Source organism: Haliotis cracherodii, unplaced genomic scaffold, assembly GCF_022045235.1.
Source record: "Haliotis cracherodii isolate W230 unplaced genomic scaffold, xgHalCrac1.p SCAF_27, whole genome shotgun sequence".
Classification (NCBI taxonomy): Eukaryota; Metazoa; Mollusca; class Gastropoda; order Lepetellida; family Haliotidae; genus Haliotis; species Haliotis cracherodii.
In genome coordinates, this window is record NW_027266283.1 from 2,937,572 (window position 1) to 3,081,750 (window position 144,179).

The window sequence follows — 144,179 nt, forward strand, 5'->3', positions numbered from 1 at the left end:
CCCCTACCATTCCCCTACATCCATCGCAGTATAACTATGACTATAACCGCCTTCGTGCATCCGCACTTATGTTCACACGGCATTGCATATGCATCGAATTACACGTTTAAAATATCGTAAATATTTTACAACATGTACATATTATATATCAGCAAACAGAGATTATTATAACGCAATAGATTTCATCCGTCAAAACATCACAGAAAGAGGGGCAGCCTGGAGTTTTACAATGGCATCTGAATGCACTAAGACGTTCAACTGGTCAGGAGGTGAGAGTTGCGGAAGATTACGGTAAACTTCAGTTACAGATCTCCATTACGAATATCTAAAGTATGAATAAAGATCACAGCTTGCTATGGCGTGTACTTCATGCCTGCAGAATTAGCAATGTCCTTAGCTTTAAATTGTATGTCTAAATGCTTATGTAGACAAAGACCCAAATGTATATAGGCATGACCATATTATATTCTACGCAAATATCACCACATTTAAAAACAAAGCTAGATTGAGTCTTTGAAGGGCATTATGAACTGATACACACAAGGAAAAATATTTATGGATGTCAACGGAGGAACACTGCGTTTCGGAATATATACTTTCTCCTTCATCAGGTGCATATTATTAAATGCTATGAGGCAGAGAACATATATTTATACCTGTAAGAACAACAAAAGTAAAAAGATATCAAAGATGGGAACGCAACAAGGGAAGCCAACAGATAACTGGCATGGCGCTGATTACCCCGCCTCCCGTTTGCCCATTGTCCATTTCCCATTACCAATCATTCATAAGTTAAGTTTTGGCTTTAATTTGTCCATTGATAATCAACCATCAACGTCTATTATCTCCACCCTAAAAATATGTAGTTTACTGAGAAAGTGGTATCCAAATATAATGTGTGTTACTTTTGACCACTTTCTTAAAGGCATTGTTGGTTCAAAGCTTTCGGTCATAGAAGCCGTGCCATTTTTCTCTTGTCAGAGGAGTACACAAAGTATACGTCATCTGGACTAACATTTTTGGTTCGGTGGCTGGGTTAGATCGCCAACATTGTGTTCTGGCGATTGGGTGCCTCACTCACAGTGTGGGTTCAAATCCCGGGCGGGACTCAACCAAAGAAAGTACGAGAATCTGTACTTTACTCAGAAAGTGTTATCCCAATTATAACATTTGTTGTCAAGAAAACACAATAAATGTATATTTGGCTTTGGATGGGTAATGATATCACAGACATATACGGATATTGATGATGACTTGGAGGAGCTTCGTAACGCACGTCTTCTCAATTCAGGGATTGGTAAATCCAAATATGTGTGTGCGCGTGCGTGCGTGCGTGCGTAAATGTGGGCCTGTTGGATGTTACATAAAACATTCATCTTGAGCGGGATGGTAGTTCGAGTTGGATTAGCATGTTAACTATATGATCTTCTTTAGGCAGAGAATGCCGCGCATGAATGTATTGATGAAATTCCTAGGTACATGGGACCTTTTCGTCCCCAGGAATACCCACAGTGGAGACTTCAATGGGGATAGGGTGTACACAATGTGCTACCTGGTAGATTGTGTGTCATCAGACCGGACAACGTTGGTCTTTGACTGATTGTGGCGTAAAACACACTAATGTCTTATTCATTTACTAATATCGGAAATTGAATGTTCATCTTAATTGTTATTGTTGAACATGTAATATATTTTTAAAGAAATAAAACAGTGACATAATAACTACAACTTTGTGTGAGCGCGAGTAGCTTTTTTGGAATGAGATGAATAAGTCTTATAAAGTTGTAAGCTTCTTCACAACCGTGTAACTATAAATTGACTTTATTGGGTAATCAAAAAAGAGATAAGACCTAAAATAGCCAAATTTCATACGATTTCACTTGTCCACCATCGTGGATGCAAGGCGAAAACATTTCAGCGCGTTTGAAGCCTCTGAGAATGCCCCCTGCAGAGTTGGACGAACATTCTGCGGTGGCGCGGCTGAGTTGACCAGAGGCTATCAGCAGTATTTCCTGTCCAGGTTATTTAGGTCAGTGTGTGTGTGCGTGTGCGTGTGTGCGTGTGTGCGTGCGTGCGTGCGTGCGTGCGGGGGGTTGGGGGGGGGGGGGTGCGTGGGGGGTGAGATTGGGGGGATAGATGATAGATTCAGCAACAAGTAAGGTCATCTTGAGTGGGAGGGTATTCGCAGATGGATTAGCATATGAACTATGATTCTCTTTAGGCAGAAAATGAGGATCCACGATGTTCGACCAGGTGGAAGTGTGTTATCAAACCTCACAGCATTGGTTTTTTGACTGACTGTAGCGTCAAAACAAACTCATTCATTTACTTGAACTGAATGTTCATCTTAATTGTTATGGATAGTCACGGAGCCATGATCCAGAGTACAGGGTGTCATTAGATAGAAATAAACTAAGTAATAATAGGATTACCAGAAAAACGGGGTTTTACACACAAGCCAATAAACTTCGCTCATTAACACCAGAGTAAGTCAGTGCAAGATTGAAAACTGCCCCATAATTATGTATGACATGCTTGTCGGGTATTGCTACATATATATGTGAAAACAAAGTTATTAAAATGAAGAGCAAAACTGATGAAAGTTAACAATAAACGTGTATACGTGTTATATCGTCACTGCAAAAATAATGATTGTTTGTCTTTAGTATTAACATTCAAATACGTTATATCTGTATTAGCGATATTGTCTTTGTTCCACCGGTGAGTCACGCGTTAGCCGTACTATCTCGTAGTATAATTGTATTTCTGAAGACATCACGATACAGTTTTACGATGCATCACGTCTGCACTAGCGCTTGATAACAGCCTTGTGTTTGGGTGTTTCAGTGGTTTAAATCGCTGCTCTTGATATTGTTGATTAAACTTTGATACTATGAACAATATAATGTTATGTGAGAGGATGACTTTAGAACGGTAACATACTAATAGTATATAGGATGACATAAACAGAACAATGAGAAGTTCGTCCAGATTAGTGTATAGGCAACATTTAATAATTAAAAAAAATACATTCAACAACTCCCCTTTTAAGTCCATTTTCCTGACTTATAAGTAAATGCAAGAACAATCGGCCGGAATACAATGTATAGTTCTTGTCCACTTCCATATGACTATATAGCATACAATAAGCTATCGGGTCCCGTTTAGATCGGTTTGGGTGGCAGCCTAGATAGCCATAGAATAGTTTCATCTTGGAATCTCCCATATCACTGGGGATACTCTTCAATATAAATGGAGTTACTCGTTACGATTCCGAACCTTCACGTGACTGTGTTTATGAACCATTGTAAAAATAGTGGTGACATTAATTCTAGGAAACAATACGCGAAATCGCGCATGCACCAGAGACCATATAATATATAATCTATTATATGGTCTCTGCATGCACAGAACGGAAAATTTGGTCAAGGCATTAAGTAATCCGCATGCGCAGAACGATTGATTTCAGTACTTCCGCTAAGCGTTCGAGTGCAGCGTCAAACGCGGGCCTGTAATCTAACACGCGGGGACTGACCAATGAAAACTGAGAAGTAGAAATACCGGTAGACGCTGTTGCTTGATTGACAATGTCAATCAAGAAAGGGAGGAGCTTAACGCTATCGTTCTCTCCCAGTAAATTCCGATGTCAAATAACGACGCTATTTGGACGGAAAAACGATGGTTTGAAAACGTCCAAATAACGTCGTTTTTCCGTCCAATGACCATATACGGAAAAAAACGACGTTTTCGTGTTTGCAGTGTATGGTAACATGTTTGAGTGCATTCATTCATTCATTCATTCATTCATTGTGATTCTTAACGTATAGCCGCGAATAGCTGGAATATTGCTGATGCGACTTAAAGCAACATTTACTCACTCACTCTTAACGTAACGGAGAAGGCAATTAGGTGTAACAGCCCGTCAACAGGATAACACGTGGTTAGACTCAAATTCGACAATGTTTGCATTACCCCCATGTTATTGTCATGAAACATGATATACATCAGTTTCGCGGTCATGTGACTGGCCTCTCGTCCAACGAATATGTTGTTGTCGTATAAACTGTACAGTTCAAATTATCCGTTTTTGTCTTTATTATCACATATATTTTATAAGACATGACTACTGTATAAATCTCTGTGATATTAATGTGCAACGAGAGATTGATATTCTGTAGAAATGAAAAAAAGAAACTTTTATGAGAAAAAGCTATTTATATGCTTAACGACTTACATACCCCGCCAAAATTCAGCACGTGAAACACGAAAGGATACCAAGGGGTAAGAAGTATAAAAGTGGTGGCAACAAATATAGTGCATTGTAATTTATATTCTTATAGAAAATAGAGGCGTTGCTCGGGTGTGAGAATATTCCTTCCTTACCGCCACATTCCCGTTTCGACGATGCCCGTAACGTATATACTTGACCGGGAGTTATATGATTCCGATGTCACAATCTTAAAACTCGCCTGGCGCTCGGCATTAAGGGGCTAAAACAAGGACTGGTCGGCTCGGAGTCAGTATACTGTGTCTGAGTGGGGTATTCATGTTAAACTGCGGCATGGTATCTCAGTGAGCTAGCACTATAAATCGGCATGAGTCTGGACTAGTACAAGCAGACAAACACACACACACACACACACACGCACACACGCACGCACGCACGCACGTGCATGCACGTCGCTATATAAGTGAAATAATCTTGGACGCGACGTAAACCCCATTTCACCTCACCTGTCTCACAGACATTTTGACGCATCTGCTTAGCTCAATTGCATTAGTGATTGTGACTTCACACACTTTGGCTTATGTCTGCACGTGCATCACGTGTTATTCACGCATGGTGTGTAATTTCATTGTGATAATATATAGCGTTCAAATGCAGCACCACGGTAGTGCAAATGTACTCCTCAGCGATACCTGCATTCAACTGATTAGCTACCCTTATGTTTTGTCGGTACTATATATACTATATATACTAGTATTTGTCCTCTGAATCCTGAAATGCTCTCATATAAACAACTCTTTCATGAATTAATTTCCCATATTTCTTTGAGGGCCAGCCGTTTGACATTCTTTGGGGACTATGGGAATGGTTAAAGGAGAAATCTGTGAGCGAAAAGGTTAGAAAAACATTATTCTCACTTTTTATTAATGAGAGGATGTCTTGAAGCGCTGACTGATAAACATTCTGTCCGAAACAAAAAACTCCCAGTGGTACCGTTTTCACAAATGTGATTCGTCGACTTAGATTGTGAAGATTATTAAACAAACGTTTTTTAAGCGTAAACCAGTTTCCTTCTATTTCTGCCATGACGTTAGCATCCCTGTAGAGACGAAGATGTAGCTAGTTATTATAAGGGTAACGCTATTTTTCAGGGCATTATAATTTGCAGAAGCCCGAGGTCTTCCATTAACTGCCCGACGAAGGAGGGCAGTTGAAAAGACCGAGGGCTTCTGCAAATGATAATGCCCTGAAAAATAGCGTTACCGTTATTATAGCTAAAATGGATGGAAATCGTTATCAAATAAAAAGAAACAACAATGTCGATTTTGAAACATTTACTGCAATCAACACGAATGTCACTGACCCACTTTTACAAATATGGAAACGTCATAGAACAAAGCAGATGACGTCACTATTGAACGTTACGTCACTATCCCTTTCCTATGACGTCACCTAACAACGGGCGTGATAATGGCCCGTCGTCAAGTAATATGAGGGCATTATCAAGTTACAGTGGCCCGCTCGTTTCTGATAACATGCGGGCGTTTTTATGATAATTCTATCCATTTTAGGTATAATGTGGTATAGTAATGACAGGGGAGCTGATCAGAGACTTTCAAGTCATCTTCGTGGCTGCATAAACGAAAAGTCGCAGTTTGAAAAGAAATGTCTGGGACGAATTCACCGCACAAAGATACGAGTCCTAGATAATTGCACAACACTGATTTATATTTAGGAAACAGTCCTTTGATCACAGATGGAAAGAACGGAAGAACTATTTAGGCTTACTTCAACTCCATTTGACTTTTAACAGCATGCATCCATACACAATAACGGGGATAAGCTGGCGAAAGTCAGACTTCACCAATAATGTGCAACCTGTTGCTACTTTACTTTAGGCATTATGTTCAGGTCGTGTAAAGGTCACAAATCGATTACCATCATGAAAACAACAATGTTTCTCAATTACCAAAATTCATTGGCCCCCTGTTATTTGAGCTATTTTAGCCCTGGACTGAGATTGAATGTCACTCTTTATTCTTGACGTCTACCGACCACATGTTTTGAAACTAAAGTGCTCACTTAGTCATTTCTTGGTAAAAAACAAAGTTCAGTGAAGGTCAGACAGTCTTTATGTGCTGTTTTGTAAGCTGAGGCTGGTACAAACGCGGCCATGCCTCGAGCCATCTGCATTGATCAGCATGGAAGAGACGTGTTAGTTCAGAGTGCCCAAGGTCAACGTGAGCTCACGTCAAGGTCGATTTTCCTTTCATACGAAAACATTGCTGATAAATCCACGTTTGCTCTTCTTTATTACCTCATTCCTAAATCTTTAGATCCCTGGAAATGAAACACCTCGTCAGTCTGGACCGCGGTAATCCAATAGCCTGATCTTTCGGAAAATTACCGCGAGTAACACTTACATGTATACAGTAAAATTACCCGAATCCGTGATGTGTTGATCAAGAATTTCCGGAAGATTTAACCCTAAGAGCTTGGAAGACCGTCCGTGTTGTCCGAGTGTCAATATATACTCAACGTCAAAAGAAACGCGAACTATAGAAACTCATAGAGGAGTATGTACGTTAAGAAGCGATGTTTCCAATGTCTACCAATTAATAAAAAAAAAAATGACAATCAGTCAAGTGTTACCCCGCGTCTTTATTCTAATCACGACATGTTGCACATGATTTCCAAACTTTATACATGCTAATCCTGAACGAAACAAATGATACATCTCGACGTCACATGTGATGCGTTCATGAGCGTTTGTTCGGATCATACCAGTTTGTTCTTTTTTGCATCAAACCAATCTCTTATATATGAGTAATTCTTCATATATTGACCAACATGTATGGTATTTGCGTTTCTTTTGTCGGCGGGTATATATAGAATATAATGTTGCCAATGCTTTAACACATGTTCATAACCAATTAAATTATATTTGTTCTTGAACGTTTAACCCCTAATAATCTATTCCTACTGTCGAGCAATACATCAGCTGTATGTTTGATGGCACAGTGGTAATTGGTCGCTGTAGCTCTTGCCTTTGGTGTCTACATTTCACACCTTTTCAGGTACAATCGGGCATGTAAGGTACAAAGTGCGCCGTACGACCTTTGCTCAGAAACATACAACATATGTCTTAGTAAGGCCTTAGTAAAGCTTTCAAAAGGTTTTATGGTAGACAAGTGGAGGAGATTTCCAAATTTGATACATCAGTGACACATATAGTATCCGATGCAATTTCCTATTTTGATTTGAAAATGTTTTATGGTAGAAAAGTGGAGGAGATTTCCAAATTTGATACATCAGTGACACAAATAGTATCCGATGCAATTTCCTATTTTGATTTGAAAATGTTTTATGGTAGACAAGTGGAGGAGATTTCCAAAATTGATACATCAGTGACACAAATAGTATCCGATGCAATTCCCTATTTTGACCTAAAAAAGTTTTATGGTAGACAAGTGGAGGAGATTTCCAAATTTGATACATCAGTGACACAAATAGTATCCGATGCAATTCCCTATTTTGACCTAAAAAAGTTTTATGGTAGACAAGTGGAGGAGATTTCCAAAATTGATACATCAGTTACACAAATAGTATCCGATGCAATTCCCTATTTTGATTTGAAAATGTTTATGGTAGACAAGTGGAGGAGATTTCCAAATTTGATACATCAGTGACACAAATAGTATCCGATGCAATTCCCTATTTTGACCTAAAAAAGTTTTATGGTAGACAAGTGGAGGAGATTTCCAAATTTGATACATCAGTGACACAAATAGTATCCGATGCAATTCCCTATTTTGATTTGAAAATGTTTTATGGTAGACAAGTGGAGGAGATTTCCAAATTTGATACATCAGTGACACAAATAGTAACCGATGCAATTCCCTATTTTGACCTAAAAAAGTTTTATGGTAGACAAGTGGAGGAGATTTCCAAATTTGATACATCAGTGACACAAATAGTATCCGATGCAATTCCCTATTTTGACTTGAAAATGTTTTATGGTAGACAAGTGGAGGAGATTTCCAAATTTGATACATCAGTGACACAAATAGTATCCGATGCAATTCCCTATTTTGACTTGAACCATATATTCCCGTAATTTGTCAGGTGAACACTTGACTTGCTTTTGCATGTGTTTGTGACTGGTACCACTATTTGAGAGTAACTCTAAATCATATACTCCCGATATAGTCGCTATCGTACAATCGACACTGCTTTTTTAAGAGATTTCTGATGAATACGGAACCGTTTTTTGTCGCTTATATTTATATGCAAACGTTGCATCAGATAATAATAATGTCTCTCACTTGTTGGAAACCAAACCACTGTCAGCCGTATCCTGGGTTGATCTTTGCCAGTTTGTCTCGTTAAGAGCGTACGCTTTCAATTCGCTGACGAAGAAAAGCTGGGATATACAAAAACACATAGAAAATGATTCACTCAGTGTTTCAACTCGGTGTATCAGACTGAGAGAGTTTTCAGTGTGACGCCCGTCCGACAGAACAATGCTAGAATGATCGTGACTCTGAGAACTGAGAATGTTGCGTATTGTCAAAAGGAGTTAATAGGAAAGAACTGACCAAAATAGACTCATGCTTGAAATATTTGATCCAGTGTTCACATCATTTCATCATCTATGCATCATTTATTCGTCATCAGTGGGTAACTATGCCATGCAGTCGATTTCATCAAGAAACATTTCTTTACCACTGTAAACCTGCGGCGGAACGGGTGGCCCAGTCGTCCAAGGCGCCGCGATTCGCTGTGCAGAGTTGCGTCCCTTGGACACGCCAGAAACCTATGATTTTGGGTTCGAATCCCGGTTCGCCCTGATTATGTTTCTAGGTTTGTCAGCACCATACCCGTGCTCGTGGGTTTCACCGAAGTGGTAAACGTCTGAGACCTGCATCACTTCAGGCTTTCCTCCCACATTAAGCTGACACGCCGTGATATAACTGGAACACTGTTAAAAGAGGCGTAAAACCCAACTCACTCACTCACTGTAAACCTGCAATGTGTAACATCCTTCAGTGACTTAAAGTTGTATGTTTTCATACTATAAATGAAAGAATAACATGTAGCAGTTGGGAGAAAGACACGTTGTTATATTTTCCGCACAATATCACGGAAAATATTGCTTCTTGCCATTGTATCATATTTGGTTTCATATTATCATAATTAAAATTGTTCTGGCTTTTATTAAATTTCATAAAAGTTATTTTGAACCTGAAGCCAACGTGCGATGAAGATTCGTTATGTGCCACTGTTGCAAGCAGGTCCTGGCGTCAACCTTAATGTACAGTTTGAACAAAGAAAATCATGATCCAAAACACGTGTAGCTTCTCTTCTGTGAGGCATGAGAAGACGTCAACTTACATGTATTCCTACTTGTGTGGATGGCTAGTTGGAATAACCATTGCAGTGTGGTTGCGGTGTCGACAGCAGTAATCAATAGCTATGTTTACTGGTACCACACAGCAGGTTTATTGCATGCTATAATGTCCCTCCTATCTCCCCAATGGCCTACTCAGGACCAGCATAAGCACCACCCTAGGTGGCAGAGTGGGAACTGATGTTATGAAGACGCCACTACTGATGCTGCCACCTTTACTTAATTGCATGGAGGCACCCCTTCATGATGGTCACACTGTGGCAGTCTTTAACGATCAGCGTGATTGATGCTTTATCTACAAGGAAAGGCGATGTTTTTGAAGATATAACATGTAAAGCATATTTTCCAGTGAATATCATGAAAAACGCTCAGTGTCATGTTTTTTCATTTCAAGCAATTTTGACCCTTGAAGATCCGAGGTCGAATAGGTCTTCAGCAACCTATACTTGCCGTAAAACGCAACTGTTCTTGTCGTAAGAGGCAACTAACGGGATCGGGTGGTCAGGCTCGCTGACTTGGTTGATGCATGTCATCGATCCCGATTGCGTGGGTCGATGCTCACTGATATTAATCACTGTATTGTCTGGTCCAGACTCGATTATTTACAGATCGCCGTCATATAGCTGGAATATTGCTGAGTGCGGCGTTAAACAACAAACCAACCAAGCAAAAAGCAATTTTGTGTTTAAAATGTTCATTAATTAGGCATGGCCATAAAATGTGGCGCAAAACGGTTGTACCATATGTATTTGTACGCCTTAAATAGTTCAGACCTATCTAACACAATTGGTCTCCTATGGATGCCCGTTTTGGAGAAGGCGGAAGGTCCGGGGTTCGATCCCCGGCCGCGTCATACCAAAAGGCGTTAAAAGAGGGCACTGTTGTTACCCTGTCTGGCGCTCGGCATTAAGGGGCTAAATCAAGGACTGGTCGGCTCGGAGTCAGTATACAGTGTCTGAGTGGGGTATTCATGTTAAACTGCGGCATGGTATCTCAGTGTGCTAGCACTATAAATCGGCATCAGTCCGGACTAGTACAAGCAGCCACACACACACACACATACACGTGCATGCACGTCGCTATATAAGTGCAATAATCTTGGACGCGACGTTAAACCCCATTTCACCTCACCTCATTATACGATTCCGACCATACCATGAGCATGTGTTTATGAAACACTATCAAATAGAGATGATACCAGGTGTTCGCGAAAAGGTGAGTGTATCCTTCCCCAAAGGTAGCTCCCGTCACAAACACATGCAAAGGCAAGACAATTGTTCACCTGAACAAAAACACTCTCTGGTCACGCTGATGACACAGGTACGATGTATCTACGTGGAGACAGTAAGTGAGGTGTTGGTGTAGGTGAGGTAAAAAAAACAACACAAAAAACACTTGATCAGGCTTTATGTTTGAAGCATAGTCCTAAACTAGTTTTTTTTATATTCATCACTACCACAGAAACACATTACCAACCTCAATTACCAAAACAAAGTAGACACAATTTATGGACAACAATTTTTCTACTCTGAAAGAAAACTAACAGAATCAGTCCACATTCGCCGCCACAAGCCATCAATCAACAGAGATAAAGGCTATTTCATCCTAACCGCCTCCTATGAAGTCATTAAGCAATAATCACCCCACCTATGTATACTTGATCATGTTTAATTGGCTTCATCGTCATGTGTTCTCTGTCCATCATGTTACAGTATTAACCTTCGTTTGCTGTTATTTAACCTATTCACGTTAATCTCTCGTGTAAGCAATTGTTACTGTTATTCCTCCACCAACCATAGACCGCCTCCGTGGTCTAGTGGTAGAGCGTCCGCCCGCGGAAGGTCCGGGGTTCGATCCCCGGCCGCGTCATACAAAAAGACGTTAAAAGAGTGTTCTTGTTGTTACCCTGTCTTTCGCTTGTCATTAAGGGGCTAAAACAAGGACTGGTCCGCTCGGAGTCAGTATACTGTGTCTGAGTGGGGTATTCATGTTAAACTGCGGCATGGTATCTCAGTGAGCTAGCACTATAAATCGGCATCAGTCCGGACTAGTTCATGTACAAGCAGCCACACAAACACACACACGTACATGCACGTCGCTATATAAGTGCAATAATCTTGGACGCGACGTTAAACCCAATTTCACCTCACCTCTACCAACTATATATATTCGGTACCATGTTCATTATTCAGCCTTGCGTGACAACAGTATAAAGAATTGTCTCCCCTTTGTCATCCGTCAACTTTTACTCGAACATAATGCCTTTCAAACAATTTACAATTACCCTATCTCAAGCATAAGTTACAAATTATAGCATGGTGAAAAAAATAAAGACGCTATAGCTATTATTTGTCAGGCCAATAAATGTAGCCACCTTTTTATGCCACACGTTACTTTTCATATGGACCTCAGACGTATAACTATGAAATTAGTTTTTTCCTTTGCTTTACAGATAGATGGATAATGTTCTTTACTTTTTCTTTGTTCTGTCTGACAAGTAATCTTGTACATTGGGTACATCATCCTTTACACTTTTTAGGTATCTGCTAACTCATGAAAACATAAATCCCACGTGACCAATTTTACAAACCGATTGTTAATCTGGCTTGTTTTTGCTTTCCCTTTTTCTTCGAGTCAATTATTATATGGTACTGATGTAGGTTCTCAAGAAAACGATGAACGAGGTTGTTTATTTTGTGTTATTTTGTGCTCTGTTATTTGTCATGTATTTTGGAATTGTACTGTTACGCAATCAAAATTGCAGACTCTGTGTAACATCTTCACTCAACTTCTTATTAAAATGGTATACTTATGTACACTGTATTGTATTTATCACTCAATGTTGGAGTTTTTCATTTTCAAAATTCCTTATGCATTGAGTTTTTGTGGTGATAATGCACACTTTATTTTTTGTATAACGAATAGATACGTAATATTAAGAACATGGTTTGGAGATTTCTTCAAAAAGAAAAAGTATGCCTTTTCAATGGCAGTGTTTATGTTGAAAAAATAAATACTATGTTATGAGTCAAATAACATAGAAACTTCATCTATTTTATAATTAATGGTTTCAGGATTGCATACATTGAGCAGAAATATGAATTCTTTGGCCAGTACGTTAACCGATCGAGAATGCAATCTGTCCAAACCACGCGTCAGCACCATCAACTCTTAAACCTGAACACATGTCCTTTCCTCTCTCGTAACAAATGTTATATTTGGGATAACACTTTTTGGGTTGAGTCCCGGCTGGGATTTTGTTATCCCAAATATAACAATTGCTACATTTGACCACTTTCTAAATGGCATTGTGTATTCATTCCCCTCTTTCTCTAAATTCCAACGGGGGGCACGGGTGGCCCAGTCGTCTAAGGCGCCGCAATTCAATGTGCAATTGCGTCCCTTGGGTACGCCAGAAACTATAATCGTGGGTTCGAATCCCGGTTCGCCCCGATTATGTTTCTAGGTTTGTCAGCACCATACCCGTGCTCGTGGGTTTCACCTAAGTGGTAAACGTCCGAGACCTGCATCACTTCGGGCTTTCCTCCCACATTAAGCTGACACGCCGCGATATAACTGGAATACTGCTGAACACAACTCACTCACTCACTAAATTCCAACGCTCCCTAAAAACACATAAAGGGGATAAAGAGCAAACTAGGAAATAAAAAGCGTGTATTTTCAGATCTGTAAACCAGAAACTTCAAATTTTCAAATTTTCCGGGCATATAATAAAACCGCAAACCCGAAAACACATACTGTTTTTTATGTTATTTAATGACTCACTCAATCCTAATCCCATTGAATCACCCAATTAGATTTCAGCAAACACGTGTTTTTTTATTCTGTTTCATCCTAACAAATGATTCCCTTTCTACGTTAGAGTTCTTCCTGTGTCCTTGTTTGCGATATCAGACACTTCCTTTCAAGACTTCCTGTCATCTGAATAATCACTTCCAGTTTGACATAGACGAAACAGCATCGATTTGTCACTATGGATATAACAGCTGGTTTTTGAGCGGACGTAGGGTGAAGAAAACTCGGCTTCATTTTGATATTCCGTATACTTGGAGTCTCGTGGCTACATGTTGTTCTGTTGGCATTTGGAGACGGCGCGTCCCAGTGGCATCAGTGGGACTCTTTATGGAGAGTTGCATTCTGTAGATGGCCCATGAGAACTGCTTGTCGTCGGATCAAATACCAGTCCGAATTTGGAATCATGGTGTGGTTCTTCGCAGGTCTCTTCTTGGTGTTAATCGTATAAGACCAGTGGTATGCTGGGCGATCAGTCTGGATTATCTGCCGAAACAGATTCCATTGGGCGTGAAAAGCAAAATGGTGGTGAACATTTCATGAATAGATCACTGAAAATCAGTGAATACACCACGTGTTTGCGGCAAGGGTAAGCATTCCTGCTCTACCGGCAGAACCCGGCACTCACACAATTAAAGAAAGTGCACGACTACGAGGTATGCACGGGGATAAACCTGGTGTCATCACTATTTGATAGTGACTAATAAACACATGCTTATGATATAGTCGGAATCGTACTATCGACTCTGCTTTATGCAGAGATTTCCATTGGATATGGAAGGGTTTTTGTTGCTTACTTTAACGTCACACTTACATAGCAACGAGTGCGTGCATGCGTGTGTGTGCGTGCGTGCGTTCGCGTGGGTGTGTGCGTGCGTGCGCGCGTGTGTGTGTGTGTGACTGCTACAGATGTTTTAGTGCTAGCCCAATGAGATACGACGCCGCAGTTTAACATGAATACCTCACTCAGATACAGTATACCGTCTCCAAGTCGACCAGCCGACCCCAGACCGCCCGCTCTCCAGGACAATATCTACCACTAGACCAGATAGGCGGTCTACAGGTCTTTATTAAGCCTATCAAACAGGGAATGGTCATACATCGTAAATGTATATACCCTCCTATAATCTGCATATTATATTTTGTGCGCGGTACACATACACGTAGACTTGAGGTCATTCATCACACACCTCCATGCCATTGTTGATCTGGCAGTTGGCATGTTTAGAGGACTAGTGACAAAGCTGCAAATGAGTGAGTGAGTGAGTTTGGTTTAACGCCGCTTTTAACAGTAATCCAGTCATATCACGTCGTGTCAGCTTAATGTGGGAGGAAAGCCCGAAGTGATGCAGGTCTCAGACGTTTACCACTTCGGTGAAACCCACGACCACAGGTATGGTGTTGACAAACCTGGAAACATAATCAGGGCGAACCGGGATTCGAACCTACAATCATAGGTTTCTGGCGTGCCTAAGGGACGCAACTCTGCACAGCGAATCGCGGCGCCTTAGACGACTGTACCACCCGTGCCCCCTAGCTGCAAATGTCGCAGACTGGTCTCACGTCACAGAGCCAATATGTTCCACGGCCTGGTGTGCGTTTCAAGTCCTAACAGGTACCAAATGAGGGTTCCCATGCATTCCAAGTTGGAAACTGACACTTATACAGAGCTCAAGATAAGCTGCGTATTTAATAAATCACCATATCCCAATTAACGTAGAGCTGCCAGCGTACAAATACGCATGAAATCTAAAACTAGTAATATAACACTGTGCGTCATTATCAAATGTAACCTTTCTAGCTTGCGCACCTAATTCATATACAGTAAACTACGGTTATAACGAACTCGAAGGGACCACTAACTTTAGTTTGTTATAACCGTAGTTCGTTATAAGCCTATATACAGCATAACTATAGCAAATAGTCGGGACAAAAATCAGTTCGTTATATCCGTCAGTTCGTTATAACCGTGTTCGTTATAAACGTACTTTTCTGTACACATCTTAATTCACTGAGAATGCAGGCATCTCCTCTGAGTAAACTCCTTGTCGTGAAGAAATCACACAACGGCACGTCTCGTTCATTGTAACCGAGACAAATATTGCTGTTGTATGAATATGCGGCATGTGACACACTTGAGGCACATGGTTTGGGTTGTGTGTTTGTTGTTTAACGCCGCACTCAGCAATATTCCAGCTATATGACGGCGGTCTGTAAATAATCGAGTCTTGAACAGATTATCCAGTGATTAATATCATGAGCATCGATCCACGCAATATGGGATCGATGACATGCATCAACCTAGTCAGCGACCCTGATCACCCGATCCCGTTAGTCTCCTCTTACGACAGGCAAAGTAGCCTTTTACGGCAAGCATTGGTTGCTGAAGACCTATTCTACCCCGGGTCTTTTGATGCACATGAAAAGAAAAAACTTAGAAGTATTACCTAAAATTTAAAAAGTGACTTAAAACATAAGCGTTTAAATACTCAGTGGCTCAACGCATTATCTAGAGCCCTCTCATGTCTTTTGTGTAGAAAGTGGGTTTTAAATGACTTTTATCAAACATGTTAGTACTGTCAATTGACCTGTGTATAGTCATATTATTGTCTATCATAACCTGTCATGAGTACATCTATTCTGGTGTTATTTCCTGTGGAGAGTTGCGTCCCTTTGCCGTGCCTGAATCCGATGATTGTACATTGATATCCTAAATTCGCACTCATTTTGATTCTTGGTTTTACGTCGTGAAACGAATGTATAGAATTTTACCACAGAGGTAAATATCTAAGATTGGCATCACTCAATGACTTAAATACGTTTTAAAGTGGCATTAAACATATTTTGGAGTATTACAATATGCAGTGTAAAATCACATTAGCTCACTCAAGAAGAACGCCGAAGACCCGGGTTCGATTCCCGACATAGGTTCAAAGTGTGAAGCCAATTTCTGGTGTCCCCCGCCGTGATATTGCTGAAATATTGCCCTAAGCGGCGTAAAACCATACTCACTCACTCACTCAAGAAGAGGGATGAAGCGCACCACGTTGTACCAACAGGATCTCTGCTACAAATCAACACGAACACAGGTTTGTGGCGTATTAAACCATATGAAGCTTTCATGTTTGTACTATGTAAAGTGTGTGTTCATTTTTCTGCTAAAATGATATAAACGCCACGGGATTACAATGTTTCTGAGTGAGTTCCTATGCTTGCCGTAAAGGCGACTACGCTTGTCGTAAGAGACGACTAAAGTGGACAGGCTCGCTGACTTGGTTGGTGCATGTCATCGTATCCCACTTACGTGGTTCGATGCTCATGATATCAATCACTGGATTGTCTGGTCCAGGCGCGATGATTTACAGACCGCCGTCATAAAGCTGGAATATTGCTAAGTGCGGCGTTTAACAGCAAACAAACAAACAAACAAAACTGAAATGGCTCACATCCACAACAGCTGAATTACACGCCAACAACAAATGGTCAGCTGCTTGTTGATAAATCAGGTGTGAATAACACCGAATTTGGAGTGACTGCGTTGGGAATTTGGTTATACGCCGCTTTCAGCAAAACTCCAGCAACATCACGGCAAGAACACCAGAAATGGGCTTCACACATTGTACCCATGTCGGGAATCGAACCCGGGTCTATGGCGTGCCGAGCGAACGCTTTTAACCACTAGGCTATCCGACCGCCCCCTGAATTCGGAGACAACAAACACAGTGATACACGAGGGCATGCGCATCCGTTCTCATCTGTGTAATTGTCAAGCAATAAGGAGCAATATCCGCGATGCGCCATTACTGTATCTGCATTCTTTAGTTTTCTTAACCGTCCGTGGTCCTCCAACTTCAGCCGACTGTGTTTTTACCACCAACGAGACATATTGCTATACTTCATTCACTTCCGCAGGAGGTGAGAATACCACTTTAAAATAGAACTGAAAACGTATTCTACGTCGTTGTAATTCAAGAAAGAAACATTCGTACATCCCCTGGTAGATATCTTAAGTGTCCAGGGAAATCTTTTTAACTTTCGGGCAATCATTTACTACGCTGAACAGAACGGTGGCTGCAGCGTGATCACGATCCCCTCCTGTGGTCTGATGTAGAGTCGTCGGGGTTGCAATAAGTAGCAGGCATGTTATTGCGGCATTGGTTCAGTGACAGCTATAAGCACAACGTTATCATGAGCTGGTATGAAGGTAGAACATCTCAGGCATTTATTTTCCTAATACATCTTTCCATGCCAACATCCCCATCATGTCCATGACCATTCTATGATAGCACATTTGCAGACAAAAAAAATGTTTTTTAACTCTGTACCTTGAAATATACCAGCAATATCTGTGGTCTGTGAAGATCCAGGGTAAAATAGGTCTTCAGGAACCAATGCTTGCCGTAAAAGGCGACTGTGCTTGTCGTAAGAGGCCACTAACGGGATCGGGTGGTCAGGCCCGCTGATGCATGTCATCGTATTCCAATTGCGTGGATTGATGCTCATGATGTCAATCACTGGATTATCTGGTCCAGACTCGATGATTTACAGACCGCCGTCATATAGCTGAGATATTGCTGAGTGCGGCGTTAAACAACAAACCAACAAACACACAACAAACATTGTAAAATTTACTAATCCAGTATGGGCCCGACAATCCAGGTATTGCCATCATGATAATCGTTCTGCTTAAATTGGGATACGATGACTTGCATCGACCACGTGAGCCTGATGACTCGATACCGTTAGTCGCTGAATATAATGAAAGTCATTCCGTCATTGTTTCGTGCGTACCAGCTACATGAAATCAACTTATGCTTTATCCGAGGAACGGTGTACACGCTTTGACACACGAGTCTGGTAGGCGTACTCTTTGTCATGAAGATAATTACTATTTTTGGCAGAGATGTAAATATGGAAAGGGCTTTGTCGTCTATATGACCATTACCTACCTAATAATTACCATATGTCATAGATACATGCTCGTTGTTCACATCAACATGGCCCTTTCAGCTGCAACATATATTCGTCTAGACAGAAAGTAGATACTTCAAGCATTTGACCTTTAGATTCTTTCGTAGTCCCATTTCGTTTGTAGACGCAATTGACAAATGATAATGATATCCTGAGCACTGTCAACAACTTGCTTATTCAGCGGAAGATATATGTATAATATCAGTATTCTGTAAATCATGTCGGAGACACAGAGATTTAATCTTTTACAAGGGGGCACGGGTTGCCCAGTCGCCGCAATGCGCTGTGCAGAGCTGCGTCCCTTGGACACGCCAGAAACCTATGGTTGTGGGTTCGAATACCGGTTCGCCCCGATTATGTTTCTAGGTTTGTCAGCACCATACCCGTGCTCGTGGGTTTCACCGAAGTGGTAAACGATCTGCATCACTTCGGGCTTTCCTCCCATATAAAGGTGACACGCCGTGATATGCCAGGAATACTGTTAACAGCGGCGTAAAACCAAACTCACTCACTCACTCATTGATTACAACGTTATACCTAGTCGTGGTTCGTGCATTTATGTATTCATTTACATTTTACGTTACTGTATTTCCTTTCCTCTTTTAATTTTTTTATTACCACGAAAGACGTTCATGGCTCCAATTAGTTCCGTGAACGTCGATTGTGATATTTATACCAAACATACTCTTCAAACAGAGTGATCATGAGACGTGATTATTATGATCGGTTGTCATGAGGAAAGGTCATCTTTAAAATGTCTGCCAGAGATATCATGCCTTCAGAATCAAAACATCGCGCCTCAACACACCGGAAACAATTCACGATTTCTAATAGTCTGATCAGTAACTTGAACTCTGATTAATCGATCCTGGACTTATGATGTTGACCTAGGGGGCCCTATGCGGGGCCGATCATTAACATTTGGTGTCTGCAGAAACTTGTTCCAAAGTCTGCAAATCACAGACGGATATATACTGAACATATTGGATATCTCGATGCCAGTTTGGTGGCGGTGCGGCGACTCCATTCTTAACATTTTGTGGTGGAATAACACCATGTTTCTTTACCTTGTTCCGCCGTCCTCATAGAAATATAAATTGGGAGGATGTTGCACTAAAGACTGATAGTGATGGTGAAGAATATCTCCAGTATAATGAAAGTCTCAACGACAACTTCGCACCAACACACATTATGCAAGTGTCTGGACACAAAAACGTTGCTCCTGTCGTTGGTTGGTTTGTTGTTTAACGCCGCACTCAGCAATAATCCAGCTATATGACGACAGTCTGTAAATAATCGAGTCTGGACCAGACAATCCAGTGACTGATATCAGGAGCATCGATCAACGCAATTGGGATCGATGATATGCATCAAGCAAGTCAGCGAGTCTGACCACCCGATCCCGTTAGTTTCCTCTTACGACAAGCATAGTCGCCTTTTACGGCAAGCATGGGCTGCTGAAGACCTATTCTACCCCGGATCTTTACGGGTCTGCTCCTGTCAACTCTCACGCCACTGTGTCCGCCAAACAACATCAAGAAATGAGCAGATCACCTTCTCACGCGCCATGCCTGTGGTATCTTCGGCCATTACTTAGCACTTCAGTCCTTGCCCCAGATTGCCCCAGATTGCCCCAGATTCCCACTACGATCAGCTGTAGGCCTGACTCACATGTCAACAAAAACTGGAATGACATCTTCCAATTTCGAAGTTGTTGGCTTTGTGTTTTCGAGCCATACGTGGTGGTGTTTTCAACATCAGCCATTGTTCCAACATCGCCGCATAATTATGCGCGTTCGTATTCAGTTGAACGAACATAGCCTAAGCATTAACAAAAAAGAACGCCGTTCAATAAATGTGTCTTGAATGTTCCCCTTAAGTCCAGTTCATGCAGTTGTAAAACTTGTTCTCGTTATATATAATTCAAATGTGCGCGCCTAACTCACTCTATGACGACCTGCTACCAGACGGAGATAACGGACGATAGACTATCAAACTATTAAAATTATATAAGTACTAAAAACTGTTGTTGAATTGTATGAGTGAGTGAGTGAGTTGGGTTTAACGCCGTTTTTAACAGTATTACAGTTATATCGCGGCGTGTCAGCTTAATGTGGGAGGAAAGCCCGATGTGATGCAGGTCTCAGACGTTTACCACTTCGGTGAAACCCACGAGCACGGGTATGGTGCTGACAAATCTAGAAACATAATCGGGGCGAACCGGGATTAGAACCCACAATCATTGGTTTCTAGCGTGCCCAAGTGACGCAACTCTGCACAGCGAATCGCTGCGCCTTAGACGACTGGGCTACCCGCGCCCCCTGAATTGTATGAACATATACATAAATTTATGAAGAAAGGATATTGAGAAAACAGTTATTATGCTTCAGAATGTTTTTATCGTTGTAAATTTGATAAATCAATCCAGGAGATATTTTTTTCGCACAAGAATTTTCTTAAATAGGTTATAGGGTCGAAATTCCATTCATCAAGCACTTGTATTATTACGCATATCGCTTCTTTTGTAGAGAACGCAAAAATGGTGCTTAAAGGCGTTATTAAAACAGGATAGGTATTAAACAGGATAGAAACACAATGCTCTTCCAAATTAAGAATATGTCCAAAGTGGAATAATTATTCCACTATAATTATCATGATACAGTCAAACGTGAGTTCTCGGGCAGATGTGAGTTTCAGAAAAGTGGATACAAATACTATTACGAAACTGTTCATTGCACAAGTGACGCGAGACCAGAAAAAAACAAGATTAGATTACAAGATACAAGATTAGTTAGGCTGGCATTCGTGTATGCACTGCAATGAGCCTTGAAAAACATGAACTCAGAACAAGTTTTTATTGATCGACATTTTACCAGCTGTCAAAACCAAGCAAATGGAAAAAAAGGACTCTCTAATAAGTAAGTATGTTTTTTAAAAAAATGTCTCACGAGAGACAAGATTGACATTTGGCATTGTTTCTAAGTTAAGAAAGTAAAGGACTTCGTGACTCATGTCAGGCTATTTTGATTCGATAAGAGTCTGTCTCCTAACGTCTTTAAATAAACCTATAAAATAACTTCCTGGTTATGACTTTCCTGACCAAAGCGACGCACACAATTGCAACAAACATTGCCGACGTCTAACGATATTCCTATATCTGTTTTGAGCTGCACATTGAGACCTCCTTTCAAATATTGTATCACGATGTCTTCCAGTTTCAATAACAAGTCAAAATGTAATAAAGTTTTGCAGCCAACCGTAAGGCTTGAAATGTTACATGCAAACGGAAGGTGACTGAAGGTCAGGGGTCGCTTACTGAAGGTCAGGGGTCGCTTACTGAAGGTCAGAGTTCGCTTACTGAAGGTCAGGGGTCGCTTACTGAAGGTCAGGGGTCGCTTACAGTGCTTTACGTGCCCGTTCCCAAATCAGAAATCCCAGGAATCTCTTGGATAACCTTGTATCATTGATATGAAATAAAACACAACATTAAGAGACAGATCAATGAGTTACAACATCCCTTGATGTTCACTCGTACACAAAACCACATGTGTGTCTTTGTGCTTAATGCGATTCTCAAGCACAGGGGGTAACCAGTCGTGACCACATAAATATGTGTCTAACAGTAAATAATATTCGTTTCCTCCTGTCATCAAAAATATTTTGTCAGTCTTTCCTTTTACCAAAGTTTCCAACTGAAGCGTTTCCTGCAGTGAGACAAGACAATATGGGAGGCTTGAATACATATTACATTTTGAATCTCGTACCAAGAACTCAGAGATGCAAATGAAAATGTGCTAAGTATATCATTGACACAATTGTCTATTTTCTGCATTCTTTACTATTTCCAATTTCCTCACACGTCACTTTTAGGTTACCGTCCTTTGAAAAGATTAATGTGAAAATAGAGGGCCACATATTTGTGGCTTCAACACATCGGCGCTTTTCAGTATTGCGTGATAAACATGTTGGGAAAATTACGACATGTCATAGAGGGATGTCATGTCAGCCTTAACTTTGACTTGGTGTAAATATTTACCAGGTAATAATAACTCCATCAAGAAGGGTAATTTCAATGCAAGAAATCCCAGGACATGTACACAGTATAAAAGGAAAAACAATCAACATGGGGTTACGAGGCAATTAATCACCAGAATCCCATAACGCTTGAGACAAACAAGAAATACCACTCTCGCTTGAACACGGCCTTGCCAAGCCAAACAGTTACTGATGCCCTTTCTTATATCAAAAACACATCAGTCCTAACTCAAACTTTGTCGTCACTTGTTTTCAACTTATTTAAACTTTCTGTATGTTAAAGGAATTTATTTCCATGTTTCAACCGATTGCAGTTTGTGCATGATACGGTTACTTCAGCATCTGTACCTGTAGATATTGTGCCTCTTCATCAGCTTCTTTCATAGTGATTATTGGACTGATAAGCCCATACCTGAATCTGTCGGTTCCGTCATACCATACCTGAGTATCCTGCTTCCAAAAAATAAAGTTGAGACGCCCTGATATAAGTAAAATTCTGCCAAACTTAAACTCCTCAGCCCTTGATTAGAATGCACTGACAGCATATGTGACTGAAGCAGTTGCAAAATAAACGTATTACTTAAATATCCTGAGGGAAATATGTTTTCCGTTAGTAGATTATCAGCAGCGAAAGGATGATTCATACGAGCCTCAAATACGTATACAGTAAACTACGGTTATAACGAACTCAAAGGGACCACTAATTTTAGTTCGTTATAACCGTTGTTCGTTATAAGCATATACAGAATATGTATTGTAAATGGTCGGGACAAAACAATAAGTTCGTTATATCGGTTAGTTCGTTATAAGCGTGTTCGTTATAAACGTAGTTTACGGTATGTTGCATATATGTCGTGCTTGGTGATGAATGTGTTCTCAATAGGCAACGAACGAACTATTTATTCTGCAAATTGTGTGAGATTACACTTTTCGCGAACATCTGTTGCCATAACTGATTGTCAGTGAACCATTTGTACAATTTAGTTGAAAACATATACGTCTGTTGCTAATGCAGGATACTTACAAGACTTACCGTACTCACACACCTCTATATAACTATGGAATGTATGTTCAGTGAAAAAATATCAACATGTGATATGAATTTTTTTTGTAAACCGAAAACCTGACAAACATGCAACAGCAGATTATTACGATAAAAAGATATCAGTCAAAATATATCCATCCAATCTAATCCATTTTAAAACAGAAGTATTGTGTTTCTTCTTTTTGGCGAATTTTTACGGATCGTTCCGATACAAATTGCTTTCTTCCTATACAGAACGTACAAATATGAGATCTTCAGCGTACCTTTTGCTGTTGTTCATCGTAGGAACTGATATAACCGTGAACTCAACATACGACATGTTTGCCTATGGGTATCGTGGATTGGTTTCCCATGTACTATGACTGTATACCAATTCCCTGGACATTGAGCACAGATTGCCTTCTACCTTGAAGTGAATGATCATCCATCAACTAACTGCAAGGACATCTTCATCAATCGTGATCGTGGCGGACAACATCGATGTTCCATGATGGATTCAGTCAGCCTCCCGTGCAAACTTGCAATGTTTGATTTGGAATTTGAACCACTACCTAAACTAGCGATATTGATATTGTCATACTCTTTAATTTACTCAACTACAAAATCAATATCGTGTGAAGGATCACAGGCGTATCATTTGTCACAAGTATATACATGTCAATGACTTTCTGTCGGAGGGTGCTGCATTCTGAAGACCTAATTTCAAGTCAGAAAATACTGATTAAGAAAGTTAAATAGCCAGAGGATACGCCAACACATTATCAAATTTGGATCATCACTTTGATGGAGAGATCCTGTTATTCGCGTAGAAACGTGAAGAATCGTTGACAAGTGCATATGAGATTACCCATCACACAGTTTTGGAACCGTATTTCAGGCCTCTTTTTAACAACTGTTTTAGCGTCCAGAATTCAACTAGGATAATGTCTGTTTAATCAGGATATTCGGTTAATGCTAGCGAATAAAGCTTGTGGTAAAGAAAGTAGGATGTTTTATACTTTAACAGGGTGAGAGAATATAGTTATACCAAGCAATTCCGTTCGTCATTCAAAACAAAACCAACAATTGTGAAAGTGTTTTTAATTTTATTTATTTTTCTCCCTACTTTTTATTTACTTCTCATATCAATAGTGAAGCTTTTCAATTCCAGTTAGGAAGAAGTCTTTTGAAGCCACCCTGAAAAAACATTCAGAGCAACTTTGAGTCATCGTTATCGTCATAACACTTTCACGAAGGTGGTCCTTCGGTACAGAAAACAGGTGGAAATCACCTAGTGCCAGGTCTGGCGAGTATGGAGGGTGAGGAACCCATATTGTAACACAGCAGCCTTTGCATGTCAAAATGTGTGAGAAGTGGCATTGTCATGAAGTAGTAGAACTTCAGCAGTCAGCATTTCTCGCCACTTCTCTTTGACAGAATGTCTCAGACGATGAAGCAAGTCAGCAAAGAAGGCACTGGTAATTGTCTTTTGACTTTCTAAGTAATCAGCAATGTCCACACCCTTTGCATCTCATCATACAGTGGCTATAACATTTTTCACTGATCTTGAAGACTTGAATTTATTTGGTGCCGCAGAAGTGGAATGCTTTGAATCGGGATCATTGTGGTAGACCCATGTTTCATCACCCGTTACTAATCTCTTTTTGAATTCACTGGATCCATGGCTCCATTAATTCCACTGGATCCATGGTTTCCTGTTAATACGTCCATCCTCCAGTATATTTTTTTCTTTCTATCCCCTTGATTGAATCTTTATTTATACAAGTTGAGCGACGTCCAGACCTAGGGTCATCATCAAGGCTTGTTCTCCCAGCCTCAAATATAGGTGCCCAACGTTTACCAGTGGAATAGCTTGGGCACTTATCCCCTTACACTTGTGACATGCGGTCATGAATTCATTTTGACCCCTATCACGTTCTACTGGTTGTCACTAATATACAAACAACAGACCAAATACACTTCAATGAACTACTCAAACAATGTACTACATTGACTAGTTCACTTTGTTATGGTCAATAGTTGAAAGTCAGTCAGGTTTAGAACTTCTTGACCAGCCCTCGTATAAATTGAAAACCACTGCATTATTTTAAAATTTAGGGAACAGTTTCTATTTGATAGAAGAGGTGCGATGAAAAGTTTGATTTTGATATGTGTATATTTATAAATAGATATGTGTTTCATGTTGTATACTAAAACAAAATTACTTCAACATTTGTGCGACCTATATCTTGTAAATACTTCATGGATTCTTTTCCAATTGAGGATACAGTTTCTACACCAATAGTTAAGCATAAGTCAAATTTGAGCTGTGGATTCTGTTTTTCTCTGTTCCTGTAGTAATAAATTATAATCATGATATCATAATATCAATGCGTAATTCCATTAACGTGTACCTGACTGTGAAATACATGCACTAAAGCAGGAAGGGGGGATGTTGTCGATCCGAATGCCCGGGAAGATCCGGGGTAGACCAGTAACCCCGGCTTGCCATTAAAGGCGACTATGCTTGTCGTAAGAGGCGAGTAACGGGATCGGGTGGTCAGGCTCGCTGACTTGGTTGATACATGTCATCGATCCCAATCTCATGGATCGATGCTCATTTTGTCAATCACTGGGTTGTCTGGTCCAGACTCGATTATTTACGGACCGCCGTCATATAGCTGAAATATTGTTGAGTGCGGCGTTAAACAACAAACAAACAAAAGATGACATGTGCCTCACAGAAAAAACATATGCAGCATAATGTATGGGAATATTATTCCAATGATTGACATCATGAACATCGATATTAACTTTAGGGATGCATTGACATGCATATACAGTACTGTTGTTGTTTTTTAAAAATGATAACAAATGATAGTAAATTCGATAAAATACTTGATTGTTTCTTTATTTACGTTCTGCTGAGATCTTATTTCACAACTTCTGAATTAATGAATACTCATGATCACTTCCTGTTTGAGGTATATCTTCTAACTTACAAGCGCTTGATAAAAATCAAATTTTAAACAACAAGCATGGCACCGAACGAAACCACCAGACGCGATAGCTCAGCATTGCGTTTGAAACATACCTGTGGAAATAGGAAAAGTTTCAAACAAATAACGTACAAGAAGAACTGTTTTCCAGTAAAACTTTTGCTGGAAGTAAAAAAGTTTCCCGTCAACTCATAAATGTTAGTGTTCCGAAGCCCGGCCGCATGTGACAGGCGCACGGGCGGGTAACCGTGTTACCGGTAGTTACCAGCAAAGTGTTATTTTCACTGCAGTGAACATGTCATTTTTCTGTCACCACTTTAAAAGTATAACTTTCCTAAACTTTATAAATCTCAGTCTTTCACACTTAAGTTTATACTCTAACAAATCAGACTGTTTCTGACTGCGGCATTGAACAAAAACAACACATTACACGCAGCAACAAACTGATAACTTTCAATTTTAAGTTTCCATTTCAACAATCGATGCATGCGACACAGGATTGTAATGTATTTTTTTTCAAACGAATCCTATGTGCCGTGCTATCGATCATTACTTTCAGTTCGCCCAAAGATAAATAGATATATTAAAATAAGAAGATTTAGACAGAGGCGTTCATGCCATGTAACTCAGCTGGTATCTAATACTCTTGCAGAGGGTATGTTTGTCATTGTTTGACAGCAAAAACGTGCTGATCTGATAATTCAGGCATGCAAGATAGAACATGATATTGACACAACATCAGAGGAGCTTTTTATCTTGCAGCTACAAATACTAAGCATCACATCAGGATTTCTTTAAGTTACACACGCGTGTGTCTTCTCAACGTGTGAGTGAATGTAATGTGGTTTAATGATGCTCTCATCAGTATTTCTGTCAGCTTGATGTGGAGGGAGATTCAAGTCGCGGTCATACATGATTTCTTTAGTCCGATTCGTAACAATACACGACAAAACCCTTTCCATGTTCATGTCCATTGTACTATATGAGAAGCAAATTGTTTATTAATCGCTATCAAATAGTGATGATGCCAGGTGAGCGTATACTGCCCATCCCGTGGCAGCCGTCACAAACACATGCAAAGGCAAGTCTGTTGTTCGCCTGAAAAAGCCTTGGACCAAAAGCGACCTGTAACCAAACTACTTGTACCGCGCCTGTTGGCATTTGGCAATAGTGTTCCTGCAAGTAAAGAACTTCGTATACACTAAAATAGATACATTTTTTTAAGAATCCGATTTGTACTGTACAATGCGGTAATAAAAAAATGTTTATGCTATTTTCATTTTCAGCGTGTATTTTGTGACAATGTTCTGACAAACAGTTAGTATTATTTTTTGCTTTTCATCTATCATACTTTACTGTCACATTCACTGTTTCGCAATGTACAGTGAAATTAATTTCAGAAATAGCAAATATGCATACAAGTTACCTCCGCGGGGACTTACATGATTTCTTTGGTGGTTTGTGGGAGAAATGTATCTTCATGTTCAGCGCCAATGAAACAATAACACCATTGATAATTTTAAACATGTAATGATGATGATGATGATAATGATGATGATGGTGATGATAATAAGGAAGATGATAGAGATGATGGTGATGTTGACCATGACAATGCTCCAGTTGATGCTATGGAATACGACGGTGACGACGTCGATAAAGAAGACCACGACGATGATGTTAATCACGTTCATGACGACGATGCCGATTCTGATGATGTAGATAAAGATGACCACGTCGATGATGTTTATCACCTTTATGACGAAGATGGCGATGCTGGGAATGTAGATAAGGATGATGCCGACGACAACGACGATAATGATGATGATGATGACCTTTGCTTCAGTGTCGTATGGACCCAAAGTGCTTTAGTATCACTCCGGAGTCGAGCTTGCGAATAATGATGCCCATTCACATGCAAATTGGGAGCACGGGTGGTCCAGTCGTCTAAGGCCCTGCGATTCACTGTGCTCTGAGTTGGATCCCTTGGGCACGACAGAAACCTATGATTGTGAGTTCGAATCCCGGTTCGCCACGATTGTGTTTCTAGGTTTGTCAGCGCCATACCCGTGCTCGTGGGTTTCACCGAAGTGGTAAACGTCTGAGACCTGCATCACTTCGGGCTTTCCTCCCACATTATGCTGACACGCCGTGATAAAACTGTAATAGTGTTAAAAGCGGCTTTAAACCCAACTCTCTCATTCATTCACATGCAATTTCAGAGATTACTTGCTGAAACAGGCCTGGTGTCTCACTTTTTGCCATGTTCAGAAACGCATGCAGGCACCAAACTTAGATCAATGTAATGCGCTAATATACTCGTTTATTTCAATGTGTATTGATATCATATGCAACAGTTTGAGAGTCTTGCATACGTGTTTAAAGGCAATACCAGACGCATACATCAGTGCACACTGAAAGGCGTCGTTCCTTCGGTAATATTACATTCGCTGATTTCAAATATCAACTGTACACTGTACATATACACGACTATAATTTCTTTTCTTAATGTCTTATCACGTTATACAGCATGTCATCCTATAAATCTAATGCATCAGCCGTTTGCAATTTGTTTCAAAGTCGAATAGTGTGGGTTTTTTTGCACTGTGCATGCAGTGTCACCACGCACGCTTCAATTATGCCTGTTGTCATCACGCACACTTCAATAACGCTTGTTGTCATCACGCACATTTCAATAACGCCTGTTGTCATCACGTACATTTCAATAACGCCTGTTGTCATCGCGCACATTTCAATAACGCCTGTTGTTATCAAGCATACTTCCATAACGCCTATTGCCATCATGCACACCGCAATGACGTCTATTGTCATCACGCACATTTCAATAATGCCTGTTGTCATCACGCATAATTCAACAACGCCTGTTGTAATCACTCACATTTCAGTATTGCCTGTTGTCATTACGCACACTTCAATAACGCATGTTGTCATCACGCAAAATAACGCCTGTTGTCATCTCGCACACTTTAATAACGCCGGTTGTCGTCACGCAAAATTCAATAACACCTGTTGTCATCACACACACTTTAATAACGCCTGTTGTTATCACACACACTTTAATAACGCCTGTTGTCATCACGCACACTTTAATAACGCCTGTTGTCATCACGCACACTTCAATAACGCCTGTTATCATCACGCACACTTCAATAACGCCTGTTGTCATCATGCATACTTCAATAACGCCTGTTGTCATCACACACACTTTAATAACGCCTGTTGTCATCACACACTTCAATAACGCCTGTTGTAATCACGCACACTTTAATAACGCCTGTTATCATCAAGCACAGTACAGTATCACCTGTTTTCATCACGCACTCTTCAATAACGCCTGTTGTCATCACGTACATTTTGATAACGCCTGTTGTCATCACGTATACTTTAATAACGCCTGTTGTCATCACGCACACTTTAATAACACCTGTTATCATCAAGCACAGTACAATATCACCTGTTTTCATCACGCACTCTTCAATAACGCCTGTTGTAATCACGCACATTTTATTAACGCCTGTTGTCATCACGCATACTTCAATAGAACCTGTTGTCATCAAGCATACTTCAATAACGCCTGTTGTCATCACACACACTTTAATAACACCTGTTATCATCAAGCACAGTACAATATCACCTGTTTTCATCACGCACTCTTCAATAACGCCTGTTGTCATCACGTACATTTTAATAACGCCTGTTGTCATCACGCATACTTCAATAACGCCTGTTGTCATCACACACACTTCAATAACGCCTGTTGTCATCACGCACAGTAAATAGCAACTGTTGTCATCACGCACACTTCAATAACGCATGTTGTAATCACGTACATTTAATAACGCCTGTTGCCATCATGCATACTTCAATAACGCATGTTGTCATCATGTACATTTTAATAACGCCTGTTGTCATCACGCACACTTCAATAACGCCTGTTGTCATCACACACACTTCAATAACGCCTGTTGTCATCACGTACATTTTAATAACGCCTGTTGTAATCACGCACATTTTGATAACGCCTGTTGTCATCACGCACACTTCAATAACGCCTGTTGTCATCACGCACGCTTTAATAACGCCTGTTATCATCAAGCACATTTCAATAATGCCTGTTGTCATCACGCACATTTCAATAACGCCTGTTGTCATCACGTGCACGTTAATTACGCCTGTTATCATCAAGCACAGTACAATATCACCTGTTTTCATCACGCACTCTTCAATAACGCCTGTTGTAATCACGCACATTTTAATAACGCCTGTTGTCATCACGCATACTTCAATAGAACCTGTTGTCATCAAGCATACTTCAATAACGCCTGTTGTCATCACACACACTTCAAATACGCCTGTTGTAATCACGCACATTTCAATAACGCCTGTTGTAATCACGTACATTTTAATAACGCCTGTTGTCATCACGCATACTTCAATAACGCCTGTTGTCATCACACACACTTCAATAACGCCTGTTGTAATCACGCATATTTCAATAACGCCTGTTGTAATCACGTACATTTTAATAACGCCTGTTGTCATCACGCACATTTCAATAACGCCTGTTGTCATCACGCATACTTCAATAACGCGGGTTGTCGTCACGCACACTTCAATAATGCATGTTTTCATCCCGCACATTTCAATAATGCCTGTTGTAATCACGCACATTTCAATAACGCCTGTTTTTTTTTTTTGTCATCACGCACACTTCAATAACGCCTGTTGTCATCACGCATACTTTAATAGCGCCTGTTGTAATCACGCACATTTCAATAACACCTGTTTTCATCCCGCACACTTCAATAACGCCTGTTGTAATCACGCACATTTCAATAACGCCTGTTGTAATCACACACATTTCAATAACGCCTGTTGTCATCACGTACATTTCAATAACGCCTGTTGTCATCACGCACATTTCAATAACGCCTGTTGTCATCACGCATACTTCAATAACGCCTGTTGTCATCACACACACTTCAATAACGCCTATTGTCATCACGCACATTTCAATAACGCCTGTTGTCATCACGCACACTTCAATAACGCCTGTTGTCATCACGCATACTTCAATAACGCCTGTTGTCATCACGCACACTTCAATAACGCCTGTTGTCATCATGCATACTTCAATAACGCCTGTTGTCATCACACACACTTCAATAACGCCTGTTGTCATCACGCACACTTCAATAACGCCTGTTGTAATCACGCACATTTCAATAACGCCTGTTGTAATCACACACATTTCAATAACGCCTTTTGTCATCACGTACATTTCAATAACGCCTGTTGTTATCACGCACATTTCAATAACGCCTGTTGTCATCACGCATACTTCAATAACGCCTGTTGTCATCACACACACTTCAATAACGCCTATTGTCATCACGCACATTTCAATAACGCCTGTTGTCATCACGCACACTTCAATAACGCCTGTTGTCATCACGCATACTTCAATAACGCCTGTTGTAATCACGCACATTTCAATAACGCCTCTTGTCATCATGCATACTTCAATAACGCCTGTTGTCATCACACACACTTCAATAACGCCTGTTGTCATCACGCACACTTCAATAACGCCTGTTGTAATCACGCACATTTCAATAACGCCTGTTGTCCTCATGCACATTTCAATAATGCCTGCTGTAATAACTCAGTCCAAGAAGACTTGACGATAACACCTTGTGTCGTGATATTACTGCAATGGCTGTCAGACGTATGCCAGTGAACAGTGTCCTACTTTTTCCGAACCCACTGCCTTGATTATTAAAATCAAATTATTATTGTCACTTTGCAGCGTAATCATTCACAACCAATATGAACATTCATGAATAAGACGTCAAAATACTTTTTGTTACACAAATAAGACTTGCCCAGAGGACATATCATCCCGTTTGTTTCTTGTTGCAACACAAATATACATTGTTGATATTGTAAAGACAATAGTAAAGATAATTATCCTGTATCTCATTCGAATGTTTGAACAAAAAAAACTCATTTGTATAAACGAGAAAGGACAATGATGATTATGTAATGGATAAATCATGAGAATTAGTTGATTTCGGAAGTTTTTTGTTTATTTGTTTGTTTGTTTGTTTGTTTGTTTAACGCCGCACTCAGCAATATTCCAGCTATATGACGGCGGTCTGTAAATTATCGAGTCTGGACCAGACAACCTAGTGATTGATATCATGAGCATCGATGCACGCAGTTGGGATCGATGGCATGCATCAACCAAGTCGGCGAACCTGACCACCCGATTTTCGGAAGTAGAATGAAGGTTCCCTGGGACCTTTCCACATAGCGATCGTAACGCTACGATTGTCGTAGGCGTTTCATATACATGTTTAAGTATGGGAGCTACGATCGCCTTAGCGCTACGATCGCTTTGTGGAACGGGGCCTTGAAGAGAAGAGTTGTTTCTTCTCGCAGAATTATCAGATTCGAGTGATTTCTCTGACTTAAACCACGTTATGGTTAGTATATGATATCTCTGAAATTTTACATAATTGCCTGTAATTGTGTCAGGTTTTCATCTTTAAATGTTTATTAGATATGGTCAGTGAACTTCAGGCTCAGAATCAGCGTGACGCCATCAGATTGGTTTTATTAAGGGACGCGGTAAGCGTTGAAAGTAAGTCGTATAGTGTCGACCTATGAAGCACGTATCAAAATATTTCCGAATGATATTAACAAGTTTTCACTGAGGTCCTGCTTCTTGATTCTTGGAATTGAATTACATTTCGCCAAGTTCGTATCGCCTCGTGTGTCAGTGAAGGAAGTCATGTTAATTTACCATTGATTGTGTAATAGTTCTTTTATTCCATTTGGCTATTATTCTTGTTGTGATCTTCCTTAAATTAGTCATGAAAAAACTTGGTAATCTTACTCTTACGATAACTTGTAGTTTACTATAGGGGCATAATGTCGTTGCGGTATAAATACTTTGCGGAGACAAACGGCGTATTTACTAGGATGAAAGTATTCTTATTTGCATGTAACACGTACTCATATTGCGTTGGTAAGTTGAAAGCGAATTTGATGTATAAGCAAGTAAGCGTTCGGTAACATTAGTTCATATAAATATACCAGGTCAACGAATAACCAGTCTCGTTTATTCGACATTACCCGTGCTCGTGTTTCAACACTGGTAAACGTGTAATACTTGTATCATTCGGGCTTTCTTCTCATATCAATGTGAAATGTCGTGCTATAACGGAAATATAGATCAAAGCGGCGTTAAAGCAAACTAGCTTACATTAGAAGATCCTGTACCTGTGACAGTCTGTACACCTTTGACATTTGTGCCACCTTTGAGCGATCAAAAACTGGCCAGGACGTTCAATGCTCGCCTAAACCCAGAAAATATTGTATCTGTGTAACTGCTCCAGCAGTTGTTCAGCAGTAACTGCTCGAGTTGTTCAGCGTCTGCAACCACAATGAAACACTGCAGAAGCAAGCCCTCTATGTATAGGCAGGCTGAGGAGGCACTACAGGTAGCTCAAAGGAGGCAGAAAAGAGGCAGAAGCATTGCCATGGCGTCTCAAGGGTTGCCGTGGTCGCCGAATTGAGGCACGGCGGTCGCCATAGTCATCGTTCAATGCACGCTGTTGGTCGCCCAAAGGGGGCACAAGGGAGGCAGAAGCATCACCCAGATTGACAGGAAAAATTACCTGGCGACAATTGCGCGACCGATGTGCCTTCATTCTGCAACAACGGCAATGCCTGTGCCTCCCTTCTGCCTCCTTTGAGCCACCTTTGCGCAACCAATCTCCTCGGAGACCTTTGTGCGACTGTTTTGAACATGTTCAAAACTTCACGGCGACCATGGCGTCCATGGCGATGTCTGAACCTCCCGTGTACCTTCTTGGAACGACCTAGGCAACCATTCTGCCTCCTTTGAGCCTCCAACGACGACCTGGCACATTTTATGGTCGCACGATGAAGGCCCCATTACTGTTCAAAAGTACGTTACAACATTTGAATCAGCAGTCCGTTTGACTCCAAATGAGAACGAGATAGAGCCACGTTATTGGTCATGAGATGGACTACGGCCAGCAACAGTCCAACCTATAATAGCGGCAGCCAGTTTATGCACCAGTAGTTCCGACGACGAGATCTATGGCATGAGCGAGTCAGATTGCGACTGAAATTGTCATGAGACGACCCCTCTAACGCTCTGTCATTTCCCCTACCACAGAACGTGCAGTGCATGCGTGCTTGCGCTGTGCCTTCCACGGTTTGTCCCCTTACGTGTCATGTACATATTTCTATACAAAATTACATGATAGTTTCTTAAAGAACTTCATCCGTCATGGGTCTTAGATTAAACAAAATTCAGATTTTGTTGGGTACAGGGTATTCATGGTCAAGTACCGTATTGAGGTTTCATACACTTTTCTGGATTTCGAGTTATTTTGCAATTCGTCGTTCTCATTTGGAGTCAAACGGACTGTAGGTAGTGCATGTACATGTATGTGTTGTCTTGCACGGATCATCTCCAAGTCACAGCTTATATATTGTTCATAACGTTGGGTTTGTCAATAATGGTCAGCCTATGGCCTATGGGCATATTTCCAATTACACAGCTCTTCCAAGGAATGATGGATGATACGAGTAGGCCGACCATACATTATCTGAACACCTGGTTGTCTCAAGCTCACGACAGATAAATGTTCACATTGTCAAGAAGTCTTCACCAATACCCTGTACTTAATGAGTTTCATACTGCAGGTGTTGATGTTTATGTTCATTGTTGTTGAACGCCGCACATTTCAGCTGTACATAATCGAGTCTGGACCACACATTCCAGTGATTGACATCATGAGGATCGATCCATGCAATTGGGATACGATGACATGTGTCAACCATGCCAGCGAGCCTGACCACCCGATCCTGTTAGTCTCCCTTACGACAAGCATAGTCGTCTTTCATGGTGAGTTGAAATGGGGTTTAACGTCGCGTCCTAGATTATTTCACTTATATAGCGACGTGCATGCACGTATGTGTGTGTGTGTGGCTGTTTGTAGTAGTCCGGTTTGTACTGATGCCGATTTATAGTGCTAGCTCACTGAGATACCATGCCGCAGTTTAACATGAATATTCCACTCAGACACAGTATACTGACTCCGAGCCGACCAGTCCTTGTTTTAGCCCCTTAATGCCGAGCGCCAGACATGGTAACAACAAGTACCATCTTTTAACGTCTTTTGGTATGACGCAGCTGGGGATAGAACCCCGGACCTTCCGCTCTCCGGACGGACGCTCTACCATTAGACCACGGAGGCGGCCCGACTTTTAAGGCAAACATGGGTTGCTGAAGACGTGTCGGGAAGAAACCGAATAAGATACTACATTCATACGTTGCCTAGTGCCGGTTTGTTTGTCATCGAACCCGGACAGGTAGGGACGTGGCTAATCACACCACCCTGGCTTGTCAGGTCCAGACTCGACGCTGAACCGACTGTCAGGATTTCAATTGAATATTGCTGCGTCCAGTTTCTAAACATTCACTCGTCTATTGGGGGCAGTCGGGTAGCCTAGTGGTTGAAGCGTTCGCTCGTCACGCCGAAGACCCGGGTTCGATTCCCGACATGGGTACAATGCGTGAAGCCCATTTCTGGTGATATTGCTGGAATATTGTTAAAGCAACGTAAAACCTCACTCACTCACTCACTTATTCACTCACTCGTGATCTAATGTTAATGTTGCTCGACACTGTCTATAGAAAAGTGAGAAATTAATGGATTAGATCATGATACCTTTGTTCGATAAGTCTGATTAGACATTTGAGCGTCCACAAACAGCGCCTCTCGTTGTCTGCTGCTTCATGGAGACGCACATCTATATTCCTGTATGTATTTGCATTGATCCCGTGGAACTGAAAGAACCAGACGGGAAAACCGTCTGCCCGTGACAGAAACACGGAACCACAAACACTGTGTAATGTTTGGAACTCCCAAACAGTCGTCGTAAATATTCCTTGATTGTATCGCATGTGATTGAAACGGAGAGCTATCGAGCGTTGAGTCTTTGTATTATGTATTCATGAATATGTTACGATTGTTAAATTGTGTGTAGTTTACCGCTGCACTAAGCAATATTCCATCTACTACATAATTAACCAGGTCTCCGTGTCTCACAACATGATCCAATTATGACAAGCATGGGTTGCCGGAATCTCCACGCTGAATATATCACACAAATATTTAAAAAGATTGTAGTGTTGATTTTTTGGGTCGTTCGTATGTTCTAAGTTATATTGGAAAGTTTGGATTGAAAGCGTCTTGAAATTTCCTTTTTCAAGTTCAAGTTTTTAAATGCCCATGACGTTAATGATGCTATCAGAATATAATCCAATACGAACCCATGGCCAGATCCGGGGTAGAATAGGTCTTCAGCAACCCATGCTTGCTGTAAAAGGCGACTATGTTTGTCGCAAAAGGCGACTAACGGGATCGGGTGGTCAGACTCGCTGACTTGGTTGATGCATGTCATAGATCCCAATTGCGTGTATCGGTGGTCATGATATCAATCACTGGATTGTCTGGTCCGGACTCGATTATTTACAGACCGCCGTCAAATAGCTGGAATATTGCTGGGTGCGGCGTTAAACAACAAACGAACGAACGAACAAACCATGGCCAGATCGTTCTGATATATATTCCTCATTACCGTGCATCAAGGGTCAAGGCATGTTTTGATGAATTGATGTTTATTTCCGCAGCAGTGGTTCAAGTTCAACGATATTCAAATAATGTAGGTTGTCATGTCAAGATCCACCACGTTAATGTGGCAATCATTAATCTGTCGTACGTGACATTACAATGCTATTGAAACATTTGATGAGTATCCCTTAAATAATAAAAGTCGGACACAAATGAGACACGTGGCGTTTCGTCACTTCACGATCAGAAAAAAAGATGACATAAAAAATAAATTCCTCGACACCAATGGGATTACTTTCCTTGTTTTAGTATCGCAATCTCCACGAACCTTTGATGTTTGAATTTATCAGAAATATAAGACAATGTCAGCTATAATTGTCGTGTAGTTTTGCAGTTTTAATATCGCTGTCGTGACGTTTGCTGCTCACAGATAAACAGATACGATCGTCAATCACACAGATAATTATAGCATGTCAGAGTAATTTTTACAACAATACTCTTTTACCGAGTTTCACATGCTTTGAAGTTTTTAGCTCAGGTGTCCCAATTTGACATGTATGTATTCTTCATTGGGAGGGAACGGAAATGATTGGCATCATTCCTTGATTAATTATACAAACTATTGGCATAAAACTTTGTAACATTGTCCTTGATGTAGCACGTGGGGTACACCTGATATGAGTTGAATAAACGTGCAAGTTCCCTTACACCATAGTAATTACTGCAGCAAAGGACTTGGTGAAAGATGAGCAGCGTTGCATTGTCGTTCAAGCGTTCGCTCGTCAAGCCGAAGCCCCGGGTTGGACTCTCTACATGGGAACAATGTGTGAAACCCATCCCTGGTGTCCCCGGTTGTGATATTGCTGGAGTATTGCTGTAACGGCGTGAAACCACACTTATTCACTTGGTAAAGGTTAACATAGGTATTTCTCGTTATTGCGTTTCAATAGAAAGTCTCATGTTGTTATGTGTATACCAAGATATTCAAGTTGTACTTCCACTATAGCGTTCCGTAGCTCACCTTGTTCTATCTGAAGAAAGTTATGCAGCAAAGGTTATCACACAAAATAGACACAATTTTTATGGATAACATTTTCTTTAATACTGTAAAAAGCGACGTTTCGGTATAGATCCTTATACCGTTGTCAAGCAAGACTTGCACAACGTCGCTTTTTACAGTATTAAAGAAGTTGTTATCCATAAAAATTGTGTCTATCTTGTCATCCGCCAACTTCTAAGTAATGCCTGTACGTCAAACAAGGTTATCACACGTCATACATAAACAATTTGTATTCTTTATTATTTCTAAACGATGCTTTTCTGTTCATTGATATAAATTAAACATTACTCGTTTTGTCCTGTGTTGAAATATATTTTTCCACCAAACTGTTTATCAGTCTTTCTCAAAGCCCTCAGAGAGAATAGAGAAAGTTGAGCCTCAATTCCGTACTGTCACAACATGATCATGATAGCGTATTCTCTCCGCCTATACAGAACTCAATAATAATATAAAGAGAGTTATGAAATATTGTTCTGTCCAAATGGGTATGGTTATCGGACAAAAATCATTTAGATGATAAATTAACAATTCCGCTTCGTGCCTATTGTCTCATTGTTTAAATATTGGCAAAGCGGCCCTTATAGGAAAACTATGATAATGTATCACCCATGGGTGTTCCTGATAGAGTCATTCTTCACGTCCCCTTTACTATTATGCAAGGAGAATGTTGTTGTTTCCCTAAGATTGTTACAGTTTGTTTCTTCTCCCCATTGGCGATCATTTGCTTTGACAGTAATGAACAAAGAACATTTTCGGTCGAGTGTTAAATTACGATTTTGAAACATTCAATGAATCCGCAAAGTTAAATATGGCAAAATACTCATGATTTGAACAAGTGCATTAACCAACGTAGTGAGTGAGTAAGTATGGTTTTACGCCGCTTTTAGCAATATTCCAGCAATATCACGGCGGGGGACACCAGAAATGGGCTTCACACATTGTACCCATGTCAGGAATCGAACCCGGGTCTTCGGTGTGGCGAGCGAACGCTTTAACCACTAGGCTACCCGACCGCCCCTAACCAACGTAGTGTATATCGAGGTCGATATAGATCTGCGAGATCATGAAAACAAAGTGAACTCACTGACCCGGTGAATTGTTTGTAATCAATCTAAGACAAAAACAACATTCCTCTTCAATCTGCCTTTTTCACTCTCCAAAAGGTCAATTGCATGTATAACAAGAGGCGGACAGCATGAGCAAATATCTAGAACCGTATGTTTACTTGTGTGGTTGTGATCCCTTACAATGATTTCAGGCAGATGGAAGATCCTATGCATATTTCTGTGTGTGAACTTATTAAATGTTAATGCGAGAGACACTCTCGCCCAAAGTGGCAAACTCAATGCTACATACATATGTGCTGGTTTTCCCAGCCATCACATTACACCAGATGATGACCTCATCGCTCTTCTTTTCATTGCAGTCTCGCCATGTATCATGTCTCGTTGCTGAATAATCTAATATGTAGGACTTAATCTACTATGAAGTGACACCAATTATGTCCGATTGAATTCCCTATTTATCTTGTACCATATGTTCCCGTATTTTTCAGGTGAACAATTGACTTGCCGTTGCATGTGTTTGTGACGGCTGCCTCCGTTTGGGCAGATACGCACACCTTTTTCGCGGACACCTGGTGTCATCACTGTCTGATTGTGATTCATAAACACATGCACATCATATAGTCGGAATCGTACAATCGACAATTTATTCAGAGATTTCTGTTGGATATGGAAATGGTTTTGTCGCTTTATTTTTTTACTACTATGTGAGAATACTTGAAGAAAAACATTTTACTTACACACCAGTGGGTGAGAAACCTATTTGAGATAGCTGGGACCAAACGTGAGATGGAAATCGGGGCCTGTGATTGGATACTCAATGGTGATGACCTGAGGTCACATGATGACGGACTACTTTCCTGATCGTAAGTCATTGATAAGTTACTCGAATGTTCACTTACGTCTGTGTTGAACGTTATGGTTTTAGAGTGTTAATTCCCTGGATGCCAGAGCGACATATATGTCCCTCCTCTTCAACCCTCACTTTAAAGTCGAATACAATTCAAAATACATCACGCACACTATACACTTCACCGTTTTAAATTGTGTGTGGAATGTCCTCTTCTTTGATATCATCCACTGTCATTTTAGGAAAAGCAAAATTACTGTAAGTGACCTCTGAAACTTACGTACATCGTAAATCTCGCCATTTTTTTACACATTTCTAAATCCCCATTCAGGGTGTTATTTACTGTGTTTACAAATCTACATTCGGATATTTACTCGAAGAATTAAATTTCGATAATAGCATGTGAGTGATCACGGATATGTGTTTTTCATCAAACCACTAATGATTATTCTGAAACGTCGACGATAATCTAAAACTCGTTTACAAAATCGTGTTTCACGTATGCCGGGTTTGAGACACATATATCAGAGGTGAAAATTATTTACTCGGCATCCAGCGCGTTCTTTGATCTTTTCTAGTTTGCCTTATATGGATATGGCGGAAACATTTCTGTGTTGGGTCACATTATTTATGAGCAGTAAGGATGTACGCGTCATGTATGGTTGGTTGGTTGGTTTGTTGTTTAACGCCACCCTCAGCAATATTCCAACTATATGACGGCGGTCTGTAAATAATCGAGTCTGGACCAGACAACCCAGTGGTTAATATCATGAGCATTGATCCACGCAGTTGGTATCGATGACATTCATCAACCAAGTCAGCGAGCCTGACCACCCGATCCCGTTAGTCGCCTTTTACGACAAGCATAGTCACCTTTTACGGCAACCATGGGTTGCTGAACACCTATTACGTCATGTATGTATTAATGCGCCACAACGATCATGCAAATAGACAATATGCACCGGTTCGATTTTTAAAAAATGAGATTTTAGGTAATAAAAAATACTTCACACGTGCCTGTCAGATACCATTTATCTTACAGGTCTTTGTTTCAAAGTGTATCTTACTCGTTTTCGCTCGTTAGATACGGTTTGAAACAACTTGTAAGTTGACGATCCGGTATTAATCTCTGTCCTAGGCTTTTGTCAAACACCTAAATCGTTCAATGCTTGGTGTCCTTTGAAACAAAGTGTTGCAGTCCGAAGGAGGAAAAATGCTTTGAAGCGCTGACTGAAAAATATATTCTGTCTCAAATAAAAATCGCAGGTCCGTCCTTTGAGCATTGGAAGACAAATTGTTTACATTACAATGTATGCTATAAACGTTGTTTCTAGAATCACTGAATGTGTGGTTTGGTGACTATCCCTTTTATGTATTGTGTTACACTGCGCTCAGGAATATTTCAGGCGTCGTTCTTTGGATTTGGGTCAGACATTCTGGTTGGATCACACACACCTTTCACATGTTTTGGGGTTACCTTTTCAAGCACTGAATGAATAATATATAATCAGTTATGAAACATTGGTACATTGTTATTACACTGGTCGAATGCATCAACATAGTTCTGAGAAAAAAATAGTTAAATTAATTTTACATTGCATTTCTCTGAAATAATTATTTTTTAATTTCTTTTTTTACCCAAAAAATTTATTCAAAACATTCAAACAAGAATTCCTGCGGGCATACACTGTACTATGTCATCTCATGAGGATAGGCCTTTGTACATGTGCTCGACCGGTAAACAATTCGTTTCAAAGGACGGATTTGTGGTCGAAATGAATCACAAAACTGATTTATTTCCAAGTGACAGGTTTTCGGGACGGGTTTTCATGAAGCAAATGTTGAAAGAGATAACATACAAAGAGTGATTTCCCACCACGAGGCTTCATTGTGCAGTGTAGAGTGGTTTTATAACTTTTCTTCGTCGAAAGATTATTTAGGAGAATGGATTGTGGTTAATATTTTTATCTATTTTTTTATTTATAAATTAAAGTGGTCAGCATGAAGACATGGACAGGTTAATTTTGCATCCTTTAGAGCATTTGTATTAGATTTTCAAACATTGAATGAATAAAATATGTCCCGTTTAGAAAAAAACAACTTCAAACATATATTGGTCCAACGCAACAGATATATGACAGAAAATATAAAATAGTTAATTTTAAATACATAACATAACAAATATATATAATATTTCATACATATTGGGGAAAAACACGTATATATAACATATGGTAATTAAAAAAATGAGACAATCTGTCTATTTTAAGTTCTGCTCCTTTAACGGAATCCTTTCCCAACCCTAGGGTTTGTGATGGAAATGGATTACAGATCGTAAAAGTTTGTGATTTACCAAGTATAGTCGGAAAGAGAAAATATATTCTAAATAAAAAAGAAAAGCCAGCGTGATTTTCCTCCACGGACCGTTGGTGTATTTTGACGTCTTTTCATTATCTAAAAGACAAAAACAGGAATGTTTGTGCAATTCTAATCTAATTTCCAGCTTTGAAATATCCGGTCTGGATTAAAAAAACATCAGGCAAGTACGTTTTTATGTGCATAATATACATGTAAATGACTGGAACGTTTTCCCAAACCAATTTGTATAGCAATTGACACAATGCATTAAGCATCTGGTCTGTTCCCAACGGCAAGAAAAGCACTGCTGTTGGATCCTTTTTTTCAACAAAACATACCAATACAGAATAAAGATTATCGCTTTTTCTTGTCACTGCTAGACAAATGGGTTTACACTCTGATAATGTTTTCTTGTCATGCATTAAATAATGCATGTATAAAGCATATACATGAATAATGTCCACAATTGCTTGTGCTAACGTAATAAATATTTTTGTTAGTTATACGCTGATATACTCCGTAAAGAACCGAATAACGAAGCGTATATTTACATCGTTTCAACGTTGATTATTTTAATTATATGTGTATATGTATAGTGCTGCCCACTGCAAGATTGGTTGGTTGGTTTGTTGTTTAACGCCGCACTCAGCAATATTCCAGCTATATGACGGCGGTCTGTAAATAATCGAGTCTGGACCAGACAATCCAGTGATTAATATCATGAGCATCGATCCACGCAATTGGAATCGATGACATGCATCAACCAAGTCAGCGAGCCTGACCACCCGATCCAGTTAGTCGCCTTTTACGACAAGCATAGTCACCTTTTACGGCAAGCATGGGTTGCTGAAGACCTATTCCTTCCCGGAATCTTCACGGGTCGCCCACTGCAAGAAGTATTCATTCCTTGGTGCATGCTTTTCCATCTTTTATGGTAAAAAGTATTGTCTTTTCAATACACAAAGATGTGTGTTGTTTGAAGGGATATTCTACAATTAAACATCAAGTATACACAAAATGTAAAATATATCTGCGAGTAGAATACGATTGATAGTTACATATTCGGTATTTTCAAAAATCGGTGACGTGGTTCCTCTTATCTCTCTGGGATTCACGGAATAATATACCACCCAAAGATATATACTAGTATTCTAAACTAATATTCTATGTCGAAACAGATTCCATAGGGCGTGAAAAGCAAAGTAGAGATGAACATTATACGAATGGATCACTGAAAATCAGTGATAACACAAATTGTCGTGAACAGGGCATAGATGTTCTACTCAGCTAAACGGCTCCACATAATTTTCGTCAAAAAGTGTTCTATTTCCATAATGAAGATGCATTTATAAACATCATAAAATTATAATTATTCAGTAAATTTGGAAGACATTTTTCTTTCGAGCCCACCTCCATGAAATAATTCTTTAAGTGGCACAGTAAATGTAAAACCTGTTTTATTTGGATAACCGATCCTGAATTCAAATCCATCTTTACAGCTAGTCATCTTTACATGACTAGAGAGTGTAGTTCTTGTTATTACCTTAAAACGTTTGGCCAAACCAAAAACAGATTCCACTGAATCCCATGTTCTTGAATTTGACTTTTGCAAACAAGGGTGCATTAAATTTAAATAGCATTCTCAGACCAAAAAAACAGTTTCCTAAAATGTGCCACAATAATTCACATTTTAGAAACCACCTACAATTTTATTTTCCAATGCCAACACCATTGCATCCAAGTTGTTCAGTCATAGGAAAGTGTTGCATACTTGCCGTAAAAGGTGACTATGCTTGTCGTAAAAGGGAGTAACGGGATCGGGTGGTCAGGCTTGCTGACTTGGTTGATGCATGTCATCGATCCCAATTGCGTGGATCGATGTTCATGATGTAAATCACTGGATTGTCTGGTCCAGAGTCGGCTATTTTACAGACCGCCGTCATATAGCTGGAATATTGCTGTTAAACAACAAAACAACAACAAAAACAACAACAACTTGTACAGGGCGGCCGTGGTTTGCAGTTGTCATTTCGTTTTTATTAGTGTCAACAGAATCATTAAATGCGCTATCGTGTCACTGGATTGTCTGGTTCATCAATCAATGTCTGGTTTATTTGTGGCCGCCGTCTCATGGCGGGAGTACTGTAGTCCGGGGTTAGGTAGTAAATACTTATATAATGCAAATTGTGTGAATGGCAGGTGCTGCCCTTGGGGCGCTTTCCGCGAACACCTGGTGTCATCACTTATTTTCAGTGAACCATTCGTATATTTTCTTCAACTATTTTACCCCATACGCCAAATGGAATCTGTATTGGCGGATAATCTAGACTTGCTATTCTCTAATTGAATATTCTTAATGTTCAAAGAAATTATTTTTGTTGTTAATATTTTTAAGCACTAGAATATCTTGAGCAATTTTTGTTGAAATTCATTCAAATAGAAGCCGTTGATGGTAAGCACGAGGCAGCCGAACCATCTTTAATCCAGTAGGTTGACAGCTTCCAGGCGTACTCCATACAGTACAGTGGAAGCATCAAGTGTCCAACAGACTCCTTCGAAAGGTCGGGAAGCAATAAGTAACCGATGCCCTGCCTACGAAACTGTTGTGGTGCAGTGTAAGCAGATATAATGTAGAACTGATTCATGCATTAAAGCGCCACATAGTCACAATATATCATTGTTCTCCCTGGAACTTTAATTGGGCAGAAAAGGACGATGACTCTCGTAAAACCTACAATAACGTTTCAGGGCAACTTCCAACCCCTTCAACCGACAAATGAAGGATCGACAGCGAAACGTCGTTTTATCATTGAGACCTTTATACAAGATGGATATTGAGTTGGCGACAGTTGGATGGTGATATACGGTACGTAATACTCTGTGAAATAAAATCGTAAACAACGCGTGTCACAAAACAAGAGTGTTCATTTTAGTAGTGCAATATGTTACCTATTGTCGGGTGGCCAAGTTGTCTAAGGCGCCGCCATTCGCTGTGCAGAGTTACGTCCCTTGGGCACACCAGAAACCTATGATTGTGGGTTCGAATCCCGTTTCGCCCCGATCATGTTTCTAGGTTTGTCAGCATCATACCCGTGCTCGTGGGTTTCACCGAACTGGTAAACGTCTGAGACCTGCATCACTTGGGGCTTTCTTCCAACATTAAGCTGACACGCCTTGATATAACTGGAATAAATTTAAAAGCGGCGTTATACCCAACTCACTCACTCACGATCTCATGGGTGTGTTTTCGTCTCACCAGCATTGTGTAATTTACCCTACATTGTTAAACCTCTATGCCCAGGGCGAACTGCACTGACAGGTAGGCTGTGGTAATATAAACTATGTGTGTGAACACTGTGTAATCTGTATAGTGCTATGATACTGCCAGCGATGAATTTGCAATATAAGTGTTTTTAAAAAGCAACAGAAACATTTACATAATCATCAGATATCTCCTCTCTGAGCAATGTAATGTAATGCTTAGCCCCTTGGGTAAAGCCTACAAGCATGCTTCAGTGATCAAGGAGCTTAATGGTAGCGAATTTGGGAATCAGATACGCCTTTAACAGATCCGCGCAACTGAGGGGACATCAAATGTCGCACAGCGTCATGTGCTATTCATTTTCCTCATTGTATACTGTTTTTCAGAAGGAAGTCTTGACATGGATAACAATGTTTGTATCTTACATGTTTACACGCTAATCTCTACTCATTTCGAGCTTTCCGCTCACACTGAGAAAACTGACATACTTTTAAAAGCGGCGTTAACCAAACTCTCTCGCTCACTAACTCAAATAGACCCATGAATATCCGGGTTACAACAGGTCTTCAGCAACCCATGCTTGCCGTAAAAGGCGACTTTGCTTGTCGTAACGGGATCGGGTGGTCAGGCTCGCTGACTTGGTTGATGCATGTCATCCATCCCAATTGCGTGGATCAATGTTCATGACATCACTCACTGGATTGTCTGGTCCAGACTCGATTATTTACAGACCGCCGTCATATAGCTGGACTATTGCTGAGTGCGGCGTTAAACAACAACAAAAGGACAACAACAAAAAAGACGTTAGAAATGAAATTAGAACTGGTGACATTTATTTCTGTGGTGTAGTTCATACATTAGTCCACTTGTAACAGCTTTAGTCTTGCAGCTGACTATCCGGTCCGGTACTTGCTATAGCATACCTACCTCACTAACACAGGCAGGTGAATGCATGTCACGATCTACGCATCAGCTAGCAACCAGCTAGTCAACAAAGCAAACTACAAACGAAAAGGTCACCTTTGTCACACCGTTTACCCAATTCCTTAGTCTCAATACAAAGTGGTGTGATATATGTGTTAACAGTCCATACTATCTGTTGTCCAGGGTGTTTCAATCATTGTTGATGACACTGATATATCCGTCGACGTTTTGTTTGTTTATTGTTTGAAGCCGCACTCAATAATATTCCAGCTACTAGTATATGACGGCAGGCTGTAATCGAGTCTGGACCAGACAATCCAGATATTGACAACATGAGCATCGATCCACGCAATTGGGATCGATGACATGCATCAACCAAGTCAGCGAACCTGACCACCCGATCCCGTTAGTCGCATCTTACGACAAGCATAGTTGCCTTTTACGGCAAGCATGGGTTGCTGAAGACCTATTCTTACCCGGATCTTCACTGGCCTATCCGTCGATGTGATATTTCCCGACAACTTTCCAACGGTTCATCCTCCCAGTTACGTAAAGTATTAGTTCACATCTTCTAATTATCTGGCAATGTATATATATTTAACAGGATCATGTATTTTCTTAACACCATCGCAAAACATCATGTAGAAGCCACAACAGTACTCATATTTTTCAACAAAATCACATCTAAAAATGAGACATCAGCAAGTACATATTATTAAATGTGTATTAACATTTTTCGTTACGAAATCAAAAGGTTGCTCCTTGTTACCACATCCAGGTTCACTAGACATGCCCATGGGTCTTCCTTTGGTCAAATGTTTGTTCCCCCTCTAATGAGTGTGACACGCGTTGCACACGGATATCACACGCGTGGCGGACGGGTTCCACACGAGTGAACAACGGGGTGCACACGGGCTGAGTAACGCGTTGCCCATGCGTGTAAGGGAAATGAACTTCTAGGCAGTAGTGTAACTGCAGGGTAACCTCTATCACGTTAAGGGGCGGCCGGGTAGCCTAGTGGTTAAAGCGTTGGATCGTCACGCCGAAGACCCGGGTTCGATTCCCGACATGGGTACAATGTGTGAAGCCCATTTCTGGTGTCTCCCGTCGTGATATTGCTGGTATATTGCTAAAAGCGGCGTAAAACCATACTCACTCACTATCACGTTATACAGATGACAAAACTAACTAAATATACAGGGACATAAATGGATCCAGAGACACATATACTCAGAAATATACCCGGACAGAACTAGATCAGGAAACACATATCCAAGAACTTAACTCTGTCGGGAGACAAAATAGTATTATTCAGTTTTAACATACACAGTATTAAAAAAGAAGGATGGAAAAAACAATATTTATAAAAACCTTTAGTTGGGGGACAGTATTTTGATCAGTCACTCGGGGCACATCACTCTTTTTCAGGATATTATCTCATTATGGTCACAAATTACTCTGTCGTGCACTAATGTAGTTGCAGTGAAAATACAATCTGTCTTTCAGAAAGAATGGACAAATTGTCCAAGGTCTTGCCACAAAAAGAAACTAATTTCCTTGGTCTCATCGGTAAGCTTGTGAAATGTATTAAACTTACATACTTTTTTGTGTTCTTTGGAATTACCTTAAAACACAAAATCATGCAAATGCTCGTAAAAGCTATATTTTTTCATTTATGATGTTGTATATGGGATCGCTTGAAGTATACGGAATTTAACTAAAGTCCGTTTAATTGGTTAGGGAAACTCGCTTTGAATCATTTTACAAACACCAGTGCGAACATTACGAGGTTTAAAAAGTTAAGACCCTTGACTTTGACATGTTTCAAACGTTATGCACACTGTATCAAATCCATAAACTGAGAAATTGAAAGTATACCGATATTTGTACATGTACTTGAAAGCTGAAGGACTGTTATTAAATTTAATTATGTCTATTTAACCATCACTCATTCCTGAAACAGCTTGTAAAAAGGGTAATTTCCAGCTATATGACGGATGTCCGTAAATAACCGAGTCTGGACCAGACAATCCAGTGACTGACATCATTAGCATCGATCCACGCAATTGGGATACGATGACATGCATCAACCAAGTCAGGGCGCCTGATCCCCCGATCCCGTTAGTCGCCTCTTACTACAAGCATAGTCCGTAGATGGCTAAAGATTTATATGTTTGGTTTATTGTTTAACGCGGCACTCAGCGATATTCCAGCTATATGACGGTGGTCTGTAAATAATCGAGTCTGGACCAGACAACCCAGTGATTGATATCATGAGCATCGATGACTTGCTTCAAATAGGTCAGCGAGTCTGACCACCCGATCCCGTTAGTCGCCTCTTACGACAAGCATAGTCGCCTTTTACGGCACGCATGGGTTGCTGAAGACCTATTCTACCCCGGATCTTATATGTAGGTTCATATGTTGATGACTGAAGGCTTATCGAATGTTATTTTATATTGAAATGGTTAATCACTTGTTTTCATACTGTATATGCAATGCAAAATTCAAACACCAATTGTTATATTTATCACATTAATTTCATTTGTGATGTCAAGGCGCTAAACAGAACATAGCCATTAATAACAGTAAATTGTTGTACGCCGAAGGTACACATGAAGATGGACCTTATGCAGTGTGTGTGTGTGTGTGTGGGGGGGGGGGGGGGGGGGGATCTCCACGGGTGGCCCAGTCGTCTAAGGCCTATGATATGATTGTGGGTTCGAATCCCGGTTCTAGGTTTGTCAGCACCATACCCGTGCTCGTGGGTTTCACCGAAGTGGTAAACGTCTGAGACCTGCATCACTTCGGGCTTTCCTCCCACATTAAGCTGACACGCCGTGATATAACTGGAATGCTGATCAAAGCGGCGTTAAACCCAACTCACTCACTCCTTAAGTGAATAAGTTACATGACCGTTCGAATAGTATCTAAGTTGTATCGCGGCGAGTCAGCTAAATGTTGGAGAAAAGCCCGATCCCAACTGACGATCATAGGATTTCTGGAACGTAATGCTTTACCTCGTTTAACAGATGAAACCAGTTCTCGTGATATTACAACAGAATAGATAAGGAACTCGTTATGCTTCTGTAATATGTCACTACCGTCCTTTACACGAAATGTCAAGTTAATCCATTTACGATGTAGTTCCCCCGAGTATATCGTAATAACACAATGATATTTACCCTGCTCTTGTGCAACGTGCTTTGTGCGGCTGTTATCTGTATAACCTGATCAAATATTCAGAAATGTCATTCGCGGTCATTGGGGCTACAAGACCATGCTTTATATCTAAACTTAATCATGAATGTGTGTTTACCGTCTTCAGCAACCCATGCTTGCCGTAAAAAGTGACCTTGCTAGTCGTAAAAGGCGACTAACGGGATCGGGTGGTCAGGCTCGCTGACTTGGTTGATGCATGTCATCGATCCCAATTGCGTGGATCGATGTTCAAGATATCAATCACTGGATTGTCTGGTCCAGACACGATTATTTGCAGACCGCCGTGATATAGCTTGAATATTGCTGAGTGCGGCGTTAAACAACAAACCAACAACAACAACAACAACAAGCATGTAAGTAAAGGCTTTCACCCTGCGTTCTACAGTTCAGGATGCGGGGTAACTATATCCGACTAAGGTCATTCCATTCCAATTAAAAATTGGTGAGAGTGAGAATACGTTTTACGCCACTAAAAGAAATTTTCATTCCATATCACAGCGTAATTGAATTGACACAATACTAGTATTTGAGTTTGTTTGTCTGTTTGTTGTTTAACGCCGCACGCAGCAATATTCCGGCTATATGACGGCGGTCTGTAAATAATCGAGTCTGGACCAGACAATCCAGTGAATGACATCATGAACATCGATCCACGCAATTGGGATACGATCACATGCATAAACCGAGTCAGCGAGCCTGACCAGCCGATCCCGTAAGTCACCTCTCACGGCAAGCATAGTCGCCTTTTACGGCAAGCATGGGTTGCTGAAGACCTATTCTAACCGGGTCTATTTGAGTTAGTGAGCGAGAGAGTTTGGTTAACGCCGCTTTTAAAAGTATGTCAGTTTTCTCAGCGTGAGAGGAAAGCTCGAAATGAGTAGAGATTACCGTGTACTCATGTAAGATACAAACATTGTTATCCATGTCAAGACTTCCTTCTGAAAAACAGTATACACTGGGGAAAATAAATAGAACATGACGCTGTGCGACATTTGATGTCCCCTCAGCTGCGCAAATCTGTTAAAGGCGTATCTGATTCCCAAATTCGCTACCATTAAGCTCCTTGATCACTAAACCATGCTTGTAGGCTTTACCCAAGAGGCTAAGCCTCTACGACCTCCATCAGTTTTCCTCATACACATTGTCCTGGCAACTTAACATTCAAAATAACGTTAAAATCCACTCGCTCAAATATATTAAACACATAAATTGAAAAATGTAAAACAGATAGAAACCATGGATGGCTATATCGTTCCAACAGGTATTTCTTCACAAAAATCTGTTTTAGTCCCTCTGGTAAATATCGCTTCTGTGTGGCCTGTCTCATACAGGGGCACGGGTGGCCCAGTCGTCTAAGGCGTCGCGATTCGCTGTGCAGAGTTGTGTCCCTTGGGCACGCCAGAAACCTATGATTGTGGGTTCGAATCCCGGTTCTTCCCGATAAGGTTTCTAGGTTTGTCAGCACCATACCCGTGCTCGTGGGTTTCACCGAAGTGGTAACGTCTGAGACCTGCTTCACTTCGTGCTTTCCTCCCACATTAAGCTGACACGCCGTGATATAACTAGAATACTGTTAAAAGCGGCGTTAAACCCAACTCACTCAATCACTCACTGTCTCATACATATCTTTTAAAACGGCGGAGTTTAAATGAAATAAAATGCAAAAGTCTCTAAATTTGCAGGGCACATTTAGAACGAAACAAAACTTTCCCTAATTGTAACATTTGTAACCATTATCTAGACATTATATTTATTTATTTGGTCGTATATATTGCTCAGGTAGCATCGTTGGTGGGATTACTGAGACATAATTAATCTTGAACTGATCAAGCGTTCACTTCGTATCGGTATACGATGACACGAGTCTGCGATTTTAACATTAACGATTCAATTAACAGCGTCAAAGCCGAGGCATAAACATTCTCAAATATCTGCCGAAAAAAGTAAAGAGGTCGTAAAAGGCAAACTCGTGAAAAATTAAAAAATTATATGAATGGATTACTGAAACTCGGTACGGCAACAGAAATATATAGAGTAGTGTGTAATTACAGTGATAAATAAGTTGTTAGGGTCGCATCAGTTATTTTGAAATGGAACTGTCCAGCTGCCCTCCCAATCAAAACGCATGTGTTAACATCCCCCAAGAAGGACTGGGGCTATAACTGTACAATGATGTAGATGTAGAGTATTCGATTGGACCATGCTTAACACCAGCATCCATTACACAATCAAAGCAAAGCAAAGTAACTAAAGAGCAATCCACAGAGTCGATTATACGATTCCCGGGTCTGTCGGGAAGCCCAGCGGTTAAAGCGTTCGCTCGTCACGCCGAAGACCCGGGTTCGATTCTCGACATGGGTACAATGTGTGAAGCCCATTTCTGGTGTCCCCCGCTGTGATATTGCTGGAATATTGCTAAAAGCGACGTAAGACCATACTCACTCACTCACAATACGATTCCCGATTATACCATGAGCATATGTTTATGAATCACTACTAAATAGTGATAATACCAGGTGTTCACGAATAGGTGTGAGCGCACCTGCTTCACCGGTGGCACCTGTCACAAACACATGCAATGGCAAGTCAATTGTTCACCTAAAAAGAACTGGGTTAATATAGAGAATTGCAAACCACATCTTAAGTAAGTAAGCGATTCAGGCTTTCCGCCACCTTTGGCAATATTTCAGTAATAGCACGGCGACGTAAACCAGAAACGGGCGTCAAACATTATCCCACCTTACATTAAAATACTAGCTTCTGATTGGTGCAGGAGCGAGCAATTATTATCGCATAAGTGTCGTTGAGCTTAATTGAGTGAGTGAGTGAGTGGGGTTTAACGCCGCTTTTAACAGTATTCCAGTTATATCACGGCGTGTCAGCTTAATGTGGGAGGAAAGCCCGAAGTGATGCAGGTCTAAGACGTTTACCATTTCGGTGAAACCCACGAGCACGGGTATGGTGCTGACACACCTAAAAACATAAACGGGGCGAACCGGGATACGAACCCACAATCATAGGTTTCTGGCGTGCCCAAGGGACGCAACTCTGCATAGCGAATCGCGGCGCCTTAGACGACTGGGCCACCCGTGCCCCCCACGAAAATTAAGGGAGATGTATATTAATCAAAATACCAATGCCATCATTCTCCGACGTTGTCAAAGACATAAAGCCATGACGTCAAATAAATTGGTGTCAATTTTTTATTAATTCATTACATTTGAGGATAAGGCGAGGCTCCATTAATGATGGTGCAACCGTTGTCAAATTAAACTTGTACAATCAGGAGAATGTTGGAATCTGAGGACTTAAAGGTTACAAGAAGCCATTCTTTTCGCTATTACTTCCTTTTTTTATGAAGTGCGATTTAAGCATTTCTTATGGGTTTTTTTATATTGAAACGTATCCAGTTTCAATATAGAAATTTATGCTGGAATAGTTTGGTTTCTCGTGAAAAAAACACAACGAATATAAATTGTTCTTATTCACAGCTATTTCTCACTAAGTGACCTGAGTTACAATAAACTAGTACTAAAACTAGGTGTTATGCCCCCTTAGACGTCATAGAGGAAAAACAGTTTTCGGCAAGCTTTTTTTTTATAGAATGTATAACGTTATACGTAAGTAAATAAATCCATTGGATATCCATTTATGTCGTTCAGATATTAGACAGTATATTGTTCGCTCACAGTTTCCGTAATGATACTAATTTAAAAAATCGTCTCAGTAATTTTGTCGGTGTACCATAAAAAGCGGAAAAAAATTATTTTTTTCAACGCAGAAAAAGTTCTCGGACAACACTAAGCAGTGTCTTTTTATCAAACAAGTTCAATATTTGCAGTTGAATTTACACCATCAGAAAGGAAGTTTCATATCCTACATCTCTGCGTCCTATTGCAGCCGGAATAGATCCAATACCGAGTGAGCGCCATTCCGTGACAACCTTCACATTTAACACAAAATAGCTCGGCATCCAGCGTGTTAAACCCCATTTCACTTCACTTTTGTGTTGACGTTGCGATTGTGTTCACTATCTTTGTGTTGATGATGTTGTTGTCATTGTGTTGACGTATCTATGTGTTGACATTGGCTTTGACCCGTGAAGATCCGGGGTAGAATAGGTCTTCAGCAACCCGTGCTTGCCGTAGAAGGCGACTATGCTTGTCGTAAAAGGCGACTAACGGGATCGGGTGGTCAGGCTCGCTGACTTGGTTGATGCATGTCATCGACCCCTATTGCGTGGATCGATGCTCATGATATTAATCACTGGATTGTCTGGTCCAGACTCGACCGCCGTCATATAGCTGGAATATTGCTGAGTGCGGCGTAAAACAACAGATAAACCAACCAAACTTTGTGTTGACTTCATCTTTGTGATAATGTTATCTTTGTGTTGACAGAATTAATCTTTATCTCTTGGTTCTATGTACATATGGCACCGTAAGTCGCTGTTCAGATTCACGTTCCTTGGGCCTGACGGAAAACTATGATCGTGGATTCGAATCCCGATTCGCTCTGATCAATGTCTCTAGGATGTCAACAGCATACTCGTTCATTTGGTACGTGTATCATGTCAGTGATAGACCTGTGTTACTTCGGGCTTTCCTCCCACATTAAGCTGACGCGAAGTGGTATATCTGAAACGATGCCCCAAGCAGGCTTAAACCAAACACACTACCTCCCTCCCACATCATGATCAAACTGACACACACTGACATAACTGAAATACGATTTAAGGCAATGGAATAACTGATATACTCTTCAAAGCGGCTTTGAAGTTAATATTTACAACCTCGTGTACACACTTATCAGGGTCCGATACACCTTTGCTTTTTGTGGTGATCGTTTATAATTTGTAATGCGACGAGTAATCAAATAAGTGGTACAGTCCATTAGAAAAATGTTTAACGCACAAATACCAATTAGGGGGCATGGTTGGCCCTGTCGTCTAAGGCGCCGCGATTCGCTGTGCAGAGTTGCGTCCCTTGGGCATGCCAGAAACCTATGATTGTGGGTTCGAATCCCGGTTCGCCCCGATTATGTTTCTAGGTTTGTCAGCACCTTACCTGTGCTCGTGGGTTTCACCGAAGTGGTAAACGTCTGAGACCTGCATCACTTCGGGCTTTCCTCCCACATTAAGCTGTCGCGCCGTGATATAACTAGAATACTGTTAAAAGCGGCGTTAAACCCAACTCACTCACTCACTCACATACCAATTCTCTCCTGAGCACCAGCTCCGCATGTAACCAATGTGTTAAACCTGATATTGATAATTAATTTGATTTGAAGGTGAATGTCTGACAGGAATGGAAGTAATTAGCCTCCTTCCTCATTCAACACTCTCCTGACAATGATTGACTACCTTATCATATCACATCATATCATATCATCATTATATTTTCACATTATCCCCGACAACACGATTACTTCGTCTGTGTCGAAAAGGCTAAACTTTTAATCAAACTATGCGACCTCGAAGAAAGTGCAGTGAGTACGATGTGAAGATGGATCACCCAGTGCTCTCTCAGATAATAACCAAATGTGTCGGTCTTGTGGCTGGTCTGCTGTAGTCAGCTATAACCGTAAGAACAATTGTTTAATAGCATGTTGTCTGGTTTATGTTCTGTCCAAACACTGGCACAGTTTCAAACCGTAACATGCCTGAGATATTACATGTGTAATTAGCAACCCATATCGGCATACAGTGAATAAAGAGTTACCTCCCATTGACATACACATGGACCCTTTGTCACTCAGCAGAATACCGCCGTCATTTAGCAGAATATTGCTGAGTACGACGTTAACAGCAAAGAAACATGGTTAAGAGTGGATGTTCCTGAAAACATTAACCAAATCTTCACTGCCTTATACCGTCAACCAATTCCTCTCTATTGCCCGATACCGTTAACCAATTCCTCATTATTGCCTGATACCGTCAACCAATTCCTTACTACAACCTGATACCGTCAACCAATTCCTCACTAAACCCTGATACCGTCAACCAATTCCTCACTATTGCCTGATAACATCAACCAATTCCTCACTATTGCCTGATACCATCAATCAATTCCTCACTATTGCCTGATACCTTCAACCAATTTCTCACTACAACCTGATACCGTCAACCAATTCCTCACTACAACCTGATACCGTCAACCAATTCCTCACTAAAACCTGATACCTTCAACCAATTCCTCACTATTGCCTGATACCGTCAACCGATTCCTCACTACAACCTGATACCGTCAACCAATTCCTCACTATTGCCTGATACCATCAACCAATACCTCACTATTGCCTGACACCGTCAACCAATTCCTCACTATTGCCTGATACCATCAACCAATTCCTCACTATTGCCTGATACCATCAACCAATTCCTCACTAATACCTGATACCATCAACCAATTCCTCACTATTGCCTGATACTGTCAACCAATTCCTCACCATCGCCTGATACCATCAACCATTTCCTCACTAAAACCTGATACCGTCAACCAATTCCTCACTAAAACCCGATACCATCAACCAATTCCTCACTATTGCCTGATACCATCAACCATTTCCTCACTAAAACCATATACCGTCAACCAATTTCTCACTAAAACCTGATACCATCAACCAATTCCTCACTATTGCCTGATACCCTCAACCAATTCCTCACTAAAACCTGATACCGTCAACCAATTCCTCACTATTGCCTGATACCATCAACCAATTCCTCACTAAAACCTGATACCGTCAACCACTTCCTCACTAAAACCTGATACCGTCAACCAATTCCTCACTATTGCCTGATACTGTCACACACATGTACATGTTTACAGACACTTGTATACACACACATGTTCTTGTATACACACACTTGTACATTTTCACTTGTACATTTACACCAGTACGTTCACATTAACCGTCTTGTATCTCTACACTTGCATTCCTCCACTTGTTTGACTTCACATGTAAAGGTACAAGTACGGATATGCTTTATCATCATGCCTTTGTCATGACGCACGATACAGACCAGTTAAAGCATGTTATCAGGGTTCATCGAAGCTTAATGTCCTAAACAAATATAGAATGTTAAACAAAACGAAACAAGTTCTTTTGAAAAAGCATATATATCAAACAGTTTCCCTTTCTATTTTTTAAACGAGAGTCGAGAGTAGACTCATCAGTGAAACAAAAAGCATTGGCCCTATTTCAGATTTACAAGTTTTTATGATACAAAGACAAAGACGCATGTACTTTTTACAAAAATAAATGATCGGATGCTGATGCTCATAGAATCCCATGACAGGATGAACGGTAGCTTCCAATCACGACACCGTTGGGACACAGACAGAATCAAGGAATCGCCTAATATTGCCAACTTTGACGTATTGGATATAGGAAAATAAGTGGCCCATAATAGGTTTTAAACTATTTTTACTTCAGAGTGGAAAGGCTTTGTTTATGTAATCATGTATGATGAATACCTCTGTCAAGTGGCGACAGTTGTTTGTTGAAACAGACCTGGTAGCCTTGGATAGTGATGGAACACTGGACAAGATAATGAATGTGAAGATGATGAAACGTGGCTGTGGAGTTGTACATGAAAGAGATTCACTCAGATAAATTCAAACATATTATCAGATTCAATTACTCTGGTATGTACAATTCAGAATCGCCACTTACACAAAAGTGATGTATTTAAAACTTTTTAATTCATCTTAACAGTGACAAATATGTGCTTCTATTAAAAAGCATTCAAGACACACAATCATGCTCAATTCAAATGTCAGCGCGAGACAATTGGTCTATTAGAAACATACTTATCCGTCCTTGATTCGCATGCTCTAAGCCATTATAACTTTTATGTGAGTACACGCTCCAGTCGCTTGCAACAATTGCCTATTGTCCCTACTGGAAGAGCACAGACAAGAGTGCTATTTCAAGCATTGCTACAGCCTCCGTGGTCTAGAGGTAGAGGTAGAGCGTCCGCCCGGAGAACGGAAGGTCCGGGGTCGATCCCCGGCCGCGTCACATAGACGTTAAAAGATGGTTACCCTGTCTGGCGCTCGGCATTAAGGGGCTAAACCAAGGACTGGTCGGCTCGGAGTCAGTATCCTGTGTGTGAGTGGGGTATTCATGTTAAACTGCGGCATGGTATCTCAGTGAGCTAGCACTATAAATCGGCATCAGTCCGGACTAGTACAAGCAGCCACACACACACACGTGCATGCACGTCGCTATATAAGTGCAATGATCTTGGACGCTCCCGCACCTTCAAGCATTGCTCTTGTTCACTGACGCTTTAAATGTCATATTCTAATCTTGAAAAATTACCTTGTTTTAAAAATACTGTCTTTTGACTAATGTACAGAAAAACGGATTTATAATGTCAAATGAAATATGTGTCTCAACTTTGCATAAACTGCCTATCATAATTATGCTATCTCACCGTCGGGCATTGATGTATTATTGATGGAAATGAATATCTAGTATCTTGTAGATTTTAGTGACATTTACACGTCCGTATTTTTAATACATATTTTCAACGTTCATGTGAAGAAAGGTGAGGTGAGTGAGTGAGTGAGTGAGTAAGTGAGAGTGTATGGTTTTACGCCGCTATTAGCAATATTCCAGCAATATCACGGCGGGGGACATCAGAAATGGGCTTCACACATTGTACCCATGTCGGGAATCGAACCCGGGTCTTTGGCGTGACGAGCGAACACTTAAACCACTAGGCTACCTGACCGCCCTGTGGAGAAAGGTCATGCTTCATACAGTTTATGCTGGTCTCTGGGTGTGTACATTTGTATATGTTTTAATTCCTATATATATTATTAATATATATATATATATATTTACTAGATCCTAGATACACATAAACACAATACCGTTCCAACCCCTTAATGCCTCTCAGAGACACAGACCTGTTTGTTTACTCGGTTGTTAAGACATTACCTAATGATGATTACAAATGAAAGAATTGACTCTTTGGTACTTGCAACAACGATAACTTTCTCATATAAGAACAGATTTTTGTGACAATAGTGGTCGTTTGTACTCATAGGAATACTAACATGCCATCGAGTGAATGTTCCTGCACATTTGCAGAACTTCTCATGTCGTCAAGTGTTTCGGATATTTGGTTATAGGTATGATAAAATGAGTGCAATTTGAGACATTTCTGAAGATATTGCCTAAAGATAGTACACTCTATGCACAACTTAGATAATGTTTCCCGACAGGAAAGTGATTCAACAACAAAAAAGGATTTTCATTATCAGTACTCAATTCTTGGCATGGTTAACATAATCCATTCATATAATTTTCACCGCAGTTTTGCCTTTTACTCCTAATGGAATATGTTTCATCTGATAATCGTTTTATTTTTGCAGCTATATTTACAGCTTTTTATTCCAAATGGTGACATGGAAGTTCAACTATCAGATGATTCCGATAGAAGAAAATCATGAAACTTAACTGTATATTTTTTTAACTTTATGACAGTTCTGAATTCCGAAAATACAAATTGCTATCATGTAGAATATAGGTACGTGCAATAGCATCCCAAAGGACTGAACGAAGGCTTGACTCTAAACCATATGGTGCAGCAGGCCCATCTGCAGCACGATATAGGCAGTTTTATTGTCTAAATATTTGAGAAATGCTACTGAGATTTTGATGAAACTGTGGAACTTCTTCAGTAACCAAAACAGTAGGTGTGCGAACACGATTTTGTTTTTCGAATATTGTTGAATATGAATACGACTGCAATAATATGTAGGGAATCTTACTCAATGTACTTTAGACCTGTGCTCTTCTATAAGTGCATAATGAATTGCATATACTTTGTGTTTATTCCATGAACGTGAACATTCTCATGAACATGAAGTGAAAAGTAACGTCCAAATACTGTATATCTCATAATTTGTAATGAATAAGAAGCTATCCATTTAGACCTTTTGATGTATTACAAAGTGTTGTCATCGTATCCCTGGACTGGTGGTTGATTAGGACTGACGGTCCAGAAACATGCTTAATTGCTTATTGTCCAATTCTGTTGCATTCGAAACTTTCATAAAAACGCGTCTGAAACATCAGTAGATATCAACGATAGAAGGACGTTAAACAAGTCGAGATTAAGAGGCTCAATACCTTCCATCTCAGTAGCTGCATTTGCGTGGACATCCTACGAGTCCCTTTGATGCCTTTCGTATGAAATCATCCCCAGCCAATAACCCCAATTTGTATCCTTTGTCATTTTCTAAGCAAAAACTAAACCAAATTAATATCCGAAGATCTGTTGATTCCCAGACAAAGATAATGACCTGATCAAACGGACCCAAAATGTAATATTCTTTGTCTCCTCTGACCAGGAATCATGAAAGAAAAGGTGTAGCTCGGCTCACATGCTGTAACGATAGCAGTGTTCCTGTACACTACATCATACAAAACTGCTGTGGAGGACATGTCTCGCACTTTTTCAGTTTGTAGAAAATAAAGCGACAAAATCCATTCCATATCAAATAGAAATCTCTGCATAAAGCAGAGTCGATTGTACGCTTCCGACTATATTATGAGCATGTGTTTAGGAACCACTCACATCTAGTGTTCGTGAAAAGGTCAGCGTATCCTGCCCCACCGGTGGCACCTGTCACAAACACATACATAGGCAAGTCAATTGTTCACCTGCAAATCACGGGAACATATAGTATAAGTCAAAATAGGGGATTTTGCCACTGATGCGTCAAATTTGGAAATGTCCTCTACATGTCTACCATAAAACGTTTTGAAAGCTTTACTGAGGCATTGAATTTTGTATGACGCTCTTTGAAATCTTGGTAGAAAGGACATGCTCGATTGCATCTTAAATGTTGTGTAATATATATACCAAAGGCTGGAGCTGTTGGAATATTGATCGACATGAAGGGAAGTTGACTATTGGAAACTTTAAGTCATCCCTCTTGTCATAGCGTTTTGTGGAGAAAGTTTTGGCACACTGGATCTTTATGCATATGAAACCGATGAAGCGATCTCACTGGTCTCCTATATTTCTGGTTCAGGTGGGTAAATCAGTGGAAGGGAAATGGCTATTTGATTGTTATTGAACGATATTAGATCATCAATATATCTGAAGCTTAAGTTAAACTTCTTGGCCAAATTACCGTTTTGACTTTGCCCGTCCGAGCAGAAATTTCGATTCATATCCATAAGAAACAGATCCGCAAGAAGGGGAGCACATGGGGATTCATACTTCTTGCTAAATGTCTTACCTCAAATTTTACGTGAAATGAATTCCGTCAAAATATTTACGTTATTACATCAATACCCCAAAGATCACTCGAGTATGTTTTGGAGTGAGTTAGTATGGGTTTACGCTGCTTTTAGCAATATTTCAGCAATATCACGGCGGGGACACCAGAAATGGGCTTCACACATTGTACCCATGTCAGGAATCGAACCCGGGTCTTCGGCGTGGCGAACGAACGCTTTAACCACTAGGCTACCAGACCGCCCCTGTATGTTCTGGAATGGTAAATATCCTGTATTAGAAATATACATAATAATGCTTGATTTAGCGAGTCTTGGCGAAGGGGCGAGTTGATTCAACATTGTATTCGATTGATTTCTCTGACTTACTTATAATCATTTATGGTTATAATTTCTCTAAACATTTGCATTATGCCTTACAGTACTAGTTGCGTCAGGTTAACTTCTTTTTTATTTTTTTCAGAAGGGTAATTGAATTCCTGGAACAACAAACGAACACAGCCCTTTTCAAAAAGTTTCTGCAATCATCCTCGCCTGCTGGTTTCGGAGGATGGTGGAACAATGTTGCACAGCATTATGTCTTGACTGTCTCCTGGCTGTCTTTCTCTTTCAGGTTTCAGATAAACACCAAAAGACCTCTCGTCATGAGCGATAGTGGATTAAAGCGTTCCCAGTCCTCCATATAAAACATGCAATGACTGATGCCATTGTTTCTTGACTGTCTCCTGGCTGGCTTTCTCTGTCAGGTTTCAGATAAACACCAGAAGACCTCATGTCATGAGCGATAGCGGATTAAAGCGTTCCCAGTCCTCCATATAAAACATGCAGTGACTGATGCCATTGTTTCTTGACTGTCTCCTGGCTGTCTTTCTCTGTCAGGTTTCAGATAAACACCAGAAGACCTCTCGTCATGAGCGATAGTGGATTAAAGCGTTCCCAGTCCTCCATATAAAACCTGCAATGACTGATGCCATTGTTTCTTGACTGTCTCCTGGCTGGCTTTCTCTGTCGGGTTACAGATAAACACCAGAAGACCTCTCGTCATGAGCGATAGCGGATTAAAGCGTTCCCAGTCCTCCATATAAAACTTGCAATGACTGATGCCATTGTTTCTTGACTGCCTCCTGGCTGGCTTTCACTGTCAGGTTTCAGATAAACACCAAAAGACCTCTGTCATGAGCGATAGCGGATTAAAGCGTTCCCAGTCCTCCATATAAAACCTGCAATGACTGATGCCATTGTTTCTCGACTGTCTCCTGGCTGTCTTTCTCTGTCAGGTTTCAGATAAACACAAGAAGACCTCATGTCATGAGCGATAGCGGATTAAAGCGTTCCCAGTCCTCCATATAAAACCTGCAATGACTGATGCCATTGTTTCTTGACTGTCTCCTGGCTGGCTTTCTCTGTCAGGTTACAGATAAACACAAGAAGACATCTCGTCATGAGCGATAGCGGATTAAAGCGTTCCAAGTCCTCATGTAATTACTGATGCCCAATCAGCTTGTGTGGCGGTACATCACGGGTCAGGTGTTGGTTTGTTTTGTTGGTGTTTTTTTTCCTTCTTTTTATTGACCATTCAAATAAAAGGCATTCATTCAATTTTATTTTCAATTTCACCTGACAGATACTAGTATTCAATGTCACTTGAGAAATCATGAACACTCACCATATGGCTTCTCAGAGGTCTAAAGCACAAAAAGAATCAGGCCACACTGTGGTCAAGATTGCATTGAAATCTGGTGGTGGTGTTGACCTCAGTCATAGGCAGGGAGTGAGTGAGTTTGGTTTAACTCCGCTTTTAACAGTATTCCAATTATATCGTGGCGTGTCAGCTTAGTGTGGGAGGGAAGCCCGAAGTGATGCAGGTCTCCAACGTTCACCACATCAGTGAAACCAACGAGCACGGGTGTGGTGCTAACAAACATAGAAACATAATCGGGATTCGAGCCCACAATCATAGGTTTCTGACATGCACAAGGGACGCAACTCTGCACAGCGAATCGCGGCGCCTCAGACGACTGGGCCACCAGTGCCCCCGTCACAAGCAGGGAAGAATGCACATATATCGAGGTAAATATCAAAAGAACCTAATCCAAGGACTTATACCAAAAACTCTTCATTTCTTGTGCCAACCTGTTCGATACTTGTATTATTTAGTTGCTCCAGAAACTATGTACATAAAATTGCAAATATGACATCTGCGTTTTCTTTCGTAGATTACTATTGAACGCTATACAAAATGTGTCACCATGTAACACGTTACGGTGAAGATGTTGTGACAACTATTGTTTGTTTGTTATTTTACGCCGCATTCAGCTATTATATTCCAGATATATGACGGCGGTCTGTAAATAATCGAGTCTGGACCAGACAATCCAGTGATTGACATATTGGGCAACGATCCACACAATCGGGGTCGATGACATGCATCAACCAAGTCAGCGAGCTTGACCACCCGATCCCGTTAGTCGCCTCCTACGACAAGCGTTGTCGCCATTTACGGCAAGTATGGGTTGCTGAAGACCTATTCTCCCCAGGATCTTCCCGGGTCTGTGACAGCTGAGTCCTGATAAGATGCTGACGATATTAAGATTTATTTTGCTTCTTTGGTCCATATCTTTATCAAATCGTGACCACAGGATATTAGCTTGATTTCCCTGTTCACCATGTCCACCCCTGGCTTCTGTGCTTTGCAGATTCACTTGACTACAGCAAAAGGTAAGACTTACATGTAAGTGAGAGACAAGCACGTTTTTGAATTAACTGTGACATAAGTCAAAACCATTACCATAATTACATGTATAAGAAATCTCCTTTAAAAGCAAGATTGCATTGCACAATTCCGACTTTATCATGAGCATGTGTGCATTCCTATATTGATTTCGTCCTTTCTCATATTTCTCCAGAGTAAAGAGCTATCACACCAATCAACTAAATGAGACTCTCATCTTCCTAAATGTTACACATCTGCATCAGTAACCACAGGTATGAATATAACACCCGATGTCACCATAAACCTTCCTATGGATTATAGCTCTCTGATTTGGCAGATGGGGATTTTAAAGTCATGAATATTTGCACATGAAATTATTTTATTTTATAAGCTCTCGCTACCTGTCAACCAAGAAGAATGATTGACAAATCAGAAAGTCAGAAGTGATTCAGAATCCGCCATTTTGTCCAACACCTTTAAATCAGTCTCTTATATCAAAGTGATAGATGTTTTTAAAAATATATTCAACAATGTCACTCAGAAACATCGGTACCTCTGGAAATGTATCAGGATTCATTGTTAGAAGATTACAGATTTGTGTTTTAAATACCCATACCGCCTGATAACCAATTAGTCCCAGTTAATGGGGGCGAGGTTACTCTGCTCTGGCGACAGGTTACTTGTACACAGTTCACCTTCACGCCCACTGTTAAGGTTGTATGGAGTCGTGTCCTCTAGCATTAGCCACATGTAGAAATGACAAAAACAAGAGTTGTGATTTCGTGCATTATACTCATTAAACAGTTAGTTCTCAGTTGTAACTGCGTTTAGGATTTCCGTTTTTCGCAACGTGGTTTTGGACAAACTGAAGACCATGTTGTGTGAAGTTGATGTGTGTTTCTGTCAATGTCAATAACATTGTCGTTCTCATTTTTTGGTACGTTTTCAGAGTATTAACACTCGTCTCCCTTTTTCAAGGTTTACAATGTACATACATATGGTTTTCAGGTTAACGTTTCCAAACACATGCCCTTATATAGAAAAGAGAAAATTACTATCAAAATAATATAGTACTCACTCACTCACTCTAAAAGTCCATTGTACGATTCCGACTATTTCAGAAACATCTGTTTATGAGCCACAATCAAATAACATTCTCATGTGAATGACATTTTTTCCAAATAAAAAATGTCATAAGCTGAAAGATGTCCAGGGCAACCGTCAATAAAGCTACTCTCGTATTAGATTCGAAAACATGACAATAAAAATTATATTCATTAAGTAACTGTAAAGACTGATAACTGTATTTAAGTGGTTCTTTATGCTTAGGATAACAAAGCCGTATTTTACCTTTGCAACCTCTCTACCAATCAAACCGAATCCCTTGGCTTTGAACAGAATATGTAAGTATACAATACAGACATCGAAACCTTGATGTTCCCGAATGTTCTAACCAATAGAATTGCACATGATATACGTATATGCTTCTAGTACACTTTGGCTAAAAGGACAGGCAAACCGTTACCTCCCATAATCCCCCGGAGAGAAAGTTAACAGTTAATACTACATTATAGATTTGTATGTACTAGGGGAAAAAGTAACTGTCCTCCATATAAAGTGGTGTAAATGTTATGTTCTCGAAAATAACACCATAATATTTAGTGATCAATGAACAATGATTTGTCAAACTCATACCTGGTGACAGGAGACAGAGAGACACGCCATAGAAGAAGGGTAGTGTAACAACTCAATTAACAATGTCGGGGGTGACAATCATTTGCGTCGATACAGATGAGGTAGCGGTGGAGAAATGAAGTCACCAGATGAATGAAAACACCCAAAGATTGGACCAGCCGAGGCGACTGGTTCTGTACCGGACGTTGTGCTCCAACAACCGGGACCGCCTCCGTGGTCTAATGGTAGAGCGTCCGCCCGGAGAGCGGAAGGTCCGGGGTTCGATCCCCAGCCGCGTCATACCAAAAGACGTTAAAAGATGGTACTTGTTGTTATCCTGTCTGGCGCTCGGCATTAAAGGGCTCAAACAAGGACTGGTCGGCTCGGAGTCAGTATACTGTGTCTGAGTGGGGTATTCATGTTAGGGGCGGTCGGGTAGCCTAGTGGTTAAAGCGTTCGCTCGTCACGCCGAAGACCCGGGTTCGATTCCCGACATGGGTACAATGTGTAAAGCCCATTTCTGGTGTCCTCCGCCGTGATATTGCTGGAATATTGCTAAAAGCGGCGTAAAACCATACTCAGTCAGTCAGTATTCATGTTAAAGTGTGCTAGCACTATAAATCGGAATCAGTCCGGACTAGTACAAGCAGCCACACACACTCACATGCACGTCGCTATATAAGTGCAATAATCTTGGACGCGACGTAAAACCCCATTTCACCTCACCATCCAACAACCGGTTGCGTATGGTTCTGTATGCAAATATGAATGTATATATTGTATAAAGTATGTATATATAATGCATATTATATTTTAACTCCAAATTGCTTGTATTGTGCTACATTCGTTATACAATTGTATTATACTTCGTCATGTGTGACTGTTCTCTATACCACTATTGTGTGTTTTTGAGAATAAACTCTGTTCTGTTCTGTATGGTTCTGCCACTGATTGGTCTAAACCCAGGAATTGTGCCACCTGTTAGAGTATCGATTTCGTAGATGCATCAATCGAATTTGGTTGTCTTACTGACGTGACATCATACGTGGACAACCGGTCATGAGTCATGAGTGTTGCCCTGTTGTAGATAACGTCTCCAAAGAGATGATATTGTGTTTCTTTGAAACATAATTTGTCTGACATTTTCGTTTTACGTCATTCCTATTGGCAGCATGCACATGGCGCGTAGTCGTTGATTTTCAGCAAGATGTGGCATAGCGTAATAATCAGTGTGTACTGTTCACATTAAACAAACATGTGTGTGAATATCATGCTCTCAACAATTGTGAATCACGACCTAAAAGTCGAGACGTCTTCGTGAATGCTGATTCAGAATATACTGAAACACACACACAAAAACAAACATTCTCGCCTGCAAAGGTTTCTCAGGGTGATGGAATGCTGTCGTACAGCAATCCCTTCTTTGCTGCCTTCTGTCTGTCTTTTTCTGTCAGGTTTACAACTTCACTTAAAGCTGAAAGCTGTGCCAATCTTCCCTATAAAGGAGACCCGTGAAGTTTCCGGGGTAGAATAGGTCTTCAGCAATCCATGCTTGCCGTAAAAGGCGACTATGCTTGTCGTAAGAGGCGACTAACGGGATCGGGTCGTCAGGCTTACTGACTTGGTTGATGCATTTTATTAATCCCAATTGCGTGGATCGATGCTCATGATATCACTCACGGGATTGTCTGGTCCCAACTCAATTATTTACAGAGTGCGGCGTTGAACAACAAACAAACAAGGAAACTTGAGGAATCATGAACACTCGCCATATGGTTCTTATAAATCTGAATCACTCCAAGAGACAAAGGCACACTCTGGGCAAGATTGCACGCATGCGGAATTAAAAGCCGGTGACGTGTTTGGCCTGGTGTTGTTGACCACAGTCTAGTGGCATGATAAGCTGGGAAGAATGCGAAGTTTGGTGACATTTGTTTTGTGGTCAGACATCCATTTGATCATATCGAGATAGATATTGACGGAAGTTAAGGCTTAGAAAAACTGAGGACGAAGAAACCTTGAACTTCTCCCAAAAGTTCATCTGCTCAACCCGCAAATAAATGAGTGAGTGAGTGAGTTGGATTTAACGCCGCTTTTAACAGTATTCCAGTTATATCACGGCGTGTCAGCTAAATGTGGGAGGAAAGCCCGAAGTGATGCAGTTCTCAGACGTTTACCCCTTCGGTGAAACCAACGAGCACGGGTATGGTGCTGACAAACCTAGAAACATAATCGGGGCGAATCGGGATTGGAACCCACAATCCTAGGTTACTGGCGTGCCCAAGGGACGCAACTCTGCACAGCGAATCGCGGCGCCTTAGACGACTTGGCCACTCGTGCCCCCCGCAAACAAATGAAATGACAGAGCTTAAAGTGTGGTTGAAACATAACTTTAAGAGGCGATTAGTGCAAAGTGAATCATTTTCTCAACACATGTATAAAACATGACAGTATTGTACATGACACGTGCAGTTAAGTTGAAGATACATTAGGTAAGTTATAAACTAAATATTAATTTTTATTTATCGAAAAAAGAATTCTGCTTCATATTGTTAAAAAAAGAAATTGTCTGCCATCAAAATTGCATCATTGCAATGTGTTTTCAAAAAATAAAATTTGCCCATAGTCTTTATTTAAGAAATATCTGGATTTGCATCTGTAGCATTAAAAATACCTCCATTAAAATCCCAGCAAATAGCATTACTTATGTGAGAGCAAAGCATCTGCAGGAAATTTTTTGAATAAACTGTCACATTTGCATAAACCAGCCTTTGAAAATAATCAGTGTCACCAATGTGACAAATGTAAACAAATGTGCTGACAGAGTTAAGATACGATGTATGCTAGATGTTTGTTTCTAGACTTGAAAAAAGTATGTACACAGAAATATTTGTACGAAGGGAAACGGCTGTTGTTTGACGCTTCACTCAGCATTATTCCAGCTACGTGACGGCGATATTAATAATAAATAGTAATCGAGTCTGGACCCGGCAAAGCAATCATTGATATTATGAGCAAATGACTACGGCCCACAAACCCTGTCTGTCTATATGCGTGAGTGAGTGAGTGAGTGAGCTGGGTTTAACGCCGTTTTTAACAGTATTCCAGTTATATCACGGCGACTCAGCTAAAGATTTTCACAGAAAGATTGATATACACTAACAGAACAAAGTAAAAGTCCTTCAACAAAAGTCGTGTAAATGTTGTGTTATTGAAAATAACTCCATAATATTTGATCAATGATTGGTCAAATCCATACCAGGTAACGTGAGATAGCGACACGTGTGGTGTAACAGAAGCGTGGTGTAACAAATCAAATACCGATGCCTGGTGTGGCCACCATTTGCGTTGATACTGGCGGTTGCGAATTAAAGACACCAGTTGATTAAAAACACCCTGCGGGACGTTGTTCCAAATGTCAACCCAAGATTGAGCCAACTGAGCTAGGGTTACAAACTGGTTCTGGTCACGTCGGAAGCTTCGCTTCGTCTCATCTCAGAGATGTTCTATGGGGGAGAGATCTTGGGAAACAGTCTATTATATCAATACAGCAATGTCATGCTGCCCAAAACAGTCACAACACGTGCAACATTTTTTGCAGGCATTTTCCTGCTGCAACGTGACGTTACGTCCTTGTGTTTTCACAACAGGTAGACCATAATCTTGACCGATGTCGTCCTAGTAGCGTTCGCCATTCAAATTGGAATTAACAATGACAAATTGTGTTCTCCCATGAGTGATACCACACCATACCATTACACTTTCACCTCAAAACTAACGACGTTGAGTAACGCAGACTTCGCGAAGAAAACGTACTCCTGGACGCATGTACACCTTCGCACGACCACAGAACTGTCCAGAGGAAACCAGGTCTCATCTGTGGACAGTATACTGTCCTGGTCTTGTCTTCTGAACCTCAGATGCTGTCTACACAAACCTAGGTGTGCCTGACAGTGCATCACTGGATGTCGGGGTCAGTTGTGCTCCCTCTACCGGTTGTATATAGTTCTGATTGGTCTCAACCCAGGCATTTTCAGAGCAGTCAGTGTGGTAGCTTGGTATCGATTTTGTTGATGCACCAACCGAATATGGTTGTCTTAACGTGACGTTTGTCACACGTGGACAACCAGTGTAGCTATTCGATGGTGTGTCTGGTCCCAGTGGGAAAAGTCATCTGACTGTCATTACCTTGGAGTGACGAGTCACAACGAACAACAATGCCCCGTCCCATTACCGTCTATCACTTATTGTAACGTTTTACAGACAGACACACCTTTTCTCTGTATGCAGCGTATGAATAGCAGTTTAACTACAGTGACGATGCAGTGGTTATAGTTGTGTAATGTGTGCATTATATGATTCTGTTTCCACGACGAAGACCAACGACCAAAAAAAAACCGGACAGCGAAGGAGTTGGTACGCGAATTGGAAATAATTCCTGCTTCAAGCAAACTGTTTTTCAGTTTGATTTTTTATACCCATGGCTTCTCCTTTGTAATTTGGTTTGATCAGTTTGAAAGCCATGTAGTACGAGGCTGGTGTGCTGATATTTTTGCTTCTGTCACACTGACAATGTCACGCTTACTTTTGCAACATTCACAAAAAACTGCTTTTTTCTTTGAAAGAATTTTCTTCTCAAATAACAGGTACAGTGGAAGGTGTTCGATGGCAGACTGGCACCTCCCTAAAAACCGTTATGTGACTACACCAGATCATTCAACTGTGTTACATTGGACATTGCGCTCAAGACATTGAGAGAGCAGCTATTGATTTTCCATTATTTGGAGATTTATCATTTATATTCGGAGCTTCGTCTTTAATGGACTGTGTGTTAATTATTGATACTGATAGACATAATTCATATGGACAAAATAGTACCATCCTGGATTTATCAATGTGGTTGGTTGGTTGGTTGGTTGGTTTTTAACGCCGCACTCAGTAATAGTCCAGCTACATGACAGCGGTCTGTAAAATAATCGAGTCTGAACCAGAACATCCAGTGATTGACATCATGAGCATCGACCCACGCAATTGGGATCGATGGCATGCATCAACCAAGTCAGTGAGCCTAACCACCCGATCCCGTTAGTCGCCTTTTAAGGCAAGCATGGGTTGTCGAAGACCTATTCTACCCCGGAATCTTCACGGGTCTTATCAATGTGGAAGTGGGTCTGTTGTTATGATAAATAGAGAAAGTGTCTTCGCATGTACAAGTCTACTAGACTTGTTGTATCCAATGTCATTCTGATTCATTAAATACAAAAACGATTTATCAATTTCATGACAGGTTTGTGTTGAGAGCATTTTGAAATGAAACAGGACAGTATTTCACATTATAAAACATTATTAATGTGTATTCTTGGTTTACCATACCCAGAAATCGCAACATTAATTTGGTATTAAAGTGTGTTTTTAAAGTTAAACGAACTGTTTTTCCTTTGCACAAATTCATGACATCCTCAAATAACTAATCTGTTGAGAGATGTGGCGATTCTCTCCTATGACCCCATAGTCGAAACGGGTGTAAGTGAGTAAGAGAGTGAGTTTGGTTTCACGCTGCATTCAGCAGTCTTCCTGTTATATCATGGCGTGACAGGTTGATGTGGGAGGAAAGCCACCATTGATGCAGGCCTCAGACGTTTACCGCTTTTGTGAAATTCATGAGTGCGGGTATGGTGCTGACAAACGGGGAAACATCCCCAACATAGTTTTATCTTCTTTGATGCCACAGTCGAAACAGGAGTAAGTGAGTGAGTGAGTGAAAGAGCATTGAAAAGCATCCCAGTTATGTCACGGCACTTCAGCTTGATTGGGGACGAAAGCCAAACCTGATGTAGGTCTCAGACGTTTACCACTTTTGTGAAATACAAGAGCACGGGAATAGCTAGAAACATCCCCAACGTATTACTGTCAGAGATGTAGCAATGTTTAGGTATCATCAGACGTGGTACAGAGTCAGCAGATGGACAGCCGACCAAGCACCGATTGCTCAAATAACAATCTTCTTTTTTAAGGTCAAATAGTTGCGTTTTTTGTGCGCGTTTTGCGTTTGATTGGTATTTCTGCTAGTACATCACAGCTCTCAAGACAAGACAAATGTCACCTCCTGAAGACGGTACTCTCGGGGGTAATAATTATAGAGGCATCAGAACTCTTTTTGGTTCGACCGACGTTGTCACATAACACATAGCAGATACATATAAAATGTGAGTGCACCACTGATTTAATAGTTTTACCATTTAACGCCTACACGAGAGACATGTTATGAAATCGTATGGGATCAATTATGATACATTCCGTGTGTATACGTCATAATGTATAAGTATAACTACGTACGGACGAAGCTTCATTGATCAGCTTAACCCCACAAGAGGATAAGTTGCCAAGAAGAACTTAAGCTTTAGGAACATCGGTGGTATGATATCGTTTACTTTTCTTAACATCATTTCCCTTTTACTGATTTTCCAACCTGACTAGAAATGAAAGAGACCAGTGAAACAGCCTCATCTATTTCACATTAACATGCATAAAGATTCTGAGAGACACTGATGTATCTGGACAGGACTGTGATAAGATGGAAGACTTCATCTTCCAAACAGCCAACTCGATTTTCTCACATAACTTGGGTTGTGTTATGACATGTAGTTTTCACTGTTGTCTATTTCCGAATTCAGCGACAGTCCAACTGCATGATGGATGCCTGTAAAAACTCGAGTCTGGACAAGACAAGGCAGAGATTTTATCGAAAACAATATATCGTCCCCGAAAATTCTTCAAGAAAATACTTTTGCTTCAGACTGTTGCAATTATCTGACATCATAATTATATTGTTGGAAGGTGAAGAAAAACTTTCATGAAGAAATATAGGTTGTTTCAGCTCTAGCTGTCGTCTCCAAACAAATTCCCAACAAATGTCAGCCAAACACATTTGTCTCACACATTCAGTATGGAGATGTTTAATAAAGCAACGTACTGTTATGATCCTTCTTACAGCTGAAACGCACCGAACATTGAATCATGTAAATGTATGTTTTTTAAGTATATTTATTTTATATGTGGTTGCATAAACATTACATTTGTAAGAATAAGAAGAAAACGATGAAGATCACTTGAATGTGTTCCTTTTAAAAATTAACCCATGTCTGCTGTGTATGAGCTCTCTATTTTATTCCTTTTCCATCAATTTTATTGTAGTCGACATCCTTGCGGACATTTCAACAAACAAGTATGGAATAATGATTGGCTGAAAACATAATGACATCAGGATACGAGCAAATTCAATGTTTAATGCTATGTCCTTTATTTTACGTTCAAAATTACTCAATCACGATGTGTGATTCGTAGGTTTCCTCATAAATCTGAAAAATATATTATTCAATACGGAGAAACATTGGAGGGGAAAGTGTTTTGAAATTAAACATGTCATGTTTTGGGTATGTTCGCTGATCATACTGATCTTGATTATCAGATCCTTGTAACAATTTTAGTATATGATACAAGAAACACGAACTTTGGAGACTATATGCGGACTTTACCCCGACGAACATTCCCCACATGAATATCACCTCTATACAACCTTCCCGTATGAACATTCAACACTAGCACATGAACATTCCCCACATGAATATCACCTCTATAAAACCTTCCCATATGAACATTTCCCATATGAACATTCCCCACATGAATATCACCTCTATAAAACCTTATCATATGTACATTCAACACTAGCACATGAACATTTCCCATATGAACATTCCCCAAATGAATTTCACCTCTATAAAACCTTCCCATATGAACATTTCCCATATGAACATTCCCCAAATGAATATTACCTCTATAAAACCTTCCCATATGAACATTTCCAATATGAACATTCCCCACATGAGTATCACCTCTCTAAAACCTTCCAAAATGAACATTCAACACTAGCACATGAACATTTCCCATATGAACATTTTCCATATGATTATCACCTCTATAAAAACCTTCCCATATGAACATTCAACACTAGCACATGAGCATTTCCCATATGAACATTCCCCATATGCATTTCACTAAACTCACCCTCCCTGTTTGAGCATTCCCCAAATGAAGAATACCAAATGAACATTCTCCATATGAACATCACCCATATGAACTTCTTTAATATCAACTTCCCCCTATGAACACTCCCCAAATGAAAATTACCAAAATGAACATTCTCCATATGAACATCACCCATATGAACATTCTCAACATGAACATTCCCCATATGAACAAACCAACTCCATGTGAACATCACCCATGTCATATTATACACAACCCATACCAACATCCAACATATGAACATATCCCATGTGAACATTCCAGATATGAACATTCCCCATATAAACTTTCCCCGTATGTACATCACCACCGGAATATGCATGGATCATCCTGTGTTGGAACAACGGGCACGAAATGTACCACGGTAGTGACAACGGAAGGCTTAATGATACAGACAACAATCCTATTAAAAGAAAAAAAATACCGAGTGTATGTGGATGAACAGCAATATTCTCGGGGCAACCATTTCATGTAGGGGCAACTGAGATTTTTATAAATACAAAAATTCGTTCAAAGGATGTGCTGGATTTTCTGGAAAATAACAACAATGTTGAAGAAACCAAGCTGTGATGTCATTGACAGTTACGTTATGTGTCAGAATATGTCCATGCAGAGCAGACCCGTGAAGATTCCGGTATAGAATAGGTCTTCAGCAACCCATTCTTGCCGTAAAAGGCGACTATGCTTGTCGTAAAAGGCGACTAACTGGATCGGGTGGTCAGGCTCGCTTACTTGGTTGATGCATGTCATCGATCCCAATTGCGTGGGTCGATGCTCATGATATCAATCACTAGATTGTCTGGTCCAGACTCGATTATTTACAGACCGCCGTCATATAGCTGGAATATTGCTGAGTGCGGCGTTAAACAACAAAGCAACCAACCAACTATGCACAGCACGATAAGTCAGGTTTCCGTTTTCCCGAAACATGCCTGATACCTACCACAGTTTCAGAAACCCACCGAATCTTATGTAAAACAATTGGTTTGTTTGGTTTTGTTTGTTTGTTGTTTAACGCTGCACTCAGCAATGTTCCAGCTGTATGACGGCGGTCTGAAAATAATGAAGTCTGGACCAGACAATCTAGTGATTGATGTCATGAGCATCGATCCACGCAGGTGGGATACGATAACATGCAAAACAAATCGTAGTGCATTTGGTTCTGTTAAGTGTAAACCGCATACAAATGTGTATGTTTAGTCTTACTTACAGAGCCCAGAGAATATATTCAGTACAAGTTTCACCTACATTCCGGGGGCACGGGTGACCCAGTCCTCTAAGGCGCCGCGATTCGCTGTGCAGAGTTGCGTCCCTTGGGCACGACAGAAACCTATGATTGTGGGTTCGAATCCAGGTTCGCTCCAATTATGTTTCTAGGTTTGTCAGCACCATACCCGTGCTCGTGGGTTTCACCGAAGTGGTTAACGTCTGAGACCTGCATCACTTTGGGCTTTGCTCCCACATTAAGCTGACACGCCGTGATATAACTGGAATACTGTTAAAAGCGGCGTTAAACCCAACTCACTCACTCACTCACTCACCTACAGTCCATGTTCATCCTATTCTCAGATCTAGCGACCTGTACTCAGACCATTTTCAGCCCTAGAATTGGGAGACATGAGGGTTACTTAACACCTTCAGGGGCTATGTAATAATCTGGTTACCGATGCACTTTCACATTTGAAATCCTGAGATTTGAATCATTGCTGGATCTTGATCTGGATTTGATTGAGGTCACAATCTGGGAGTAATGTTTTCAGATTGGAAGAACACAGTATGTTAAGATTTTAGGAGCTTTGGGGAAATAGCGGCGATTATATTTCGTTGTGTTTTTATCTTATAATCTCACCAGGACGAAAGGCCAAATTGAGCCCTCAAAGATGTGATGACCTTCAGTTTGTTTCTCAGAAACTTGAAAATGAAGGATAATGATTAGCATCGCAACAAACCTGATCTTATATGTGTTCATTGAAATACAGACAACGTCTGAAAAGAAATTTAAAATATACTGAACAATAAAAGTTCCTGTGACATTGAATAAGATTTAATGCAAAATTATGTTTTTTACCAAATCTGAAACAATTTCGGTTTACAACAGATAAAAGACTCCTGTAAGTGCTCAAATGGTTTAATTTGCAACACTGACTTCAGAAAACGCGTGATTTAAAAACAAAACATGAACATGCCAAAATGTCAGTTTACAAATCAATAGCGTGTGTGTCCACCCCTAGTTGTGATGCAAGCAACACATCTTCGTCTCATGGAATGGACCAGGCGTCGCACAAAGACGTGCTTGACGGTGGTTTCCTGTCAAAATGGGACGTCTGGCGGGTCTTCTGGCCACCCCCCAATTATCAAGATCTATATTATAATAAAACAGGTCTTACTTCGTGAGGTGCATGAAATCACGTGACCTACTTCATTAAACACATGAAAAGATTTGACAAATATCTAAGTTACAGTACACATGCATTGCAAATCCTGCAATCGACCGAAATCTGCATTTCAGTTTACGAACCGGATGTTGATTTGTTAACGCGATTTTGATTAGACCCTGTCTGGCGTTTGACATTAAGGGGCTAAAACGAGAACTGTTTGGCTCGGAGTCAGTACACTGTGTCTGAGTGGAGTATTCATGTTAAACTGCGGCATGGTATCTGAGTGGGCTAGCACTATAAAATCGGCATTAGTCCGGAGGAGTACATCTAGCCACACACTCACACACGTACATGCACGTCTCTATGCAAGTACAATACTACTGGACACGGCGTTAAACCGCATTTCACCTCATCTCACCATTAACAGACCGCAGTCACATCGCCGGAGTCAGACAGCAAGCAAGCACATGACATGCTTGCGCTTTTTGCGAACACCTGTGATTTTAAGTTAGCCTTTACGAATGGAATATGTTTTGGCAGATAATCGAGAATGACGTTTCATATTAACGTGCCACGCAGCAGGTAGATATTGGAATGTTAGTCGGCTCATATCCTCAAAGGTTCTCCTACTCAAAAGGAGATGTTTTTTTAACATGGTCCAATATTTCTCTCTGACGAAAGACCAAACAAATAGCCAGCTTTTCCAAGGACAAAATGTTTTGTATTTCTCGTACATTCGTACCGTCAATGGGGAATCAGGTCCTCTGTATGTTTCATATACACATGAGCCTTCAGTTGAAATGTTCTTATTGAGTTATTTTACGAAGGTACTCGATGCAGACAGTGATTTGATGTGTTTTGTTATCTTTTGGGGGTTAAGCGTTGGCATGATTCCAAGCCTCTGAAACCTATTTATCTTGGCACGACTGTCGAGTTATTCGTCACCGAGTTTGAAAATACTAATAATTAGGAATGTTGGTGTATAGGCCAGCCGTCTTGTTTACAGAATTGATGAATCAATACATCTGACGAACATATATTTATTATGTAATTGATGAGTTTATTGGTAGGATAAAGCCAAAGTTGGCGTCATTTACGGATAAATAAAGTCAAGTAGGAACTATTTTTAGTGTTTACAAACAAACATGGCGTCACCTTACGGCTTCGGAGCCAGATTTGATACGCCATACCCTGTGTTTGTCATCATTTTCAAAATATAAATCAATATCAAACGATAAGTCTCAGTTTGTACTAAATTGCAGATGTTGTTACGAAATATATTGATGCTCACATTCCAGCAAAACTTGAAGATGAGAATACCTTTTTTGACGACATAGTTAAGTATAGACAAAGAGGTTGTTTGGGGGGTAATCCTGTGTTCTTATAAATACTATGGATATATCTCGCCAAGACATGCAAAATACAATGTTTATTTCAAATACTTTATATCTATCATTTCTCCAAGGCGTGCCAAATACAATGGATATGCCTGATGCCAGATATTTACCATTTCTCCAAGGCTTGCTAAAAACAATGTATATTCCTAATACCCTGATATTTATCATTTCGCCAATACCCGATATTAACCATTTCGCCATGGCTTGTTAAATACAATTTTTATCACTAATAACACTATTTACCATTTGGCCAAGGATTGCTAAATACAATGTATATTCCTAATACCAGATATTTACCATTTCGTCATGGCTTGCTAAATACAATGTTTATTCTCATACCAGATATTTACCATTTCGCCAAGGCGTCCCAAATGCAATATACATGATTCCTAATACTTGGTATTTACCATTTGGCAAAAGAGTCTTAAATATGTACCATCACAAAATAGGCTCGCGTAATAGGAGGCACGGGTGCCTCGTCATCTCAGATGAATTGCGTCACCTTGAGTCTTGGGTTCGATTCCAGGTTTGCCATGATTATGTGTCTATGTTTGTCAGCACTATCCCCGTGCCCTAGGGTTTCAAAGTGGTAAACGTGCAAGACCTCCTTTCCTCCCATATTAAGCTGACAGGTGATATATATAACTGGAATATTGTTCAAATCAGCGTTTAACCCAACTCACTCATTCATTCGCGTAAAAGTCTCTATTTATCTGACTTTAAGGGGGCACGGGTGGCCCAGTCGTCTAAGGTGCCGCGATTCGCTGTGCAGAGTTGCGTCCCTTGGGCACGCCAGAAACCTATGATTGTGGGTTCGAATCCCAGTTCGCCCCGATTATGTTTCTAGGTTTGTCAGCACCATACCCGTGCTCGTGGGTTCCACCGAAGTTGTAAACGTCTAAGACCTGCATCACTTCGTGCTTTCCTCCCACATTAAGCTGACACGCCGCGTTATAACTGGAATACTGTTAAAAACGGCGTTAAACCCAACTCACTCACTCACTATCTGACTTTAACAAAAGGAGCTTCCACACTGGATTGTGTGAGGCATCGCTGTATGTTCTATTTGACACACCTCAACTGGCTTGTATCCTTTTCAGTATGTTGTCAGTGCATTTATGGATACTCGCAAGTAAACCTTTGATAATTTATGTGCATCGTATTTTCTTTTGTGTTTGCTCACCTTTCCGCAATCTCTCAATTCTCCGGTGTTGACGTTTTGCATTTACTAACCAATTGTTCTGAGTCCTGTATATTGATTTGTCTCGTGGAATAATCAGGACATATGCTGTTTGTTTCAATTCAGCATCCTAAAATGTCATCAGGTCGGCTTAAGAGTAAATCTCACCGGTTTTAATTAACATCAATGTTCAGAAATGTCATACAAAATATATTTTGTCTTGTTGTTGAAACGATGTACGTTTATGTTCTAATCAAATCCGTACAGACCGGAGGGCGGATCACGCTGTAGACTCCAGCAAAAAGGTAAGAATCGGAGCCAGGTAAAGTCAAGGATACGATCGCTGTCCTTGGATCCTGGCACGACTGATCCACGCTAGATCACTGCCCTGTCCATGCACATGTAATTAATGTAAGTGGTGTGAAGACTATATGTTGCTCTTGTTGTGTGGTTTTTGGTTGGTTGGTTGGTTTGTTGTTTAACGCCGCACTCAGCAATATAACTATATTGCTATATGACGGCGGTCTGACCAGACAACCCAGTGATTAATGTCATGAGCATCGATTGATTTCTTCAAACCATCACAAAAATGATGAGGATTGAACGGCAGGATTCCAATAAAGATATTACAGTAACCACATTCAGCCTTTTCATGTCCCAGAAACAGACCTAATTTCGTATTGTCCAAAACTGTTTCCATCGAAAATTTGCTTAAAACGCGTCTGGAAACATCAGTAGATATCAACGATAGAAGGACGTTAAACAAGTCGAGATTAAGAGGCTCAATACCTTCCATTTCAGTAGCTGCATTTGCGTGGACATCCTACGAGTCCCTTTGATGCCTTTCGTATGAAATCATCCCCAGCCAATAACCCCAATTTGTATCCTTTGGTATTTTTTAAGCAAAAACTACACTGAATTAAAATCCGAAGATCTGTTGATTCACAGACAAAGATAATGACCTGATCAAAGGGACCCAAAATGTAATATTCTTTGTCTCCTCTGACCAGGAATCATAACAGTAAAGGTGTAGCTCGGCTGAAGACACGTTGTAACATTGGCAATGTTCCTGTCCATTACATCAAACAAAACTGTTGCGGAGGACGAGCCTCGCGCTTTTTAAATTTCTCATGTACAAGGAGTTCCGTCAAAATCTTTTTTTTATCATATATTATTCCCCGAAATTGTTCTTACAATTTGTTTAGGTTGCTTCAAGTATTGAAACATCAAACGAATGACCGGGGATTTAATTTTCTGTGACTTAATATGATCAGTGTGTTTCTGAATGGTAAATATCCTGAATTAGATGTACACATTGTATTTAGCGGGTGTTGGTGTAGGGACGACTTTATCTCTGTCATTGTGAACCGATTCAATTAATTTCTATGACTTACGCCATCAAAATGGTTTTAACGCCGTGCGAGACGCATACATATGAAAACAACTTGGCATGGACAAAAGGTACTGATATTCGTCTTCAACTGCATGATCCAAATTACATTTATCGAACGGTTACATTGATATTTACAAACAACATCACTGTTGAGTGTTGAACTTACAGTTATATTCAAGAAACATATAATGCTGTGTAAATTCAAGTTCCTGTGACACTAATATTGTAGTGTATTTTTCAAACATGTAAAGTTTGGCTTTCAATATTGTAGTACATGTATGGAATCAAGTCACAAAAACGCAACTGCTACAGAAAAGCATGCATTCCATGCAAAAGTTGACTTTTATGCAAGCCCCATGCATTTCACTACCAGAGAATGGATATAAAATCATGTGCGTTAACGGGATTAGATATGCATTGTTTAGAATCGTGCTGATAGCAACCACTCAGAAAAACAACAAAATTATGCAATTATTCAACATTACGAAATGCCAAGCATGTCCGAAAATGAGTGTCTGTGAGCCATTGGTATGCTTGACGCAGGATCGAGTCAACGTGATGTTGCAAGGCAATTTGACGTCCACAGAAACACCATTTGGTGTTTATGGCAACGTTGGCAAAAGACGAATGCAGTCAGAGACCATAATCGGAGTGGCAGGCCACGCGTAACCAATAATCGACAAGACAACTGGATTCGAGCAAAACACCTACGAAATCGATTCCAGCCAGCAACAGTGACCGCGAGAAGCATCCCCGGCCTTCGACGAATATCTTCATAAACCGTACGTCGTCGCCTCAGATGTGCAGGGATTGTCGCCCGAAGACCCGCCAGACGTCCCATTTTGACAGGAAACCACCGTCAATCACGTCTACAGTGGTGCAGACAACGTCTACACTGGACGGCCATGCAGTGGGGACAAGTTCTATTCACTGACAAGTCTCGTTTTCACCTCAGCCACATCGATGGACGGATTCGAGTGTACCGACGTCGAGGTGAACGCTACGTCAACCATTGTGTCATGGAAGAAGATCGGTTCGGGGTGTCAGCGTTATGGTATGGGTTGGGATTACAGCAGGACAGATGACCCGTTTTATAGTGGTAGAGGGAAATCTCAATGAACAGCGCTACCGCGGCGAGATCATCGGCCCTGTTGTTCTACCGTTTTTGCGTCATCATGGCCCAGGCATTACCTTTCAACAGGGCAACGCCCGACCTCATATTGCTTGACTTGTTCGGGACTCTTTTCCATAAAACAACGTGAATGTCATTCCCTGGCCGGCTCGCTTCCCTGATATTTCATCAATCGAGCACATGTGTGATGAGATGGATCGGCGCCTTCGACGTCAACCACGTGTTCCACAGACACTCCAGGAACTTCGAAACATGCTCCAGCAGATATGGACAGATATCCCACAGGACTTTGTGCGACGCCTAGTCCAATCCATGAGACGAGGATGTGTTGCTTGCATCACAACCAGGGGTGGACACACACGCTATTGATTTGTAAACTGACATTTTGGCATTTTTTTTATGCAATCACGCATTTTCTGAAGTCAGTGTTGCAAATTAAGCCATTTGAACACTTACAGGAGTATTTTATCTGTTGCAAACCGAAATTGTTTCAGATTTTGTTAAAAAACATAACTTTGCATTAAATCTTATTCAATGTCAGAGGAACTTTTGTTGTTCAGTATATTATAAATTTCTTTTTAGACGTTGTCTGTATTTCAGTGAACACACATAAGATCAGGTTTGTTGCGATGCTAATCATTATCCTTTAGTTTCAAGTTAATAGCGCCAGTTTGTTCTGAGAATCAAACTGAAGGTCATCGTATCTTTGAGGGCTCAATTTGGCCTTTCGTCCTGGTGAGATTATGAGATAAAAACACAACGAAATATATTCGCCGCCATTTCCCCAAAGCCCCTAAAATCTTAACATACTCTGTTCTTCCAATCTGAAAACATTACTTCCAGATTGTGACCTCAATCATTTCAACTTCTTAAAATCCAGCAATGATTCAAATCTCAGGATTTAAAATGTGAAAGTGCATCGGTAACCAGATTAATAGATAGCCCCTGTTCCATAGTCTGCTAATCACAGGCATCGATACATTGAAGGTACAGGACACTGCACGTTGAGGTCTACCAGTTTCTAGCATGCCAATAGCCCTTAGATGCTCCGCTTTAAGCATACGCCAAATCACTTGTTCATACACCAACATTGAATGTATTCAAGTAAATCACAACGGTATGAGGAGCAGAACCAATAAGATTGACAGAAATAATGTCACGGACATTAATCAACTTTAGTGAAATTGTCAACATCAGGACACCCTACGCACGAATATGGCTCTACAGCATCCTGCACGTGCAAAAACTATTGGACGTATTTTGGTGTTTTGGTAGGGGATATTTGTCGTCAACACTTATCTTTGTTCTAATACTTGGTGTATATTTATAGTTATGAGTGTATGGCATAGATCAGGTGTTGATGTGTTTTTTCCACACCTTAAATGGGCTTCACACATTGTACCCATGTCGGGAATCGAACCCGGGTCTTCGGCGTGACGAGCGAACGCTTTAACCACTAGGCTACCTGACCGCCCCTACACTTGAACGATATTAAATATATCACTTGAGGAATCATCAATACTCATCATATGGTTGCTAAAAATCTGCACTACTCATAGAGACAAATGTGTACATGTGTGGAATTGAAAACCGGCCTAATATTGTTGACTTCAGTCAAGTGGCATAATAATTGGGAAGAATGCTGCGTTTCCGCGGACATCCATTCGAGAGTAAATATTGAAGACGAAGATCTTGAACACCCTCAACTGCATATTGATTGTTCTATAATAAAAGATTTCTAACTGCTGGCTAATTAGTTTAAGCAAGTCTTTCCTTTGTCCAACTGCAAATAAATAGGGCTTAACGTATGGTTGGAATATAGCCTTAAAAGGCGCGATTGATCGGCCCTTTTTAATAAACGATTTGATAATAACAAGTGCAGAGAGAGTTTACTTAGTTTTTCGTGTGTATTAAACATGACAGTATTTGACATGGCATATGGATTTAAGTTGAAAACACTTCAGATGAGAAATAATCTAATTAGTATTCTCGAAAATGCGACTCCATAGTCATAAGCTCCTACCACGCATTTTTGTTTTTGTTTGTTTGATTGATTGGTTGGTTGGTTGGTTGTTTAACGCCGCACTCACCAATATTCCAGCTATATGACGGCGGTCTGTAAATAACCGAGTCTGTACCAGACAGTCCAGTGATTGACATCATGAGCATCTATCCTAGCAATGCATCAAGTCAGCGAGCCTGACCACCCGATCCCGTTAGTCGCCTCTTACGACTCCTATCTGTATATTTAACTTGATATATACCTCATTATCATTTCATGACAGAAGTCTGGCGGGTATGCCTTCACAGTCTCGAGGTTACGCAAGGGTAATAAGCGTCATATAGAAAGTGGCTCGGGAATGTAAGTGTCCAAATCGGCTTCTGTCTTCATAAAATGCTCCAAATGTGTAGGTTGTTGGTTTGTTGTTTTACACCACACTCAGCAATCTTCCAACTATATGACGGCGGTCTGTGAATAATCGAGTCTGGACAAGACAATCCAGTGATTAATATCATGAGCATCAATCCACGCAATTGGGATCAAAGCCATGCATCAGCCAAGGCAGCGAGCCTGACCACCCGATCCCGTTAGTCGCCTCTTACGACAAGTAGAGTCGCCTTTTACGGCAAGCATGGGTTGCTGAAAACCTATTCTACCCCGGATCTTCACGATCACGCCATATGTAAAATAGCATAGTCTTATCTCCCCACTATTTTTTTGCTCATGTATGTTAACTAGGTACATTTGTGTCTTGTGCAAATCTTCAGACACTTGTTTTAGTTGCTTCAGAAACTATATACGTATAATTGCAAATATGACCTCTGTGATTTCTTTCATAGAATACTATTGAATGCTATACATGTATTCTGTTGCCCATATCTTTATCAAATCGTACCCACAAGATATGGGCCTGATTTCCCCTTTCGCCATGTCCACTCCGAGCTTCTGTGCTATGGAGATTCACTTGTCTACGGCAAAAGTAAGACTTATGTGAGAGACGAGCACGTTTTTGAACAAACTGTGACGTATGCCAGGCTTTGAAACTAATCAGTGTCAGCTTGAGAGATTATGTAATAATCTGACAAAATGAAAGTGTCAAAACCATTTCCATAAGAGATATCAACTAAAAGCAGAGTCCATTGTACAATTCCGACTTTATCACAAGCATGTGTACATTTCTATATTGATTCAACCCATTTCTAGTATTTCTCCAAAGTAAAGAGTGATCACGCCAATTGACAAAGTAAGACTCTCGCCTTCCTAAATGTTACACATCTGCAACAGTAACCACAGGTTTGAACATTACACCCAATGTCAACATCAACAACAGTAACTACAGGTTTGAACAAAACACCCAATGTCAACATCAACAACAGTAACTACAGGTTTGAACAAAACACCCAATGTCAACATCAACAACAGTAACCACAGGTTTGAACATAACACCCAATGTCAACATCAACAACAGTAACTACAGGTTTGAACATAACACCCAATGTCAACATCAACAACAGTAACCACAGGTTTGAACATAACACCCGATGTCAACATAAACAACAGTAACTACAGGTTTGAACAAAACACCCAATGTCAACATCAACAACAGTAACTACAGGTTTGAACATAACACCCAATGTCAACATCAACAACAGTAACCACAGGTATGATTATAACACCTTATGTCAACATCAACAACAGAAACCACAGGTTTGAACATAACACCCGATGTCAACATCAACAACAGTAACTACAGGTTTGAACAAAACACCCAATGTCAACATCAACAACAGTAACCACAGGTTTGAACATAACACCCAATGTCAACATCAACAACAGTAACTACAGGTTTGAACAAAACACCCAATGTCAACATCAACAACAGTAACCACAGGTATGATTATAACACCTTATGTCAACATCAACAACAGAAACCACAGGTTTGAACATAACACCCGATGTCAACATCAACAACAGTAACTACAGGTTTGAACATAACACCCAATGTCAACATCAACAACAGTAACCACAGGTTTGAACAAAACACCCAATGTCAACATCAACAACAGTAACCACAGGTATGAACATAACACCCAATGTCAACATCAACAACAGTAACCACAGGTTTGAACATAACACCCAAAGTCAACATAAACCTTTCTAGGGATTATAGCTCTCTGATTTGGCAGTTGGGGATTTTAAAGTCATGACATGAGTTAAGTAATGTTCCGTGTATGCCAGAAACTTGTTTTCACAAAAGCTTCTACACAGAGTTAGGGGTCAGTATGATCAACAGTACGAGCGGATACCTGTTTCTAGAACTGCAAAAGGAATGCACCCACACAGAATTACCTTTACAAAGGGAAATGGTTATTGTTTAAGGCTGCAGTCAGCCATACTCCAGCTACGTGACAACGACGACCAGTAAATAATTGAGTTTGGACCCGGGAAACCAGCGATTGATATCATGAGCAAGTTAGGAGGCCCCCAATCAACCAAGTTACCAAAACTGACCGCCCGATCATCTTACCATCAGTATAGATTACTGGTGACCAGTTCTAATCTGGAATCTCCACATCCAGACAAGACACACCTTACCCTGAGGAACGTTAGTGTGAATAATCCAGTTGCCTTTAACTGACGTAGTATGAGAAAATTGATGTAGCACCAAAATATAATCAGCTGTCGGATGGACAAGTGCTGTTTGTTCAATGGACGTTGGCACGTGTGGGTTTTTTTTCAATCAAACAAAGACACAAAAGATGAGGTGAAATGGGGTTTAACGTCGCGTCATAGATTATTGCACTTATATAGCGACGAGCATGCACGTGTGTGTGTGTGTGTGTGTGGCTGCTTGTACTAGTCCGGACTGATGCCGATTTATAGTGCTAGCCCACTGAGATACCATGCCGCACTTTAACATGAATACCCCACTCAGACACAGTATACTGACTCCGAGCCGACCATTCCTTGCTTAAGCCTCTTAATGCCGAGCGCCAGACAGGGTAACAACAAGTACCATCTTATAACGTCTTTTGGTATGACGCGGCCGGGGATCGAACCCCGGACCTTCCGGTCTTCGGGCGGACGCTCTAACACTAGACCACGGAGGCGGTCCCAGACTCAAGAAGGTCACATGGAATGTAATGTACTAATCAACTCACCAGCAAATTAAACTTACCAATCAGACGGTCCGAAGTGATACAGAGTACGCCATTTTGTCCGACAAGTTTAAACCTGGCCGATTTTTATCAAAGTGATGTATGTTTTAAACATAGAATCAACTTTTTCACTCAGAAACACTAGTATCTCTGGAAATGTAACATGGTTCGTTATTAGAAGCATACACATTATTTTTTAAAATACCCATGACTCCTGATGAATATTTCGTCCAGAGTATTGGTTAAATCCCCTGTGGCGACAGGTTAATTGTACACAGTTCACCTTCACGCCCACTGAGAAGACTGTATGGAGTCATGTCCTCTAGAATTAGCCACATTTAGAAATGACAAAAACAGGAGGAGTGAGACTTCTTGCATTAGACATTAATTGGTTAGTTCTCATTTGTAACTGCGTTTAGGATTTTCTTTTTATTCTCAAAGTCGTTTTGGTCTAGCTGAAGACCATGTTGTGTGAAGTCCATGTGTTTCGATCAATGTCAATAATACCGTCACTTTTTGTACGTTTACAGAACATTTAACATTCGTCTCCCTTTTCATGGTTTGCAATGAGCCTATAGATGGCTTTCAGGTCAAACTCTCCAAACACTTTTCATGGAAAAGAGAAAATTACTTTACAAGACAGGTAGATAAAACATATTAAAAGATAAATTTGTAAATGACAATATCACACATGAATATATATTTGCAAACATTTTGACACTGTTTTGTATGGAAACTTGGTATTTTAACACCGTCGTGGTTATGACACTAATAGCAGCTTATTCGGTGTCTGGCAGTGTTGAAGGAATAAATAGAGCTCTTTCATTAATATTTTTGTAAGTGAGTATGGTTTGGTGTCTGTTGTACTGTCAGCTTAATGTTAAAAGAAAGCCATAGTGATGCATGTCGTAGGCGTTTACCACCTTGTTGAAACTTGTGAGCTCAATTATTGTTCATACAATTGAGTCACTACCATTGACAGGAATCTGGGTTTCAAACCAACCAGCAGCGAATCCTTGCATGGCAAAGAGACGCTTCTCCACACAGCAAACAATGACTAGAATGGCCACTGGACCACCCGTATCATCCGTTGCTTTCTTTGGGCACGCCGGAAACCTAGGTTCGAATCCCAGTTCGCCCCGATTATCTTTCTCGAATTCTCAGCATCATGCCTCGTGGGTTTCACCAAAGTGGTAAATGTCTGAGACCTGCATCAATTCGGGCTTTACTCTCACATTAAGCTGACATGGTGTGATATAACTGGAACATTCTTTACAGTGGCTGCAAACCCATCTTAATTACTCACTAACTCACTCTAAAAGCAGAGTCCATTCTCTATTTCATAAACATCTGTTTATGGGTCACAATCAAATAACATTCTCATGTGAGTGACTTTTTTTCCAAATATAGGACGTTATAAGCTGTCAGATGCTAAAGACAACCGTGTATTAAGCTACTACCGTTTCAGCAAAGATTTACAAAAAATGACAATGAAACTACAAGCATCTATTAACTGCGAAAAGTGATTTATGTATTTATGTAGTTTTTATGTTTGGGAAAACAAAGTCATATTTTACCTTTGCAATTTATCTACCTATCAAGATGAATCCCATGGCATACAAAACAGACATCGAAACCTTGATGTTCCGAATGCTCTAACCAATAGATCAACTGACTGTCTGGAACATAGTGATGCTTAGACATTAAGTCCATTTCTTTATTATTAATGCATATGTACGTATCTGCTTTGCTTAAACGACAGGCAAAACGTCACCTCCCATAATCCCCCTGAAGAGCCATTTAACAGTTTAGATTACATATATGGATTTTTATATACTAACGGAAAAAAGTAAATGTCCTTCATATAAAGTGGAGTAAATGTTATGTTATCGAAAATACACCATAATATTTGGTTACCTCTCTGTTCAAACCCATAACTGGTAATAGGGGACAGAGTGACACGCCCTAACAGAAGGGTTGTGTAACAATTCAATTAACAATTTAAATGTCGAGTGTGACCACCATTTGCATTGATATAGGCGAGGCAGCGGCGGCGCATTGAAGACGCCAGATGATCAAGCTAGACGTTGTTCCTAACGTCAAGATACTGTTAAAAGCGGCGTTAAACCAAACTCACTCACTCACTCCTAACGTCAAGCTAAGATTGGACCAACCGAGACAGCGTTACCGGCTGGTTCTCTGCCGGGCGATGTGCTGCAACCACCGGTTGCGTATGGTTCTGCCACCGAATTGGTCTCAACCCAGGAATTGTTCTTTCTCTTAGCGTTGTAGTTAGGTATCGATTTGGTAGATGCACCAATAGAATATAGTTGTCTTATTGACTCGACGTCACACGTGGACAACAGGTCCATGGCAAGTCATGAGTGTTGCCCTGTTGTAGATAACGTCTCCAAAGAGTTGATATTATGTTCTGATGAAACATAAAATGTCTGGCATGTTCGTTTTGCGTCATTCCTATTGGCATCATGCCCACGGCGCATAGACGTTGATCTTCAGCAAGATGTGGCATAGCATAATAATCAGTGTATGCTGTTCACATTAAACAAACATGTGTTTGAGTTTCATGCTACCTACAATTGTGAGTGAGTTAGGTTTAACGCCGCTTTTAACAGTATTACAGTTACATCGCGGCGTGTCAGCTTAATGTGGGAGGAAAGCCCGAAGTGATGCCGGTCTCATACGTTTACCACTTCGGTGAAACCCACGAGCACGGGTATGGTGCTGACAAACCTAGAAACAAAATTGAGGCGAACCGGGATTGGAACCCACAATCATAGGTTTCTGGCGTACCCAAGGGACGCAACTCTGCACAGCGAATCGCGGCGCCTTAGACGACTGGGCCACCAGTGCCCCCCCAACAATTGTGAATCACGACCTTGAAGTCGAGACGTCTTCATATTATATTTCGAAAGATGCATTATTTCTGAATAAATTCCATTTTATTAAACCTTTTAGGAAGCATAGTACTTTTATCCGTTAGTACATTATGGAAATCTCTTAACACACTGTTATACGTATCAATGAAAGCTTATTTTTTCAATATATCATAACTGATCAATCATTCCTGTGTATTTAAACTAATTTTGTATGAATAATCCTATGCTTGGGACAGCTGACTGACGAGTAAAGTGGCCGGATATATAGCCACGATGAGGATGTCTGTGGGATCCAACACAAGGTTTATTCTGCTTGTGAATGTCATCTCCTAACACGGTTTATACTGCGAACATGTTGCATTTACAATACGTGTCCGTCTGTGATTGAAATAATATCTGTTTTTGTGAGCGCACTAAATATTTTCGCACACTTCTTGCAATTTAATGTGACACGTTACTGATGCAGCTTTGGCGTTTGGACGTTACACTGTTCAACGTTGATGTTGCTCATTACCTGTTGCACAGAAGGTAAATCTGTCTTTATGGAACTTTGTACACACCAACATGTTGCTGTCACTGTATCACACCCATACATGGTTTGTCTAAGGGATGTCTTCAGCAGAAATAACAGAAGTTCGCCCGTGGGTCCCAACCTGTATCTGGATAATGCCCATGACGTGAATAAGTGAGTCAAGTCTAAACTCTGTCCAGGTCTTTATTCCATGGCCACTTTAATATAGCCAGCTGCGTTCTTAAGGTTGGTTCCTTGTCCACAACCCTGTACATCGGGTCAAGATGTAGATCATTGTGATATCTTTAATACCTTTAGTGATAATATTTATCCCTTGACAGTTTGGATATCCTCTGTCAAATCTCAATTTCAAATACGGGCAAATATGACGAACGTAAATATTTGATGGTGTGTCGGTTCCATGATCTTTAATATCTCTCTGCACGGGTTCTGATACGTTCGATACTTTAGTTCTATTGGCAAAGATATAATAAGCCAGATACAAAGTGCTATCACCTGCTCGACCAACGTCACTCTTACCTCAAGGATTAATGTTAACCCCTTGGCCATAACGTATACATTAACTAGGGGAAGAGCCATCTGGCTATCATTGGAGTGACGAGTGTCAACATGCACATATGCGCTGTCCCATCTGCGGGCGGATTATGAAGATAAACGATTCTACTGACCACTGCATATTTAGTTGGGGAAGTCATCTGGCTCATCCCCCCCCCCCCCCCCCCCCCCCCATGCTGGCATTACACATTACACTAGTTGCTTTTGATCAATGCTTATCTGCTATACCAAATAACAACATGATCTATTCTGTTTACAGATAGACACACCTTTCTTTCTGTGTGGAGCTTCCCATTTATGAACCAAAGTCAATTAGTGTAAAAGTACAGCAACAGTGGTGTTGCTGCACATGTGTTGATAGTATCATGTGTTATGTTTGCATTAAATGATTTAATTTTCTACAAAGGCAGATTTTTAGAAGACCAAAAAACAAAACAGCGAAGAAGCTCGTGCGCGAATCGGAAATAATTCTTGCTTCAAGCAAAACTGTTTTTCAGTTTGATTTTTTATACCCATGGCTTGTCCCTTGTAATTTGGTTTCATCAGTTTGAAGGCCATTTAGTACGAAGCTGGTGTGCTGTTATTTTTGCTTCTGTCACACTGCCAATGTCACGCTTACTTTTGCAACATTTACAAAAACATCTCGATGCTTTTTTCTTTGAAAGAATTTTCTTCTCAAATAACAGGTACAGAGAAAGGTATTCGATTTCTGGATGACACCTGCCCAAAAAACCGTTCTGTGGCCACACAAGATAATTTAATTGTGTAAAATTGGACTTGCGCTCAAGACATTGAGAGTGCAGCTATTGATTTTCCAACATTTTGGAGACTTATCCTGTATATTCGAAGCTTAGTTTGTGTTTGTTATTGATACTGTTTAATATACTGACAAATTCAGTTTGATTATAAAAATGTCTGCTATTTGTATTGTGAATTCCATGTTTGATGGAGTCTAAAATGAAACAAACAAGAAATTGATATTCGATTATGATGTATTTGATTCGGGTGTCATAATTGTGTTTTGACCTTCTGTCTGCAGTGTTTCGACGACTGTTTTCAGCCTCATAATGGTTTGATAATGTGTGGTCAAATCCTGATTTGAAGAGCATATTTCTATCCTGCAGGTTAGTTAGGTTTCAAAACATAAGTGTCTCCTGTTACATATATTCAGTTTATTATTTTACAGGCTGGGTGGTTATTTTCAGGCCGCGACCGCCTCCAGGTTACACAAAACCAAATGTTTTCTCATAGCCTTCTATAGTAACGTTATATATTTTTTTTTAAATAACTAAGCATTCAACAGCTATTACCTGTACGTGTGTGCACAGTTTGGCCTAAGAGCAGCGATAAAAAAATAAAAAATGACTAGCTTAGTCAGCACCTTTTCCGAGTACCGGAAGCTAAACACAACACCCCCAGTTTCGCACCAAATGTCACCTACTTGAAAATAGCTGTTGTCACATTCAGCATAAGTCATCATGTTGAAAAAGACAGTACTAAATATAAAAAAACATGGTCAGTTTTACTAACTGGATGGATGTACATTTGAAAGACATAAACATATTACAGAATATCCTCCAGTCACAGCCTGCAGATATCTCTCGATCTGTACTGCAGGCTGTCCAAACCGCACTGTCCAAACTGGTACTGATTTGGTGTAGTAGAACCTCAATGGCCTCGTGGTAGAGCGTCCGCCTGGAGGATTTGGTTGGTTTGTTGTTCTAGGCCACATTCAGCAATATTCCAGCTATATGACGGCGGTCTGTAAATAATCGAGTCTGAACCAGACAATCCAGTGATTGATATCATGAGCGTCGATAACATGCATCAACCAAGTCAGCAAGTCTGACCACCCTATCCCGCTAGTCGTCTTTTACGACAAGCAAGGGTTGCTGAAGACCTATTCTACCCGGATCTTCAAGGACGCTGCCTTGAGGAAAGAAAGCTCAGGCTCGGGGGCCACGCCATACCAAAAGACAAATACTACAGTAGTTAGGCGTATAGAACAGCCATCTGATTTACAGAAAAGATGAATCAATGTATCTGAGGAATACATATTTATTATGTAATCATGTAATTTTATCAAAATGAAACTGAAAGTCCAACAACAAGTCTCAATGTCAATATTATTGACGTTGTGACCTAATATATATTGAACAACAAAAGTTCCTGGGACATTGAATATTAAGATTTTATGCAAAGTTATGTTTTTTACCAAATCCGACACAATTTCGTTTTGCAACAGATAAAAGACTCCTGTAAGTGTTCAAGTGGTTTTATTTGCCACACTGACTTCCGAAAATGCGTGATTTCATAACAAAAACATGAACATGCCACAATGTCAATTTACAAATCAATAGCGTGTGTGTCCACCTCTGGTTGCGATGCAAGCAACACATCTTCGTCTCATGGAATGGACCAGGCGTCGCACAAAGTCTTGTGGGATATCTGTCCATATCTGCTGGAGCATGTTTCGAAGTTCCTTGGGTGTCTGTGGAACACGTGGTTGACGTCGAAGGCGCCGATCCATCTCATCCCACATGTGCTCGATTGGTGAGAGCCGGCCAGGGAATAACATTCACGTTGTTTTGTTGTTGAGATTCCTGAACAAGTCGAGCAATACGAGGCCGGGCGTTGTCATGTTGAAAGGTAATGCCTCGGCCATGACGACGCAAAAACGGTAGAACAACAGGGCCGATGATCTCGTCGAGGTAGCGCTGTCCATTGAGATTTCCCTCTACTACTATCCAAGGGGTCCGCTATCTTGCTGTAATCCCACCCCATACCATAACGCTGCCGCCCCCGAACCGATCTTCTTCCATGACACAATGACTGACGTAACGTTCACCTCGACGTCGGTACACTCGAATCCGTCCATCGATGTGACTGAGGTGAAAACGAGACTCGTCGGTGATTAGAACTTGTCCCCACTACATGGCCGTCCAGCGTAGACGCTGTCTGCACCACTGTAGATGTGCTTGACGGTGGTTTCCTGTCAAAATGGGACGTCTGGCGGGTCTTCTGGCGACAATCCCTGCACATCTGAGGCGGCGACGTACGGCTTGTGAAGATATTCGTCGAAGGCCAGGGATGTTTCTTGCAGTCACTGTTGCTGGCTGGAATCGATTTCGTAGGTGTGTTGTTCGAATCCAGTTGTCTTGCCGATTATTGGTGACTGCATTCGTCTGTTGCCAAAGTTACCATAAACACCAAATGGTGTTTTTGTGGACGTTAAATTAACTTGCAACATCATGTTGACTCGATCCTGCTTCAAGCGTACCAATGGCTCGCAGACGCTCATTTTCGGACAGGCAACTTTTGCATGGAATGCATGCTTTTCTGGAGCAGTTACGTTTTTGTGACTTGATTCCATACTTGTACTACAATATTGAAAACCAAACTTTACGTTTGAAAAATACACTAAAATATTGGTGTCACAGGAACTTTTGTTGGTGAGTAAATTAATGTGCACATTCCAGGAAAACTTGAAGATGAGAATAGCTGTTTTGACGATATAGAGATTACAGTTACAGACAACAGTTATGACGTCATATGATCCGATACTTACCATTTCGCCAAGGCGTCCTAAATACAATGTTTATTCCAAATATTTTATGTTCACCATTTATCCAAGGCGTCCTAAATACAATGTATATTCCTCATACTTGATATTCACCAATTGGCCAAAGCGTGCTAAATGCAGTATATATTGCTAATACCTGATATTTACCATTGCACCAAAGCGTACTAAATGCGATGTTTATTTCTTATACTTGATATTTACCATTTCATCAAGGCGTACTTTACAATGAATATTCTTCATAACAGATATTTACCATTTTGCCAAGGCTTGCTACAAGCAATGTTTATTCCTAATAACAGATATTTACCATTCGCCATGGCTTGCTGAATACAATATTTATTTCTAATACTTGATAATATCCTAATAACAGATATTTACCATTTCGTCAAGGCGTACTACATACGATGAATGTTTCTAATAACAGATATTTACAATTTCGCCATGGCATGCTAAATACAATGTTTATACCTAGTAACCGGTATTTACCATTTGGCCAAGGGATCCTAAATATGTACCATCCCAAAACACGTTCGCGTAATAGAAGGCTCGTGTACCTCGTCATCGTAGATGAGTTGCGTCACCTATGATCGTGGGTTCGATTCCAGATTCGTGACGATTATGTTTCTATGTTGATAAGCATTATACCCGTGCTTGTGGGTTTCAAAGTGGTAAACGTGTGAGAACTGCTTTCCTCTCACATTAAGCTGACACGGCGTGATATAATTGGAATATGGTTCAATACGGCGTTAAACCCAACTCGTTCACTTTTTCGCGTAACAGTCTCTATTTATCTGACTTTGACAAAAAAAACTTCCACACTGATTTAGAGTGAGGCATTGCTGTGTGTGTTATTAGACACCTCTCAACTGGCCTTGTATTTATTTTTGTATTTTGTCAATGTATTTACGAATACTCGCAAGCAAACCTTTGATGATTTCCGTGCACAGTATTTCGTTTAGTATTTGTTCACTTTCCTTGTGCAATCTCTAATTCTCTGGTTTGACATGTTGAATTTATTGCCCAATTGTTCAATTGTGTATTGAATTGTCTGATTTTAGTGTCCATAAATAGTCTATGGACGCGTAAAGAGCTAGATTTGATGTTAATATTGTTGTGTGGTAGGATTTAGGTTAAAGAGGTATCATTGTTCACGTGACCATTCCAAATGACCTATGCGTATGTAACATTGTCTCTGTGAAATTAGTGTAGGCATTAACTTTTATAGACTCACGTATTAGAATGTGGGTTTCACATCATCGGATTCCAAATTGGTCTACCACAACGTCCAAGGACTGGCTATCTTTAATAGTTTCCTATTTCAATAATTGACAAACACAGACACGATGTAGGTCCATTTGAGTCTGAAATGTCCCATTCGTATGGTTTGTTTCCGATCCTGGTACTGGATCACGTATGCACGACCATACACCATACCTAACTGCTACAGGATGCGGCTTATTGAGTTCGGAGTCCCGCTGTCTGAATTCCAGATAGGATCATCTGATTGGTTTCAAGAGATGGGACAGCGAGGGCTGTTGTTTATTAAATTTGACATCGTGACTTTGGCTTTGTATGCAGATGGAGGTGGAATCTGGCGTTTGTTTATTTCCCATGTTCCGTTATGTAGAACTGGACACTAGAAGCAGAACCGGCCTTATTTACTCACTGTTAGTGTTGCGTGAGACAAAAGCTGCTCAGATTCACGCTGCTGAGGTCTTTTTTGAGAAACCGATGGCATCACTCAGATCCACTCGGCTTATTCCGCACTATACATACTTCTATATACTATTTGTAACTACCACCATGATCTGCACCTAAGGCGTCTCCACTCAGGTTCAAATCCTGCCGCATGTAGTTCGTATAACATGGCTGTCGTATACTAAATTTGTTTTCGGAAATATAAACACATTACATTCATGGCAGTTTTCATCCGGTGTCATCACTATTTTTTAGTTTTGAATAGAATCTGTTTAGGTTGGTAATCGACACTGGATATTCCCTGGCGTTGACGTTATATTTTTGTTTTTTGAAGAGATCCCATCAAAGCAATTGTCCTTGTCTTGGTAGTTCATATGATGATTTTCACACATGAAATGGATGTTGTTTAACGTTTTGACAGTTGGAACAATGGTGAATTACTCATGTAATTCAGCAAGATTTGTAAGAACTGAATTTTGTGAAAACAATTCTTTCGTTTTGGCCGACACTTCAACAGCATACATGATTAATTTGAAAATATAGTCCCAAATGGTATTGCATTGTTGGCGGTATTTGCGGCTACTCTGAAATAACTGTCGAAGGGAAACATTGTCAAGTACCGAAAGATCACATTTCCTGGATGTACGATCGAAGACGAATGCTGCAAACTTTGCAGGACCTTTGTGTCTTTAAATATTTTGGATGCAATGGTGTTGTTATAGGAGTATGATAAAATTGGTGTATGTTGAGTTATATGAAAATATGGAGGGATTGAACTTGAGAAAATTTGAGACAATTCTCAAGGTATTTTCAAAAATAATTAAATTCATGCCATTGTTGGCAAATATGTGAGGGACCACCTTTAAAAGCTCGTTTTCGTCACATCAAGTATGATGGCCTGAAGTCGATATTCTTTGATCCCAGAATCTGTTTTGAATAACTTCCTTTCGAAACTTCTTAATTGAACGAAGCATTAGGGAAAATAGCTCAGTGCGAAATTCACGGAGGCCAATTTGTTGTTTATCGAATTTCATTGAAACAGCATCTGGATTCCTATCCTTCCTGTGGTCATGACCTCGGCGTCTTCTTGAAAAAGAAGAAAACAAACTCATAACGTTAGTTTTTTAATTAACTAGGACTGGACAAGTTACTGACTCCTTGAACTTTGTCATTGCAGCCATGTGGCATAGTTTTTGTGAAGCTCCTAATTCAACAGTCTCCATTTCAAGCCTGTATGGTCGACTGAATGTTTGGCTGTTTAATAGGTGGTGAATGTTTTCCCGTATTCTCACTTTCATGGCAACAATGTGGAAATGATATTATTAACAGTGAGATCCAGTGTTATTTAGCTGGATCTTTTTTTTCAGTTTGAACAACTAAGATCAATCCACAGTGAGTACACGCTTTACCATAGATAATGATGCAACCCCGAAAACAATGAGCAGGTAAATTTCATTGAAATTCATTACCAGTACCAAACGCTCGGCATGTTTTACGTGATCCACTCATATAATTTTCACCACTATTTTGCCTTTTACGCTCAAAGGAATATGTTTCGTTGGATAATTGAGATTCGATCGTCTCTGGTGAAATGAAACTATCTAATGATTCGGATACAAGAAAATTGTGAAATTTAATTGTAGATACATTTTTGTTGGAGGAAACGTTTCTGAACTCCCAGATGCAAAGTGCCATCACGCTGAATGCAACACAGTATGGGCAATTATAACGTCTCGGCAGAAACAGAAACGCTACAGATAGTATGATGAAACTGTGAAACTTCATCTCACAAGCACACATATCTGCCCAAACAGAAACAGCCTTCCTCTATCCTCCCCACATGCTTGACACCTGGTAACATCACTATATGATAGTGATTCATAAGGACATGCTCATGATATAGTCGGGATCGTTCAGTCGACTCGACAAAGATTTTTTATGAATATGGGAAGGGTTTCGACGTTGTTATTATTAAAGTGACATCGACAGTAACTAAATCAGTTGGTGTGCGAACAACGTTAGGTGTTTTGCATATTATAGAATATGACTTCGCAAGCAATAATATGTAGGGACTCTTAGGTTTATAACTACTAGGACAAGTCAACGTATGTTGTATATCATATAACTTGTAATGAATAAGAGACTATCAGTTTATACCAAAATGGTGGTTGATAAGGATTGACCGGCATGCTTCCAATGAAGTTGTAACAGTGTCATGACATCCAGTCATTTCATGTCCCAGAAGCAGACATGGTACTTATCGTCCAATTTTGTGTCTATCGAACGTTTAATAAAACTCCGTCTGAAATTCTCAGTAGATATCAACGATAGTAAGACGTTAAACAAGTCGAGATTGAGAGGCTCAGTACCTTCCATCTCAGTAGCTGCATTTGCGTGGACTTCCTACGAGTCCATTGATACACTTTGTATGAAATCATCCCAAGCCAATAACACCAGTTTGTATCCTTTGGTATTTTCTAAGCAAAACCTAAACTAAATTAATATCCTAAGATCTGTTGATTCACAGACAGTGATAATGACCTGATCAAACGGATCCAAAATGTAAGATTCTTTGTCTCCTCTGACCAGGAATCGGGAAAGAAAAGGTGTATGCCTCGGCTCACATGTTGTAACCATAGCAGTGTTCCTGTACACAACATCATACACAACTGCTGTTAAGGACTTGCCTCATATTTTCAGTTTGTAGAAAATAAAGTGACAAAACCCTTTCTATATCCAATAGAAATCTCTGCAGAAAGCAGGGTCGATTGTGCATTTCCAACTATATCATGAGCATGCGTTTGTGAATCACTATGAAATGGAGATGATACCAAGTGTTCGCGAAAAGGTGGGCATATCCTGCCCCACCGGTGTCACCCATCACAAACACATGCAAGGCAGATCAGCAAGAAGGGGAGCACATGGGGATGCATACTTCTTGCCTAAATGTCTTACCCAAAATTTTACGTTGAAGGAAGTTTACGTCAAAATCTTTATGTTGTTGCAAAAATATCCCAAAAAATTGTTCTTATGATTTGTTCAGGTACCAATGATACTGAGACATAGATATGATCACGCGAGTATGTTTTGGAATGGTAAATATTTAGTATTAGAAATACACATTGTATATAGCGGGTCTTGGCGAAGGGGCGACTTAATTCTGTTTCAGGAATCAACAGATTCGATTGATTTCTCGGACTTGCTTAAAATCATTTTATGTTCTATATAATTTCTCTAAACATTTGCATAATGACCTACATGTGCGTCAGGTTTACTTGTTTTTATTGTGGGGGGCACGGATGGCCCTGTCGTCTAAGGCGCCGCGATCCGCTGTGCAGAGTTGCTTCCCTTAGGCACGCCAGAAACCTATGATTGTGGGTTCGAATCCCGGTTCGCCCCGATTATGTTTCTAGGTTTGTCAGCACCATACCCGTGCTCGTGGGTTTCACCGAAGTGGTAAACGTCTGAGAACTGCACCATTTTGTGCTTTCCTCCCACATTAAGCTGACACGCCGTGATATAACTGGTATACTGTTAAAAGCGGCGTTAAACTCAACTCACACACTCACTGTTTTTATTTTTTTCAGAAAGGCATGTGAATTCCAGGAGTTACATACGGACACCGCCGTTTTCATGAAGAATATGTCATCATTCTCCGCCTGCTGGTTTCGGAGTGTCATGGGTTTATGTTCCACAGCATTATTTCTTGACTGTCAGGTAACAGATAAACACAAGAAGACCTCATGTCATGAGCGATAGCGGATTAAAGCGTTCCCAGTCCTCCAAATAAAACATGCAATGACTGATGCCATTGTTTCTTGACTGTCTCCAGGCTGTCTTTCTCTGTCATGTTTCAGATAAACACCAGAAGATCTCATGTCATGAGCGATAGCGGATTAAAGCGTTCCCAGTCCTCCATATAAAACATGCAATGACTGATGCCATTGTTTCTTGACTCTCTCCTGGCTGTCTTTCTCTGTCAGGTTTCAGATAAACACCAGAAGACCTCATGTCATGAGCGATAGCGGATTAAAGCGTTCCCAGTCCTCCATATAAAACATGCAATGACTGATGCCATTGTTTCTTGACTGTCTCCTGGCTGGCTTTCTCTGTCAGGTTTCAGATAAACACCAGAAGACATCTCGTCATGAGCAATAGCGGATTAAAGCATTCCCAGTCCTCCATATAAAACATGCAATGACTGATGCCATTATTTCTTGATTGTCTCCTGGCTGTCTTTCTCTGTCAGGTTTCAGATATACACCAGAAGACCTCTCGTCATGAGCGATAGCAGATTAAAGCGTTCCCAGTCCTCCATATAAAACATGCAATGACTGATGCCATTATTTCTTGACTGTCTCCTGGCTGGCTTTCTCTGTCAGGTTTCAGATAAACACCAGAAGATCTCATGTCATGAGCGATAGCAGATAAAAGCGTTCCCAGTCCTCCATATAAAACATGCAATGACTGATGCCATTGTTTCTTGACTGTCTCCTGGCTGGCTTTCTCTGTCAGGTTTCAGATAAACACCAGAAGATCTCATGTCATGAGCGATATATAGCGGATTAAAGCGTTCCCAGTCCTCCATATAATACATGCAATGACTGATACCATTGTTTCTCGACTGTCTCCTGGCTGGCTTTCTCTGTCAAGTAACAGATGAACACCAGAAAACATCTCGTCATGAGCAATAGCGGATTAAAGCGTTCCCAGTCCTCCATATAAAACATGCAATGACTGATGCCATTGTTTCTTGACTGTCTCCTGGCTGGCTTTCTCTGTCAGGTTTCAGATAAACACCAGAAGACATCTCGTCATGAGCGATAGCGGATTAAAGCATTCCCAGTCCTCCATATAAAACATGCAATGACTGATGCCATTATTTCTTGATTGTCTCCTGGCTGTCTTTCTCTGTCAGGTTTCAGATATACACCAGAAGACCTCTCGTCATGAGCGATAGCAGATTAAAGCGTTCCCAGTCCTCCATATAAAACATGCAATGACTGATGCCATTATTTCTTGACTGTCTCCTGGCTGGCTTTCTCTGTCAGGTTTCAGATAAACACCAGAAGATCTCATGTCATGAGCGATAGCAGATAAAAGCGTTCCCAGTCCTCCATATAAAACATGCAATGACTGATGCCATTGTTTCTTGACTGTCTCCTGGCTGGCTTTCTCTGTCAGGTTTCAGATAAACACCAGAAGATCTCATGTCATGAGCGATATATAGCGGATTAAAGCGTTCCCAGTCCTCCATATAATACATGCAATGACTGATACCATTGTTTCTTGACTGTCTCCTGGCTGGCTTTCTCTGTCAAGTAACAGATGAACACCAGAAAACATCTCGTCATGAGCAATAGCGGATTAAAGCGTTCCCAGTCCTCCATATAAAACATGCAATGACTGATGCCATTGTTTCTTGACTGTCTCCTGGCTGGCTTTCTCTGTCAGGTTTCAGATAAACACCAGAAGACCACATGTCATGAGCGATAGCGGATTAAAGCGTTCCCAGTCCTCCATATAAAACATGCAATGACTGATGCCATTGTTTCTTGACTGTCTCCTGGCTGGCTTTCTCTGTCAGGTTTCAGATACTGTTGGGAAAAAAGGAATTGTCTGGCACCAAAAAAACGTTTTTGGAAATGTAATATGATTTGTTATTAGGAGCGTACACGTTATTTTAATAATTCCCATACATGTTGACTAGACCTCTGAAGATTCCGGGGTAGAACAGGTCTGCAGCAACCCATACTTGCCGTAAAAGGCGACTATTCTTGTAGAAAAAGGCGACTAACAGGATCGGGGGGTCCTTGGTTGATACATGTCATCGATCCCAATTCCCTGGATCGATTGTCATGCTGTCAATCACTGGGTTGTCTGGTCCAAACGCGATTATTTTACAGACCGCAGTCATAAAGCTGGAATATTTCTGAGTGCGGCGTTAAACAACAAACAAATAAACATGTTGACTAATCCTCCCCTATAATGCGGACGAGGTTAACTCCGCTCTTCACTCACATTCACGCCCACTGTTAAGGCTGTATTGAGTCGTGTCCTCTAGCATTAGCCACGTTTAGAAATGACAAAAACAAAAACAGCCAGGCTTCTTGCAGTAAAGATTAAATGGTTAGTTCTCAGCTGTAACTGCGTTTAGGATTTTCTTCTTATTCGCAACGTGTTTTTGGTCCCGCTAAAGACCATGTTGTGTGAAGTTGATGTGTTTCTATCAATGTCAATAACATTGTCGCTCTCACTTGTTGTACGTTTACAGAGCATTTAACACTCGTCTCCCTTTTCATGATATGCAATGTCCATATAGATGGTTTTCAGTTAAATGTCACCTATTAAAGAGTAAGTTACCAAATACTTATAAAGAATTATAAAAAAGTCATAGAATTATATAGAAATAACAGAATTATATATAAATGGTAGTTTGTCAATGACAAATTCACACGTTATAAAGATTTGCAGACATCTTGACACTAAATATACAAAATAGGTGTTTTTACACTATCGTCGCGTCTATGACACTAATAACAGCTACTTTGGGTTTCACCAAAGTAGGCTAACTTGCTGTACGATGCCAAGGGGAACCTCGTATTAAGATACTTTCATTACAGCAAAGACTCGAATACATGACAATGGAACTACAATCATCTTATAACTGTGAAGAGTGATTTTGCATTCGTGCAGTTTTTATGCTTAGGATAACAAAGTCATAAATTACCTTTGCAACTTATCTACCTATCAAGATGAATCACATGGCTTTGATCAGTACATGTAAGTATAAATTACAGACATCGAAACCATGATGGCTCCGCATATTCTAACCAATAGATCAACTACTAGTAACTGTCTTGAATATAGTGAAGCTTTAATTCCATTTCTTTATCATTGATGCATATATGCTGTACATATTGCTACTGGTTAACTTTGTCTTAAAGGACAGGCAAACCTCCCACACTCCCAAAGTAGAGAAATGTAACAGTTTACATTACATTTATAGATTTATATAAACTAACGGAAAAAAAGTAAGTGTCCTCTATAGAAAGTGGTGTTTATGTTATGGTATCGAAAATAACACCATAATATTTGGTTATCTCTCTGATCAATGATATGTCAAACCCATACCTGGTGACAGGAGACAGAGCGACAACCCATAAAAAGGGCGGTGTAACAACTCAGTTAAAAATGTCAGTGTTGGGGGTGATCACCATACAGGAGATACAGGAGAGGCAGAGGCGTAGAGATGAAGTCACCAGATGAATGGAAACACCCTGCTGGACGTTGTTTCTAAAGTCACACGTGGACCGCCGGTACATGGCAAGTCATGAGTGTTGACCTGCTGAAGATAACGTCTCCAAAGAGATGATATTATGTTCTGATGAAACTTAAAATGTCTTGCATTTCCGTATTGCGCCATTCCTATTGGCAGCATGCCCACGGCGCATGGACGTTGGTTTTTAGCAAAATGTGGCATAGCATAATAATCAGTTTGTGCTGTTCAAATTAAAGAAAACACAAGTGTGAGTATCATGCTCCCAACAATTTTGAATCACGATCTTAAAGTCGAGACGTCTTCATGAATATATATTATAAGATGCATTAATTTTAAATACATTCCATTTTTTAAAACTTTTTAGGAACCATAGTTCTTTTTCCGTTTGTACATTATGGAAAGCTCTTAACACACTATCATACGTATCAATTAAAATTTAGTTTTTCAATAAATCATAACTGATCAATAGTTATTGTGTGTTAAAATTAATTTTGTATGAATAAATCCTATGCAAGGTACAGCTGACTGACGAGTAAAGTGGCCGGATAGCCACGATGAGGAAGTCTGTGGGAGCCAAAACAAGGTTTGTTCTGCTTGTGAATGTCATCTCCCAACACTGTTTATAACTTCATATGAAGCACAGTTCCTTTTCTGTTAGTACATTTTAGATATATTTAGCATATGTACCAAATTGTTATGAGCATGGAAAGCTCTTAACACGCTGTTATACGTATCAGTGAACATTTTTTTGTTACAATCATTACTGATCAATCATTATTGTGTGTTAAAACTAATGTGGGATGAATACATCTTGTGCAAGGGACAGCTGACAGATGAGTAAAGAGCGCGGATATATAGCCGAGATGAGGATGTCTATGGGAGCCAACACAAGCATTGTTCTATCTGTGAATGTCATCTCCCAACATGGCTTATACTGCGGGGGAGATCGGGTAGTCAAGTGGTTAAAGCGTTCGCTCGTCACGCCGAAGACCCGGGTTCGATTTCCGACATGGGTACAATGTGTGAAGCACATTTCTGGTGTCCCCCGCCGTGATATTGCTGGAATATTGCTAAAAGCGGCGTAAAACCATATTCACTCACTCACTCACTTATACTGCGAACATGGTTATTTTTCTTCTGTGCATTTTCTCTGATTGAAATAATATCTGTTGTTTTTCGAACATAATATAACTAATGTGACACGTTAATTTTGCACTTTGGGCTGTTGGACGTCACTTTGATGTTGCTCGTTACCTGTTGCACGAAAGGGCGTGTCTGTCTGTGGTACTTTATACATACCTCAATGTTTGAGCCTACATATTGCCGCCACTGTATCGCACCTATATGTGGTTTGCCTGAAGTGTGTTTCTGGCAGAAACAACAGAAGTTCATCCGTTGGACCACACTTATATTTAGACAATGCCTCTGACGAGAATAAGGCACGGATCAAGTCTAATTCTGTCCAGACGTATATTCCCTTGCCGCTTAAACATCGTCAGCTGCGTTCTAACGGTTAGCTCCATGTCTACAACCCCGTACACTGGGTCTAGATGTAAGCAATTGTGATATTTTTAATGCGAATAATTGTCCCAGACCACTTTGGATATCCTCTGTCAAATCTTAATTTTAAATAAGGCCACACATGACCAGTGTAGATATCTAATTGTGTATCTTTTCCCTGATCTTTAATGTCCCTGCTTCTGACACGTTTGATACTTTAGTTCTATTGGCAAGGATAAAATAACCCAGATAATAAAGTGCTATCACCTGCTCGACCCTCTTAATTCAAGGGTTAATGTTAACCCCCTGTCCATAACGTATACATTAGCCATGGGAAGAGCCATCTGGCTATCATTGCCTTGGAGTGACGAGAATCAACGTGCAACTATGCCGCTGTCAAATCTGCTGGCGGATTATGAAAATAAACGATTCCACTGACTGCTGCATATTTAGTTGTCGAAGTCGTCTGGCATATCTCCCCCAACCCCTTCTGGCATAACTAGTTGATTTCAATCAGTGCTTTTCTGCCATGCAAAATAACAACTTGATTTTTACGGTTTACAGATAGACACACCTTTCTTTCTGTATAGAGCTTCCCATCTGTGAACTGTCCATTAATTAAGAAATCAGCAACATTGGTGTTGCTGTGTTTATAGCATCATGTGTCATGTTTGCATTAAATGATTCAGTTTCCACCAAGAAGACAGATTTGAAGAAGGACCAAAAAACAAGACAGCAAAGGAGCTCGTGCACGAATTGGAAATAATTCCTGCTTCAAGCAAAACTGTTTTTCAGTTATATGTTTTATACCCATGGCTTCTCTTTTATAATTTTGTTTGATCAGTTTGAAAGCCATTTAGTACGAAGCTGATCATGGTGTGCTGATATGTTTGCGTCCGTCACACTGCCAATGTCACGCTTACTTTTAAAAGACCATCTCAGTGTTTCTTTCTTTGTAAGGATTTTCTTCTCGAATAACAGGTACAGGGGAAGGTGATCTATGGCTGGCTGACACCTGCCCGAAAACCCGTTCCGTGACTATACAAGATAATTAAATTGTGTAAAATTGGAGAAATTGAAAGAGCAGCTATTGATTTTCCAACACTTCATTTTAAATTCGAAATTTAGTTTGTATCTCATTCGATGCCACAGTCGAAACAGGAGTAAGTGAGTGAAAGAGCATTGACAAGCATCCCAGTTATTTCACGGCACATCAGCTTGATTTGGGAGGAAAGCCAAACCTGATGTAGGTCTCAGACGTTTGTGAAATACAAGAGCACGGGTATGGTGCTGACAAATCTAGAAACATCCCCAACATATTACTGTCAGAGATGTAGCAATGTTTAGGTATAATCAGACGTGGGACAGAGTCAGAAGATAGGTGGCCGACCAAATACTGATTGCTGACAAAATAGTCTTCTCCGTCATTGTCAAATAGCTGCGGGGTTTTTTATTCGCGTTTTGTGTTTGATTGGTATATCTGGTAGTACATCACAGCTCTCAAGACATGATGAATGTCACTATCTAAAGACGGTACTCTCGGGAGACAGCAATAATTACAGAAGCATCAAAACTATTTTTGGTTCGACCGACGTAGACACATTAAACATATAAGATACATAAAATGTGAGTGCATCACTGATTTTAATAGATTTTACATTTAACGCTTACACGAGAGACATGTTATGAAATCGTATATGATCAATTATCATTCATTCCGTGTGTATACGTCACAATGTATAAGTATGACTACGTATGGACGAAGTTTGATCGATCAGTTTAACCCCCACAGCAGGATAATTTGCCAAGAACTTAAGTGAGTGAGTGAGTTGGGTTTAACGCGGCGCCTTAGACGACACAGTGGACACAGTGGAATAGTGTTAAAAGCGTCGTTAAACCCAACTCCTTGACCCCAAGGCGGACAGACGCCGGACCAACATGACGAATGCCACTTGACACTACCACGACAGGGGGCTGTCGGGTAGCCTAGTGGTTAAAGCTTTCGCTCGTCACGCCGAAGACCCGGGTTCGATTCCCGACATAGGTACAATGTGTGAAGCTCATTTCTGGTGTCCCCGCCATGATATTGCTGGAATATTGCTAAAAGCGGCGTAAAACCATACTCACTCACTCACTCACTACCACGTCAGCAGGGCCCCGTTCAACAAAACCACCTCAAAGCGAAGGTGATCGTAACTCCTTTACTTTAAAGTAGGCTTACGATCGTCGTGCGCTCAGCTGCCTCTGTGGAAAGAGATCCAGGAAAGACGTATTTCTTGGGTGAGATGATGATGGCACATCGCGTGTGTAGGATCCTTGTTTGTTCTCCTTTAATCTAGCAGAAATGACATCTTTATTATAGGCATGGATCAATATTTAGAGCTGAGAAACACTGTTTGTTTGAATTCGTTAACCTTATTTTACTCACATGACAGATTAAATGTCAAACTTCATTTGATTTACTTCCATTGAAACAATACATCTTGTCCAAAAAGGTTAATTAAATCAGGTATTTATGGTATATCTTTTAAATTTCGTTTGTAACCGTTACGTCGAACGTGCGCTTCACCGTATGATGGGGAACACCCAAAAAGTAGTATTGGCATAATTCATTGGATTATAGAAATGTCTGATATTTGTATTATGAGATGCTATAAACGTTGCCTGACTAAAGAAAGTATTTGATGGAGGATATAATATAACAAACAAGAAATGGTTATTCGATGGTCATGAAATTGATTCGGTTGCCATAGTTGTGTTGTGTAACTTCAGTCTGCAGTGTTTCGGCGTCTGTTTTCAACCTCGTAATGGTTTGATAACATTTGGTCAAATCCGAATGTGAAGAGTATATTTCTGTCTGACAGGTTAGTTAGGTTTCAAAACTTAAGTTACATATATACAGTTTATTATTTTACAGGCTGGGTGGTTATTTACCGGCCGCGACCGCCTCAGTGGTCTAGTGGTAGGGCGTCCGCCGGGAGGAAAGGTCGGGGGTCGAGAGTCGGAGGTCGGGGGTCGGAGGTCGGGGTTCGGGGGCCACGTCATACCAAAAGACAAATACCCCTGAAGTTAGGCGTATAGACCAGCCATGTGATTTACATAAATGATGAAACAATGTATCTTACGAAAAAACATTTATCATGTTCTTTCAATGTTCACTGTATATATACAGTGTTTACAAACAGACTTGATACGTCGTACCCCGTGATTGTTTTCATTATCTAAATGAAACTAACTGTCAAACAACAAGTCTAAATGTCAATTTCTGTGTTTGCAACATTATACCCGTGCTCGTGGGTTTCAAAGTGGTAACCGTGTGAGACCTGCTTTCCTCCCACATTAAGCTGACACGACGTGATATAATTGGAATATTGTTCAAAACGGCGTTAAACCCAACTCATTCGCTGTGATAGTCTCTATTTATCTGACTTTAACAATAAAAGCTTCCACACTGATTGAGTGTGGCATTGCTGTGTGTTTTATTAGATACATCTTAACTGGCCTTGTATCTATTTTGTATTTTGTCAATGTACAACCTTTGATGGTTTGTTCGCATTCCTTGTGCAATCTCTAATTCTCTGGTTTTGACATGTTGAATTGATTGCCCAGTTGTTCTGAGTCTGGTTTATTGATTTGCCTCATGGAATAATTAACAGGCATATGCTGTTTATTTCATTTTAGTGTCCATAAATGTCTCCTAAGAGGACCAGTCTCCGGTTTTCATAAACAGTCATTTTCAGAGATGCCCTACACAATATATTTGTCTTGGCGTGGAAATGGATGTTAGTTTATGTTCTAATTGACCCGTGAAGATTCGGGGATAGAATAGGTCTTCAGCAACCCATGCTTGCCGTAAAAGGTGACTCTGCTTGTCTTAAAAGGCGACTAACGGGATCGGGTGGTCAGGCTCGTTGACTTGGTTGATGCATGTCATCGATCCCAATTGCGTGGATCGATGCTCATGATATTGATCACTGGATTGTCTGGTCCAGACTCGATTATTTACAGACCGCCGTCATATAGCTGGAATATTGCTGAGTGCGGCGTTAAACAACAAACCAACCAACCAATTATGGTTTAATTAAATCTTTACAAACTGGAGGGAAGACCACGCTGTAGATACCAGCAAAAGGCAGGGATTCGATCCCACATTCATCGGGTTCTATGGACGCGTATCGTTGCACATCCAACTGGTGTTAGTAAACAGCTAGATATGAGGAATGAGATATCAGGATAAACAGGAATAAGTATCATGGTCACGTGTCACAATTGTAAATAATATGACATAATATACATATATGTATATAACATTGTCTCTATGATATTAGTGTAGGCATTAACTATTATAGACCCACGTATTAGGATGCGAGTTTTACATTATCGAATTCCACATTGCAAGGACTGCCACATGTCCAAGGGCTGGTCATCTTTAATAGTTTCCTATTTCAATAATTGACAAACACAGAGGAGAATTAGTTCAATTTGAGTCTGAAATGTTCCATTCGTATGGTTTGTTTCCGATTCTGCTACTGCATCACGTATGCACGACCATACACCGCATCTAACTGCTACAGGATGCGGCTTATTGAGTTCGGAGTCCCGCTGTCTGAATACCAGATAGGATCATCTGATTGGTTTCAAGAGATGGGACAGCGAGGGCTGTTGTTTATTAAATTTGACATCGTGACTTTGGCTTTGTATGCAGATGGAGGTGGAATCTGGCGTTTGTTTACTTCCCATATTCAGTTATGTAGCACTGGCCACTAGAGGCTGTACGTATACTGGCCTTCTTCATTCAATGTCTGTGTTGTGTGAGACACACGTTGGTTAGGTACACGCTGCTTAGGTCTATTGGCATGTAACTATAGACCGATGGCATCACTTAAGTCCACTCGGCTTATTCTGCACTATACATACTTCTACATACTCTATTTGTAACCGGGGGCACGGGTGGCCCAGTTGTCTAAGGTGCCGCGATTCGCTGTGCAGAGTTGCGTCCCTTGGGTACGCCAGAAACCTATGATTGTGGGTTCGAATCCCGGTTCGCCCCGATTATGTTTCTAGGTTTGTCAGCACCATACCCGTGCTCGTGGGTTTAACCGAAGTGGTAAACTTCTAAGACCTGCATCACTTCGGGCTTTCCTACCACATTAAGCTGACACGCCGTGATATAACTGGAATACTGCTGAAAGCGGCGTTAAACTCACTATTTGTAACCATCACCTCGATCTGCACCTGAGGCGGCTCCACTCAGCTTACAAGCAATGATATTGCATGAATTCATTGTAAACCGTGAACACATAATCATAAACGTATTAAATGGACGTTGTTGTTTTAAAAAATAGACTGACGATAATAACAGAGTATGCCGAAATTTGTTTTTGGAAAGAAAACTGGTTTATTACGCTCATGGAAGGTTACACAGATGATAGTATTGTTCGACAGAACGAAACAAATATAAAAACGCTGCACGTTCCTGCGTTTATGCTATGATGCATGTTTAAAATGACGTTAGGAAGAATGAGGGTATGCATGCATGCACATGAGGGTATAAAACCGATGGCATGGGAAACGAACAGTGAAATAACCGGGAGTATGGTCAAGCTAACTGCTAAACAAAGAGATACGACAATTAGTACGGTGCTGTAGGGGCCAAATTGTATCCACGTCAAGAATCTCGCGCTGTACAAAGCTGATTCAGCGTTACAGGATGACTGGCAGAATTGACCCCGCGTCAGACTTATTTTATCTCCACTAAGACACAATATACTGACTCCGAGCCGACCAGTCCTTGTTTTAACCCCTTAATACCGAAAGTAAGGCAGGGTAACAACAAGTACCACACTATGTCTTTTGGTATGACGCGGCCGGAGAACGAACCCCAGACCTCCCGCTCTCCGCGCGGATGCTGTTCGACCAGACTATGGTGGCGTTCTGTTGTGGTGCGGATTCCAAGATGTTCCTGTGTACTGCACAGACCACGATGTTCCTGTCTACTGCACAGACCACCATTCCCCTGTCTACTGCACAGACCACGATGATGTCTACTAAACAAACCACGATGTTCCTGTCTACTGCACAGACCACGATGATGTCTACTAAACAAACCACGATGTTCCTGTCTACTGCACAGACCACGATGATGTCTACTAAACAAACCACGATGTTCCTGAGTGTCTACTGCACAGATCACGATGCTTCTGTCTACTGCACTGACCACGATGCTTCTGTCTACTGCACTGACCACGATGCTTCTGTCTACTGCACAAACCACGATGCGCCTGTCTACTGCACAGACCACGATGTTCCTGTCTACTGCACAGACCACGATGCGCCTGTCTACTGCACAGACCACGATGTTCCTGTCTACTGCACAGACCACGATGCGCCTGTCTACTGCACAGACCACGATGTTCCTGTCTACTGCACAGACCACGATGTTCTTGTCAACTGCACAGACCACGATGTTCCTGTCTACTGCACAGACCACGATGCGCCTGTCTACTGCACAGACCACGATGTTCCTGTCTACTGCACAGACCACGATGTTCTTGTCAACTGCACAGACCACGATGTTCTTGTCAACTGCACAGACCACGATGCATATGCTTCTGTTTACTGCACAACCACGATGCTTCTGTTTACTGCACAAACCACGATGCGCATGTCTACTGCACAGACCACGATGTTTCTATCAACTGCACAGACCACGATGATTCCGTCTACAGCACAGACCAAGATGCTTCTGTCTACTGCACAGACCACGATGTTCCTTTCTACTGCACAGACAGTCGTTCATCGTTTCGAACAGAAAGCCATGGGATTGTCTGGTGCCATGACGTGATTTCGCGAACAAGCTGCCTGTGGTGTAAATATGGCTGAAATTATTCCCGTAACACATACAACATTATCGAGATTCAACGATCATCTATAACTGTGTTGGCTGACATCTTAATTATAATCTTGACAGGAGTATGCCATTGCCCGAGAGCTTTATCCTGATCGTATGAAACTGACACGAACCAGAGACTCTGTCTATCCAGAGAAATGAAATCAAATCTCAGGCAAATTGGAATTCAATGGTAAACATCCAAATTATTGACTTGAAAAGAGAAATCAATTATTCATCTTCGATTATACGATTGATTATATTTCGATTCTATTATGACACATACCCTGGAAGAATTTGCCGCAACGTCCCGTCTTGAGCCTGGCTCAAATGACACATTGCTCAACCTAGCTGCATAATCAAACGGCATTCAACTTTCACCGCCATGTTAGACATCATAAGTAGTCTATACGATTTTTCCATCAGAAACAATACTTCGCCAAAGAACTGATGTTTTGTATAATTGCTAATTATAATAACCATTAATAGTTTGTTGGCCGTCGTAGACAATGTTGCAAGCCGTAACGTTAACAATCCATTAGGAGGGGCAAAGACATCATACATGAACATAACGCTTTGTTTTCTTCTAAAAATGGACAAAAATAAAATTGTTTTAAACAAATATAAATAATCTATTTGCCAACACAACAAAGCAATAAGTTAAAAAGGGATTATTTAAATAAATTTATACTTCACGTCCGTATTCAAAGTTTGTTTCAATGATATTATTTGACAATTGGTCGACCATTCCTATAAACGACATGGTAACACTAGCCTTACAGTTAAAGTGTTGTGGAATGTGACATCTGTTCGTGTCTGATAAGAAATACTGAGGCGACGGGAGAAGCTGTGCAGAGTTGCGTCCTTTAGACATCCTGGAATTAAATCTAAAGAACATGGAATCTGCCTGATTTCATTTTTTGTTTTGCCAGCAGGAATCCGAAGATTAAAATAATGAAAATATAAGTTTGTATTACTGTACAAACATCAGGAGAGAATGCGGTCAAAGAAAGTATACATGCAACTTCCATATACCATGTGCTACTTCAATAAAACATTTCTTGAGTTTGCATTTATATGGTCACACAATCTCAGAAAGAAACGGCGACAAGAAACCTATCCTTAACTGTGTGCTTCAGTTCTCTACTGGGGGCACGGGTGGCCCAGTCGTCTAAGGTGCCGCGATTCGCTGTGCAGAGTTGCATCCCTTGGGCATGCCAGAAACCTATGATTATGGGTTCGAATCCCGGTTCGCCCCAATAATGTTTGTCAGCACCATACCCGTGCTCGTGGGTTTCACCAAAGTGATAAACGTCTGAGACCTGTATCACTTCGGGCTTTCCTCCCACATTAAGCTGTTCTCTACTTCACCAAAACCATACAAAATTGATTCTGCTGTTGTAATTACATGGCAGTTGGCATCTTAGTACTCTTTTTAACAGGACAAATAGGAAAATAACAATAAACAGTATCATATTAATAATCTATCATTTTTAATTTTTGAAACATACAACTCACGAAAACAACATTGTGTTTTACTATCATTTTATTTTATTTAAAAAATAGTATTTATACAACAATATTTTGGTAATAAAAAATTCTTTCTAGACTAAGTGTTAGACAACTACACTCGAACTGATATTCATCTACCACTGTACCTGTGTGACAGAGCCTGCCAACGACGGGCAATTTTTTTAAAATTGTACGAAATTATCATTTGCGGTAACAATATATAATTTTCAAAGGAAACAACAGGTATAATACAAGTATATACCTGTCCTTTCGAAGTTAAGGAACGCCCCCTTGGTCTAGTTGTAGAGCGTCCGCCCGGAGAGCGGAAGGTCAGTGGTTCGAACATACCAACAGAGGTCAAAAGATGGTACTTGTTTTTACCCTGCCTGGCGCTCGGCAATAAGGGGCTGAAACAAGGACTGGCTGTCTCGGAGTCAGTATACTGTGTCTGAGTGGGGCATTCGTGTTAAGCTGCGGCATGGTATCTCAGTGGGATGGCACTATGAAATCGGCATTCCTCCGGACTAGTACAAGCAGCTACACACACACACACACACACACACACACACACACACACACACACACACACACAGGTTCTTGCTCGTCGCTATATAAGTGCAATAATTTTGGAGGCAAATTTAAACCCCATTTCACCTCACCTCACCTCACCTCACCTCACCTCACCTCACCTCACCTCACCTCACCTCACCTCACCTTTGAAGATAAGATAGGTCATGGTGTCAACTTTACTTCAGCATTTGATTGTAACATTTCAAATTATCTCCACTTCAGTTTAGTTTATTTTGGTAGATATGATTTCCATAAACGTCAGGGTTTACAATCAATACAATCAGAGTCATAGATTGACAGAAACGTAATAAGTGCAAACTGTGCAAATATATGGGGTAATTTGAAAGCTACATGTAGCTTAAAGTATTCTCCGAGGACAATTACAACAACATCGCAGTAAACCCTTCACATTGAACACATTTCCAACCACCAGTAGGACATGAAGTCATTGAGTGAATGGGTATATATTTAGCAATATTCTAGCAATTTCACGGCGAGGATATCTGAAATGTGCTTCGTTTGCAGCGCTATTTTGCCTTATACGCCTACGGGATCTGTTTCGGCGGAATCGAGACGGATTCTTCTCTGGCGTTGACATTTTTTATTAAAATAACACATCAGAAATTGAAAAATATCATGTAGAATATAAAATGTATATGTTTAAATCGCAGCATGTGCGTGTTTCGAGTGTAATAATCATTCTGACAATTTCATGTAAACAAATTAATGAATGGTCATTTCATTTTATCTTTTAACTAAAACTGAATATATAACTTTACAAAAACTGGTAATATTTTTCTACACGAAATACAAACATTTTTCAAAGAAAAGACGGTTGTTTTAAAATTTTGTTGGTTGTTTGAATGACAGAACATTGAATATCGAGTATTCTCTGGCGTTAACTTTCAATATTGTATTCACACATTTAATCCATGTGGTGAGACTTACTTGTGGTATTTTAGTTTCAATTGATATGATGGCCCAATACAACAAATTCAGTTGCACTAAACTTTCTAGGATGGTCGTGGTTGTCTTCCACACTGCTGACGATGTCGATGGTTGGGTTGACTCCCAGTGAACACATTTGGTAGTTCCAATTCCATACCTGTAGTAAAGTATCACGTGCCTTCTTGGGTTGACTCTCATGTTGACTTGTGCGGTTTCCATTTGAAATGACTACCCATATCTGTCAGACCCGTGAAGATTCCGGGGTAGAATAGGTCTTCAGCAACCCATGCTTGTCGTAAAAGGTGACTATGCTTGCCGTAAAAAGCACGGGAACGTGTGGTCAGGCTCGCTGACTTGGTTGAAGCATGTCATGATCATCGACCCCAATTGCGTGGATTGATGCTCATGATATCAATCACTGGATTGTCCAGACTCGATTATTTACAGACCGCCGTCATATAGCAGGAATATTGCTGAGTGTGGTGTAAAACAACAAACCAACAAACCTTTTATGTTAGTACAAGCAATTTTAATTGAATGATTGATTGTTTCATGTTATGTAGACACAGTTAATTCTTATCGTATCGCTGCCAACTTGCTGATTGACCGTCACACTCAGACAGTGAGTTGTACTCATTTAAAACAGACACAGCCAACATTATTGTACCGTGACCACTACTGATTTCGGGGACTGGGAAGGTCAGGTCAAAAAGGGAGGTGAGAGGGTGTCTGGGAATGTTGATGAAATTGACATGTCTTCTCTAAAGCTTTCACACCTATACTTTGCTCAGTGATGACGGGGTTAAGAATTGTCCCGGGCATGTCACGATACTTAAAGGACCAACTCAAGCACATATGTCATAAAAAACACCAAAAAATCCTCATCCTAACCGACTCCCTCAGTGGACTACAAGCCCTCAAAAATAAAAACACTAAAAACCGCCCCAAACTAATAAATCAAATACTCAATAGCTCAAACAACTTAACTAAGGTAGGTAAACGAATAGAGTTCATTTGGATCCCCGCCCACGTAGGAATCTTTGGAAATGAAAAGGCAGATAAAGTAGCAAAATTATCCCTTAAACTCCCAGAAATAAGCTTAAACTTACCCAGCTCAAAATCAGAAATCAAAAGTGTCACTAAACAAAAAATCAACAAAAAATGGCAAAATATATACCAAAACTCAAATAGCCAAATCAGGAAAGTACTCAAAAAGCTCCTAAATAAACCCCAAATACTACACCCATCCAAAAAAATCGACAGAATAATTACCAAACTACAAACAGGCCATACCAAACTAAATAATCACCGTAAAATAGCTAAACTACACACAACAGGAAACTGCCCACATTGCAAACAACAAGAAACACCAGAACACGTTCTCATTCACTGCACACACTACCAAACACACCGAACAACACTACAGACCACCCTAAATCTTAAAACCGGACTTACACTAGAATCAATCCTAAATCCACAAAATAAATTAGAAAAATTCAAAGCCTTAGGCATATACATGTACCTAATAAAAACAGGACTAATTAGCCGCATTTAAACCCCAAATAAAATATTAAAACCAAAACTACCTTATTTGATAACCACCCAACACACACAGCTCCCTTAGTTCGTCCCCCACCCACTCTTGGCATTCTTTCCAAATCTCAAAATTTCAAAATTACTATATAAGCAACCCCTAAAGCCCCCCCCCCCCCCCCCCCCCCCTCCTGGGTTGCACAAACTCACTTTTCCCCTTTTTGGAAACACATTAAACGGCCTGACCGGGCCCGTGTGCGACATACGCTTGCAGTCGGAAAGCGCACGTTAAATCTCCAATATAAGTAAGTAAGTAACATATGTCAACCGCCTTAAACGTCTATGTTTATTTCTCCATAATGAGAAGACAAAGCCCTGATCAGGACAGTAGTACATTCTTCTATGTGTCCTGTCTTTTAACGAAAAGCTTCCAACATCAACATCACTGTACGAACAACCATTCATACTTAATCGGACTAGCTTCTATTCTTGATATCAGTAAATAAGTTATTAATTCAGCCTCTTTCTTCCATTTCACTTGGCAAAAGGCTACATTAGCAGTGAAAACGTCGGTGATTCCAATCCCGATGGCGACAGGCGGTTTTTAATCGAGTTACACTATCATCAAATCAAATGAAAATAATAAGTTCTGTCATGCCAAGTGGTGTCTAACTAAAACCTCAAAGACAAGGAAACCATGTTTTAAAAGAAATTTGGTCTTGAGTGGTGGCAAGTGAATCAAACTGTCTGAGACGAAACTGGGGCACGTTCCTAGAGGGCGACGTCTCGGTCCTCTTTCATCCACGGCGAGACGATTCTTGTAATGTTTCTTGCCTTGGAAGAACCATCTTTTCCATTTCACTCTTCAGTGTATAAACAGTGTAAGCCAAACTCTCACAGCGACAATTGAAACTGTCCGATGGTATAACCTCAATAGGGAAGATAGGCTTTGCTCTCTTTGTAAAAATAAAACTGGTGATGAATTCCATTTTATACTAGAATGCCATGAATTGGATCATTTAAGAAATAAATATCTCCCATTATATCATTGTGAATATCCAAATACTGAAAAATGTGTTTCACTTATGACTTGTTCTTATAACCCTCTCCTCTTACGACCATCCCAGTATGTAAAATATGGACTGTGTATGCTCCATTGACTATTGTCTCATTTCTTTGTATATATGTCTCTCTTGTCAACTTCTTTCTGTCACCAAGGTGATTCATGAGAAATAAACATCTTCTTCTTCTTCACCTTCTTCTTCGTTGACAGTCCGTGTACGTCAGCTTTATGTGTTTGTTTGTGAACGCCACACTCCAGCTGTATAACGGCGGCCTGTAAATAATCTAATCTGGACCAGACACTCCGGTGATTGATATCATGAGCACCGTTCCATGCCGTGTGGTTTAAGGGACCACGCGCTCTATATAGCATCGCTTCCTACGACCAGTATAGGTTGCCAGGGACCAATTCCTGACCGGAATCACGCGGCAGCATGTCACCTCCATCAGACATCTCTGGAGCGTCAACTAAGGAATTGTCCGTCTGACAACTGGATGTCCAAGAACTTCAGACAATGCCTCAGATTGTATAATGAGTGACATACGTTCATATGAAATAAATTGACATCTGCAAGAAATGTACTAATTGTAATTATTTGAAAGCAGCGCAAACGTTAATCGTTCACCCCTACCAACTCATAGATCGTTTTTATTTATATAAAATGCCCTTCTTAATTATCCTGTGAAGCCCATTTATGGAGTCCCCCGCCGTGATGTTGCTGGAATATTGCTAAAATAAAGCGGCGTAAAACCATACTCACTCACTCACTCTTAACTATGCTTTAACGAACAAAATGCTGAATACAAACACGATACATAAATGAATATAATATTATTTGTGCACTAAAAAGCAAATCATTTGTGGAACGCGTTTCTGTTAAAAACAAATAACAGTTACTAGTTTTATTGCACAAACGAAGTGATATTATGAAACATATCCCTGGACCAATTATCAAGTTTCCAATATAAATTGATACCAATAAACAAAACAGAAACTGCGAAAAGCAATGTTCAACTGAAAGTACTCTCACTTTACCTTATTTTGAAAGTTCCGGGGTAGAATAGGTCTTCAGCAACCCATGCTTGTCGTAAAAGGCGACTATGCTTATGGTAAGAGGCGACTTACTGGATCGGATGATCAGGCTCTCTGACTTGGTTGATACATGTCATCGATCCCAATTGCGTGGATCGATGTTCATGATGTCAATCATTGGATTACACATCCAAATACCTGAATGTATATATTTTTTAATCAAATCAATATTCATTTTGGTATAAAACACGTCGGGTTCTGCTTACAACGTGCACACATTTTGAAATGCAGATTTATGTATAGGTCATATATTTAAGAAATAAACGACGAGTGGGAGTTGTAAGAAATAAACGACGAGTGGGAGTTGTTTATCGTACTATAAAGCACTGCAGGGACAGTAATCTATGAGGGGCGCAGCATTATGTATTATTTAATAGAGTGTCCATTATATGTCCAACCAAAGAAAATCTATGCTAATAATAATTCGGGATATTTTACAGAATGCCATGAACAAAAATGTTAAATCAGATTTAAGTTAGATGTTAAACGGAAATGAATGTTTGTCCATTATCGAAAATCAACATACCTTTAAGGCAGTGCAAATGTTTATAAGTCATACAAAGAGATTTGGGTAACAATTTAATGTAAATATACTAGTCTCTCCTTTCTACGTTTTATTTGTTATCTATACACTCATCTTCTTTTCTGTTTTCCTTGATATGATTTACTGTACAAGCTTTGTAAATACCATGGAGAGGGAGTCCTAAGTTGGATAACTTGTTCCCAATCCATTTCAATCTGAATAAAATATGTTTAAACTAAACTAACATTATGTAACAGTCACTTTAAAGAGGTTGAAAAAATATATAAGCTTTAATGATATCAAACCCTATTTAAAAACATCTTCCCGGGGCAAGTGAGTTAACTGACTATAAAAGTCCAGTTTTCACCCTTGCCGAATTAGGCTGGTCTTATGGAGTTACATTTTGCTGGACTAACGAGTCCATACATAATCCAGTCAAAATCGCGCAACCTAATCGAAATCCGGTTCGTAAACTGTCATGGAGACTTCGGTCGATTGCAGGATTTGCAAAGCATTTACACCGCCAACTCGTTTTCAACAGATATTTTCTAAATCTTTTCATGTTTTTAAGCAAGGTGCTCACGTGATTTGATGCAATTCGCGATGTAAGACACGTTTTACCACAATATAAATCTTGATTATCGATCAGATCGGTTCACTTGTCGCCGCCATTTTGTTTGAAGCAAATGCAAGTGATACGAGAGGTGGAATCTGATTGGTCAATAGGGAGAGGCTTAGAAGGGACATAACTCGTAATATCCACTGGTGGCGCTACGATCGAGCCCAGGAATTCCAGCCTAGTTCGGCAACGGAGGAAACAGTATTAAAGTCAGTTAACTCTCTTGCCTCGGGAAGATGATTTAAAAATGACGACTATCTCAATAGAATCCGACCTCGACAAGTCCATTTTATGCACAGGTGGGTATTTCCCGCATATTCTCATAATCCTCACGTCGACGTCGATCAACTGTGTCTTTTCCCCCAATACCGATTGTCATAATCTCCATCGGTTTTGGATGCGATCGTTCGACCATCGCGTTTGTCTACGTTGCCCAGCTACGTCTGTGGGGAACAACTTTCCTCACAACAGTCACGTCGTCAGACATACAATGTCATCAAGTTACGAGAGCATGTTCGAATCTCCAGAAATGACGTCATGATTGAGCAATGTTTTATCATGAAATAAACCACGCTTCGTTCTTCACTGATTTATCGCGTAGCTATCATATATATGTATGTGTGTGTGAGAGAGAGAGAGAGAGAGAGAGAGAGAGAGAGAGAGAGAGAGAGAGAGAGAGAGAGAGAGCAGGACATGCCATGTCATCACTTATTTTCAGTCATCCAGTCATATAATTTTCATCACTGTCTTGGATGTGACGTGGATATTCCAGACTGATTATTCTCTTCCGTTGACGTTTTGAATGTACCTGTCATTGGCTTACCGTATAGACATTTCTTACAATGAAAGTGCTTATGTTTGATCAATCATCAACAGTCTACCAGTGTGTTGCTGATTGAAAGCCTTGATACAATCTTCAGTGTGCGTTGTTAGAGTCTACAGATACAAAAGTTGAGCAGTGGCCATGCATTCATTTTTTATTAAAGCTGCACTATCAATGCAATATAAATGCTATGTCTATAAATGGCCACAAAATATAAAAGTGAAACTATCATTATGCACAAGAGCGTCAGGCCTCTTAATGTGTTGTTAACCGCTATCGTGTCTTTGGACATAGATGATAGAGTGGTCTCAATACGACAGTGTGAGTAGGGTTTACAGTACAGTAAACTACGGTTATAACGAACTCAAAGGGACTACCATTTTTAGTTCGTTATAACCGTAGTTCGTTAAAAGCATATATACAGCACAACTACAGCAAATAGTCGGGACTAAAAAGTTAGTTCGTTATATCCGTCAGTTCGTTATAAGCGTGTTCGTTATAACCGTAGTTTACAGTACTTCATACAGTGTACCCATGTTGGGAATCCACCGATTTAACTACGTGGCCACCCCTCCGCCAATTTAATAAATTGTGACATGGTCCTGTGCATAGCGCACAGGTCACAAATCAGGTGAAGCAACGTATTTCGCGGAGATTCCATGGATGGGTGGCCGCGTTGCGGCAGCTTGGCTCCTGAGATTTTCAAGGTCTTTAGTCCCGCCCCACACACGATCTCCTTGGGCAAGTGACTTTGTTCGAAATGTGCCTCTGCTCAGGGAAGGGGTACCCGGTAGGATGAGATGGCAACGAGGTTGTAAACCTTCTAGCGCCTAAAAGGCAGCTTGGGTTCTATACTCCCCGGGGAGCTGAGAATGATTCTTGAGAGCACACTGATCCAGTGACCGGGGTAATAATAGCGCTTTAAGCATGCCCCTGAGTGATGTGGAAATATGCGCAATATCAATTACCAATAAGTATCTTGAATAACTTGTTCACGCTAATCAACTGAACAAAAAAAAATAGTTTAATCTAAATAGCCGTCATTTTGTCCATCTTCCAGGACAGTCATAGCTTTATACATGATCTTATTATCCTTGTTCATCAACTGGTTCTTCATGCAATCTCATCTCTCCAGATCAGTCAGACCGACCGTACCGATGTTGACGTAACTGTGCATAAGAATATTTCAAAACATCTGTAGCCTAATGTTCTCTTTGATTTCAGCTTTGAATATTTCACATTGATGCTGGCCTTTGTTTCATTCTGAGAAGGAAACCTACTTCATGCAAGGTCCTTTTGGTAATTATCATGATTACATCCACCATACACTGTTGATGTATTATGATTCGGGCGAGGTTTTGTCGCTGTTTCTAAGATATGGCCCTTTAAATCTCCCTTCATCGCTGCTTCATCAGTTTCGACCTGCTTTATTAACTTCCTAGCGTGTAAAACGCACTTTTTCGAGAGTTAACGTTGGCAAACACACGTTTCACTCTTTCACTTCTTCACGTTCAACCTGACTTCCCTGTCACTGCGTATTTCTTCACCAATCAAAAGACCTGGTTTGTCTGCTTCCAACAGTATCTCTACCCAAGGTGTAGACCCCCTTTCGGGGCTGTTCGGTTCATCTGTGAGGAGTACATTAAAGAGCTCGAATCGGTAAATTTGATGTCTGTCTCTCAAATTGCGGTTTCTTGGTCTGCTCGTTCAATCATAGGCTCCTGGCGTGTCCAAGGGACGCAACTCTGCACAGCGAATTGTGGCACCTTAGACGACTGGACCACCCGTGCCCCCTTAGTAGTTGAGTATTACCTCCGTTATCCAGAAACAATGTCCAAGTCTTTGAAAGGCAATGTCGAAGTTTAATACATCGAGGCCGTGGAGAATGGTTGCCCTTCATTTCACACAAACAACAGAAATATTGCAGGTCCAGTAACTAGAGTTGCCAGAACATAAATCGTTACACGAGTATGTGAACAAACTATTGTGATTTAAGGTAGGATATTCATGAAATAATGATTGTTAATCGGTGTCGTTTTCGGTGTACACGAAACGAAATGATCCGAAAATTTGTGTGGATGACTTCAACAAATACAAATTAAAGATAAAAAATAATTATCTCTCTAGTGTTCTCAGTGTGCACATCTTTCGTCAGGTGGATAGTGTTTGTGTGTTTGTTATTTTACACCAGTGTCACCAATATTCCAGCTATATCATGGCGGTCTGTAAATGCTCGGGTGTGGGCACATACACTACTGCCTAGAAGTTCATTCCCCTTACACGCATGGGCAACGCGTTACGCAACCAGTGTGCATCGGGTTGGTCACGCGTGTGATACCCGTGTGCAACGCGTTGCACACGGGTGTGCACCCCGTCCGCCACTCGTGTGCAACGCGTGACACACTCATTAGAGGGGGAACAAACTTTTGACCAAAGGAGGACCCGTCTTAAGCTGAACCTGGAGGTGGTAACAAGGAGAGAAAATTTTGTTATCCTGACGAAAAATGATAATGCACATGTATTTCCTAATGTCTCCTTTCTTTATGTGATTTTGTGGGAATAACATGAATACTGTTGTGATCAAATAGATGTGTTTTGTTTTATACGACCATTGCTTCTAAATCCGATGGTGTTAAGAGAATACATGGTCCTGGAACATGTTATTGCAATTGAAATGCTTTTATTGTGATTTGACATTAACCGCCTGTAGTACGACTTTCAGTGATAATATGTATGAGGTTTGGCGGCGCATTGGTGGCGCATTGTTTTTATTGGACCCTAATTACTTTATGATGACTTGGACTCTTTATCACAGCTCCATAGCCGTGAGGCTGGAAAAGAGCAGCATGTAATTAATGAGGGTGGGTTATATCATTGAGGATACACTTGAGGGAGAGAATACTAATTACCGTACTACAGGAAGAGACCTGTAGACGTAAGCGCGGGGTTGTGTTTTAGCTGGCCGTTCGATAATGGCCGCCAGAAGTGAGCTTTGACTGCGTCATCTAAAATAAATAATAAGATACAGCAGTGCTATTTTCACGGTCTGTTGAATAAACTCCCAGTGCAACGGTCAATGTATCTTCTACTTGATCCTTGATACATCATTTTGGCATTCACAATATATAGTATTTCAACGTACAAAAGAGCACTGATCTAAAGCAATTCCGCGGGAGTAGTTGTTACCTGTGCATTACTGTATTTTCTCAGTGAGTACCCGGATGATATAGCAGAAATCTAGACTTGTTCGCGACCTGTGCTCGCCATTCGTAAGCGCATTTTTATTGAAAGTAGAAGGACATATGGTCACACTGATCAACAAAAATGAAATACAGTTTTTGAAATGTAGGTATATTTGTGGGGAGCATCGGTAATGGTGATGCAGTTTTGATAAGTCACTTGCTTGGTAATTGTGCGATCTTCGTGTACACTATTTTGACTTGCAACACAAAGTAAATATTTCATCTGCACATTGCTTATTTTACCGTGTGTATATGTTTACATTCAAAATGTAAACAGATTTCACTAAGGAAATGTATTAAACGCCTAAATATTCAGTTTATTTTACAAATTAACTGAAAAATATGTCCATCTTTATCAATATGATAACGAATATCAAATATTTGTTTATGTTTAATATCATCACCAAGTACAGTTCTGTATTGTTTGGCTTCTTTTCTTAGCATAATTAATATATTATGATGTGTTTAAGCTCTTTTGGTCGTCTTTATCATTTTTAGTCAGTCGGTTGAATAAATGAATGGATTATTCAATCAATTTGTAAAATGACTGAAATATTTAGATATTTAATAAATTGCCTGAGTGAATCATATTTTACACATTGACTGTAACATATACACGCTTACAAAAGAAAATACTTGTGAAAACAACGTCTATCGCGCATCGAAAAACTTCCCAACCAAACGGAAAGGAACAAGAATGATTCTGTTCAAAGCTGCAGCGAATGAATGAAAACAAAATGCAAATATCATTATTACAACCTACCAAAGTTATAATGTATCCGGGAATATCAACATAAAGGAACAATATCCATTGCGTCTGCAGCTGTACAAAAATACTTATTCGATGTCAAATGTCTATGTGAGAATCAAATACTTTAATAATAATTATTTGGAAACAATATTTGGAACATATATGAAATATATTAAAATATTTAAATATATCGTTTTTAAACGTTATTTAAATGTATCGAATATTATAACCCGTGTCTGTTTCTTAACTGATCACTTAGTTTGTTTCAGTTGTTTCACATAGGTGCCAAGTTAGCTGAGAAAGCCCACGTGACAACTATTTTTATAATGTCCACGGTTCTTAAAAACATACATTGAGTTAGATAACAATGAACAACCAGTCAGTGTATTATCGGTTACCCTTTGAACAAAGTATGTTGTTTTTACATCTGTACTTCACGCCATGATATGAGTGTATTCCCTAGGTTTAGTAACCCTACCTTCACATGTAAACACTTACTTTTGACATATCCACTGTGCAAGATAACAGTAATTAATCAATCAACGTATTTCCTGTTGATCCTTTGATGTCTGGGAATGATCAGTTGATTTACAAAAAAAGTAAATCAACTGATCATACATCTCTTGCTGGGCTGCCACGTGCATAATTCACATTCCACCTCACTTCAAACCTGGATTTAGATTAAATAATTACCCCAGGTACAAGAAAGACCAAATTTGAACCTTTATCCGGTAATCTGAGTGGTGCTACAACTGAGTATACATAATATAAATTCATTAACTGAGCAGCATGTGAATTACGACAAATACAGAAGTGTAGGGTTATACCAGAAAATGTGGATGACAACAAGGGAGTAGTAATTGTATCATCCACGCAATCCGAAATCCGCAAATGCTTTCACTCAGGGATACTTTTTTTATTATCAAACTGTAACAATCAGGGGTATTTCCAAATAACGACATCCGATGAGCTTTCGCCGTTATTTGTCTGTTTGTTTAGGCTGAAGAAATTAATTACCATGCGCCCTTTGTTGAAATCTTCATAGATCACGGGTAACCAATCAGTTTTCAAAAATGCATAAGTTTATTTAGCTGTCCTTGCAGACTGGTAGCCCAGTCTCTTGTCACGCTCGGTTGCGTTAACGAGCAAATTGACTCACGGCAGCTAGTAAGCCCAAGCGGAAATCCAACGGTCGTATTACCTGAAGAATCAACCTTCATTTGCGAAATATCTACTGCTCTTAAAATCAATATTTCTCCCAATACTAAAATTCAGAACTTTCTAACCAAGGATTACCAGTTGAAACTGGTCGATGGCTGAACATTCCCAGGGAAGACAGCCAGTGTCCACTCTGTGATTCTATCGCTGTGGGAGATGAATTGCATTATTCATTCCGATGTGAAGCTTTACACCAACGGCGATATGAACTCTTAAATAAGCAATATCTTAAGTTTCCAAACATTTAAGAAAATTATGACCACTAACAGTGTAAGAAATCTAAAAGGCCTATCTAAATTCCTTAACAATGTGTACAATACAATTGGTAAATTGTATAAGTGTCCACGTATCCTATTTTTATTATTTTTGTTAAATTGTACATAATAAAAATTGTAGATAATTGTATGTCATGTTATTCTAAGAATAAATGAGTTTGAGTTTGAGTTCGACACCCGAGAAGAAGCCAGAGATTAGTGCTCCTTTTTGAATAGTTTACAATCATGTGTTTTAGGGTTAGCTGTGTTGGCTTAAACGTATTTTTATTTCAAAAGAAATCTGGATCGGTAAACAAGCAAAACTTGCTTATGTAATACCTCTCCAGGTAACAACTTAACAACAGCTGGATATATATATATAAGAGAGTGATGAACATAAACATACAAAACGCACAAATGAAATACACGAAGCCAGTACACTGAAGCAAGTGGTGTCTGTGAAATAAGGTAATGCAGTTTTCCTTTACTACATGCATAAAATTAAGCTACTCAAACCTTTTGCTTTTGACAATGATGTCATGAACTGATTTAAGAAGAGTCATGTTTGTAGAACTGCTTAACTACTGCCACGTAATATCCTTTTTAGACCATACCCATGTGTGTAGAAATACACAGTGTTTCTGATATTATCGTATTTTTTAACAGTTGTAGAAAAAGTGAATTGCATCTTCAAGGTGATATCCACAAGTGCAGTCTGGTATGTCTGATACATGTCGTCTAAACCTATCAGCGTTTAAGTCACTGCAGCCGAGCCTAAGGCGACAGTGGACAATTTGGCATGATCTATGAAAATATTTGAAGTAAAAAATATTAATAATTGCATCAGAACGATTAATTAAGGATTTGATTTCTTTTAATGAGCGAGCATTAGTTACTTCATCGGATAGAGGGTTCCGCAGGTTGATCATATCCAGAAGAAATGATAATAAGCATAGGTCTGTGTTCTACATTTGATTGTTTGTATGTTGAATCTTTTTCTAAGGTTATATTTGCTGTTATCAGAGAATTGAATATACACTTTTCAAATATTTTGGCTAAGCAACTTGTGAGTGCTACAGGTCTATGATTTGGGCATTCATGTTCATCGCTGACACTGACACCGCATCAGCCCGGCAGTGGACTTGACACAGCTATTTGCGCACTGATTATATAACTCCTACAGACAGGTGGGGTGGTTGTTCAAAGCGAAACGGACGACCCCGTCTGTTATCTAATAAATGCTGTGCGGCGCCTTTGATCTTGCCTCCAACCATACACCTTATAGTAGTAAACGACGATCAGGATGGCCTGGAAATAAACACAATTCTGTCTGCCCAGTGTATCCACAATTAACTAGAATGCTTCATATCTACAAATATATATATAGAAAATTGCATCAGTGTGGTTTATCATGTACAATGCTTTCTTACGCTTGGTGAGGCAGACTGAAACTGAACATTAGGGTAACGTCAGCAGGGATAAAAGAGGTCATACCAAAGAACTTTATTTACTAGTGGAAAAATCAGACATTCCGATCAACCACTACAAGCCCCGGCCGGATCTCAAGGTTGACCAGATCAACACCCCAAAGGAATATCTCTACGCCAAACAAGGAGTCCCTTTCGTCATGGTGCACAAGAAGGGGGGACCGGACATCGAGTACGACATCACAAACTACACAGACTTGTACCACTTCTTCCAGAGTAGTGGCGTACCGACCTCAAACCACTTCGTCGCCAATACCGCCGCCCTCCTTGCCAAGAGTCTCTACCAGAATCCCGACCCTCAGGATGAGAAGCTGACCAAGAGACTACTACAAAGACTAAATTTTTTTTTTTTTTGGGGGGGGGGGGGGGGGGGGGGGGGGGGGGGTGGTATTTGCACTTCTTTATTTAATCATTACGCTTTTTTACCCTAATAGTATAAGTGCTTCCCCGTGTGCGAGATAGGCTAAAGTCGGAAAGCGCACGTTAAATCTCCGAGGTACCTATCTACCAGAACTTTATTTGCTGTTCTGGTCATACATGAATATATGTAAGTTACGTACATGGGGAGGCTAGATTATTTACAGCTTACAGCAATATAGTGCAAATATTATGTTCAATAAAAGAAAACGTTGATAGATCTATAACACACTTTTTGTACTTTTAAACAAACTGTGGACTTTTAAGACATTTTCGCTTATTGTAATAACATCTAGCTAACCAATCATGTCTATCTATGAAATCTACAAGCATAGTTGCTGTCAAACCTAAAAAACATATACAGGGAGGTAAGTTTTGACTTGCCAAGCACCTTAAGGTGAGTTTACTTTTAAACTGTCAAAAGCTATTGTCCCTTCAATACTAGTATAAGTCTGGAAGCTGTCTCTCGGACTGTTATGAGTTATGATGTATTTTATGATATAACTGGGGAATGTTCAAATTAGTTACTGTCATTTAATCCAACGTTCTAACTGTCAACTGTCTCAACAGGATCATAGGTTTGGTTATATATCTCCTCCCTGTCTCTATGTCTTAAGTTGGTAATCAGTAACTGCGGTCCAAATGTATCAACTTATTCATCTATTGTTGCAAACTTGACTGATTTAAACATATCTTATTGATCATGAACTACTCATAAACTACTCATAAACTATACTAATATTAATATTAAAATTCATCATCACTTGCCAAGTTTATGAAAATGTCCCCATTTGGGAGATGTCACATATAAACAAGGATTCGAACTAAATTTGATCGTCTTTGACACTGAGGTTTATCCCCACTTTGCCAGCAAACTGCAGAAGATTAACAGTGAGTGAGTGAACATCGTTTCTATGTTTATACAAGAAAAGATGTCATGCCAAAAACGCTCACAGTAGTTAGAGAGTAAACTCACGACCTGTCATGACCTGGTTGAGTGACTTCCTCCAATCAACATGAAAGGATTGCCCACAGAGAAAGAAAGGATTAAAGTCACACATAAATCTTCTCCTAACGTAGTACTCCAACTTCTAAATGCCTCTCAAAGAAGGATTAAAATCCTAAAGATATCCTATCTACGTGGTATAGGTACTCACAACCTCTAATAATAAACTGTTACGTTTGGTATCCCCAGCAATACTCACCATGGTCATTGGGCAAATGTAAAAATCACAAACCCTAACGAGATTCTGTCAACATGGTCACACCCGGTGATTGTGAAGATCTCAAATTCTATCAACTGTCAGACAGCATGGCTGTTCATATTCATTTACAACATCCTCTTATAATTAGTATAAAAGTGTCCCACACAAAACCTTCTTTTATTTATTCTTTCAAAATACAACACAGAAAGTGGGGTGTGGGGAAATGGGACATATTCCTACGTGAAATAATAAGACATTAGTAGTGGTGACGGCTATATCATAATTGTACTGTCTAAAGCATAAATTTGGCGAACGAAAAACGTTATATTTGCAATCAAATGGAATGACTCGTGTGGGCAAATGAATATGTTCGCAATCCACAAACAATCATTTTATTAATGGCGAACATTTACCAACCCGCGACAATCGTGTCAACATGGGGGTTCCCCTTGCAATAAACTCGCATCTAAATTCACTACTGTTCTACTGTCGGCTAGCCACAATGGCTAGACTGGACCCTAGTGGAATGGTTCATGCCATAAAAGTCTAGCAACCGAACACTAATTAAGATGGGCCGACCTTGTATTTACGGTCTGGTGAGCACAGCTCAATGGCCGCTCATTAACTCAAATTTCACATCTCACTGTTTTGTTTTATCTCACTATTCATTTGATAAATTTGTCAACTTCAACTGGAACCCGGTCCCGTGTTACACGCGTGGCACACGCGTGTGCAACGGGTTGCACACGCGACGCACACCCGTGTCCAACGGGTGCTCACCCCGTGTGCAACCCGTTGAGCACCCGTGTCACTTGCGTGTTACACGCGTTCTCAACGCGTGTTAGGGGAATGAACTTTTAGGCAGTAGTGTATACATATTCCAAACAACATACCACTACGTCGGTGTACGATGACATGCAATCAACAGGTCAAAGGTACTGGTCATCCAGATCAATACCACAAAAGTCATAATACTGTAGCGGCCATAACATTTCCGAGTCCCGTGATGGGATTCGAACCACGGAGCTTCTGATCAGAGGTCGAACGCCTTGTCCACATGACAAAAGAGGTTAACCTTGTCAGCTATCTGACAAGTTAAGGATGTCATCTGTGGGATAAATCTACTCCCTGCTCCACGCCGGGGTTAACCTCTTTGGTCGTGTGGACAAGGCGTCCGACTTCTGATCAGAAGGTCCTAGGTTCGAATCCCATCACGGGACTCGGACATTTTACCAATCCGGGCAGACAGATCGTATGTAATAACGTGCCGCTGTTTCCTCATGTGCATTTAAGCAAATATTCTCAATGCTGATTGTTCATTAGAAAAGACACATGACGTCCCACTTGCTCATTGTTTTTGGGGCGGTGGGTAGCTTAGTGGTTAAAACGTTCGCTCGTTGCCAAAGAACCGAGTCCGATTCCCTACATAGGTCAAATGTATGAAGCCCATTTCTAGAGTCCCCCGTAATATTGCTGGAATATTACTGAAAGCGGCATAAAACCATTTTCATTTGCCCACTCGGTTGTGACAAAATAGAATATGACGTCATCCAATGTTTTAAACGTTACACGTATAAGGGCATTACGTCATCTTAACACTATGCGTCCTTTAAAAAAGATTTACCGCCTTTTTGCGCTCAGTGGAAATTCAATGATTATCTGTTTCCGGAGATAATCGAGTTATGCTTTGGCGTTGTCGTGTTAAATTTCAGTGAAGTTCTTCTGTAGGTTGTCATTTCATACGTCTTCCGGTATTGTCTTGACATCTGAAATTTCAAGACAATCACTGTAAAATAGATATCTGAAAAACAAACATGCGAACATAAAACATCGATCAAGTTTATTTTTCACAGACAGAAATGACGTTAAATATGCACAATATGCACCAACATGAAACATACATGAGTGAAGACCCATTCCAATTTAATCGGTTGTCATAAAGCTAACCTCATGTCGAATTCTTGAACCAATGAAATACTGAAAACGATGTTTTGTTCTTGAATCCGATTGATTGTGTGGGTGCCACGTGCTTGTTTGGAGAACCAATCACAGCTGATGTAGATGGATGTACTATATGTTTATAGCCCTGGAGACATTCCTTGAGTCAACTGTCCCGGAAGATGCGAAGGCGACATTTGAAGGTCAATACCGAAGGGGATAGGCACATTTCTACATCTCTGTGAAAGATCGAGGGTCAAGAAATTTTAATGTCATAAGTTCATCAGTATTGTCATAACATCACAGTATGTCTTGAAAGTCTATGATGACAGTGATGAGAGAAGGCACAGTATATACCACACTATATCCTGTGTGACAGTATAACCCACACTATATCCTGTGTGACAGTATAACCCACACTATAACCTGTGTGACAGTATATACCACACTATAATCTGTGTGACAGTATATATCACACTATAACCTGTGTGACAGTATAACCCACTCTATAACCTGTGTGACAGCATATACCACACTATAAACTGTGTGACAGTATATATCACACTATAATCTGTGTGACAGTATAACCCACACTATAACCTGTGTGACAGTATATACCACACCATAACCTGTGTGACAGTATATATCACACTATAATCTGTGTGACAGTATAACCCACACTATAACCTGTGTGACAGTATATACCTCACTATAATCTGTGTGACAGTATATATCACACCATAACCTGTGTGACAGTATATATCACACTAAAATTTGTGTGACAGTATATACCACACTATAACCTGTTTGACAGTATATACCACATTATAACTTGTGTGACAGCATATACCACACCATAACCTGTGTGACAGTATATACCACACTATAACCTGTGTGACAGTATATACCACACTATAACTTCTGTGACAGTATATACCAAACTATAACCTGTGTGACAGTACATACTACACGATATCATGTGTGACAGTATATACCACACTAAACTATAACATCACAGTATGTCTTGAAAGTCTGTGATGACAGTGATGAGAGTAGGCACGGTATATACCACACTATATCCTGTGTGACAGTATAACCCACACTCTAACCTGTGTGACAGCATATACCACACTATAACCTGTGTGACAGCATATACCACACAATAAACTGTGTGACAGTATATATCACACTATAACCTGTGTGACAGCATATACCACACCATAATCTGTGTGACAATATATACCACACTATATCCTGTGTGACAGTACATACTACACGATATCCTGTGTGACATTATATACCACACTACAACCTGTGTGACAGTATATACCACACTATAACCTTTGTGACAGTACATACTACACGATATCCTGTGTGACAGTATATACCACACTATAACCTGTGTGACAGTATATACCACACTACAACCTGTGTGACAGTACATACTACACGATATCCTGTGTGACATTATATACCACACTACAACCTGTGTGACAGTATATACCACACTATAACCTGTGTGACAGTACATACTACACGATATCCTGTGTGACATTATATACCACACTACAACCTGTGTGACAGTATATACCACACTATAACCTGTGTGACAGTACATACTACACGATATCCTGTGTGACATTATATACCACACTACAACCTGTGTGACGGTATATACCACACTATAACCTTTGTGACAGTACATACTACACGATATCCTGTGTGACAGTATATACCACACTATAACCTGTGTGACAGTATATACCACACTATAACCTGTGTGACAGTACATACTACACGATATCCTGTGTGACATTATATACCACACTACAACCTGTGTGACAGTATATACCACACTATAACCTTTGTGACAGTACATACTACACGATATCCTGTGTGACATTATATACCACACTACAACCTGTGTGACAGTATATACCACACTATAACCTTTGTGACAGTACATACTACACGATATCCTGTGTGACAGTATATACCACACTATAACTCACGTATAATCAAACTCACTCACTCACTCACTACAACTTTTGTGACGGTTTATACCACACTGTAACCTGTGTCATGACAATATATTCTGTGTGACAGCAGACATGACACTATAACATGTGTGACAGCAGACGTGACACTTTAACCTGTGTGACAGCAGACATGACACCAGAACCTGTGTGACAGAACACATGACCCTATAACATGTGTGACGGCAAACATGACACTATAACATGTGTGACAGCAAAAATGGCTCTATAACCTTTGGGACAGCAGACATGACACTATAACCTGTGTGACAGCAGATATGACACCTTAACCTGTGTGACAGCAGGCATGACACTATAACCTGTGTGAGAGCAGACATGACACTATAACCTCTGTGACAGCAGGCATGACACTATAACATGTGTGACAGCAGGCATGACACGGTAACCTGTTTTACAGCACACATGACACTATAACTTGTGTGACAGCAGACATGACACTATAACCTGTGTGACAGCAGGCACGACACTATAACCTGTGTGACAGCAGGCATGACACTATAACATGTGTGACAGCAGACATGACACCAGAACCTGTGTGACAGCAGACATGACACGGTAACCTGTTTTACAGCACATCTGACACTATAACCTGTGTGACAGCAGGCATGACACTATAACATGTGTGACAGCAGACATGGCACTATAACATGTGTGACAGCAGACATGACACTATAACATGTGTGACAGCAGACATGACACTATAACCTGTGTGACAGCAGACATGACACTATAACCTGTGTGACAGCAGACATGACACTATAACCTGTGTGACAGCAGACATGACACCATAACCTGTGTGACAGCAGACATGACACTATAACCTGTGTGACAGCAGACATGACACTATAACATGTGTGACAGCAGACATGACACTATAACCTGTGTGACAATAACACCACACCATAAAATGTTGAGCCGATAGAGCAGTGACTTCTTGAGTGTTAATCAGGAGGGTCACAGGCGCGGAGAACGCAGGGTTAGTGTTTAATCAGTAATAGCGATCGGCACTATTTGAGTCAGGAATGTCATTATCTCAAAGGCGACCGCTGATTTCCATTTCCCAGACACGATATGAAGTGTATTCAGTATGCAGCGTCGTACACATATCTGATAGCCGCAGGATGGGGCTCCGTGTAAGGAGACTAAATGTCTGATTGTTTGATAGAATGGACTGATTGGTTTCACGATAAGAGATTATAAGATTCATTTACATTGAATTTGATAATGTGAATTGAACGTCTTATGGATATGAAATTTCGAGTATTTCATTTCTGCCAGTAAACATGTAGCATTAGATTATGAGAATAATATTATATAGTGATAATAAATATAACTGTCCTGTATATGCGACTGTTGCTAATGCCATGTATACATGTACGTAATAATATAAGGTCAGTTATCGAGAATTACATTATTAGCAGAATGGTACTGCTCGTCAGTTTAGAGTCGAGTCAATTAATTTCATAGTGACAAGTTCAGAGCGCGGTGGGGGCGGTCGGGTAGCCTAGTGGTTAAAGCGTTCGCTCGTCACGCCGAAGACCCGGGCTCGATTCCCGACATTGGTACAATGTGTGAAGCCCATTCCTGCTGTCCCCCGCCATGATATTGCTGAAATATTGCTTAACGCGGTGTGAAACCATACTCACTCACTCACTCACTCACTCACCCAAAACTCGCTCTGTTTTATACATTTAACTGACCAGGGTGTATTAGTGAAAAACTCCATGTCTTTGTAATATACGTAACTCTTTTGCTGTTATTCGTTGTTATTGGCTGGAATTAATTGCTTTCATGTTTCAGAATCATTTGTTGTAAAGGGAGCTTTAATTTACTATGGCCGATCGGATATGTTTTAGCATGCAAATATAACGTTCAGTTTAATTTCTGTTTAACAAACAGTTATTATGTAAGTCAGTTGCGATCGTAGGGGAATACTCACTCACTCACTCACTCACTCACTCACTCACTCACTCACTCACTCACTCACTCACTCACTCACTCAGATGTTTGCAGATGCGTACATATGTAGAGACGTCAGACTCTGAAAAGCAGTCTATGTTCCATGCACGAAACCACGTTCTCGTGGATAGATGCGTTGTATGAATGTTGTGCAACGATAAAGCACCAGCCCAGCTGCATCACGGCGACATGGAAAAAATCGGGTATCGATCAAAGAAGCACGTGATTAAAACCAGGAGCAACGACCCACACCACCGGGGACACTCCGCACAGTCAGACCACCCGATCCGTTTTACTAGATCACATGCGACCTGGTCTGACCCAGTGTCTTCAAAGTAAGCTACCCTGGCGACAAGCTCAACAACACATGCCCACCGTTTTGCGATCACCCCGTGTCGTGAGTGTGATTAGTTTACAATGCTGTGGATTAATATTCTGACAGTGTGTTCGAGATGAAACCATCCTGGCGTCTCAGTCATGACGCTACAACGTCAAGTTAGTCTCACACAAGGCAACCGTGCCTTCATTGATCAACGACGGCGCTGTCGTAACTATATCACTGCAAACACGAAAACGTCGTTTTTTTCCGTATATGGTCATTGGACGGAAAAACGACGTTATTTGGACGTTTTCAAACCATCGTTTTTCCGTCCAAATAACGTCGTTATTTGACATCGGAATTTACTGGGAGAGAACGATAGCGTTAAGCTCCTCCCTTTCTTGATTGACATTGTCAATCAAGCAACAGCGTCTACCGGTATTTCTACTTCTCAGTTTTCATTGGTCAGTCCCCGCGTGTTAGATTACAGGCCCGCGTTTGACGCTGCACTCGAAGCGCTTAGCGGAAGTACTGAAATCAATCGTTCTGCGCATGCGGATTACTTAATGCCTTGACCAAATTTTCCGTTCTGTGCATGCGCGATTTCGCGTATTGTTTCCTAGAATTAATGTCACCACTATTTTTACAATGGTTCATAAACACAGTCACGTGAAGGTTCGGAATCGTAACGAGTAACTCCATTTAAATTGAAGAGTATCCCCAGTGATATGGGAGATTCCAAGATGAAACAATTCTATGGCTATCTAGGCTGCCACCCAAACCGATCTAAACGGGACCCGATAGCTTATTGTATGCTATATAGTCATATGGAAGTGGACAAGAACTATACATTGTATTCCGGCCGATTGTTCTTGCATTTACTTATAAGTCAGGAAAATGGACTTAAAAGGGGAGTTGTTGAATGTAATTTTTTTAATTATTAAATGTTGCCTATACACTAATCTGGACGAACTTCTCATTGTTCTGTTTATGACATCCTATATACTATTAGTATGTTACCGTTCTAAAGTCATCCTCTCACATAACATTATATTGTTCATAGTATCAAAGTTTAATCAACAATATCAAGAGCAGCGATTTAAACCATTGAAACACCCAAACACAAGGCTGTTATCAAGCGCTAGTGCAGACGTGATGCATCGTAAAACTGTATCGTGATGTCTTCAGAAATACAATTATACTACGAGATAGTACGGCTAACGCGTGACTCACCGGTGGAACAAAGACAATATCGCTAATACAGATATAACGTATTTGAATGTTAATACTAAAGACAAACAATAATTATTTTTGCAGTGACGATATAACACGTATACACGTTTATTGTTAACTTTCATCAGTTTTGCTCTTCATTTTAATAACTTTGTTTTCACATATATATGTAGCAATACCCGACAAGCATGTCATACATAATTATGGGGTAGTTTTCAATCTTGCACTGACTTACTCAGGTGTTAATGAGCGAAGTTTATTGGCTTGTGTGTAAAACCCCGTTTTTCTGGTAATCCTATTATTACTTAGTTTATTTCTATCTAATGACACCCTGTACTCTGGATCATGGCTCCGTGACTATCCATAACAATTAAGGTGAACATTCAGTTCAAGTAAATGAATGAGTTTGTTTTGACGCTACAGTCAGTCAAAAAACCAATGCTGTGAGGTTTGATAACACACTTCCACCAGGTCGAACATCGTGGATCCTCATTTTCTGCCTAAAGAGAATCATAGTTCATATGCTCATCCATCTGCGAATGCCCTCCCACTCAAGATGACCTTACTTGTTGCTGAATCTATCATCTATCCCCCCAACCCCCCCCCCCCCCCCACGCACGCACGCACACACGCACACACGCACACGCACACGCACACACACACACACACACACACACACACACACAAACAACTGACCTAAATAACCTGGACAGGAAATACTGCTGATAGCCTCTGGTCAACTCAGCCGCGCCACCGCAGAATGTCCGTCCAACTCTGCAGGGGGCATTCTCAGTGGCTTCAAACGCGCTGAAATGTTTTCGCCTTGCATCCACGATGGTGGACAGGTGAAATCGTATGAATTTTGGCTATTTTAGGTCTTATCTCTTTTTTGATTACCCAATAAAGTCAATTCATAGTTACACGGTTGTGAAGCTTACAACTTTATAAGACTTATTCATCTCATTCCAAAAAAGCTACTCGCGCTCACATAAAGTTGTAGTTATTATGTCACTGTTTTATTTCTTTAAAAATATATTACATGTTCAATAATAACAATTAAGATGAACATTCAATTAGTAAAATTATTAGTAAATGAATAAGACATTAGTGTGTTTTACGCCACAATCAGTCAAAGACCAACGTTGTCCGGTCTGATGACACACAATCTACCAGGTAGCACATTGTGTACACCCTATCCCCATTGAAGTCTCCACTGTGGGTATTGCTGGGGACGAAAAGGTCCCATGTACCTAGGAATTTCATCAATACATTCATGCGCGGCATTCTCTGCCTAAAGAAGATCATATAGTTAACATGCTAATCCAACACGAACTACCATCCCGCTCAAGATGAATGTTTTATGTAACATCCAACAGGCCCACATTTACGCACGCACGCACGCACGCGCACACACATATTTGGATTTACCAATCCCTGAATTGAGAAGACGTGCGTTACGAAGCTCCTCCAAGTCATCATCAATATCCGTATATGTCTGTGATATCATTACCCATCCAAAGCCGAATATACATTTATTGTGTTTTCTTGACAACAAATGTTATAATTGGGATAACACTTTCTGAGTAAAGTACAGATTCTCGTACTTTCTTTGGTTGAGTCCCGTCCGGGATTTGAACCCACACTGTGAGTGAGGCACCCAATCGCCAGAACACAATGTTGGCGATCTAACCCAGCCACCGAACCAAACATGTTAGTCCAGATGACGTATACTTTGTGTACTCCTCTGACAAGAGAAAAATGGCACGGCTTCTATGACCGAAAGCTTTGAACCAACAATGCCTTTAAGAAAGTGGTCAACAGTAACACACATTATATTTGGATACCACTTTCTCAGTAAACTACATATTTTTAGGGTGGAGATAATAGACGTTGATGGTTGATTATCAATGGACAAATTAAAGCCAAAACTTAACTTATGAATGATTGGTAATGGGAAATGGACAATGGGCAAACGGGAGGCGGGGTAATCAGCGCCATGCCAGTTATCTGTTGGCTTCCCTTGTTGCGTTCCCATCTTTGATATCTTTTTACTTTTGTTGTTCTTACAGGTATAAATATATGTTCTCTGCCTCATAGCATTTAATAATATGCACCTGATGAAGGAGAAAGTATATATTCCGAAACGCAGTGCTCCTCCGTTGACATCCATAAATATTTTTCCTTGTGTGTATCAGTTCTTAATGCACTTCAAAGACTCAATCTAGCTTTGTTTTTAAATGTGGTGATATTTGCGTAGAATATAATATGGTCATGCCTATATACATTTGGGTCTTTGTCTACATAAGCATTTAGACATACAATTTAAAGCTAAGGACATTGCTAATTCTGCAGGCATGAAGTACACGTCATAGCAAGCTGTGATCTTTATTCATACTTTAGATATTCGTAATGGAGATCTGTAACTGAAGTTTACCGTAATCTTCCGCAACTCTCACCTCCTGACCAGTTGAACGTCTTAGTGCATTCAGATGCCATTGTAAAATTCCAGGCTGCCCCTCTTTCTGTGATGTTTTGACGGATGAAATCTATTGCGTTATAATAATCTCTGTTTGCTGATATATAATATGTACATGTTGTAAAATATTTACGATATTTTAAACGTGTAATTCGATGCATATGCAATGCAGTGTGAACATAAGTGCGGATGCACGAAGGCGGTTATAGTCATAGTTATACTGCGATGGATGTAGGGGAATGGTAGGGGGGTGTATGTATGTATGAAAGCACGAATACCGATACATGAGGGCGGATATAGTTATAGTTCGATGGATGTTGGGGAATGGTGGGAGGATGGATTATGTATGAAAGCATGCGCATGGATCCATGATGGCTGACGTAGACATAATGGTGGGTAAAGAAGAATGTGGTGTGTGTGTGTGTGTGTGTGTGTGTGTGTGTGTGTGTGTGTGCATGCGTGTATGCGTGCATGCGTTGTGATACGAGGGTTGGCGAACATGTTGTCAGATGATTGTGTGAGTAAGTTAAGTGGTTGAGGATGTGGCGGGTATGAGTATTCGTACATGCAGACTTGGGGTTGGGGGACTGGGTGTGCCTGTACTGAGGTCTTTTGTCTCACTCACTTATAGTGTTTTCTTTCACTCAAATACTGTTTTACGCATTTTAATGACTGAAACTGTAGTGACTCAAAGGTCATACTGGCCGGGCATTCAACATATCTACCCCAACTACATACGTAGCCATTTTTATGGTGTACAATTCTTCTTCTACCTCTCTCACACACACACACACAAACGCACACACACACACACACACACACACACACACACACACACACACACACACACACACACACACACACACACACACACGCATTAATTGTTTTATTAAATGTATCTTCGAGAGTCAGTAAGAAACTAGAAATAAGTGCCTTTGTTCTGTAAACCTCACCAAGTTTCAGCTTTCGCCTCTTCCTTTGTGGACTGAAGTTTCACATTTGTAAAATGATCTCTCTTATCTGTCTGTACCATCAACTTAACTGCCCTCACCCCCTGCAGTTTTCCCGTCCCATATTGCCAAGCAGGTGACCCACAAGGAGGAATACCGCCCTCCCTCAGTCCAGTGATACTGTTCCTAGCACAATATGTTGGGGATACGAAGCCTTGCTGTGGGCAAACATTTTGTAACAATTTGGCAAACTTTGATATGTAAACAGCAAATATTATTCAGTTTTATTTCAACAAAAACGGAAAAAATCGGATCCTACTTATTTTGTGGATACCATAACAATACATCAAGCCAATAGATCGTTTGAGCTGGCATGAATATAAAAAATAATTAGCAAGTCGATAGTCATAATTCCCTCTGTTGGTCCCACGTGAAATGTTCTTCACGAATAGAATAGATGGCTGATAGACGTTCGACCGAATAATATCATTTGCTAACTTCAACTGTTCATCTAATTTCCATGAATGTATGTTACATAGTTCATATGTTCATGGGCTTCTACACTGAATGTATAATGTGGAGGACTACTTCGCTTGAGGATAAGTAACATAAATAATGATGATAATTATGATAGTATTGCCATTATTATTCCTTCAGATTATTAAAAAAAAAGTTATTATGTTTTCATAGAGAGAAAGAGGTATGGAGATTGTGAGATTATTTTTAGCATCGGAATTGTTAACATAATTCTTAAAGATATTATGTTTTGTTTGTTTGTTGTTAAATGCTGCACTCAGCAACGTAAGGATATTAAAACATTACATTTAGGTTCAGTTGTATTTTTATATTTGTATCATTTTGCAAATGTTACAGAGACCTGATAAGGGATTTATAATAATGTATAGTCGCTATTCTTAAAGTAAGAATATGTTAGATTTATCAACCAGAAATATTGCACACAAGAGGATAATCATATTTCATGACACTATTCAACGTCGAAGTCAACGATATTTGTGTATGTTATTGCTACATGACACGGATACGTCATGATAAAGCAATTAGAAATTGGCATTTGATGATATAAGATAGCCACGCGATAAATCACAAAGAACAAAGAAGGAAGCGATATTTATTTCACGATAAAAATTGTTTTATCATGACGTCATTTATTGAGATTCGAACATGCACTCGCAACTTGAAAAGTAAAATTTGTAAATTTGACCTTATTTTTGAGAGGTATGTGTCTAGTGAGTTGTTCCCAATAAATGTTGCTGGAGAATCCGAAAGTGAGAGTGATATGACAATCGGTATTGGGAGAAAAGGTACAGATGATTGACGAGAAAATTGTGAGAATATGCGGGACCAAACTCAAATCCTAAAATGGATTTATCTAGCATGGCCGCTGTCGGATTCTATTCAAGGAATCATCATTATTTAAGTACGGGTAAATATTGTAAAGCGTGTATTTTTTCCTAATTTAACACCCTAAAAGAGGCTTACGTAATGTTGATATCTCATATAGAAATAAACGAGTCTCGGTCGTTGTTTATCGTACAATAAACAACTCCCACTCGTCGTTTGTTTCTTAATTACATGACCATATACACTAACTTTATATCTTTTCATGTTTATCGGTCAACAAAAGCGACATAAGCATTTCCATTATCATGAGAAACCCTTGCCAAAATTAAAGTAGCGCCAACTGAACCATTGCGACAACATCAGGAGCATGTTTCATGATTCACCATAATAAATGATGACATTGGATGCTCGCAAAAACGCGAGCTCATTCCGATCCACTAGTGGCACCCGCCACAAACACATCCAAAGGCAAGCCAATTGTTCACCCGAAAAGGCAGAGAATTGCATCTGACATCATTTTTGTCATTGATGCGTCAAACCTGGAAATGCCGTCTACACGTCCAACACAAAGCCCAAGCCAGGACCCAAATCCTTCAAACCGGGCCAAAGTTTAATTAATTACATACATTTCCCCCTAACCTAAATAATCTCTACTAGTTCTGAAGTAAATCGTATTTACCCGTATGAATCGTCTTATGTAACAGTTATTTATTGCCGATAAACAGAATATGCACACTTTCTGAAAGTACTGTGTGATAAGTCACGCACCAAACCTATACTCTCGATATACATGCTGCTCTTACTTAAAAAAGAATAACAAGGGTTAACAGGATACGTATATTAAAGTACCATGCTTTCCTGATGTGCTCTCATTCTAATTTGAAATAATGGCATAAATAGTTACCACTCATCTTTCAATATTTTTCAAGGTTGGGTTAATCACGAACATATCTGAATATGTACAACATCTATACTTACTTATCTTTATACTTAAAGGCATCAGGTTTGTCTGTCATAAGACCCCGAAACACAGCCCAATATTTGGCTCTTGGCTCCTTGTTCTTATATTTTATAAGTATTGTTAAGTATTGTCCTTTTTCTGTAAAATATGTTCATTTCAGAAATTAGATGTTATTCTAGCATCAGGTCTGTGGTACGTTTACTGCATCAGCATTACATTAAAATGATATTACATTATATAAATTCATACAGAGGAAATGCTTAACATTTATGTTTTAGTGAAGAGTGCAGGACGACTTGCTTTATACATATAAATGTGGACATATATGTATGGACATTTGGATGATACAGATATACCTCCTTAAAGATAGTACAGTGTTCGTAGATGACTGTAGACAATTGAATAATTATGTGAGTAATCGGGTTAATACCACGTTCAGCAATATTTAGCCATATTGCGATATTGGTTTCCAACATACAAGACGGACCATGAAATTATTACTTGAATTTGGACCTGGCTTTCTGGTGTGATGTAACACCCCAGAATCTCCGGTAGAAAAAGGGCTCAAAGCAGGAATTAAGATCACGAGATGATACTGATGTATGCATCTGGACACATATTTGCGTAGTATTACTACCTTAATTCATCAGTATATATGTATTTTGCATAAAAGGATATTATAGGATCGACGCTGACGCGCATATAACCTATTCACCAGTGCTGTAATATTTCATTTCTTCTGACACATATCGACACGAGAAATTATATTTAAATTTAAAAGGAGCCCAAGTGGGATAGAAATTTGAGTCTGAACCTGTTGAACAAGGCTTGTTTCATTTTGGGCTATAGCATTGCCGCAAGGCCTGGGCGGAAGGGAACACCTGTTTGCACCCATCAGATACCAATCACAACTTCTCTCTCCAAACGAAAACAAAATACGAAAAATGTCGGAAGTGTATCCTTCTAATTTTCTATTTAGATACATGTTTTAACTTTAAAGTAATTATATGTATCTCATGTATTATTGGTATCTGTAATGCTGGTACCGTTTTGTTGCCATTGTGTAGCTTTTGTGGAGTTATTATGAATATCAAATACATGCCTTGAAATATGGACTTCCATGACGAAAGAATACAGAGTATACATAACTCGCAATTCTATATATTCAGCAAACAGCCCAAAACCGAAACTCCACAATATATCTGATTACACTGATTAAGGCTGTCCCAGTTCTCCATGCGATACTGACGCCTGTTCGTCTCCCAGACCATACAGAATAAATTTAAAAGGAATCCAGCTCAAGTCTAGAACGATTTGGCAAGCCTAGATTGCCTTAATTCTATCCATGAAAGTAAGCATTAATAAAAAAATATTGTTCTTGTCTGCTTCAGATTATATTTTGTAGATACTTGTTTTAACTAGGAAAATTGTACTGACACCGGCGCTGTCCCTATTGAAGCTATCCATAAGAATTTCGAATTGCCGTCCATTGTTCGATGTCAATACATCGATGACAAGTGAGGATATCATAAAGTAATCGTTGATGCCGCGCTACACTTTTCAAAAAATTATAATCAAGTTGACTGGTGTGTACATTACTACAGTGAACATGTACATGATCATGCCCTAATAATCAAATGCCGTAATGTCAAATACTAATTTATTATTGTGTGATGAATTTAACTGGATCAGTGGTAACATGTGATATTAATATTCCATCAATTTCTTTCCTGGTTGGTCCATCCATGTCTACAAAATGAAAATAATACAATTAAAATGGAGCATAGAACAATCCTTAATTTCAGGCTAGAGCTGTGGAAATCTAGACTTTCCCAATCATTATAGACTTGAGTTGGTCTCATGTTTTACATTATTCTCTTGGGTCAACGTCACAGCTCATACCATACACTAACAAGACCAGCTTGCCCCCCGCCGGAGCTCCCGGATTTTGGTTATATCATCTAACATGGCCAACTCTGCTCTTAAGTAAACAAGAACCTAATCAGCGAGGGGTCCTTTATCATCCCTTTGTGGCTGCTTATGAAAATCTGATATCTTTTCCCAAAGACCTGGTTAATAATATATTTTCTGCTGAATATTCGAAACAAATAGAGTGAGTTGGTACTACATGTACATATGTATACGGATCTATTCTAAATGACTGCAGCGCTCCATTATGAAAACAATTTGTTTTAACGCCGCTCTCAGCAGTATTCCAGTGATATATGACGGCGGTCTGTTGTATATGAAATATATGCAAATTGAATCTTGAATCTTGAAAGTTGTAACAATTCCGCAAATAAGTATCACATGCAGTATACAGTATATCAACTGCAATATACTGTATACATCAGTATACAGTGTGTCGCAAGCTCTGCGCTGGGCTGGAGCACACATTTGCAGGGTTGCAACGAGGTCACAGGTCAGGCGTGCACTCGTC